The sequence below is a fragment of the Populus trichocarpa genome, chromosome 8, assembly GCF_000002775.5.
Source record: "Populus trichocarpa isolate Nisqually-1 chromosome 8, P.trichocarpa_v4.1, whole genome shotgun sequence".
NCBI lineage: Eukaryota > Viridiplantae > Streptophyta > Magnoliopsida > Malpighiales > Salicaceae > Populus > Populus trichocarpa.
In genome coordinates, this window is record NC_037292.2 from 10680422 (window position 1) to 10789807 (window position 109386).

Below are 109386 nucleotides of genomic sequence, written 5' to 3' on the forward strand. Positions count from 1 at the left end.
ATTATTATTACCAATAGGATCCTATACTTTATCTGCATATCATTATAAAATATAAATGGCCCAAGACAACTAGCCATGGTTGCGATTTGATTTCTTACCATGTACATCTGATTTTACCAATATCATCATATATAAAAATATAAAAAGATAATTTTAAATAAAAATAAAAATAATTTTTTTTAGAAATATAATAAATTAGTTCAGATATTCATGTTAATAAAAAATTAAATAAATGCAATTCATTATATTTGAAAAAGAATTACTCCAGAAAAACAGTATTAGTCAATAGCAGTAGACCCCAGGTAAAAACAACTTTAATAATTTTCAATAGAAAAACGGAAAAAGAGAAATCTCTTACAACAGTAAAGAGAGAGGATACGTTACTTTTTTAAAAGTAAAAGGTAAATCACTCCTCCGTCAGATTCTAGAGGGATTTATTTATTTATTAAAAACAGAGACAGAGACAGTGACACACAGCCAAGTACCTGAAATAGGATAGGAAGACAGTTGTTGGCACTGTGGGGCTGGCTATTATCTATGGTGGTGGTGGGTTGTGAGAGTGAGAGTTTACTGGGTAGAGCCTAGAGGTGAGGTGAAGTGGGTCAATAAAGTAATCTCTACGAGAAAAATCCACTCTCTCCCGCTTTCCCGCTCCTTCTCTTGAATCTCTTTCTTTCTTTATCTCTTTCTTTCTAGACAAAAACAAGAGAAGAAAAGAAAACAAACGAAGTGATGGAGAGCCAATGGAGAGAACCGAAACCAAAACAAAACGGTAGTTGTTGCCTGTTAGTGTAAATTCTTCTCTTCTCTTCTCTCCTTAGCTATGCGGAGCAGCTTCTTCTCCTGCAATGGATACCCCAGAGAAGACCCAGGTCACCTCTCCTCTTTCTAAGTTCGAGGTAATTCCTTGCCTCTCTTGTTCTGATCTCTCTGACCCTTTTGCATTCGTGAATCGTGTTTTTGGTTGTTTTCATTCAATGCATGCGCTTGTGCTTGGTGTCTTAGTGGGTTGACTTGCCTGTGTTTTATCAGAAAAGACTCACCTGGGTTTTTCTGGGATCAGAGTCCTGTCTTGTTAGTTTTCTCTGTCTGGATTTTGAGTTTCATGTGGTTTACATCTCTAATTTAGGTTCAATCTTTACAATTTGGTTCTTCCTCGTGCTACCTTCATGTCGCTTGAAATGCTATGAACTGCGAAGTAGCATTTCAGTCTTGAGATCTTAATTTACTGTCACTTTCGTGAAAGAAATAAAAAATTTCTCCTGATTTATTAGGATCTATTTGGTGTTTATAACGACTTTTGAAAAATTCTCTCATTTTATTTTTTATTTTTATGGTCAGTGTAAGAAAGATACTGTATTTTTTTTTTATCTATCAGTAATAGCAACCCTTCTGTCTGAACGAATTTACTTATTTGATTCTAGATCAGTAATTTGGGATCTTGTATTCGTTCCATCTGGTTGCTTCTTTGTTCAATGATTGACATGGATTTTTGCTTCTGGGTGCAGGATTCACCTGTTTTCAACTATATCAATAGCCTTTCTCCTATCAAGCCAGTGAAGTCCATAAACATCGCCCATACATTCCACTCGCTTAGTTTTGCATCCCTTCCGTCCGTCTTTACTTCGCCCCATGTCAACTCTCACAAGGAAACTAGGTTCCTTAAGAGGTAAACGACTTGCTTTCTTGCCATCCTCATCGGTCTGGACTACAATAAAAGCATATATACTTATGTTCAACTTCACTCATCTGTTTTCAGGCATAACTACGCTGATCTCTCAAAACCAGAGTTTTCTTCTGAAAATGGGAATGAGGCTTGTAATGATGAAGGGGTAGCTGTGGATGCGGCTCAGCTTTATGATAATTCGTCTGAGCTACAGGAGAGTTTTGATCCTGGGGTGTCCATTAGAGAGGCTTCAGTTGAACCTCCTAGTGAACATTCGAAGCTCGCAATTGAACTGCCACGGACGTTAAAATATGATTGTGGTATCCCTGATAGTGACCAAACACCTCGTTGTGGTACTCAGACAGATACTGTGTCCAAATCTGATGGCACAATAGCGTCACTTGTTCCATTTACTAATGTGGCTTCTCATAAAGATTCCCCTGAAGGTCAAGTGCATTTAGCAGGGTTATACAAGATTGAGAGTAAAAAAGAGGCTACAGAATGTGACTGGGAGAATTTTATATCAGATTCTGCTGATCTGTTAATTTTCAATTCTCCCATTGATGCAGAGGGTTTTAAGGAGCTTTTTCAGAAGTCACCAAACCCTGTTGTAGGATTTTGCACCTCTTTTAGTGAGGTGCAAAAAATGCAAATAGTCAATCCTATTGGTCCTGGTGAACAAAATGAGAAGGAAGACCCCTTCACTCAACCTGGGGAAACCATTGAGCTGACGCAAATGGACCCAACACAGGACAATCTTGCTGCCAATAAGGATCCAAATAAATACATAATCAGCAATCCTTCTAAGGTAAAAAGATGCAGCTCATATCTGTTGCCGATATCTGCAGCATAATTTGCATCTTTCTAGTTGATGAAATAGTTTTGATTTATTTGTTTTACACTTAATTGTTAGTTGTGTCATGCGAGCATGAACTCCCTTCTACTTACTAGTAATTGTTCGTGTTGATATACCCGGCAGGAAAAGAATCAAACTCTTATAAACATCTTGAAAGCGAGCATTGCAACCTTTTGTGCTTGCAACTCCCAGGGAAGCTAGGCAGGTGTAAAACAAAGGGGTCATACTGCACCAAGCACGGGCAGCCTGTCAGCTACTATTCCAACCACAACACTACTGTGGAACCTAAAAAGCATCTCCTGTTTTCTACCTTTAAACTTGTACTAAAAAATGCCTTCCCAACCCATATTCAATTTTATGTTTACATGTTCCACTAATCAAAATTTTGTGGAACATAAAATATAACCATGCAGGATATAGAATTGGTAAACCAAAATTTTGTGCCATTAACCAATCTGCAATGGATAAACTTGTAACAAGATTTGATTTGTATTTCTTATGGTGGCATGATTTCCTTAATTTGCAGCATCAATTCCGTAGCATTTTCAATTCCTAAATATAAACTCTCTGTTCAAAGTTTTCATGCTCTTTAAGATTGACCCCTTCGTAATTTTGAAGATTTGTATTTTACTTGACCAAAATTGTTTTCTTCTTGTTCTCCAATTCATAACTTTTGAGGAACTCAATGACTTTTCTGACAACAGTCCAATTATTTTATGATTCTGTAGGCTGTTTCTAATTTGCATCGTGGCATGCGAAGGCGCTGTCTTGACTTTGAAATGGTAGGAGCCCGTAGGAAGAACGTAGAAGACGGTTCAAGCACTAGTTCAGTGGTGGTGCAGTCAGATGAGAAAATTACTTACAAAAATACACAATTGGTGCCTTTTAAGCCCAGCAGTGATTCTTCAAGATGCATTTTACCTGGAATTGGTCTGCACTTAAATGCTTTGGCAATAAATTCCAGGGATAGCAAAAAAATCAAGCATGAAACTTTCTCTTCCTCCATTACTTTGCCTGGTTCTGCTGCCTCCTTTCACTCCCCAACAAGTGGTCAAGAGCTTGATGAATCATTGGCCTTAGCGTCTACGGAAAGAGACATGGATCCCAATGACAATGTTGTTCCTTTTGTGGAAGATTTCAGCCAGACTAGCCCAAAAAAGAAGAGGCATGTTATTTGACAATGTGTTTCCTGTACAGTTATTACCTAATAACTCTTACACTTATTAGCATGTTTATGCATCTCTCACATTTTAATGTCATGGATATTAAATTTTATTTCCAGGCGTAGGTTGGAAGGAGAAGCCGAGGCCTGCAAGCGTTGCAACTGTAAGAAATCAAAGTGTTTGAAACTGTAAGTAGTTATCTTCTGAAATTTAATTCAATCAGGGATGTTGTTTCCAGCTAGTGACCCAAATAAATATAATCGGATGTGCTATTCAAAAATAGATCTCTGTGCTTTGGTGTCATCACAAGCTGTTTTTTTATCCCGAGTAGGGCAAGATTTCACAGTTTGACTGCTGTTATATCTCATATGACTTCTCTTATCTATGGAAGTATATGCAGAATTATTTAGGGAAAACGATCTTTATCAATGAAGATCCCTGTCCTCAAGGGCCCTTACCATGAACAGGGTCCTTACATGAACCAGGCTTCGAACTTGGATCTAATAGATCATCTTAGTTTTCAATTTGATTATATCCTCCTCTTGTTTAGTATGCTTGAGGTGAATGCTTAAGTTTTTTCTTCCCTTCCCTTTCCTCCCTCATTTATTTGACTCTTGGCATGTCTATACACATCCTTTATCTGGTATCATAGCATGTCTATACACATCCTTTATCTAGTATCATAATGATCATATATTATGTAATATGCACACCATGCAGGTACTGTGAATGTTTTGCTGCTGGTGTTTACTGCATAGAGCCATGTGCATGTCAAGATTGCTTCAACAAGCCTATTCATGAAGATACTGTTCTTGCAACTCGCAAACAGATAGAGTCTCGCAATCCACTTGCATTCGCTCCCAAAGTGATTAGGAGCTCTGAACCTGCACCTGAAATTGGGGTTAGCTCAAATCTGATCTTACCTTTTGCTTAGGCAAAATAGTCAAACTTTTATTTTAACTTGAATGCTTCTTCAATCTAGGATGAGTCCAGCAAAACTCCTGCTTCAGCTCGGCATAAAAGGGGATGCAACTGCAAGAAATCAAGTTGCCTAAAGAAATACTGTGAATGCTATCAGGTAGTTTCCTTGGCATATTCCGTATGCTTTTGATGTTTAATATAAACTGATTCATCAAATCATGGTTCTCTTGTGAAGGGTGGTGTTGGATGCTCCCTTAACTGCAGATGTGAAGGATGCAAGAATGCATTTGGAAGAAAGGACGGTGAGTTTTACCCAAAAGTTTGCTTTCATACAGAATAGCTACATAGTACACAGGCAACCTTCCTCTAATCATGTAGTGGCTTTAAATGATCCAAGAAATAAATAAACTAACTTCATATTTTGGTATTATTAATTCTAAATAGTTTTGTGCCTTCAATGACTTTCCAAATCTAGGATCTGCTTTAGTGGAAATGGAAGATGAACCAGAAGATGAAACAGAGGCAAGTGAAAAGAATGGGGTTGATAAAACAGTGCAGAAAGCTGAAATCCAGAATAATGATGAGCAGCATCCAAATTCTGCTCTTCCCACAACACCATTACGGTTTTCCAGGTTTACTTTCTGAACTATTACTGCCTTAAAGGTTGAGTTTTTTTATTAGATCTTTAGTGATGTTTTGAAATTTGATGCCAGACCACTGGTTCAGCTGCCATTTTCATCGAAGGGCAAACCACCAAGATGTTTTCTTGGCGTTGGATCATCTTCTGGATTGTATACTGGCCAAAGATATGGAAAACCAAATATTCTTCGACCTCAATGGAAGTTTGAGAAGCAATTCCAAAATGTTTCAGGAGATGAAATTCCTGAGATCCTTCGAGAAAACCACTCTCCAAGCTCTGGCATTAAGACTTCTCCCAACAGCAAGAGGGTCTCTCCTCCACAAAGTAACTTAGGATCATCCCCTGGTCGGAGGAGTGGTCGGAAGTTGATACTACAATCCATACCCTCATTCCCTTCTCTCACTCCCCAGCATTGAAAGGAAATGTTCCCCATAAAAGCTCGGATGAAATTCTTTTAATCCTTTGTAGCGTTGAGAGGCATGTTAGTTTAGTTGTATGTTATTTGAGTTTTTTCCGCTCTGCTTGTATAATAAGATGCAATCTAGTAGTCATAAAATCCAACTACTCTTGTATAATATTGTACTTCTACCTTTTCTTTTGTTCATCTTCCTCCAACAAGGTTGATTTTTAACACTTCATTAAGCTATCAAACACCACGAGTATATATATAAAGACTGCCATCTTCCAAGAAGACTATTCCCAAAGCCTTGATGCGTCAGGGAATCAAAATTCATAACTTAAATAGAATCCCCTGCTGCAGCATTGGCCATTTAAGCCTGGTGTTTCTGGTCCTCAAATTTCTTTTGGGCTGGAATCACCTAGTCTAGCTGGTTGATCCAGTCAGGTCAGGTTGATGGATAATTTTCACGGGTTTCATTTTATGTGAACAAAGGACCATTCCATGTGTATAGACAGGAGAGATGAACATATGCACACGGAGTTGGTCATTTTCTTTTTCGAATAAGACAATTTCTAGTGTTTTACCAAGGCTAGAAGTTGAGCAGTTCTTCTACCCTTTAATGAATCAAATATTGCACCCCCAGTTTTAACTTCGAGGGGGGGGGGGGGGGGGGGGGGGGGGGGTGGAGGCTCCCAAGACCTGGAAAGCTAAGCGAAGAAAACAGGAAGCAAGTAAACGAGGGCACGAAGCACAGTTACAAAATGTAAAAAAGAGGTCCAATACAGGAAGCACGTGGCAAACCTAGTCCAATTACAAAGAGAAGCAAAAATCAAAAGCACTTAAAAACCGGTCTCTGCATAGGAGGTTTTGAAGCCTTTGACAATTTTTCTCACCTTATAGTTGGGTTACACAACGGAAGTAGTAATGCTCTCCTTTGTTTATCTTTGCGTGGGCAGCATTGCGTCAACGCCAAATGACTCGTCAACTAACCTAGCTGGTAAGTTGAAGATAGCAAGGGTACCATTAAACAAAGACCGTGCAGATGAAATGAAGACTCGGAACATGTTGGTGCAGTATTAAATTCAGTACTGAATTTGTAAGCAATGTGGCGATGCCTATCTTGTAAACAAGGCAAGACCACGGTTAGACATTAACATCATGCTCTTGTCAAGTTGAACTCTTTTACGATCAAAAAGCAGAGTACTTCATCAAGCTATGGAAGAATTAGTACATCCTTCCTATAGTTAGAGTTCTTGCGATCTCCTTTATTGAAAATTAAGTTGCAGGAAAAAAAAAATGTGCTACCTTAAGCGCTAACCCGCTTGGGATGGCTAAGGGGTACAAGGGTTGGATAAGAATCTACCAACTTCTACACCTAATAAACAATTCCCTTCTCCCCTGTTTATGGGTCACCATCGGAGCTCTCGAGTTCACAACTGCACCAAGCTGGTTATACTCCCAATTGGGGTATATCTGATTTTCATCCAATAATTGTACGCCCGAGTTCCTTGTCTTAAAAAAAATGCCAAAATACCTGTATTCATATCTAAACCTTCACAAATACCACCTCGATGTCTTAGTTTTGGATCTGTAAGGAATTAGATGACTGTTGACCATGCTTACTAACCATTTGCGGATTTAGGGAAGAGTGGAAGTCGAAACAGGAGCTTTCCTGTCAAAAGAAAAAAAAATAGTTTTTAAAAACTTCTCAATTTCAACTCGCTAGGATGATATTGGTGGCCATTTTGCACGGTGAGGCCTTTTATATATGGAACTTAGATTGCATTGGCATCGTTCAGTTGAAATTACAATGGTAAGAAGGCTGGCGAAACAAGTACTACTTTCTAGATCAGCCTATTCTCAGGTTATATACTAAGCTAACATGAATAGCTTCGGTCTAACTTAATCTCTTAAAATACACGAAAATCTGGAATACTTCAAGAACTGTAGCTAGAAATAACAACGATCTTTACTTAAAGTGGTTACCTCAGTCTTCATTAGATGAAGGTCTTGCACACCCACAAAAGCAACCCTTCTTCTGCCTTCTGCTGCTTCTCCTGCCACCGCTGTATATGAAGTCTCTCAAGAGGATGCCTGTTTTACTTCCAGAAAATTTGTGCTTACTTTTGCTTTTCTTTTCATCCTCCAGTTTTAGCAGAATGTAATGGATACTCTGCACCTCAAACTGTAACCTTCCGATCTTTTCAGACCTTTTCCGTGCTTGTTCTGCCACTCTTTTTCTGTGCATGGTGCCTGTCTCTTCCATCTCTACTGAAGTGTTCCCCTCCAAATATGGGGGACTCTCTTCAACATCCTTGGTCAGCTGATCATTAGTATCAACCAACTGCAGAACAGCCTCCTCAACTTCTTGTAACTGTCTTTTCACTCTTTCAAATTCAAGATCATTGGCCCTCTTGCCTCTCTTCCTCAACTCCATTTTCGTTTTCAAATCTTGCACTGTTATTTGAAGCGAAATTAATTTCTGAGCATCAGAAGCAAGCCTCTCCAAGATCTTTCCTCTGTTTCCTTCTTGATTGGGTTCTCTAGTGATGCTTGTTGATACCTCAAGCTTGTCAATGCCCACTTCCTTCTCAATCTGCAATTCCAAAGAGGGATCCTGACTCTTCCGTTTGGCATTTTTGAACTGACAACATGCAGCAACATTCTCAATAGGGGCTGTCGGCTTCTGTTTGTCAGCAAGCGGATCAAGGCAGTCTTGCTCAGCAGATTCCCATAATTCAAGCATCCGATCATCTTTCCCAGCATGCTCTCTCTTGCTTCTCCTGTATAATGAACATTCCGAGACCTGATCAAGTGGGATATCTTTCATCAAAATCTCATTCCTCACTTCAGAAATTTCAGATTTGTTGTTCTGTGGCTTAGCTGCATCAGTGGGCTTATTTGCAAGTTCCATCTCATCCTTCTGGACATCCTTTTCTGCAGCTGATCGGCCTCTCATCTCTAAATGTTCAGCCCCTTTCATTAAGGGCTCCTCAGTGTTCCCCATTTCCTGCATTTTAAGCCTATCCATTTCTTTCAACATTGCCTTTTCAGCTGCAAGCCTATCCATTTCTTTAACCACTGCCTCACCCACTGCGTTAATTCTAGACTTCATCTTCAGCAAATCTGAAATTCCATCTGTTACTGCAACGCTTTCATCATTTATGAGTTCTTCAGGACTCTTTTCATGATGTTGACTAGTCATTTCTACTCCCTGAAGACAAATGAAGAAGACCAGCCATTAGAATGCCACCATCTGCATAAAACAGCTGAATAGAAAAAGACTAGGAGACAGCTTAAATGATTGGCCCAGCATGCTTGAATTCTAATTAGCGCGCGCACAGACATCACTATAATGAATTTGCTATGAACAAAGGGAATAAGCCTATAGTTTAAAATTCGACATCTGAAAAGTTAAAAATGATATCTGTCAAGTCAGATGATAAAGTTTCTACGAGTAGAAGATAAATCTATCTTGGTTGAACTTAAAAGGGAATATTAAAGTGTAGAAACTCTTCATCTTGTTAAGCCACATAAAAAGGAAAATAAAACTAGTCATATCTAGCTTGGAGGAAATATGCTGAATTGCTCCAATAGTTAGCATTTTCTAAAAAAAGAAAGAACAGTACCTTTTGTCCTCGACTTGTCTGAAGAAGCACATTGTGCTCAAGATATTCTATATTCTCTCTCAGTGAAGTTATGACCGGAACATATGCAGACAAATGAGCCTTCATTCTTTGAATTTCGCTTTCCAGTTTGCCAAACCTTTCTTTCATTTTTTCAATCTCAATATCTTTTTTACCATTTTCTTCTTCAAGACTCCCACAAACTACAGTCAGCTCACGAACCTTGTTTTGAAGCAGAACTTCGTGGATAGAAGATATTTGAAGATCAAAGAAGAATGACGAAGCCTCAGCTTCCCAGAGTTCAGTCTCGTTGCTTCTTTCTTGCAGCTCCAAACTCAAGTTCTCTTCCCTAGTCTGTCTTTCCTTGATTTCCTTGAGCAATGTAGCCATTTCTGACTCCAGATCGTCTTTTGCTTCACTAAGGCATTCAATCTCTATTTTCTGATCTGTGCAAACTTGGGACAGTTCAAGAATCCGCTTATCTATGTTCTCTCTTGCAACTTTTGATGCTTCACATTGCCTCTTAAGCTCCTCAATAGTGGTGTGAAATTCTGCATTTAAGTTGTTGGTAGCTGTGATATTTTGTTCCGCTAGGAAAAGCTCCGTTGCTTTCTCTCGAAGAAAATCTTTTTCAATTACAATTTGACAGTTTAATTGATCTGTTAAGTCTTTTTCTTCCTGCAGTTCCTGCTGCAACTCTTCAATTCTTTTATCAAGATGTAGATTTTCTGATTCTTTTGATAACAGTTTATCCCCCAACATTTCAACCTTCTGCTTGAGATCACTGTTCATCAAGTTTAGAAAGCTGATATCTTCAGAAAGGGATTCGAGTTCCTCAACTTTCTCTGCCGCAAAGCTCTCAAACACCGATGAGAGGTTACTGACAGTTACAGCTTCCTGGAGAATGCTACTGTTTTCCTCTTCAAGTACATGCATTTCCTCTTTGAGGTCCAAAACTTTCCGAAGCAAAGACCTGTTTTCTCCAAGCACCTTCAGATTTTCTTCTTTCAATTGCACGGACGAACCCTGCAAACTCGCCAGATTCAAATGCTGGGTTTCAAGTTGAGCTTTCAATTCCTCATCCTGCTGCTCTCCTTTGCTCACTTCCAATCTCAATTGCCTGTTCATCTCTAGCAGTTCGTGGTTACTTTTTTCCAGCATAGTATGTTGCTCTACCATTATCTTGAACTCCTGCTCTATGATGCTTTTCTCTGTCTCAAGCTCAACACCATCTAATCTCAGTTGTTCGAGTAAAGTTAACAACACCAAATTCTCGACCACCAACTGCTGTTTCTCATCCTCCTTTAAAAGGAGCAAACTTTTTAGGTCACCGATATTGTCCAAAATACATGCAAGACTCCCATCTTCATGCTCATTAACTGGATCAAATTGAAGAGCCCTCAAAACTTGACGAACACCCATTCTAAGCTTTTCAATTTCATCTAACAAGAATTCTACTTCAGCCTGCTGCTCAAGATTTTCAGTCTCTAATTCTGATATCAGTTTATCTGAGAATTTGGATGCTTCGACATGTTTCTGACAGTCAATCAACAGGGACAAATTCTTCTCTTCTAAATCTTTAATAAACTTCTGCAAGATGAAGATTTCAACCTGAGCATTTACAGCTTTATCCAGTTCTTCTTCGAATTCTTTCTTGCTCGACCTACTTTCTTCATGTAGTTGATGGACCTGGCTTTCCAGATCTGCAAGTCGAGATTCACTTGACTGTATATAACATGAGCGCTCTTGTTTTTCTACACCAAGAAAACCCCACATGTCCTTTACTTGAGAATGTGTAGAATCATTTTCCTTCTCCAGATCAGTGTATTTTTCTTCTAATCTTGTAAATCTCCTTTCTAGGTTTCCCAGTCTCTCTTCAACATTTTTCAGCTGTAAGACCAGGGAGCTTCTTTCATCTTCAAGATTGGATTTCTCATTTTTTAGCGTCTGGCAGAATTCTTCTAAGCTTCTTGACCTTGTCCTCAGACCTTCGAGCTCAATAGTTGCACCAGAGAGAGAATTCTCCAGCAAGGCATTTTTCTCCGAGAGCTTCTGCAAATTCTCTGTCATCATCTGTAACTGAGAAAGCAGGATGGATTTTTCAGCAACAAGACTGGATTTTTCTCCCTGAAGAAACTGGGAGGACTCCTGCAACTCTTTAACCTTCTCTCTTGACCCTTCCAGCATGCGATTCAAATCTGAGAGGGACCTCTCCAGTGCAACATTGTTCTCCTTAATGTTATTCATTGTGCTCAACTTTTCATGGAGAACTTCCTTTTCTTCTGTGTCCTTTTTGCAGACCTCTTTTAGTTTCAAGTTTTCATCTTGCAAGTTCTTCACAGATGAGCCAAGGCACTCTGGATTTAAACCTACCGAGTCCACTTGCTCCATTAAAATCCAATATCTTGTACTCAAGCCCTCAATTTCCTCCTTCAAATGGAAAATCTCTTGCTGTAGGGAATTGCTCTGTGCAGCTTGTAGGGAAACATCCTCTTCAAGTTTCTCTTTCATTTCCTTCAAGCTAAAATTTCATTTTTCAAATCTGTTATTGAAATAACGGAATTACTGTTCAATTCATGGAGGTTCTGGTTCTCTTCCTTAACCTGTTGAAGGTTCTCCTGCAGATCATGGTTGGATATCTCTAAATCCTTCAACATTTGGAAGTGATTCTGAAGCTCAATTGCCAAAGCTCTCTGCTCCTCTTGAGATTGAGAGTGCAATTTCTGCAATGAGTGCAAAGTGGCTTCAACTTGAAGAAACTGTGACTGCTCATCTTGCAGCGAAGCCTGAAGCTTCTCCAACTCATTTACCTTCTCTGAAAGTTCTTGATCCTTTGTTTCTATCTTCTGTACTAGAGTATCTGCCTCTGACTGCAGAGATTGATTTGATCTCTGTAACAGGAAACACTGTTCTTCTACGGTTTTCAATTTCGCAGTCCCTGACAGAATTTCACTGTTTAGTCGATTGACGTCCTCCTGAGCATGAGAAACTTCACTCTCCATCATAGCTATTTTCTCCAAACACAGCTCATACTGAAGTTCTGCAGCTTCTTTCTCTTCGCTCAATTTAGCGAGGGCCTCCTTCAATGCTTTAGCTTCAGTTTCTGCTGTTTCGGTTAATGCATTGAGCATTCTAGCATTTTCCTCCGCAATCAAGATTTTCTTCTGCAAATTGGATATCAGTTCAAGACATTGGTTGTACTGAAGAAGACTAGCTTCCTTTTCAGCCTCTAATCCTGAAAGTTCTTGCTTGAGATTTTGAGCTTCTATTTCAGCTTTAATAGCTCGTTCATTGAGAGCTTTTGCGTCCTCTTCCATTTTAGAGATCACATTCTCTAAAGCAGATATTCTTTCCAAGCATTTGTTGTACTGTAGAAGACCAGCATCCCTTTCAGCTTCTAATTTAACAAGGGTTTCCTTCAGGATCTTAATTTCAATTTCTGCTTTGCCTGCTCTTTCATCAATCCCTCTGAAATCATTTAGTTCTCTCTCCAAGCTGGATAACTTCTGCAAGCTCTGCTGGTATTGAAGAAGAACAGCTTCCTTCTCAGTTTGAATCTCTGAAAGAGCTTTCTTTATGATTTGAACTTCAGTTTCAGCTTGCTTTCCGGTGTCAACCTCTGCTGCTTCATGAATCTTCAGGCATTTTTTCAATTTTCCATCTGCAACTTTTGAAACTTGAGATACTGCATCTCGTGAGCCAAACAACTCATTGAGCTGCTTTAAACCTGTTTTGTTAATAGAGAGTCCCAATGAATCCATACGCAAGTCATCTGGGTCAAGAAATGCACGAATGGGATGTGGCATTTCTAGAGAATGCGGCTCACCCTCGGGGCCAGAAGATCCTGAAGGTGAATCATCAACCAGTACATATGGTACTTGGTTGGGAAATGCTTCTGCCATTGTTCGATGAGCCTGGCGGAGCTCCACGGTTGCATGATCATATCTCTCTGCTAATGCACGGTAAGCTCTGTAGAATTCCTCCACCAGTTTCATCAGTTCAGGACGCTTCTTATAGTACATTTCTGCCCTCCTTGCAAAAGAATCGGCATCTTCTTCAATGACCTTGATCATTGCTTTGACTTTGGCATCCATATCTGTTGAAACAAATCCGTGCTCATTGAGAATGCAGGCCATAAATAACATCAATAGATATATGTTATGCAGCAGCTTGGTCTATTGTTATCGAGGCCGCATAACCTTATATCAATTATGGCAATTAGAATATGAGGCTATGCATTTGTCAAGATTCAAACCAGACATGCATTCAGTAGATGACAAGGCTTTTAACCAACAAGGAAGAAGTAATTACAATCTGCCCATACATGAGATTTATGATAATTGGATTCTTTTTTTCTAGAATCAGAAAAAGTTTTCGTTGACTTAATATCTACAATCAAAAGCAGAGAAAAGAACATCCAAGTATAACTTCCTATGCATCAAGCATATATATTAAGCAAATAGAGTTCATAATATTTGACAAAGATCCAAGAAGAGAATGAAGACCTGTGAGATTTTCTTGAAGCCATTTCGAATTCTTTGGGCTAATGTGGCTGTCCCACCACCAAGAATATAATCTTCTGGACTCGGAATGTAATAGTGTTGCCATGACTCCAGCCAAGAACAATAAAGCAACTGGCTTGGACTTTGCAAAAGCCTGGTCCTTGTACCAGTAATAAAAACCCAAGTAGTGGATCCAGGCCAGAATAATAATTTAAGTTATTCTAGCTACTCAATATTGCTCCAAAGGACCCTTCAAGATCTTCACTTCATATGTCACTTATACCTAAACAGACCAAGATCATTGAGATACAAAAGAATTTAATATTTTCATTATGTGTTCTGAAAATTTATAAACAGTTCATATGCAGACTACCTGTTTGTTGTTTGTGCAAATGGATCTTCTTGATCAAGTGCAAATGGAACTCCTCACTTCAATAACCTTCAAATCTATGAATTGAAATAAAAGTAAAATCAGATCTTACAAATTCATAGTCTGCAAAGACGGCGCAGGATAGAGCCAAGCAGTTCGAATGAATGAAAAGAAAATCAAACAGGAGAAAGCAAGGAGTCAAATACTCAAAATTTCATGATTGCATTGTTTGATTCCCCAAATTCAGGATGCAAGTAGTAGTACTATGCAGCATTACAAATAAGTGACCAATACTGGCCCAACATTAGTCCTAACGTAAATAACTCTACAAGAAGTAACGCACAACTGAGCAGCCAACAGTGATCCCAAACCCAGGAGGAGTTCATGAAACTCGATCTACCATTGAAAGGAAAAGAAAAGCACAATCTTGAACTAGACTGATCTCAACTTGAACTCGAAAGATACCTATGAGACTTGGAACTTGCCAAAAGAAAGCAATACTACATTTACACAAACACAGAAACGATACTTTATGTTCAGTGATAAAATCTTATGACGGGATTTGATAAGCAACCAGAAAACTACCAACTACCATCTAAAAGAACACAAAAACGCAAACTTGAAGCAAGTGGGAACCTGCAAAAATTGGAAATAATGATCCTTTATGAACATCACAGATCAAGAACATACCAAACGAATGAAACCCAGTAAAATAACGGGGCTGTGATCAGCAGCACCGTGATACTAACCCCCCAGCTGCATATCTTCCTAGTTCACCCCATTTTCTCTATCAAACTCACAAGCACTCTCTCTCTCTCTCTGAAAAGAGACTTCAGCATTACATTCTTTTAGATTGATAAGCTCACACTGTCAAAAACTGTTAAAAGGGCTGGAAAACAGAGAATAAAACAGCAGGTGGGGTGAGGTGGGGTAAAAACCTTTTTGTCTTTATTTGTTTATATTTACATGAGAAAAGATTTAATGTCATACTCAAACCTAAGTGTAGTTTAAGGAGCTAGGTATACCTATTTCATACGAGAATTAAGGGTGGGATTATCTTTGTTAATTTGTGGTTAAGATTTGATTTAATTGAGGATACTGTTGAACGGTCATATTCAGCAGTTTTTGCTGTCTTTTGTCGTTACCTTTTTTATAGATTTTCAGATGGAGAAAGTACCTTGAGAAAGAAAAGAAAACTATAATGACTAATCTGCCCTCTCTCTTGAGATTACAGTAATGTTCTTTCTTGGGTTCCTCGACCTGTCTCCTTTCTTGCGATTATTTTTCTATTGACATTAAAGAAACCTTAATTAACCAATCACCCGGTTTCACTAATCTCTTGATCATGGAAGTTTACAGGTTTCAATTTGAATTTTGTGAGGAGAGATGTTATCGAAATATCCATTCGAAGTAAATTTCTTTTAAATAACACACTATTATTTACCTATTGGTGTGAAATAATTACCATACTCAAGAAAATAATAATAATAATAATAATTGAAACATATGAATTGAGATATATTATTTCCTTTGTTTTTACATTTAAAATTGTTATTTTCGTTATATAGCTTAAGGTTGAACGAAGGATTCCGACAAAAACAAAAAACAAAACTCTCTACTTGAAAGATAATATTAGTTTAGAAACTATGCAAAGGACTCCGAGGAACCATGTCCTGTCATTCGGAAGAATTCAGGTATTTACTTCGAGATTTGCTAGTAATTTTTCAAGATGTGCACAGCACGATACAGTCATAAAATGCGGTAATGGTAATTTTATTTCGATCAAATGACTGGTAATCTGTTACCTTTGCTGTGTCTTTCTCTTGAAACTGTTCTTGAGAGGTCCTAGTGTAAGAGTACAGGTGTTCGGAAGTGGGGTTGCTGATCATTGGCTTATTGGCACAGTAGATTAGAAATTCAACCAATCATTGCAGGATATTAATTGAATCTCAGGCCCCACGCGGCCACGCCGGCCTTCATAAAATGTTGTTGAAGGTTGCTTTCCCTCTTGTCATTTATAGATTTTTTTTTCCCTTTCAGCAATAAAAAGGGTAATTAGTGTTAGAGGAATGAGGCAACCAAGCAGCCTAGCTATACGAACAATAAATACGGAATTGTTTATATTTGGAGGGAGCTTGGGAGTTCCTGCAGTTGTTTTTAAAAGTGCGAAATGTATTAAATAATATATATTTTTTTATTTTTTAAAAATTATTTTTGACATTAATATATTAAAATAATTTAAAAATATAAAAAAATAATATTAAGCAATAATAAAAATTAATTTTATAAAAAATACAACTTCAACCGCGTTTTCAAACAGGATTTTCATCCTTGCTTGGAAGGATCACGTGCATCTATTTTTAGAGTATAATAATGATTATTTTTTAAAATATTTTTTATTTATAAATATATTAAAATAATATTTTTTATTTTTTAAAATTTATTTTTAATATTAGTATATAAAAAATTAAATTTTTTTTTTAAATATAAAAACAAACAGTATCGTATATCGTATAGCATTCGCAAAACTTCATTGACTAACGGGGGTGCACAATTATAATAACAAGTTGCCTTTTTTTCTTCGTTGCCGACAAGAAATTATTGCGTTTTGTTTGTCATTTTTTAGAGTTTTTTCTTGGTGCAGAAGGCTATCAGACAAAAAGGGAAAATTATGATTGCAGATGAGGAAGGGAATAAAAAGACGTATTATAGTCACATTTCTCTCCTTTTGAAGACAATTAAAAATGCATCACACATGAAACTCTGTTAATTGGCGTTGGTTGTTGGCCGTTGTCATTATTAATTTGATTATATTTAATAAGATTGATTAATTTAATAATATAATTTATATTAAAAGTAATAATATAAAATAAACTTAAAAAAACCGGCAATACTAATTAAAAAAAATAAGATATTGATATCATAATTATAAAAAGAAAAGAGCGTTGGAGACTCACCGTTACTCGATTATATATATTATCCACGACCAGAAAATCTTGTTAAGTTGGTTCAAATTTCACTGCAAAAAAGATACATGACAACATTTAAAGAAGTTGTATAATGCGCTGGAGCAATGCCCTGTACAAGCAAACTGAACAAAACATGGTGAAATGAGTATTCATCTATATTCAATTAATCAATTCTATTTAATTTAAGAAAAAATATTTTGAGAAAATATATCTAACAAAGAACAAAAATATAAAAAGACCCCAGATAACCCAGCCAAATAAAAAAACAAAGGATGTAGAAAGAAAATATAAAAAAAACAAAGAGCTTAAACTCTAATAAACTAAATATCGAAGGATAAAATCTAAAAAAAAACAGCATTAGCTTAAAAGAATAATAAAAAGAAAAGGCAACCTCTAGTGAACATCCTTGAGCTAAATTAATTTTCCAAACTAGAATCCGTGACATTCAAATATTGGGTTGGCCAGGAAGCTCAAATTCAAATTAACTCAATATTGAAGGATAAAATTAAGTGTAAAATAATACAAAACTAAAAAAAATTAGCAAAGCAAAAAAAAAACAATAAAAAAACAAGAACAAAATTTGTTAGGAAAAAAATGATCGAGGGTAAAATCATTAAAGAAATTACACTATAAAAATTATTTTAGATGACATTAATAGCAAATAAAAAAACAGGGACTAAATAAGACAAATTTAAAAAATTAAATGAGGATTAAATTAAAAAAAATTAATTTTCACGAGTTATTCCAAATAAAAGGAATATCAACCAAAAAACTAGGGACTAAATAAAAAACAAAGAGAAGTAAAAAAAAACCAAACGACTATAAAATTGAAACAAATTTTAATTTTTTTAAGTTATTTGAAATAAAATAAATATCAACTAAACGATCAGGGACAAAATCGAAAACAAAGAGAAGCTAAGGGGCTGATTTGGAAAATTGCAGGGCAGGGCTTAAGAATCAAGGGAGAGAGAGGGGAAAAAAAGAGAAAAAAAGAAATGGTCATCGAAGTCAAACCAGAGCTCTATTTTCTACACGCGCCACTTCTACAAGAAGGAGACACCAAGATGAATTTAATGATACCCTGGAGTGACATTTTTTGTTGCCAAAATTAGTTGCTTACATCATCCGAAGAAGGCAGAGCGACTGACGTGTTCTCAGTACACGCCAATATATTTTTTAAAAACCCCTTTAATTTATTAAAAGACAAAACTAACCTTCACTATAACCGAAATACCCTCATGTCCAAGGTATAAAAAATTAAAACATAAGGGTAAGGAGGTATTTTTACCATGCAAGTAAAAGGGATAACGAAAACACCCCTCTTAGCCAGCGAAAATATTTTTATATACAAGGTTAAATTGGTTGTTTTTCTATCCACTTTAAAAATAAAAATACAAATCTAACTTAAATTGGTTGTTTTTCTATCCACTTTAAAAATAAAAATACAAATCTAACTCTCAATGACAATAATGCATTAATCAAAATGACATTTATGATAATTTCTTATACAATTTTAAAGTAAATACACATCTTGCCCTCAGTCAATTTAAAAATATCATAATACCTCCATTAAAAAGATCATTATGATCTCAACCTCTAACCAAATTTTTTTTTTAAAAAAAAAGATAAAGTGGTAAATTTATTGGTTGACAGTGAAATATGTATAGAAAAATAGTGAATTCACCACCCGTTTTAGTTTTTTTTATTCATGTTAGTCATTATTTATTTTTATCAAAAAATTCCAAATAAATATCACATTAAATACATTTAGATATTTTTTGGTTACTATCACATGACACAAAGAAAAGAAAAAGAGAGTAAAAACAAAAAAAAAAGAGATAAAGATAAAATTATGTTTGGTAATGATATACAAGACAAAGTGTTTGTCTTCATATCCTATTTAATTATGGTGGACAAGAAAAATAAAATATAAACAAATCTATTTTACTCTTAATATGTATTACTATCAAATTTATATATTTTAAAAAATAATTAGATATTTCTTTTTAGTTTATATTGAGTTTTGAAATTAATAATATTATAATAATCCTAGTTATAAAATTAGGACTAACTTGATGGTTGATTCGGGACCTGAATTAATTCAAGTTTAAAAAAAATAATGAAAGAATTTACTCTACTTGGGCCGATAAAAAAACTCACCAAAGCTAATTAAACCATAATTTAATTTTAAAGTGTGAACCCTATTTTATCGAGCTGAAGCAATTCATCCTGCCATGGACAAAACATGTAAATTTATCTATAGTTCAACTGTATAGCCATTCTCTTTTCCTCGTCGAAGTAACATTGATGCTACAACCCACCAAAGCTACCATGCTTTCAAGGCACTAGAGCTACAAATCACCAACCAAAGTGATGTGATCTGTCTGCCTCTCTCTCCTGAATTATTGTGTAAGAAAAGTAGATACTAGCATATATGTGAATGGATATCGTGGAAAACCTTCGGTTCATAAATACCAACACTGCAACACAACAGTACCAGCGGCCCCCACCAACTACAACTACAAATCTGTCTTCAAAATCTTGAAAAAAGCAATGCAAAGAGATAGAATGCAATGCAATGGACCCCAAACATAAGATAAATCCAGATTGTGTTTCTGTTCTTTTGTGGAATAGCCAGCTATGCCACCCCATGTTTCCCTTCAAAGATTCTGAAAAGTTGATGGAAAGTGTTGCATAATGCTTGCTGGGTCTAGCAATGGAGTTTACCACAAAATTCATCGCCCCACATGATTCTGTCATATTGTAAAGGAAAAGCCATGGATTTCCATGTCTCGCCCATGCGCACCTATTTAGTATTTACCACTGGGTAGGGAAAACAATAGTAATCACCGTATCTTTTTAGGCAATTGTCCTACAGGATTCATTAATCAGCGCTAACTCTTGATTACCTGCAATTAGTCTTGATATATGTTTCTTGCTGTTCCAAAAATTTAATCAGTAAATCTTGATTATAATCTGCAAACGATATCTCAATATAACATGATTCATTACCAGAAAACTTTCCATCATCAACGCATTATTGACGGAAATCTTTCTATCAGTTATTATTGTTGGAATCTCCGTTTAAGGGCAGGAGGTACTAAGTGACTTTCCTCGTTAGGACCGCTTTGAAGCGATTCCAGAGATCATAAGAACAACCGGGTGGCGGGCGGGGCAGCAGCTTGGTCTACGCGGATCAGGGGCCCAGCTAACGCGTGAAACACTCCGCCTGGGGAGTACGGTCGCAAGACCGAAACTCATAAGGAATTGACGGGGCTGCACAAGCGGTAGTCATGAAAGAATTCTGTCAATAATCACAGATGAAATTCCCATAAAAATAATTTTGTTAGTGATCATTGACGTCGGTGATTACTGATGAAATTACTGATAATTATTTTTTTATATATATTACTGGTGGAATTTTCTTCATGATTACGTGGAAAAAGAAATATTCGATTCAATGGATAAAAGTAACCTGCAACTTGTGAGTCAAGAACCAATCAAAATTGGTTCATTTTGTTTTTTTTTCCATTGTCTTCCTTTCAATTTTAGTTTGTCTCCATTTTAGATTAGAACGAGGATTCGAGGAGCATTGAATCAACTTTTTCATTTTCTTTTTTGTTAAAGTTTCGTTTTTTTTTTCAACATGTTCGGTCCCTGGTATTGTTTTATTTCTTTTGTAATTAATTTTAAGAGTTTTTATTTTTATTTTTATTTTTTCAAATTTTAGTTCACCGTTCGTCATTAATGGGTTATGGGTATTTTGGCACTTTCCTAATAGATACCATTAAAAAGAAGGAACTATTGAAATTTGAGCAAAGCACCTTGTTTTATTGGAACCACCCAAATGGTGTTCTAGCGGCAAATCAGCTAGGGATGTTCTCAGGTTTGAACCCTCGTACCAACAAAAATTCTCAGGGTCACAGGCCACACCTTGTAAGACTGGTTTCGGGCTCCAAGGGTGTCGGATCACAAGGATGGGGAGTGTTTGGCAACGTGCAAATAGCATTTTTAAAAAATTTGATTTTTTTTGTTTAAAATAAATTTTTTTTAATGTTTTCATATCGTTTTGATGTGTTGATATTAAAATAATTTTTTTTAAAAAAAAAACTTTATTTTGATGCATTTTTAAACAAAAAATACTTTGAACCGTTACTGCTATCACAATCTCAAATAAGCCCTAATCTAGTGGGTGAAACTGGAATAGAATACCATGTTTAAAAAACCTTGTTTTATTGGTTGGAATTTCTTATATAGAGACTTAATGGAAATTTCCTACATGCTCGTCAATTTCCCATTACATTTCTATGATAATCAATGCTTCTAATAACAAGCGCAGAATCGAATTAGATATCCTCAGGATTGAAAGTTGAGAATTCATCAAACCACATCAAAGTCATGCACTTGTATGTTTATATGGAAGATATCGGTTTGATAAATCGTATTTTCGTAGCCCGGCTCAACTTTATCAAGCACCAACTCCGTCTAACATCGAGGGTTATTGACAAAATTAAGTGAATATTAAGACAACATGGTCACCAGCATTGCAGAACACCAATCTGCTTTATTTGGTCATCAACCTCAACATTAAAACACGCATGACATTGATCACGAGCCTGTCGGCATGGATCATTAACATTGATTTCTCCACCCATCCTTAACTGCTATTGTAACGCAATACACAATGCTTGTCCTGATTGAGACTACCATCTGCCAGTTCAGTTTTTTTTTTATTTTAAATTGTCAAGGATCAGATTTGTGGTAGCTAATTAAAGAATCTCTTCCGTAGTGCAAATTTTGCATAATCAAGGCAGAAACAGGATAAAGCACATTTACCGTCTGAACAATGAGGTAAAAAATGAAATCTATATACGGAGTCGAGAACAATATCAGTGTTCGTCTATCCATCTTTAAATTAACACATTCGATATTTCCACTAAACAATGTTTGTCATTGTTTTGAGACTACCAAATGCCAACTGAGTTTAAACCGCGTTAAATTTGAAACCCCCCTCAGGTACATGAGTTGTCTGGATTTTCTCACAAAACCGTTTCATCTCAATCAGCTCCTAAGTTTAAAGAAAGTCCATACAGCCACTTTACAAGGCTTGTTCATCATATCCCACGTTAAGCAAATCCTAAAATGCAAAGCTGTTGCAAGAGACCATTTCCATATCACAAATCAATGAGCAAACAATAAAAGACCCAAGTTAAATGAAGCATCAATACCTGCCACGTAAAAAGTAAGTCTACATAGTTAAAAGCACAAAATTCATCCTCGATAAAAACATTCTAAATCTCAGATAACATGCAACAATTTAACATTCAAGAAATTTCAACAGACAAAAATGATGTTGTAAGAAAATAGACAAGACAACAAACGACAATTTCCATTCAAGTTCAAGCAGTTTCAGCAGGGGCCTCGGCCATGGTCTCTTCTGCAGGCCTATCCAACTTCACACCAACATCTTCAGAGTAGTCCCCATGAACCTGAGAATTGAATAGCAAAAGATATTAGAATTACAAGCAGCTTACACAATAGCATCCATTCAGATCCAAAATTACAATTGCTTAAAGAGTTGATGAAATTCAATAGTTCAAAAAGAACCATGAGAAGAAGCGTGCCAGTGGTTGTTGGATATATACATAAAAAGTCTCAAGATTCTAGCTGCAGATATAAAGATGGTATGAAAAAACCCTTTGTAGTAATTTAAAGACCAAAACATCAAACACATAATCAGAAGCATGTAGAGTAAGAGACATGCCTCCATCAATTTTCCAAGATCAAACTTTGGAGCCTTTAAGATCTTCACTTTCCTAATGAACACATTTTGAAGCGGGTATATGCTAGAAGTTGCCTTCTCAATTTCCTTGCCAATGCTTTCAGGAATGAACTTGCGGACCAATTCCTTGAGATCACAAGAAGCTGCTTGGGCTGTCATGATTTCCCTCATTTTACGGCGGATCTAAATGAAAGCAAAAGCAGATTATTGTCACAAGCAGTTACATTACAAAAAAAAAAACATTTGGGAAGAGAACATTAAACTCAACTCAATATGAACACATGGCAAGTTAGCTCATCAAAATTTTCAATCAAGCAATATTTCAAAATAATAGAACTCTGTATTTCATCACTTCAAAAGTTACAACTCTCTACAATTTTGATGAAATAACTTTATTTTGGTTGCCACTAAGTAGTATAGATTTCAAAACAGTAGTGGAATACACAACCCAAAATATATATCAGAAAAGGGTTCATACAAATGAAAATATGGTTATTAAAGATATCCTTCAGATATTCTAGATCTTTCTGAAGCAAAGACGACTAGAAAAAATAAATATATTGAGACTAGGAAAAAAAATTAGGTCCTATTGCTATCTCAACACAAGTTCAGCAAACAATGAGATATTAAGATATGATTTGCATACTTGTCGTATTTGGCTGGACTGCGCATAAGTAGTCCTCTTGACTTGGTTGGGACGCCTTTTAGTGAACCCAATGCAAAACATTCTTAAAGTGTAGTTATCAGTGGTTTTCACATCAACATGAGCTTCAATCAAAGTTTGCCATTTCCTCACCAAAGACCTCAACTTGTCATTGGTAAAATTCATTCCCTGCAATGTTTAAGGAGAGAATAAAAAAGCACTGTTAAATTCTCATCAGAGTAAAAATATAATCAGTATAAATGGTAAAGCTTCCATTATCATACCCAGAAGTTTGTCAAAACATTCCTCCCTTGAACATCTTCAGCTCTCAATCGGATCTTTCTGTAAGCATTATCCTCATCACCTTGAAGGTCCGCAAGTGAGACCTCAAACACACGATGTTTGAGTCCTTCTGAAGCAATCTGTTACACACCACAGAGCACGTTATAAATGCATTACCAAGAAAACAGTATGTACATCAGTGCATGAGCAACACATGGATACTTCTCAATTATCACGCATGTAAAAGAAAATATGGTTGCACCCTTTCTTGTCAACCAAAAGAAGTACAATAAGGATAAAAAGAGACAAGACCTTACACACACAACATGAAATGAAACTACAACAAAAAAACTTTTGTTCATTAAAACACAAAGCAAATGCTATCAAAACTAAATATGAGCAACACAAGGGCATCAAGTGTAGAAAAAAGATAGGGATGTATGAAATTAAATTGATAATATAAATTTGTGGAGAAGAGCAATGAGCACAACTTGGTCTTGGAGAGAAGGGATGGGCTAAAAAGTTTACAAATTTCAAATTTTCACAAGTAAATTCAAAATATTTAATTTTTTCTCTACAAATAGGGGTAAATTGTATGATTAAAAACACACTTCACTGTGACCATACACAACTCCAGTTGTCCTGAAGAAATTTGAAGGAAAAGAAGAGTCAGTCATAATCATCTTCCACCATTCACCATATTTTATACACATCCTTTATTTCCATGCTAACAAGGTTTAATACCTTAAACACTCCACCAGACACAGCCAAAGTTATTACGAAAAATTGCCTCCAGCAAACCTAACCTCCTTCAGGATGTTAAAAGAATATCAAATTGCTAGAATCTCGTTTCCCTATCATGAAAATCATCACCCCTGTTCTATAGGTTAAAGTTATTTAAACATACATTTGAGTCTATGATTCTATATAAAAACCTTGTCCCAATTTTAGCAGTACAATTTTCTTATACAACCTAACAACAAGGCATAAAAGCAAACCATTATGAACATCATTCAGGATGTTAAAAGAATATCAAATTGCTAGAATCTCGTTTCCCTATCATGAACATCATCACCACCTGTTCTGTAGGTTAAAGTTATTTAAACATACATTTGAATCTATGATTCTATATAAAAACCTTGTCCCAATTTTAGCAGTACAATTTTCTTATACAACCCAACAACAAAGCATTAAAGCAACCATTATTTTTAAGACAACGAAGAAAAGAGAAGTATTCATGAAATCAAATGTATACACACATACCTTGGTACCCTGGGTACGAGTAACAAGAGTCTTGCCAACATTTTTCACAGAGAAAACTGAAGGAGCCTTGATATCATACCAATCCTTCTTTGAAAATGGATCAGCTCTATAAAAAACAAATACACAACAATAACAAATCAAAATACAACACAGATCTAGATACCAGATGTTAAAAGACATTAACTTTTCTTTGCAATACTTACGCCTTCTTCTTTCCTCCCTTCTTTCCCTTGGAAATTCTCTTGTTCTTCCTGTTAACAAATACATGAGTAAATCATATCAATAAAACATCTTCCATACACCTATACTTATAAACGCATACGACAATGTAGAGAGACAGAGATTGAAAGCGTACCCAACGGCCATGATTGGAGTTTGTAGTGGTGGTGGTGGTGATGGGCTGCGAACTGCAGTGTGGTAGTGAAAAAACGAGAGATGGCTGGGGAAGTGAAAACTCAAAAACCCTACTTGCTGCTGCGTACTTCATATATCTATTTTGGTGAGGATGGTTTGGTCATTTAACTAGGAGTCGTTGTGGGCTTGGAATTGCAGAAAGCCCATCTACGAATACGCCCATAGGATTTGGAACGGTTATAAAGTTATGGGCCCATTACCTAAGAAACTAAACAGCATGAGTGTTTTCTGTAGCCCAATTTTCAGTAAAATATATATTGTGCTACAGAAAAATTATATTTGTCTCTTTGAAAAAATGTGTTGATGTCTCTTTTTTTTTTAATGGTAAAAATACTTTCCCCAAAGTCAATAAAAAATACAACTGTTGAACAAGATTTTCTTAACTTTATATAAACTTCTTAACAATAACAATACATATTTGCCCCATATTCAATAAGAATTTGTGCTCCTAGATAAAAGTGTTTTGAGGTTTTTAAATTTTAATGTATGGTGCAATTACATCTTTAACCTTAAACGAGACAAAACATAAGCTTAGCATTTGGGGGAATTTTTGTACTTTCATATGAGTATTTTATATAATTGTCGGGGTTATGGGGGGCATTTTAGTATTTTTCATATTTTTTTGATTTTTTTAATGCTTAAAGTTGTTGGTGAGTGCACAGCACGCCCGAATACGTGGGTGGCTTCCAAGCCTTTCAGGCGGCGTGTGTTATGCCACCCGGTGGACGTATCTGGCCTTCCACAGTGTAAAACCCGAAAATAAATTAAGAATAATGAAGTATAAATTATAGTATAATAAAACAAGGTAAGAAAAGAAAAGTAATAGAAATGAGGGAAAAAGAAAAAGTTTATGGCCGAAAATGAGTATTGTTTCATAACAAAAATGGTAAAAATGTTTTGGCTAGTATCAATAAAACCCGATGGTGCAGCTAAGAAAGAGAGAGATCATTTTATTTTTCTTCTTTCCTACCACTTTTGAGGGTTAGATAAATGATGTTTAAGAATGAAATAGAGGGTTGTGAGGGAGAAAAACACATTCACACTAAGATTTTTTTTAAAAAATCAAAGTTAGGGTTTTGGAGAAAATTGAAGGAGAAGAAGAAAGGTGAAGGGAGCTAACATTATACTTGCATTTTTACACTTGGATTATCAATTAACTAAGGTAACAAACTTGTCTCAGGTGATCAATTTGATTGATCATGAGTTATGTGAAATATTGGGAATGTAATGAGGTTTGAATTATGGAATTTGGCAAGTTGCATCGTTGTTTTTATGCTTTGATTTATGCTTGTTAAAATGAAAAATGGATAGACATCAACCCAATTAAAATGATTAGCGCTTAAATAATGAATTTTGTGTTGAGGTTTGAAATTAAAATTAGAAGAAATACAAATGGAGGGTGGATTGAACTAAATGAGTTAGGTTATTTGGTGATGGGTGTTAAATCATGAAGGAATAATGAAGAAAATCATGGTATTTATAAGGGCATATAGGGTCGGTCGAGAAAGAGCAAGTAGCATACAATGAAATTTTGTTTGCTTGGGAAAAATTACAAGAGAGAAAATGCATAATATTGCACGAGAAATGAATTTTCTGAATGAATGTTATTCTTTTATACATAGAATGTGTAAAACTTGCATATGTTAATGATTTGGAATATTGAGTGAATTAAGATTTTGATGGTAAATGATATTGTGTGCTAAATGGTATTGGTGAGATAACAAGTTCAAACACAACAACAAAGAACTTCTTTACGAGTTCAGGCTCTAGGTGGGTGCTTAACATCTTATAGGAATCTAATATGTTGTTTTAAATAAGTAGTTACAAATGTTTTAAATCTTAACCTAGTTTAATCCAAAAGGTGTGAATGGTCAATCATAGAAACTGATCTCTAATTATTGGGATTAATGCCCTGGTTATTGGGCGGATTGAGAAATTGATCTTTGATTATTGGGATTAGTGACCTGGTTACTCGGTGGATTTAGAAACTGAATCCCTGGTTATGGAATTAGTGTCATGGTTGCTAGGTGGATTTAAAAATTAACTTCCTAGATAATGAGATTTGTGATAATAGGTTGTAGAGTCCTATATGACAACCAACCGACAGAACTAATCCCAGAGTGATGAGTTTAGTATATGGAGTGTTGGCGGCGGTTAAAGAATTTAGATAATTGATTACTAGAATATTAGTTGGAATGAACTAATAACAAATTTTATGTGTATGAAGTTTTGGTATTAATGGTATAAAATCACGAAGAAAAAGAATTACATGAATATACGAGTACTTGCATGTGTAAGTCATAGTAATTATTCATTATTGATTATTATGCAAATCTTGTCTAATATGAATATGTAATAATTTTAGGTACCTCACATCTTTGTGTTGAATAGAATCATCATGAATTATATCTTTTGGTTAATTAAATGATGTAATAACTTTATTATGAATTTATATCCTTTGTTGTAATAATATTTTGTAATCTAATCATGTTTACTTATTGAATGTGATTGTATTTTGTGGCACTCATTTAGATTTAATTATTTAAGTACTAGTTCCTTCAGTAGTCATAGTGAAGAAATTGTTATTTCTTAATTGTAATGAGTGAATATTAAAGACAATGAAATATTGATATGATGGTTGAACTATAAGAGTCCCGGATGGCGTGACAAGTATTATATTGATTAATTAAGGTTGTGTAATGATTGAGTCGATAACTTGATATTGAGAATACTGGAGAAACTTTGCTGAAATTTCAGTAAAAATATATAAAAAAAATCGGGGCATTACACATCGTTTTCCTAGATGCGCTGTCATGTCCTCTTCTATTTGAATTAGTGCATGATAGTTCACGGCGGTCAGATTATTGCCGGTGATCGTTTGATTTCTTCCTTCCTTCTCTCTCATGACAGATAATGTACACAATTATCCTCATCGTTTCTTACTTTTCAATTTCAGTCTTCATTCTATTAATTTCTTATTTCGTTTATTTTTCATTTATAGAAGTTTTTATTCTTTTTAATTTAGTCATTCAATTACAATTTCTCATATGTTTGGTTTTTCATTTCGGTTCTTAATTTTGTAAATTTCTAATTTTGTCCTTGGCACTTTTGTTAAAGGTTTTTTCTTTCAATTTCATTGTTTAATCAAATTTTCTGTTGTTTTATTTTTTTTTAGTTTGATCCTCATTGATTTTTTTCTTTTTATTAAATCTATTTTTCAACTCAATGATACCCTCCTATTGAAAATTTATATCCCTCTAATTAAATTTTTTTTCTCACCCTCATTTTTTTCAATCCTTTTGTATAGTCAATTTTTTTTCTTGGTTTCATCTTCCGACATTTAATTTGTTGGGAATTCAGCTTCGTACAATCTTATTGTTCTGCTTTATTTTTTTTTTAATATTGGTTTTGTGGTTATCTTCAAGTTTTTTCTATGGATTTATACTGACCTCATGACTTAAGTTATGATTTTTGTATGTCTTTTTTTAATATAAGTTTTTTTTAGTTGTTTAGTTTCTATTTTATTTTTCAATATATTATTCTAATTCATCTATATTTTTTTTTATACAAATGAAGTTTATTTTTTTTTAAATAAAAAATATGCATTTTAAAATTATATTGCTGATGTGTTCGGTCTTGCGTAATATTTTTTTATTGCATGAGTTTATTTAGTCAGTTTACTTGTGTTTATTTTTTAAATCATGAGTTTTTAATGTGTGAATTTGTTTTTTATTTATTTAAATAAATAAATTCAGTAAATATAATCGGATACATGTCTCATTTTATATTACAAAATATCTTGATCTTGATTGCATAGACTTTTCAATTTACATTTTAAATTTTATATATAAAAAAACACATTGGAGCAACTTGCATACCCGATTTTATTTTTTTAAAAAAGATAAATCTTGCCGTAAACAACCTCTTAGCAGCCCTACATCTTGCCGTAAACAACCTGTTCAATCCATATTGGAGAGAACAATCTCATCAAGGGTCTCTGCCATGTTTGCCAAAGTTGGAGGAATGTAGCCACTGATGTCATTGTTGGCTACCACAAACACCGAGACTGGAGAGTTTCCTAGGTTGTCAGGCAGGGTTGACTGAAATCTGTTATTGTTTATGGAAAGAGCATCTAGTTTCAGGTCAAAAAGCTGTGGTGGGATACTGCCTTCGAATTCATTGAACCTTACATCAAGACATTTGAGGGAATGCAAAAAGAAAACAACACCAGGAAAACGGACCACTAAAGTGGTTGTTAGTTTGTTACTAATGTCTAGCTCATAAAGAAACTTGAGATGGATAAAGCTATCAGGAATGATGCAGAAGAAGCGGTTGGAGTCTATGTGAAAGAGAGCAAGGTCTTTAAGAAGGCCAAGCTCTTCAGGTGAACAGCCGGCTATGTTGGCGTGGCTTAGGTCTATGCCGGCAACCGTTAAGATAGAAGGTCATATGGGTCTGAGGCGCAATACACACCAGTGTAGTTGCATGGCTGTAAATTGGTTGGGGTTAGAGGTCAATGCATGTTTCTAAGCCTGGAGAGCCATGTAAGCCTCTGTGAGTCGAGGGTCTGCAATGGGAACATCAGTTGGATAAAAAGTTTGTGGAGTGACCTGGGAGAAGAGAGCATGATACTGATGAAGCTCCAGAGGGTTAGATGGATGAGATGTGAGCTCTTCATTTGGGAGAAGGTTAAGCCACCGATGATAATTGAGGACAGTCCATTAGTAATAATTTCACAATTTTAATAGCATATAAAATTTAGTCCATCTGCTCATTATCATTATTTCGTAAAATTTAGCCTATGGTTACCCCCTGCAAATAATAAAAAGTAATTGGAGGTTAGAACTCGATTGATCGAATCCGAATCATGTCCTTAATTGCTATTGTAATTTTTTTTTTTGTTCGAGGAAAATGCCCTTATAATAATATAAGAACCTATAAAAGGAAAAACCAGCTTAGAAATTATTGCTTTAAGCCTTCAAGGGTCTGACCTTGATCATATCTGATATCTTGCTTTCAGCACTGGAAATCAACAGGAGCCGAGGTTTCAATAGAGTATAAATCAATAAATAGAATATATAGATGGGAATCAAATACTTCTGATTGATTAGCTTTTATTGATCAAGGACATGAAATCAGATTATCAATTTAGTTTTTTCCCTGCAAGGGCATCTGGCTATTGCATATAAATCGATCTTCTTCGCCATTTCTTCTTATATATTCTGTAGTTGCTCGAGTCGATTTCCAGTTGGGTTTCATGCAAAAGTCCCAATTGTATGTAGCAGACTAGCAGCTAGTAAGCCGAGTGATATTTGCTAGCTTTAAAGTATGGCTGGTCATGCACATGGATTACCATCTAGATTAATTATATATATATATATATATATATATGGAATTAAAGCAGGTTCTATATCAGATACAATAATCAAATAGATTGTTCAAATGATTCTCAATAAATGAAAAATTAATTCTTCTTTTTTTAATTATGCCAAACATCAAATAATTATTTTTAAATACTTTTCATTAACATAAAAAAAATAATGAAAAATAAAACATGCTTTTAAAAAATATTTTTCATGCAATACAATTCAACAGAAACATTTACCCAAAGCAGTACACTTCATATCTAGCTAATGGGCTTGGCCCTTCAATCAATTAATGGATATTAATGTTAAAATTGTAATTAACGGCCCGGATTCTTCTACATCGAGTCTCCAGTAGACAGGAACCGCACTGCTAGCTTGCTTCACTTGACTTGAACACCCTCTGAGCTAGTACAAGTGTACAACCTTAAAAAAGAAGAAGAAGAAGAAATCAAAGATCACTCTCGTAAACTCTAGTTAGAACCCAGTTACAATGGCCGAAGCAGAGAAAGGATCAGCTACGACAGGCTCCAACGAAGGTAATGGTAAGGAGGAGATATCATTGAAAGACAAAGGCAATGAATTCTTTAAAGCAGGGAACTATCTCAAAGCTGCTGCTCTTTATACTCAGGCTATCAAGCTTGACCCTTCAAATCCCACTCTTTATAGGTAAAAGAAAACATGACCCCCAAATTAGGGTTTGTTCTTTTGGTTAATCGTTGAATGTTTATCAAAATGCAATTTTGTTTTATTTTTAGTAAAAATTGATTCATTTTTTCAATTGGGTTTTTGACTGGATTTGGTTGGTTTGTGGTTGTTGTGGCTTAAGTTTCCTTAGGAATTCCAGTTTGATGCTTTGCCATTTTTGAGAACTAGTTGAAGTCAATTGTTTTGAATTGTTTTGTGGCCTTCATTCATCATATCAATGATGATTATATGCGATGCTGAACAGTATTTTATTGCTCTCATCATTCTATATGCATTTGCTTAATATTTGGAATATAGGGACTTTATGCCGTATAGCTATGTTTAATCGTACAGTGTTGGAGCTGTGCCTTGTTACTTTCCAACTAATTTCTTTAGGCCTGCTTTATCGTGTTAAGACAGGAGGCGTGCTATTGAATTTTCTTTCTTCTTGCTTAATGGCATTGCTATTCCAATAAGTTTTATGCGTTTTATGAATACGTGGCAGCATCGTAGAGCACATTTGTGCCACCCAAAGTAAGAACGCATGTAGTTTCCTTAATGCTGTCATCATAATTCTTTCATTTTCATTATAATTGTGCATGTTTCATCTGTCTACATGAAATTTAGTTTTTGCGTTCAATGCATTTGAATCAAGATAGTCTTTTAATCCTGTTATGATAATTGACTGGCTTCTTTACACCTATTCATCTACTGCAATTGTCTGTTAGAGGTTTAGCTGTTATGCTCAATGATCTTTCAAACACTGAAATTCCTAAACGGAAGATTTTTCATGAGAATTAGCATGGCGAGTTATAATAATCATCTATTTTCAGAGTTTGCTTGGCCATCTACAGCTACATTCTTTTTTTCTATGAATCAATTTGTGAATAATTATGCAAGTAATGTATGTTGAACTCATGCATCTTCTCTTTTATGATTCTATCATTGGCCAGCAATCGTGCTGCAGCATTTTTGCAATTGGTCAAGCTTAATAAAGCACTTGCTGATGCCGAGACAACTATCACATTGAATCCTCAATGGGAAAAGGTGCACAAATATGCATAACCATTTTTGGGTTGGTTTACTATATATCCCAAGATTTTTCTTTAATTGTTGCGTTTTGTTGATATTCCAGGGATATTTCAGGAAAGGGTGTGTATTAGAGGCCATGGAACAGTATGATAATGTATGTCTGAACTCTGAAGGAACATTTTCACGTTTAATGTTATCTGGTAGCTTTTTAGACAAGGTTGCTTGGTTTTTGATTTGCTGCTGATACATGTTTACTACTCATGTATTGTAGGCATTGGCTACTTTTCAAATAGCTTTACAATACAATCCACGGAGCACTGAAGTATCAAGAAAGATTAAGAGGATATCCCAGTTGGCCAAAGACAAAAAACGAGCTCAAGAGGTTGAGAGCATGAGATCCAATGTTAACATGGAAAAACACTTGGAAACATTGAAATCTGAAATGGTGAGTGTAGTTTATCAAGAAAAGAGTCACTATGTCCAAATTTTTCACCTCATATTTGAAATACTTATGTGGGAGTAAGATGCATTTTGGTGGTGGTTGTTTCCTATTAACCATATTTGCTCTTTAGTGGAAGATTAAATCTGGATAACTTCATTTGGAAACTTTTCTTCACGGGAGAAGATCAATTATTTAAGCTTTGTTTTGCATGTGAGAACTAAGTTAGCCTTTCTTTTGTAGTCTGAAATGCTTGGATCCGAAGAATGTTTTAAAGAAATGTTCTCCTTTCTTGTTGAGACTATGGAGACAGCTGTAAAATCATGGCATGAAGCTTCTAAAGTGGATCCTAGAGTCTACTTTCTTCTTGACAAGGAAAAGACACTAACTGATAAATATGCTCCAGTTGTCAATATTGACAAGGTATTTGCTTTTGAAACTGTATTATCTTCTTTGGCACATCATTCTTGTGATGTATGGTATACGTACCCGTAAAAAGAGGATATAAAAGAATAAAATTCCTCATGATTTTAACAATTACCTTTATCTTACTTCTTTTTGCAGGCCTTTGAATCACCCCATACACATGGCAATTGCTTCTCATTTCTTAGGCAATATGCGGAGGATTCTTTCTCCAAGGCAGCTTGCGTAGTGGTGCCAAAGAATATCATATCTTATCCACAGGTAATGATTTGCTTCTTCGCACATGTGGTAATGATTTTTTGAGAAGCAAGCCCTTCTTTTTCTGGAACACCATATACACACATAATAAATGTGATGGAGAATGAAGGCAACAATGGGAATTGGTTTTTATTGTTTAGGAATTTTAATATTGTATTAGGATTTATTATGTAGTAATTAAATTAGGATTTTAGTTTCCTTATTGAATTAAGACTTTTTAGGTTTTCCTATTTTATTTGGTTTGGTGCATATAAATAAGCATCTAAACATTCAGTTATGTTAGTTTTTGAATTATTGATTGAAATTAAAACTTTGAGTTTCTACATGATTGAGTGTGCCTCTCTTGTTTTGGTTTCAAGATTGAGTGTGCCTCTCTTGATTTGGTCCCTTCAAGATCAAGGATGTCTCTCTTGTTGGGGATTTTAGTTTTTATTGTACATCAGCTCACTTGGTTTGGTGACTTTGTTCATCTTGTCCTACATCAAGATGTATTCACACCTAGGTATTGCAGCAGATACATGGCTATGTAAATTATAACAGATTAATTGGCAAAAAGTTTGCTGGAAGTCTTGTTGCATGGATGGGTCTAACTGCTTCCTGAACCTTGAGTCTATCTTCAGATTCTTCATTTGCTAAATTTATTGTGTATTGCTGTTTTCTGGTTTAGGATTTATGAAAAGCAGTCTCCAATATCTTGCAGTTTGGAAATTGATGAGAGTGACCATAGGCATAGTATCTACTTTGGGGCTTTGGATGATGTGGCTTTGAAGAGGAAGTTGTTGGGGACTTCAAATATTTGGGGTTCCCTTTTTGTTTTCCCCAAGTAATGTATTTGGTGCTAGATTACTTCCTCATTTACTGTTACAGGCTGTGATTTGTAAAGTAACCTTGATTTCATAAAAATCAGCTTATTGTGTTGCAGCTGAATTAGAGTTGATGAGCTTGGGCTAGTAAGGTGTTGTTTGCAGCTTGCTTGAGTTTAACCTTTAATGGTAAAATTGGAGAAGTGGTGATGTATATTGCGGCTGCTAATTAATTTGCAAGTTTTTTTTTTTCTAATTATATCAAATCTATAGAAGATGCACCACCAATGACTTGATGGCTTTATGGCTGTAAGACAGAGATGGACCTGACTTGCTTATAATCAAGTTATATATAATTCATAAATCTTTCAAATCTAAAACTGTATATATCCCTTCTATCAAGTTTTAGTTGTCCTAGCTGATTTGTTCTTTGGTGGGATGTAACACTGTACTCAATAAGTAGATCTTATTTTATCGCATACCATTTTTGCAGGTTTGGAAAGGTCAAGGATCAAGAAAGTGGAGGCATGGGCAGCATGATGGCATCTTCGTTCAATATGAGTCACCTTTAATGCGAAAAATATGGTTTATTGCTAGCAGCAATGAAAAGGGGCAAACACTGTGCAGGTTTCTCTCTTCAGCCAGCCATCCACTTCTGTCATATATACTCTTAATTCGCTGTGAAAGTTTTTATTCTAGTATATATAGATCCTTCTATAGATGGCTTAGTAATGTATAAATGATATAAGCTCTCAACTCTGACACGTATCATGTTTCATGACCATCATTGCATATAAAGTCATATACTCTCTCCCTGACGACTTGCATTAGAATGGTCATCTAGTATTTTATTGCACACCCACCAATTGCAGTCAATCATCTGGACAGACAGGCCTCCATATGCTTTATCCATAAATATGTGATATTTGACAATTCCAGTTCTTAGCTGCATAAACTTGCTAAATTAGGATATTTGTGGACATGAAGAAGGAAACTAAAGAGTAGATCAACTAGAACACGGTATGTTAAAATTTCAACATGATCATTCTTCATGAGATGGGTGCTAGCTTTGACTTTTAGTTTTTTAGGACTGTGCTAGATATCAAAAAACTGGGCATGAAGCAGCTCATGAAATAAATCATCTCCATTGGGGCTCATCAGTTCAATGGAGATGATTTATTCTGTACCCTCTTTTTCATTGAAAAGGAAATTTCCCTTTTTTTACCAAGTCATCGTCAGAGAAAAAGAAAACAAGTGCAATTTGCTTAGTCATCTGGTATCATCTTAATGTTAGCTTAATACATGACATAGTAATTAGTTCAAACTGGTCATCTCATGAGACAATAGTGACGCTCCTTTTCTCCTGATACACGCCGGAATCTGTGTACCTTTTTTGCCAGGGATCCAGAGATTCTAGATATTAGTGCTCATGAAGTGCTGCCACGCCTTTTCAAAGAAAAGATGCCAAATCCTTAATTCCCTGTATTTTCTTGGCAATCTACTAGAGGATAATACAATGCACTCATCAATGGGAAATTTACATGTGAAATGAGAACAGACAGCCGCAAGCCTTTCTGGCTTGCCTTGATGTGGCGCAGAAGTTCCTGGTTAGATGTGGTAACTGATAAGCACATGCGAGAAGGTTATTTTTGTTAGCCATATCGATCATTTGTTCAGTTTTGAGCACTTACTGATAACTTGCGAGCTTCTTTGAGTTGTTGCATTTCTAGATGCTTTTTCTTGTATGGTTTGCTTTTCTTGCATTGCTCGTAAATTGAGCGAGTTATTTCATATCCCGGGTATAAAATGCTAGCGTTGATGTCTTGAAATTTTGCAAATGGGTAGCACAACTCAGTCCTGATTCCTAGGCTATTTTATCTTTTTTGGGCTTTGGTGAATGATGCAAGTCGCCCCATCTTTATCTCTGTAATTGTTTTGGATTTTTTTTTATTGATTGTTGAAGTTCTGGAGCATTTTAGCTCTTTTATCTTCTATCCTTTTGCTAAAATAATGAATAGTAATGGATTCAAACCTCTTCGGCCTTTGCTTCCCATATTATATTAGCTCTTGTGTCATATCTGGTTAGCATCAATAAATGAATGTCTTAGCGGTAAGATCTATGAAGTGAAAATTTAAATATAGCAAAAAGCCCAGTGGGCACGAATGTGGGTCGTTCCTGTCTTGGTAGTTCGATACACCACTGCAAAGCCGGCTTGACAAATTATTCTCCATCACCTTGCTCTCGGAAGCTACGTTCCAATCTATGTATGCCTGTAAAGGCTCTGGCGTTGGTTCACTGGTTTGCATAAATTCCTTTTTATTAGTTTACGGTGGACACCAAGCTATAATTGTCGGAGGTTTCAAGGATCAAGATGATTGAAAACAAGCAATCTAGATGGATAACATGAAATTGTGGATGTCCATTCACGGTAATGTTTTAATTCTTTCTCCCGGCCAATACATTCTCATCATCCATCTGATGTGATGGCTTTAGTAAGGCGAAAGTATAATAGAACACTTCAGTCTCTATAGGACATGAGACAGAACACTTCAGCAACGAACCGTTGACCCCTTCAACTAAAATCACTCTACAGAATCGAAGTACTCTGACAACTATTGCATGGTGTATGGCTACTGCTGCGGCTGCATTTTTTATGGGGGGTGTAGATATCTCTCCTGTATCCCAGCCTTTTAGGGATGGTGGTCTTGGCCTTGGCCTGTCATCTCTGCCATTAATTAGCTCCTGGGGACTCTTCCTTCAGGCTGACCCCGTAAGCACTATTCACGTCTTGTTCAGTATTTCATCCGCTATTATGGAAATCTGTACATGCACGATAACTATGGTTCGTGGGAATTTAGTACCTGCCGTGAGTAACTTAAGTTGTTTATTAAGAAGATTGACTTTATTCTCGATGATTATCCAAAAAAAAAAGAAGATCGACTTTATGCTATTCAACATCTAATCCTTCTGCGGTAATATTTATTGTTAGTATATATTTGGTCGGTCAAAATCATCTGTTGAATAGCAAATAATCTAAAATCAAAAGATTCTAGTTTTTCAAAGGGACGCCTTGCTCTTTAAAGCTTGTACTGTCGTTCACTTAATTTGTACATAAGTTGGGAACCCCAGGGAGCTCTGATCTTGCTCCACACTCACTCAGCAATTTCAAACCAGAACTTGTCGATATACTAAAGTACTGAAGTATGCATCCAGTCTTGGTATAAGATGTCACGACAGTCATAGTAGTTAGAAATTTTTGTTCATACTGCTTTCTTACCCTGCTATGCTACTTTGGTACGTAGAACTTCCAACCAAATACGATGCCATGATTTAATTGTAGATGGATGGTAATGGGAGGCCCCCATCACTTTAGTGTATGGGTTTGAAACGTTGATTCTAGTCTGAAATGTCAAACGTGAAGGGAATAGAGAGGCTACCAAGATATGAACTAACCTTTTATAATTTCTAGAAAGAACTACATACTACTATATATGTTTGATATACGGAGATACAAATTGTTTTTAGACCTTTAGTTATCACAGCAAAATCATCAGTTTTTTCCACTTCAGGATCAATAAGATTAAGTGGGGTTCTTCTTCAGCGGTGAACATTCACACCACATAGCTGTGGTTGGATCCAATTCCTCCCCTCTCACATCAGGCATTATTGTGCGCGTCAAACTCATCTGCGACCTGATTATTTGATTTGCTTGCATGTAGCATAAAATTGCATGCTGCTACAGCCTCTCCTACTGTCAGATAGATCCATTCCTGACCAATGCTTTCGATGAACTTCGACTTTACTAGCTTCTTAATCACCTCACTTCTTGGATTGGCCAGTACGAGCTAGATCAACAACAAAATATGACATTAATAACCTAGGACTACGTTTGCAAAGAAGCAAGCTTAAATATGGAAAAAATGATAACTGTTTATACCTTGAGACCTCTTCTATCGATGTTTTTCTTTACTTCTTTGAACATGCTGATTCCACTTGTATCTGTGCTGCCAACAGCTGTGGATTGAATGGATGGAAACATTAGGGTTTGATTAAGCTAGAATGTGCAAAAGATAAGCCTGATGGCTAGGATGATTGTGATTATTTAAGACGCTTACCACTGAGATCTAGTATCACATACTGTAAGCTTGATCCTCCTGTGGATTTTAGCTTTTCATCCTCCTCGTAGATCCATCTTGAAATCCTGAACAAAATTTAATTAGCAAAGAATACTTGAGTGATAATGCACACTGTTTAACATTTTACCGTTTAACGTCTATCTTTATTATTTTGCATACCTTTCTCTTAAGTAGTTTGCGTTGGCAAAGTAGACTGGTGCATCAATCTGGAGAATGAGAACTCCTGGAATATTGTTTGCAATCGGGTATTGGTCTATGCTTCTAAAGATCATGGAGTTGGGAATGTTGCCTAAAAGAAATGTCCTTGGCCTTGCTACAGACAGGAGCATCCTTAGCAAAGAAATTGTGACCTGTATAGGCAATTGCTGTTCACATCAGCAATATTCATTCTGACACTTACTTTTTGAGATGAATTAGTGGCTTGTCTAAGTTACTTACAGCAATGACCAAGCCAATTTCCACACTGCCAAAGACAACTCCAATGTATGCACTCACGCAAACAATGAAGTCGCACTTGTCAACTTTCCAGAGGCCAATTGCAGCTTCATAATCAATGAGGCCAAGCATCGCAGCAATGATAATGGAGGAGAGAACCACTATGGGGGTGTAATGGAACAACGGTGTCAGAAATAGCAACGTGACCATTACAGCAGCTGCCATGACTATGTTAGAGCCTGCTGTTTTGCATCCTGCATTAAAATTCACCGCAGTTCGCGAAAATGGTCCTGCAATCCAGACCAAAATAATTTGTTTGTAAGAGGATTATTTGCTGCATATGCATCTAACCATAAAATCGGCTTATGAAAGGATTTGCCTAGTTAACATAGGACCGCAATAAAGATTTTATCAAAAGGAAAAGACACCGAGAGTCAAGAGTATTGGATACAATATTCCCGCAGGGGCCTAAAATCAAGTCAAGCAACTTAGACCAAACCAGACTCCAATAATGGATCCTTGATTCATTCCAGCTGGACCTTAACTTGCTATAGTACACACATAGAATTAGTACCTGTGGTCAGATAACAAGAGACGCAAGAGCCTGCAATATTCATCATCCCAAATGCGATCATCTCTTTGTTTCCATCAATATGATAATTCTTGAACATGGCAAAGCTCCTCCCAACAGCTACTCCTTCCTGTACATTCGTAAAGCCAGTCTTTTTGTTATTTATTTTATTTCTGTTCTTAATTTTGGGCCGCAGGTTCAGTTTATTGCCCAATAATAAACGAACACCACTGAGCCTTTTCAATTCTAGAACAACAAGATTTAGACCTTCACCCCTTCAGTCTTCACTGTAAGAGTTTTAACATGTTCCATAATTTTGCTTTATTTGCAAGGAAAATCTGAACCACAATTTTTTAGTCGTCGAGGAATACATTATACAAATTGAGCTACAACCCACTTGTTTATGGTTTCGTTATCTCTTTGATTTCGTATGTACCACAACTCCTTTTTTTTATGTGTAAAAACGTAGAGAAATAGTCACTACTACCTCTTACCCAAAAAGAAAAAAATACACTATTGTCTGCGTATATTTTCTCTGTTTTTCTCACTTGCATGGATATGAAAGAGTATATCAACCCTGGACACAACATGGTGATGTGTCAATAGACTAAGGCCAGTTTTGTCACTGACGAATGCCGGAGCTTGTGATTAACGGGGAGCATATGAGTGAGAGGAGTTTGATGTGTATATTTGAGGATGGAGAGATGCAGGACTACTTACAGCAAGAGCTATGACACCAGTTATGATCCCTGTTTTAATAGCTGCCACCATATACGGTGACCCAAAAGCCAACTCAGATACAGATAGTGGATTCAAGCCCTTCTCTAGGTGACCAATCTGGACAAAACAAACAAATCCAACAGTGCATCATATATATATATATTGCTCGTGTATACAATATAATAGCATGGATTATTGCTCGGGAACATGATTGGTGTGGGACACACGCGTGTCTAGTTTTCTGCTCTTCTGTTCATTGCTCGGAGGCTCGAGCCCAAGTCATATATAGAAATCCAAGTGGAATGAATTTGTTTTCCTAATATTTGAAAGACAGGACCTCTCCTAATAAAATTTACCAAGAACAAGAACTCGAACCGGAGACCACTTGCTTAAACAGCTAGAATCTCTTCCACTAAGTATGGTTACAAAATAGCTTAAACCACTTTTGGAATGGTTATAACAACATATCATTTTGATTATATTTTCTTAAGAATAAAATTATTTTTTTTTATAACAAAATCAGGATTTTAATTGGACTCCTTTCGTTTTACCGAGTAGGTGATGTCTTGACCATCGTGCCCATAATTGACAATCCATCCAACAAAATGATTGCTGTGAGTCGGTACAGAAAGCTATCTATATTTTTGGTGAGATATTGAAAGTCTTCGGGCATGTCTTGAGTTGTGATTAACCAAGGCCCGCTAAGATTTTATACCCCTCTCTCTCTCTCTAAAAAAGATTTTTTATATGATCAGAGCGGCTTTTTCTCAAATTTTGTAAAGAATAGGGGGCACTTTTTTTTTTTCATTGGATAATTGAGAACACCCAATTTTAAAATGTGCACAAGAAGTTATTGCTATGCATTGATGAGAGGAGAAGACAGAACTCACCACTTGAACTCCGTATTTCTCAGCGTTGGTCAAATAAACAAGAACACTTCCAACAATAACAGACATCATGGGTGCCATCGCATTTATCCAAAAGAAGCATGGCTTTCTCTTGCTCTACTTGCAATCAAATTATGAAATCACAAGGGGCAACACCAAGATTAGTTCATATATATATATATCCTGGGATCGTAGATAGGGCCGCTTCACAAATAAAAAGGAAAAATCACAATATAGACATTTGCTTAATTTCTTTGTTAGATTAATTAATACTATATATACATGTGTGTGTGTGTATCAAAAAGAAAAAAAGATCAAGCTATATCAGGTATACTTTTGCATTATTGGGATTAAAAAATCTAAAATTAAATATTTTCGAAATTAAAAGCATCCTTATTGTTAAAGAAAAACCTTTCCATAATGTGTTCTATAATTATTGCTGTTGGTAGAGGAGTTCAAATTTCTTAAACTTTGACAATAACAATTAAGTAGGTAGAGATGATGATATGAAAGTTTTCCTAAATAGAAAGTGACAAATGATTTGGATTACTTACAACGTATCTTGTGAGAACGAGGAAGAAGAGAAAACAACAACCCAAGACACCACTTTCCCATCTCCACTGCAACCACACCACCACCACCACCACCACCATCATAACAATGATAATTATTTCTTAAAAAACTAAAAGAAAACATTGAGAAGTGGATTAAGCTATGCCATGCATGAAGTTTCTAGACAAAACTAGCTAGGGTTAGGAAAAATATGTACCTGGTGTGTTTGGCTAAAGACTGAACGCAGAACCGATACAAGATCTGTCCCATGAGTGAAACGAACTAACCCAAGAATGCCCTTTAGTTGCTGAAGGCAAACAACCGTGGCAGCCCCACCCATGAAACCCACTATTGTTGCATGAGACAAAAAGTCCACAATAAAACCAAGCCTGCAATTTAACAAATTAAATCACGGTTAAATTAAAATAATAATAATTAGAAAACATAACGTAAAGAAACACAGTGCAGGAATCAGATGCTATATACGTTAAATTAAGCAGCATGGAGATGTTTCTAAACATTGGTGCAATAAGACAAAATCCAAGCACCGAGGGAGTAGAGAGAGCAGTTTTAGATTGGTCACATGCATGCTGTGTTAAGAAAAAAAAAAAAACTGACCTTAATAAGCCAAGAGCAGCTTGGAAAACTCCAGCAAAAAAGGTAGCAGTTAAAGCTAACTGAACATAGAGCCTAGCGTTCTCATTAGGGTTAACCTCCTTCCCTAACATGGAAGATATGAGAAGCGATGCCACAGCTACAGTACCCACGGCCAAATCTTTTGAACTCCCCAACATGGCATACACCAAAGGTGGCACAAAGCTTGAATCTACACGTTAAGCAAATTGTGAGGTCCGATTTTCAAAAAGCAAACAATATTTATTAGCATATATAGTTATATCCCAGTATCTGTAATTTCGAAAAGGAAATGAATAAACTCACTGACTCACATAGTCCAATGATTGGAGGTAAGCTAGCAAGACTTGCATAACTTATCCCTTGAGGAACTGCTAGACTGGCAATAGTAATTCCAGCTATAAGATCAGCTTTGAAGAACTCGAAAGTGTATCGAGGAGCCCATTCCAGGATAGGTACAAAGTACTGCATTCCCAAAATGAATTTCCTAGACGCTGGCTGGTTCTTGAATTGCCTAAAAGGGTCATCAGGGAAAAGAGTCTCCTTGATACCTAATTTTATGGACTCAAGAAATGGTTTTGCTGGAGGAATTGTGACAGGAAGTGGGCATTCATAGTAGGGGTTACCCATGGTTTGTCAGATTCAGATTGCTTCCCTAGCTTTACTGGAAATGGCTGATGTGTTGGAAATTTTGGGTATGATATGACGATTTATAGAGAGAGAGAGAGTGACGGTACCTAGCTAGGAGTACAGATTTGATTTTGTGTCCGAGCCAGGGGGCGATGCTGCTAGTTGGCTAAGCATGGTGACATTATAAAACAAGTTTTGCTTGCTATTGAAGGACGCACGTAAGTTGCTAGAGAGTAAGACAGAAAGACATCAAGCATAATTCATTGGAGTAATTGTTGACTGCGCTCGCTTTAGCTTCGATGGTTGTGGAGAGCTAGGTAGCAAGCTTACCTATATAAAGAGGTTGAGGGGTGATGTGCAAGATGGTTAATGGGCCCCACGGAAACGTGTCATGCCCTCAAAACTTTGACCCATGGCTGGCTACTAATTTATCATTGACCACTCTCGTCTTTTTATCATAATTTTATTAGAAAAGAAAACGTCTAAATTCGAATACGAAAATTCATTTGAAACTAGCTTCCTAGCTAGCTGTAATCAGCGCTTAAACATCAAGGGAGGTTTATGAAAAAATAAATTATATTATATTTGGCTATATATGTACTATCTAGCTTTGCCAAAATCTATGAACGTGGCATTTTGCGAATGTGCTTCTCTCTAGTTGGCTTAGGACAGCAGGCAATGCACGTGGTGGTTCATTGATTGCGTGGGACCCGGTCAATCGTAGAAGAAGATGCCACGAATAAGTTGACAAGAGTATTTGTACCATACAACAACTATAATAATACTGATAAGAGTATTTATATATATATATATATATATATATATATATATATATATATATATATAATAATTGACAAGAGTATCTGTATCGAGAATTATCATTTCAGGTGTGGCTCTGTGGTTCCTTGACTTCTTGGCCATGTGTGGCTCCTTGGTTTCAGCTTGTTGGGTGTGGCTCTATATATGTCCAAGCACCAATATCATGGACCTACCACTTTACTAGGGCCACCTCTCATATATTTGGTTCCGCCAAATGTAAGATATTTTCTAGAATGGTCTTTAATCGAATCATTTAGTAATCAAATATGGATTTATTGTTAGCCTGCAGTTAGTTGTGCAGTTAGCAGATTCTGTGCTACTGCTTCCTTAATAAATCCCTGCTGTTTAGGGAGTAGTTGTTTTTTTTTAATTTTGACTTAGTCTATTACCACGTAATAGGTTGTTAAACGTGGGCTGTTATTTCCTTCTTTTACTCTTTTTGTAAGGCTACTTAAGCAGCCATTGTTTCTATCAGATTATTGAAGTATTATCCTTCTTCTATAAACTTGCAATCTGAACAGTTCCTGTTTTCAACAATTGGTATCAGAGCCTCCTTCTAAGGAGTTTGATTTATTGAAAGCAGAAGAAGCAGCAGTCTTCTAGGTGTGAACATGTCGTCAGAAAGCAGCTATGTGCAGCCAGCAATTCCTAAGTTTGATGGGCATTACGATCACTGGTCTATGCTCATGGAAAATTTCTTAAGATCAAAGGAATATTGGAGTCTGGTGGAGAATGGGATCCCTGCAGCAGCAGAAGAAGCAGACCTCACAGAAGGACAGAGGAGAGTCATTGAAGATCAAAAACTGAAGGACCTGAAAGCCAAGAACTATTTGTTCCAAGCAATTGACCGTTCAATCCTGGAGACAATTCTGAACAAAGATACATCAAAGAATATCTGGGATTCTTTGAAACAAAAGTATCAAGGCACCACACGGGTTAAGCGAGCACAGTTACAAGCTCTTCGAAAAGAATTTGAGATTCTTCACATGAAGACAGGAGAATCTGTCAATGAATACTTTGCCAAGACTCTCACCATAGCTAATAAAATGAGATTACATGGTGAAAAATTGACAGATGTGTTAGTCATTGAAAAAATTTTGAGGTCAATGACTTCTAAGTTTGATTATGTCGTTTGCTCTATTGAAGAGTCACATGATCTAGATTCTATGTCCATCGACGAGTTGCAGAGTAGTCTACTTGTTCATGAACAGCGTATGAATGATCATATAACAGAAGAACAGGCGTTGAAGGTCACGTTTGATGAATTGTCTGGAGGAAGAGGTCGTGGACATGGCAGTTTTAGAGGAAGAGGTCGAGGGAGAGGCAGAAACTTTGACAAATCCATGGTAGAATGTTACTATTGCCATAAACATGGGCACTTTCAATATGAATGTCCAAGCAAGGAAAAAAGAGTAAATTTTGTAGAGGCTGGAGAAGAAATTCTATTGATGGCCTATGTTGAAGATACAAAGGTGAACAGAGAAGAATTGTGGTATCTTGACTCAGGCTGCAGTAATCATATGTGCGGAAAGAAGGAATGTTTTTCAGACTTGGATGCGAGCTTCAGAGAATCAGTAAAGCTTGGAAACAACTCAAGCATGGCAGTATATGGAAAAGGCAATATAAGGCTGCGAGTAAATGGAATTGATCAAATCATCACTAGAGTGTTTTATGTACCGGAGTTGAAGAATAATTTGCTAAGTATTGGACAACTTCTACAGAAAGGACTTTCAATTGCATTTCAGAGTGGAAAGTGCAAGATCTTTCATCCTGCAAAGGGCTTGCTTATGGAGTCTGCAATGTCATCCAACAGGATGTTTGTTTTGCTTGCTACGTCTCAACCAAAAGAGTCTACATGTTTCAATACAGTCACAGAGGATCAAACACATCTTTGGCATTGCAGGTATGGACATTTGAATTTCCAAGGTTTGAAAACTCTCCAGCAGAAGCAGATGGTGAAAGGATTACCCCAACTCAAAAGTCCTTCCAAAGTATGTAAAGATTGCTTGGTGGGCAAACAACACAGGGACTCATTTCCCACAATGAGCACATGGAGGGCTTCTCAAATACTTCAACTTGTTCATGCTGACATTTGTGGACCAATTACACCAATCTCAAATAGCAAAAAAAGGTATCTGATCAGTTTTATTGATGACTTCAGTCGCAAGACATGGGTTTATTTTCTGGTAGAAAAATCAGAAGCTTTTATTACTTTCAAAAGCTATAAGAATCGTGTAGAAAAGGAAACAGGTTCAAGTATAAGGGGATTGAGAACAGATCGAGGAGGCGAATTTACATCTCAGGAGTTCAACAACTTTTGTAATGAAAGTGGGATACGCAGGCAATTGACAGCATCATTTACTCCACAACAGAATGGAGTTGCAGAGAGGAAGAATAGAACCATAATGAACATGGTCCGAAGCATGCTTTCAGAGAAGAAAATCCCCAGAACTTTCTGGCTAGAAGCAGTCAACTGGACTGTACATGTGTTGAATAGAAGTCCAACGTTTGCTGTCAAGAATCAAACTCCTGAAGAAGCCTGGAGTGGTGTTAAACCATCAGTGGAGCATTTTAAAGTTTTTGAGTGTGTCTCTCATATGCATGTCCCTGATAGCAGAAGAACAAAATTGGATGATAAAAGTTTAAGTTGTGTCTTGCTTGGCATCAGTGAGGAATCTAAAGCATATAGATTGTATGATCCTGTCTCACAGAAAATTCTTGTCAGTAGAGATGTTGTGTTCGAAGAGGATAAAAGCTGGAACTGGGATAAAAGACATGAAGAAGTACTAGTAGCTGATCTAGAATGGGGTGAGAATGAAAAAAGAGCAATCCTTGACACTGAAATTAGAGAAGAAGGTGCTGCAGACTTCAACAACAACACAGGAGGAGAAGATGGTGCAGACTTCAACATCAACACAGCTGAATCCAATAACAACACAGGAGGAGAAGATGGTGCAGACTTCAACAACAACACAGCTGAATCCAATACCAACACAGGAGGAGAAAATCCTAACAATTCGAACAATCCTCCCAATACAGATGACAGAAGAGATAGAAGGCCACCAGTCTGGATGGAAGATTATGAAACAGGACAGGGATTCTCTGAAGACGATGTGGCTAATTTAGTCATGTTTGCAGCTGCTGATCCAGTTCACTTCGAAGATGCAGTTAAAAATGAAAAATGGCGAAAAGCCATGGACTCAGAAATTCAAGCAATAGAAAAGAATGATACATGGGAATTAAAGGAGTTACCTGCAGGAGGAAGAACAATTGGAGTGAAGTGGGTATATAAAACAAAGCTCAATGAGAATGGAGAGGTAGACAAGTATAAGGCGAGGCTTGTAGCAAAAGGTTATTCTCAGCAACATGGGATAGACTATACAGAAGTGTTTGCACCTGTGGCACGGTTGGATACAATCCGCCTGGTAATAGCACTTGCAGCTCAAAACCAATGGAACATTTATCAGCTGGACGTGAAGTCTGCCTTCTTGCATGGGGAATTACATGAGGAAGTATTTATTGAGCAACCTCAAGGTTACGTGCACAAGGGCAATGAACAGAAAGTCTATAAACTGAAAAAAGCTTTATACGGACTTAAGCAAGCTCCACGAGCTTGGTATAGTCGTATAGAAGCTTATTTCGTGAAGGCAGGATTTGAAAGATGTCATTTTGAACACACTTTGTTTACAAAGACAGCAAAGGGAGGTAAAATTCTAATTGTGAGTCTTTATGTTGATGATCTCATATTTACTGGAAATAATGAATCTATGTTTGCTGAGTTCAAGAGATCAATGATGCTTGAATTTGATATGACTGATCTTGGGAAGATGCGGTATTTTCTTGGTATAGAAGTTATTCAAAGGGCTGATGGAATATTCATTAGCCAAAAGAAATATGCTCTGGAGGTGCTTGAAAAATTTGGAATGAATAAATGCAATCCGGTTCTTAATCCAATCGTCCCAGGTTGCAGACTCTCTAAAGATGAAGATGGAGTTAAAGTAGACAGCACTATTTACAAACAAATTGTGGGAAGCCTCATGTATTTAACTGCTACTCGACCGGACATGATGTTTGTAGTAAGTCTTATTAGCAGGTATATGACCAATCCTACTGAACTTCACATGGAAGCAGCAAAGAGAATCTTAAGGTATCTCAAAGGAACAACTGACTTCGGGGTGTTCTACAGAGGAACAGGAGAATTGAATGTTTATACAGATAGTGACTATGCTGGAGATCAAGAAGACAGGAAGAGCACTTCAGGTTATGTGTTCTTATTCAGCTCAGGTGCAGTGTCCTGGTCATCAAAGAAACAGCCGACAGTAACTTTATCCACTACTGAGGCAGAGTTCATTGCTGCTGCTTTTTGTGCATGTCAGGTAGTGTGGCTGAGAAGGATTTTTGAGACGCTTGGTAAACATCAAGATAAGCCTACAGTTGTTCATTGTGATAGTAGCTCAGCTATCAAACTTGCAAAGAATCCAGTGATGCATGGACGCAGCAAGCACATAGACGTTCGTTTTCATTTTCTGCGTGAACTTATAAAGGCTGGAACTGTGGAAATGGTGCATTGCAATAGTCAAGATCAAATTGCAGATATAATGACAAAACCTCTCAAGTTAGATGCATTTGTGAAGCTAAGGAGTATGCTAGGCGTTTGTCAAGAACCATATGTAAACTGACTGCAAGGTGCATTCAGATTAAGGGAGAAATTGTTAGCCTGCAGTTAGTTGTGCAGTTAGCAGATTCTGTGCTACTGCTTCCTTAATAAATCCCTGCTGTTTAGGGAGTAGTTGTTTTTTTTTAATTTTGACTTAGTCTATTACCACGTAATAGGTTGTTAAACGTGGGCTGTTATTTCCTTCTTTTACTCTTTCTGTAAGGCTACTTAAGCAGCCATTGTTTCTATCAGATTATTGAAGTATTATCCTTCTTCTATAAACTTGCAATCTGAACAGTTCCTGTTTTCAACATTTATCTTGTAAAAAAATATCGTCTCTAATTTGATAAATGTATTATGTTATTTTAACAAACTGAAAACCATTAAGGAAAATGGTATATAAATGCAGGTTTTCAAAAGATAGATGATTATTAAGTTCCATGATACTTTTTTAAGACCAAGTTCACTATTCTAATTTTAATTATCTTTCAAGAAAGTTCAAATTAATTTATATTATCTATATTATACATTTCATATATTTAAAAATACTATTCAAATAGTTTTTATTAATTTCCTCTTGTTTTTTTAGTTTGCTTAAAAGACTTTTCATAATATATTTTTATTTTATTATCATTATTATAAATCTTGATTAAGTTCAAATGTAATGATGATTATAAAATTAGAAGAATATAGTTCTTTATATTTGATATAAAAAATAAAAATAATATTGCATGCCTTTATTTTTTCTAAAACGAGAAAAAATAAAAGATGATTTATATATATATTGTTATAATGATTTACAGGAAATATAATAAAATGTGAACTCATTTGGAAGAGAAACTTGAAAATCAAGATTGTTTTCTTAAAAAATCATTAGAACTTATTGGTTGTTTTTTCTAAATGAAATTATTCGTATATACATTTCGCAGAAACAAAGATAGGATTGAAGGAGCAGGCATGCGTTTGTATAATATAGTTTTAGCAGAGTTTATCTATTATAAATTTTCAAGAACATTCATTTTTATTGGAGACGAAGTTCTCCAAGAAATATCAAATTAATTTGTTTTGTGAAATCGTGTAATTAATATCCATATAAGTACTTAGTCATTAAATGCAAATAGAAATCTTGATAATTTAAGTCGATTAATTAATTAATGATGGAGTAGGACATGACATCTTATTTTGTTCACAGCAATTTTAGCACCCAAAAAAATATATTATGATATATACGTTGTTAATTTAATTGCATTCCGACAAATACAGATATCATATTTCAGATATGATATTTCAAACAAATATATTTTTAACCGTCGCATTCCAACGAAGAAGATATTTAAGAATTCGCATACCAAACGCCCTCTTATTGTTCGTCTTCCTGGGCCCAAAATCCAAGCTATCTTCGTAAATTCCCTTGTGTACTGCTTTAGTTTAAAGGATTATTACGAAGTAAATTCACATGAGACTGCAATGGCAACCTGTTAACACAACCTACGAAGCGTTAAACCCTAGGTATGAAGAGTAATTTCCTTTCGTTTGATCATTTCTTTTTTTTGGGCGTTATCCTTCTGCTTCTCTTCTTGTTTGCTTCTTAGGTGCTTCTGTGATTTTGCTTCCTCTGTAACCGTTTTGGTCTCCCACTAAATGCTCTTTACAAACTCACTTTCTACTGTGACAAAGGCTTCTGTCCTTGATCTTCTATCACTTTCCCATGTTCCGTCCCGCCTTTTAGTGTTATTTGACTCCTTTGCATGCTAATTTTACCAAGTATTTTATGGCCCTTAAATCCCCTTAATCATTTAGTTAATTTCATGTAATGCTACAGAAAGGAAGGTAAAAGGACGAGGCTGAAATTCACCTGTGTCCCGTCCCGTTGGATATCATTTAATTATCCATGACATTCATATCTATATTGGAGCCATAGTCTGAAATAATAGTTTTCCTTCTTGTTTTTCTTTGTATCATTTATCCATGATTGAAAATGGAGGTTCAGTTCATGTGTCTCTAGATCACTTCTTAAAGCACCACCGAGCCCCATTCTTTGTAGTGGCCGGATGGTCAGATCTTACGAAACATAATATTAATTTGTCGTTATTCTTGTTTAGCAAAACTTATGTTTCACGGAAAGTTCCATGCTCTTTCTCTCTTGTCGTTCTATGTATAATAATTGCATCCTGCAAAAAGGGTAATGACAATATAAATTTATTTATATTTTTAGATTGTTTTAAATTAAAAATAATTTTTTTTAAAAAAAAAAAATATTTTAATATATTTTTAAACAAAAAAATACTTTATAAAACAACAACCATTGCACTTTGAAACATCCTCTTCACCCGTAATTCATCCTTATCTTGCTGGAATAGAGCTTACGATAATTTCTCGTGCTGATTTCGGAAGACAAGAACAACATCCAAATATACATTAAAATGGTCTTGTTTTGAAATCTAAAATGGTGCTACCGTGGATGACGAAGTTAATTACATCAGCTTGTATGTGATCATTCATGAATAATCTTAGTATTTGATTAATTCATAGCGCTGCATAAACCTGGGTAGTCGTCTACAACACCGAAAAGAAAAAAAGAGAGAGAAACCTAGTTGTCTACGGGAAGAAAATTAAGGTCGAAAAAAATTGCCACATTATTGGAAAGAAGCTCATAACAGGATTGAAAATACTCTTAAAGTAGCACTGGCAAGGGAAAGTGCATTGCAACACTCACTCTTGCATTGAATATAAGAGGAGGAAGTGCGCGCCGGGAAAGAGGTGGTGGTAATGATGAAATTGCAAGAGCAGGCAGGTGGGATTTCTAGTTCCTGGAAGATGACAAAATTCCCTACCCAACAAAAAGCAGCCATCGATTGGAAGTAATTAATGGTAATGATGAATCTGTAAGTTGGAATCTGGATTATTAGATAAGCATTCCACCAGATAAAACTGCTTCGTCTTTAGTTGATATCCTCGGAAAACCCTACCACAAGACGCCTAGTCTTATTTAGGAATAAAATACACGTGTATCCCAAAACTACGCGTGCCACCTTTCTCATTACTTGAAAAGGATTGGTTTCTCCCTCTAGCTCGAATACACACACATTATCATCGAATCATCCTATTTAATATTCCCAGATAAAGCATTCAAATTTGGAGTGCAAAAGGTGTACATGTCCATCCATCAATTTTAAATATTAATGGAATACTTGTATATTAAACTGGAAACATAAATGTTAATTTAATCCTTCGTTTTTTTTAAACATTTACTATAGTCCCTATAATCATTTATATAAAAAAATTAATTAGTCCTTGTTTGGGATTTTTTTATGCTCATAACTAGCTCACTAGCTTGTGCTATGTTGCGGGTCGAATAAAAAACAAATAACAGTAACAAAAAGCATCTAGATCGTAAAGAAATATTTGGTATTGTTATTAACTTAGCCCAATATGTCAACCATGAAACCTCTTTATTCAACTATTTACTTAGTTCAAATCTAAAATTAAACCGTGTGGAAGTTGATTCGATATGATTTAGTCAACTTGGCTAATCCAAAGGTAATCCGACCGATCGGTAAAAGAAATATGAGAATAAAATTTTAAAAAATTAAATTAACAGGAAAAAAAACTTCTGACCCGATTTCTTGCCTAGCCTAGGGTTAAATATAAACCGTTTGGAAGTTGACCTGACATGATCCAGTCGACTTGCCAAATCCAAATGTAACTAAGCCAACTGATAAAAAAAAATCCGATGATGAAATTGAAAAAAAAAATGAAATTGACAAGAAAAAAACTTATTGACTTAATTTCTTGTTTTGCTCGAGTTTAAAACTAAATAATGTGAGAGTTTTTTCAATGTGATCCAATCAATTTTGTCAATTTAAAGGCAACTCAGCGATTATAAGAAAAAAAATTTAAGGATAAAGTTGATAAAAAAAATAAAATTAAAAACAAATAGAAAAGGGGGAATCATGAATAAAAAGTAAATAAATAAATAAGTGTTTCACTGTTTACATTAGCTTTCCCCGTATGCTTTACCAAATCTTTTAGATGTGTACATTAGGTAATATATATAGTTGGTAAAATTTACAAATAAAAACTTTTTTTGTTTTTTTCCCCAAAGAAGATGCTTGATTTAGAGACCTTGGAAGAAAAAAACATGCATTTCTTGGCAACATAACTAATGCCAAGAGACCCATGTTAACTAATTGGGCATTTATGGTGAAGAAGAGCTTCGTAAGCCAATTGGGATCACAAGTTCAGTTAACACTGCTTTACTTTTGCAGAAGTAGGGAGAGTTTTCCTTCTGAAAAACCTTTTTAAAAATCGGAACGCATGCTTCGTGAGATTATTTCAATTATTCAAAAAAGATAGTATTTGAAAATCTGGATGACTGTGCTGTGATGATACCCGTACTCGTTTTGGTTGGAAGCAACGCATCCTCTGATGAAACTTGAAATTCAGTTGTCTTGTCTTGTGAGAAAAAGAACGTTCTTTCGCCAATGCAGTCCAATATTCCACTGTCAGTGATTATATGAACATTAGAAGGCTGGATGCAATTATATGAACAAACAGCAAATTAAACAAACGCAAAGAAATACCCGTTTCCTAGCTAGCAATGGTCCGTGTTGGGTTGAAGAAAATCCAATTCAACCAATAATTGTCAAGTTACTGGTTTGGTTTAAGAATGGGTAGAGACAGGAATATCAACCAATCAATAAGTTACTTCACATCCCATTGTGGGAAGCACTATTAATACAGTCATCACCATCAGGGCCTGGCTATTTTTTTATATTCAAGAAGAAATAACCTATTGTATGAGATGGCGTATCCTATTGTTTTCGTCCAAAAAGAATGCACTCTCAAGTGGAGCTTGAGAAAACTATCTTTCAATTTTTTTTAAAAGAAGTTTTCGGTCGCTTTAACAACTCTGCACCAGGCATTCTGCTGTACACTGACGTAACAAAATCTGGATCGCATATGCTCTGCTGCAGCTGTTTCTTCATGTCCGTTCCTCTGAGTTTTATTTTTAGTCACTGATCATAATCTCTCTCTCTCACACACACACACACACACATATATATATATAAATTGCGCGCACATCATTTTAATGTTTGGAATAGCATGGGCAAATTCACATGCTACTGCTATAACTTTCTTCAATTTCTGGTTCCTCTAAAGTCTAAACCATCTCGTGTCTTGCTCTCCATGGAGAAAAGCTTACAAACATTAGCCTTTTCATCAAGTCGGAACAAAAAAAATCAAGAGCCCGAGCCACATTCTTGGTCCGAACCAAAAACCTTTAGCATTTCAATTAGTATATATTGCAGCTAGAGTACCACTGCACTTTGAAACGTGGGCTCTGGATAATATCATCCCTGAGTACCATCCATGCTGCACTTTCTGGCAATATCAATGTCAATATATAGTATTAAACGCTTAATTGATTCACGGGTGTTGTAGTAAGCAAAGATACGCTATAAGAATTTAGAACTGCCCTTCCGCAGACCTGCACAAGAAAACGTCATAGACTGATTTTAAAAGTGAATAATAAATAAGCAAATCTTAACTTCTGGCAAATCTTTGATATAATGGGGAATCACGTTATGGACTAAATTAATAAGCAACTCAACGTAGAAAAAATTGAAAATCCATGGCTTGTTGTTCATGCAAATTAAAAATATCCGCCACATTCTTTCATATTCATATAGATTCCGTCCAACAAATCAATAAAACTCTTCTCCTTTAATATCTTGAAATTTCGAATCTGATAGCTTTCCAATTTGTAATATGTCACACTTTAACATGAAGGAAGAAAAGAAAAGATTGCAGATCAAAGCGAATTGAAGAAGCGAAGAAATGACCGTTGGAGAATTGAATTAGGAGGTGTTTGAGAATTTGCTAGTTGTTTTTTTTAAAAGTGTTTTTTAATTTGAAAATATATTAAAATATTTTTTTATTTTATAAAAATTATTTTTGATATCATCACATCAAAATAATTTGAAAACACCAAATAAATTTTAATTTGAAGCAAAAAATTATAAAATTTGATAGAAAGAAAATTAAAACTCAATGTTAAACACCCTCTTAGAAATTCATTCATAAAATTTATTTGCTCATTAAATACTTATTTTAAGGATGCAATATGTTGTAATAAATGAAAGGAAGTACTTAATTTTAAAGTGTGAACACTATGATTTATATGGTGTATTTATAATTTAAATGAGTATTTTAACTTTTGAAATATTTTGAATTCTATAAAAATATTGTTATTTTTCAGGTGATGTAATGTAGATCAAGTGAAAAAATATTAGAAAAATATCTTTAACACAACCCATATGTTATATAGTTTTTAAATTAAAAGAAAATTAAAGCTTAGAGTCTATTAAACTCTAATAATGGGCCAAGTATATCCAATGATGGATGAAGATGAAAAAGTTATGTTATATATAAAGTATCTCTAATATAATAATAAAAATTTTAAAAACCAATCTTGTATTTTTCATCTCTACATAATCACTCTAAAGCTTAGTATAAATTAGAAGAATCTTTTTTTTTAATAGCAGAATATCAAAATATAAATGAACAATTATTTTAATATGTACGTAATCAATCATAACAGGAAGTATCCTATTAATTTTTCATTACTAATTAAATTATCTTACAGTTAAATCATATGTTTAGATACTGTTAGTGTAAATTCAATCTCATCACTTATAAATAAATAAATAAATTGCATTTGGTTTCATGTGTTTTTTTAGAGATTCCTATACTCCATGACGTCTCGATCTTTTTTGCTCACCAAAGAAGTGCGGGGGAGCATGCATGTGTGTCAATATTTTCAATTAAAGTTTGCTACGCAGTTCATCCTTTTCTTGTTTTCTAAAAAGGGAATGGATTTGGAATGTAATATATAACAAAGGATTCTTATTTTCAATTACCACTTATTAACAAATAATAGAGGTAGTAGAGAAATTGAGATAAATGGGGAGAGAATTGGCATGCATGAAAACGACAGAGTTCAGATATCATATTCCTGGGTATGTAGAGTTTAGTTTTTCTAATTTTAGTATATAGAATAAAATATTTTAAGATAAGATAAGATATTTCGTATTTATTAATAAATTTCTTAATAAAACTAATTCAATAGTATATTTGTCAGACGAATATAGTGTTCGTGCTTTTTAGTTATTTGTTATTTGGGAGTCATGGAGGGTTCCATGCAGTGGTGGCTGCAACTTCTGTGATCTGTATTGGGTTGGGCTCGGAGAGCAAGCCCTGAATAGGTTACTGTTTTGATGGTCTAAGTTTGAACTGCGCAAGAGGTTGGACTTCATCGCCGAAATCCTTGTAATATTCTTGAGCCTAGAAGCATTTCTTCTGTTGTCAGCTCATGCTTCAGGTCCATTTTTTTTGGCACTGCTTATTTGAGAAGAGATTTGGAACAATCGCAATCCAATCCCAGGCAGCTTTTAAAAATCAGCACGCACATAACGTTCGATCTTGCTTTGATCTAAGTCTTCAATTTGTGCAGTTCAGTTAGGTAAGAAAAAAATTGCTGCGTACATAACGTTGGACAGCAAAAACAAAAGCGTGTAACGAAATCTTGATTATTTCGATCAACCAATTCCCTTATAAGCCATGTCAAACTAACTCTGAATGAATAAATTGATAGAGGATTGTGCAGCAAGACAAGTTACCGGTATTTCTGAGACTGTCAAAGAACCATCTCAACCCAATAGCTTAAGCTGTTAGGTGAAGTCCCAAGATATAATTTATATTATTCTCTAACATACCCCCTCAAGTGAAAGCCTTTTGGGCTTGAAACTTGCATAGGCTCACATTACCTTTGTGCTTAATTTTTATCAAATAAATAGGGATTGTGAGATTTGAACTCGTGACCGCTTGATCATCAAAGCTCTGATACCATATCAAAGAACCATCTCAACCCAATAGCTTAAGCTGGTAGGTGAGGTCCCAAGATATGATTTATATTATTCTTTAACAAAGACAAAAAAAAATGAAAATGCCACGCTCCGGGCAATATTTGCTATTAGATTAGGTAAATCATTACGTTGATGGCTATATAAGATTATTTCTGTTATTGCTTTCAAAGAAATGAATGGTTTTTGCAGGATTAATATGAAATCATATGCACAAAACAAGTGACAATCTGGGAAAAACAATTCACTCTCAAATAAATTTTTCATGGACACATTATAATTTACACAGTTAATTAAACTGCGTTCCTGCATTTACTCACACGTTAGTTGTCTTTGCATCTGTGCTTCTGCTAAGGAACACGTTAGTCCATATAATGGAAAAATGAAAAAAGATGACGACTCTACATGGGGGTTTCCGACACTTCACTCCACAATGACACTAGAACGAAGAAGAATGAAAAGTTGTACAATATTCCAGCAGCTTTCTGCGTTGAAGATTTAAATTTCTTCAGTTTCTTTCTTGCTTAAACTTGCAATGTGAAAAGTTGCACAACATTCCACCAGCTTTCCGCATATGTCATATTATTGGGGCACACAACATACTGAGTTGCAAAGGCTGGCTAGTGTACTGTTAGTACCTATTTCCACGAACCTGCAGATTAAAAAAGCAATGATTTAACTGATTAGATTTGGAGTAATTCGCAAGTTTGATATATTTAATCTGTTTAGTGGTTTGTCCTCTAATTCATAATTTATTGTCGTGATTTAATTAAGGATGGCTGATGCTTACTTCAAATCCAACAAGAGAACTGCAGTCATTGGTGTTTGTGAGCACTGTACTTGTGGATCCGCACTCACTATCTCTAAGTGATACTGTTGTTCTGTCAAGCTTAATTGACCATGGATATATATAGCCTTGAGCTGTGGCTCCAACATTGGAAGACGACCGCTGCATCCGCATAGGCCTTGGGACATTCCTTCCCTCTATTGATGCCCTCTTCCTACTTGGTTGCCTCTCAAATGAGTCTGGCCTTTGTTTTGGTGCACTATGTGACCGAACTTTGGCCCTGAAAGATTCTGTGTTTGCCATGTAATTTGGAAATAATGGGTAGTCATAGGACAGAGATTCTGCGTACTCTGGCCTTGGTAAGGCGAATGGAATTCTTGATGGGTCAGGTTTTGATACTGCAGAGTAGTACTGAGGGCTGCTATGTGCTGTGCTGAAGGAATTTTCCTCAAAATGCCCACTGCAAGCACTGGGGCTCATATCTGTTAGAGCTGATGGAGCTGGAGAGATCTGGTGGTTCTCTTTCTTCGAGTACGCATGATTTGAGGCATAATGTGTGGAAAATCTATGCTCTGTTAGATCTGTTTGTGGACGATGAGAGTAGCCATTTCTGCTCTTTATACTTCCCTTCGATTCTCCAACATCCACCTCTACAATCTTGATGTTCTCCTGATCCATGCCTCTATCATTCTCCTACGTGTACCGAAACAGAATGGCAGATCGCTCATAGTGGATTCGAAGTACTAATTTTATATACGTGAATAACTGTTACATATGCTTGCCATTGACAATGTCAGAAATTCCAGAAAATAATTTTCCCAGAAAAAAAAGGAAAAATTTAGATAGTTGCATCTTGATGTGATGTTAGCAATGAACTAAGAATAAAGGAAAGATTTTGTTCTGCTACTTTTAGATGAGAATACTAAATATTTTATTATTCATTAAGACCACGAATATGGAACTACTTTTTTTAATTAAAGTTCTGACAGTGTCCTTATTCTTCGTTAATAATTACTGTCGAATAAAAATGGAAAGAAAATAGTTAAGAAACATGTTCTTAAGCATGAAATGCAATCTTATGTTTTGCCGTTTATGAATTAATCTGACTCATTCCTTGTCGAATGAATGCATACCTCCTCTGTTTGATAACAGAAGACAAGGTCATGAACTGGGTTAGTTCAAAAGAAGAAAAGAATCCTTACATCATTTGTGTGCCTAATCCTATTCTCTTGTGTCGATTTTCTGTGGATCGAATTCCTCTGGCTGGGCTTTACGTCTTCAGCCATCCAGATCCTCTGAGCCCGAGCTCTAGTCTGTACGTTCACCAATGCCTGCATGCACCTGAGTGTAGCAGTTGCCTGTTTCCTCACCAGGTGACCCCTCACGAGTGCCTGCAACTTCACTAAGCCTTTCAATGCACATAATGCTTTTCTTGCCTGTTAAAAATACCAAAACCAATCACGCAATTCATCATTTTCATCTCTGAAGCATTGGTTTTTATAATTTCAGTCTTGAGACTGATGCGTTCACTAGACAAGAACCGATGGAAATTCAAGAATTGCTTACCAGATAAGATCGAAAGACTGATTGAATTTTTACGGCAGCATCCTCTTCGATTGTACTGTTTCTCCTGGAGGTGGCAGTAGTTAGACGGATCACAGCAGCTGCAGCCTGTGCAGCGGCCATAGCTGCATCCGCAGCAGCTGCCATAGCCATCACGTGCCTTTTCTGTTCATTATCTGAATCCAACGTTCCCTGCACCGCAGCTGGTTGTGTGGTGGCAATTGGTTCTGTGGAATTCGAGTCCTTGGGAGCAGCTGCAGTGGCTGATGATCTGCGAAAACTCCATCTTCTTTTTTCTTTAGGAGTAGCAGGTGGGATCGAGATTGGGGTCACTGGATTCTCAATAATAGGTGTTGAATTCTGTTGAGTTGTACCCTTCTTCTCCCTCTCCTTGTCTTTCTTCCCTGTCAAGAAACTTTTAAGCCATTTGCCTGACTTCCCCATCTCTGTCAATTCCTCCTAAGATACCAACTTATCTCAGCAAGAACATATAAATAAGTAAGCACCAAATGAGATTCAGATCTCTCTTCTGTCTCTACTTATCAAGTTTGGCTTTCAACACCATAATAGCCCGACTAATTAGTACAGAATTTAATCACCCTTATTTCGACAGCCTAACTCTTACTGTTTTATTATTTTTCTCCTGTCAGCACCTTTTCCAGAGGTTGATATGATTTTTGTGCTATGTTTTTTAGCAAAAAAGTCTGCGAGGGAGAATATTAGAAGCAGAGAGGAAGTTCCTGGTCTGCCCGCTTACCATCCTCTGGGAAAATTACAGGCAGAGATGCCTTGCCTTCGATGGAATCGGGGCTCATCCTTGTATAGCCATTATGGACTGAAAGGGTGTATTGGTAACTAAAATCATGTTACACTGGCAATTAAGAAATGGGGGAGTTGCAGAATACCATGTGAAAAGCAGTCCAGAACATGCAGACTCCTTGTAAAATACTCGTCTCAGGGTGGTGGGACTTGTCCACTTTGGGTCATGGAACTTAGAACACTTGTGGGATGGTGGGGTCCTTAGAGTAGTGTAGTAAGGGCCGGGGTGCACGTGCTTATCCTATCACTGCTGGTTGATTCTTTAACTGTCTTTTTTGTCAAGTTTTTTTTTTTTTTTTTATCCTATCCTTAAGAGTAGTGTAGTAAGTCTTATATTTTTCTATGTGCAAGTTCCATGATTAATTATGAACTTATCTAAACATCTCAATAGATTAAAAATAAAATTGATCGAATTAAAGATAAAAAGATAGTGATAAACCAAACAAGTAGACTCTCACCATGCCTGCATCCTTTTCTCTCTTGACATTCATTTTATATTCCGATTGCTTCTTCCATGCACCGAAGACAAATGCGAAAAAAGAAAGAAAACCGTGTTTTATAGTCTCGAGCTTCTAAATAATCGGAAAGGACACTGAAGCCTCGTTAAAAAAAAAAAAAAAAAACGCTGAAGCCTCATGGACTCGTAGCGGTTGGTGCATTAAAGATGCTATATAGTAAATAGAAGAATAAATATCACTTGATGATGAGAAGATTAGGTGGCGTTCACATGGTGTGTTTATTATATACTTCGAGAGAAGTTGATTGTTTCGGGGAAACACCATCGTGTCGAGTCTTCTTCATTCTTCCTATCTAAGTATCTAACCACTTGGAACCTTGGCAGGAACGCAAGTAACAAGATGACAAGACATGCGGAACTCTTATCAGGTGTACAGGAGTTTGATACATTCGCTCTAATACTCCTCCACGTGTAAATGGTACATGTTTATGTTTATAGATGAAAAAACACCCTCTCTCCACTCCATTTTTTTAAGAGTAATAAAGTATAGCACTATATATACAACTTACAAATCCTCCCCGAAGTTTGATGGAAAATTAACTGTGTGTGCAATTAGTTGGATAGAAAAAAAATCAAATTTCAATATTATTTTATTATATTAGAAAGGCTAAACAAGCCCTAACCAGGCCCAAATAATAACCACCAACCCAAATCCAGCCCTCACCGTGCTATTTAAGTATTCCTGCCAAAAGCAGTGCTACCAAATCAGCTAAGCGGCTTGTGAGTCAAAGCTCGGCTCGCTCAAGAGTTTATTCGAATTCGTAGTTTATGCGAATTTATTTTATATATAAATGAGTTGAAATTAACTAAACTTCGAAGGCTCATAACCCAACTTAATTAGGCTCCTAGGCCGTCTTATAGAGAGACTTATTTAAAAAATTATTTATAAACTCATAAAAACTTAAAGGGATAAACAATTTGTGTAACACTTCATAAAATAAACTAATTTAATAGATAAATAAAAACATTTTATAGAATAAAATTTAATAAGAAATGTAAAAGTTAAACATATATGCTAATGAAATACTTAAAAGATGTAAATATATTATTTTTAAAATTAAATGAGATATATTATAAAAAATATTAAATAAAATTTTCAAACATCTTAAATTTTCAGTCTATCTAGTTTATATACTTGCTAAACAAATAATCTAGCTAGCCAAGTAAATCTTAGTCTAACAACTTTAAACCATTTGAGTTTACTGTTAGTTACTAAGATCAACCGCAATAAACTATGATGATATTTGACACTGCGGTTTAATTATATTTTTGAAGATTTTTTAATTTTTTTTAGCTTCTAGTTTTTTTTTATATTTTCTAATCATTTTAATGTTCGGATATAAAAAATAAATTATTTTAATATATTTTCAAGTAAAAATCACTTTTAAAATATAATAATTACGTCTCTCCTTTCCCTCCAATCTAAGTATTATACTCTAAGTTTGTCATGAACATAAGCATAGTTTTTACTTTGTTAAAACTAGAAGAGGCAACTTTGAACACGTTCAAGCTTGATTCTATTCATTTGAAGCCCTACCTGCCAAGTTGGCAGCTGTGAACATGTTAAATATATAGCTAGGATTTCCTAGTGTCTGACTTTTAGTCACTTGTTTCCATTTGCACCGGCCATTACAAAGACATGATCTGACCAAATTCACATGCTTCATTAGGGTTTTCCACATGAAGTTAACCCAAGACTCGTGATCTATGGTTTAGACGACAGCGTATGAGGTTTATTAATCTTGGAATGTTGGTGACACGTACACGATCAAAACTCCAATTTTGGCCGGTCATCACATTAACATTCCAACATTAATCACCCAACTGTATTAGTCAGCTTTCAATTGTTATGGTTGCAAAAGTGTTGACTTTTGCATAAGTTTTCGTGCGCCGTGGCGATTCTGCAAAAGTCACTATGCTAGTCTCTGTCTGAGCAAACTACATTTCAATCACTGAACTTTCAATGTAAAAAAACAATCATGCTCGTGTAAGAGAAATCAATATTTTGCTCATGAATAGATTAATTTGGACCACATTGATTTCTCTCTTTGTTAGAATTTGAATCGCAACAATGGATACGCGCCGCACGGGAACCAGGAATATGCATGTGGTGACATCTGGGTGGCCGCAAAACCATAACTGCCCTGGATCCTCTGAACCAAAATCCCAACTGCCCAGTTTAACGGAGCATCAACATTTATTAGGGTCCTTCGGGAAGCCACGTTCTCAGGTAGCTTTTGGCAAACAAGATTAAAAGTCTCATGTGTGATCCAACGGAAGAAGCTTCCATTTTTATCCTCGATCCTAGTTTTGAACTACACAAATTCAAGTACCTTTCACCTCACCATATCTGTGTCTGATTCTCTGCTGTTTCCAGAGATGGCTTATGCTAGTACCAGTATTGCCTGGATTGCAATCCTTTTTCTTTCGCAGCCTTTGATTGCTAGTAGTGACCTTTTATCTCCCCTGCTGTCCCCTATCTTTGGTACTTGTTCTTCGATCCCTGATCACCATCTCGTACTTTGGACTTCTTGATGATTAATTAGCTTCTTCTTTATTCATTTTTCTTTAACTAGTTTGCACAGCTGTCGATTTTCTTTCATGGGTTTCGATCGATGTTAATGACGTTTATCAACAGAGTTTTCTTGGCTTTTCATTTTCACTGTGATTTTGGCTATAACATCATCGTATTGTGATTTTAATCTGGTTTTTTATTACTAGATGATGTGTGCAAAAAAGTGGAATGTGGGAAAGGAACTTGCAAGCCTTCTGACAATAGCACTTGGTTTTATGAATGTGAATGTGATCCTGGGTGGACGCAGACTCGCTTTGATCAAGATGATCATCTCCAGTTTCTTCCTTGCGTAGTTCCCAATTGTGAGTTCTCTGTTTCTTCTTTTGCCGCCTGCCCTTAATCGTGGTACTACGTACACACCTGTTCAACTATGAGTCCTCTGTGTTCATTTTGATGATTTAGCTAGCTCTGGTTTGTCCATGCTGGGTAAAACATGGTAAATTGTTACATTTACAAATTGTTTGAAATCCAAGATCACTACGAGTAAGAACAGAGTAAAATCCGTGTTAAAGGTATGCTGATTTGGAAGGCAATGTACTTAGACTAAGACTGGTTAAGATAATATTTTTTTACGAGGGAATGGAATTAACTCAAACAAAATCTGAATTTGGAAACCAAATATTATTTTATTTGAGTTGGTAACGTATGCCAATCACAACCTTTCAAGGACGTGCTGAGATGTCTAAATCACTTAAGAGAGAAAACCAAATACTTGTCAAGGGTTTACGGTGATATTTACCAACATCGTCGAGTCAAAGATCAGCTTGTTGTTTAATTATCTTCAAAAAATGTTAGATAAATAGACTGAAAGATTAATGTGACCCGTAACATTTTCTTGTGATTCAATTTCGTGAACAACTTTTTTGCAGCTTTGACACTTCAAAATTCTGATCGATTACTTGATTCTGATTTTCTCAGGTACCGTGAACTTCTCGTGCACAGCAGCACCATCACCTGTTCAAGAGAAAGCAAGCAGAGATAATCAGTCGATTTTCGATCGTAAGCCCTGTTACAACCAGAACTTCATACTTTCGTTTGTTGTTTTCTTAATACATTCTTAGGCTTTTTGGTAAATCTGTTTTTGTAGCCTGCTTTTGGGCTGATTGTGGAGGTGGCTCGTGCAACAAGACATCTCAGCTCACTTACAGTTGCGCATGTGCAGAGGGTTATAGTAACCTTCTGAATGTCTCTACCTTTCCTTGTTACAAAGATTGTAAGAGACCATACTATGACTCGCTAAATATAAGACCTCTCTACATAAGAGTTTTCAGTTTGATTAAATATTTCTGGGATTAATATTTTGCTTTAAAAATATGTACGTGTTTCTGATTCTTGATTTAAACCAGGTGCAATTGGAATGGATTGTTCAAACCTTGGTATTATGATGTCAAACAAATCAGCTGCTCCAACACCTGTTATGGCTGGCAATAGTATGAACCAAGGTGAGGCTGTCAATTGAGGACTGTATCGGTCTGCCTATAATCTTACCATTCTTCGCAATTTCTCTTGGCAAGGAAAAGGGGAAGGGAAATTCCATGTGCATGCCTCCCTTTAGTGCTTAATTGGTATTCTTTATCATCAAAAGTTCTTAGTCATCTGACTCTAATTTAGCTTTGTTTACAATCCTTCAATGTTTTAGAGTTTAAATATTTGAGAAACACCCATAAATTAAGCTTGCATCCTCAGTTTCATGATAGAGTTTTCCAACGCAAGTGGCAGCACATCTCCATATTTTTCTTGAAGACTCATGGCCATACTGCCGTGGAAGAATCCCCTAGGTCCTCTCAATCCAAGCACTTAAAATCCCTAGAAAACTTGAAAAATCTGCGTAGACCATCTTAGTTTTGAATCTTTATCTATTTCTAAATGGAAACTCGTTCTCTGACCATGTAATACCCGAGCCATGATACAACTCATGAACTTTTCTTAGGGATCTACAGATCTATTTAATGCGATTAGAACACCAGCTTAAGTAAATGATTCCTTTTTTCTTGGCTTATTTTAGGAGAAGCATGCTTTCTAGTTTTGAGGTTGCTGAGTGACCAAAAAGCCTGTCAAAAAGTTATTAATTTTGAGAGCATGTTATTCCAATTTCATTCGTATATCTGTATTTGATACCGCAATCAGTTTTGTGCTTACATAGCCTGAGGCTAGTGCTCCTATATTTAACATTCGTGGGTTGCCTCATCTCTTTTGCAGCTTCTTCAATCCTGCAAGAAAAATTCCTTTGGCTGATGGCATTGATGATGTTGCTGCCTGTGATTGAGTGATGTAGAACTAACAGGCAGATGCTCGACGGTTGTGGCTTGTTATCATGGTGTAATTACTGTGTCTTACGCCTGATTTACTTGGCTATATTTTTCTATAACTTTTGAAGCTATGTATCCATTAGGAGACGAGGGGCAGATAGCTTTGTATTCACATATACGATGGAGAGGAGCTAGATTTGGTATGGAGATATGTCAGAGTTAGTGGTTACTGAATTCATGTATTGGGGATATTCCATTGTGGTATATGCTACAGTAGTGGCTTCGTTTATTTGATCTACAGAACATGCTGTCACAGTTTGATTGCATTATACTCGTCGGTTTATAGCAATTGAGACTCCTGGTGTTATCATCCAGCCTTCGTTCTCTCTTTAGCCTTTTCTGCTACATCAAAAAGCAAGTTAGGTATTACACATTCAAGCAAGATCAACCATCTCTGCCAGCAAACGGCTGTCTTTACATGAAATTCTGTGAAAAAAACGCAAATCATTGAATCAAGGCCAAGTCTAGATGTTAAGTTGATCCAAAGTGCATTTAATTATCTAGGAAAAAATGGGAAAGAAAATTATGACAACATCGACGTTAGGTGGCATACCTAACTCGATTCACGCATGCCACTGAGAATCCAACCATATTTTGGTACCACAGACGTCCAAAAAGTGAGGAAAATTTAATGGTCTGCTTTTGTCAGACTCGATTAGGAATTGGACGACCTCTCTTGCAATTGTAAAAAATGATAAGCGAAATATAATGCAAAAAATGTACATGAATCTATGCCCCCACTTTGCTGTAAAAAATATGTGATACGAAGTAAATTCCCCACGGTTGATAAGAAAGAAAGAAAAAGGTATGGATCTCACAGGTAAATCGTTGTTGAAGAAACTAATTTGAGATAAATATTTAAAAAAAAAAAGAGAATGATTCTTTTTATTTCCCTTGGTTTTCCTGTCTATTGTTACCCTTAAATTACAACATGGCTAAATCCATCTCTTCAGGTGTGGATCTTCAACGCCGGAGTTCAAAAATTTCTAAGAATTTTAATCTTGATAGCATGTCTTAAGATTTGAATCTTATTGATGAGAGGATCATATAATCCGGACGATCCCCCTCTGTGTCATTAATCTGTTCTTGCTTCCTGCAAGTACTTGCTGTACAATAGCTTCATGAATTATGGTGGTTGTTTTTTTCCTTTCATGACATGCCCTCTCTCCATAAGAGTTTTTTGCCATGTTTCATCGAGTTAGAATTAGAATTAATTCATATGAATAATCGTTCTTCCAAATAATCAACATCTATTGCTGTGCATCCACGTTTATTTATTTGTTGAACCATATTATCTAGAAGATCATGCCTTGTTATCATTTAGAACGTTTTTTTTTTTAAAAAAAATTATTTAAAAATATATTAAAATAATATAAATAATTAAATTAAAAAAAGACAAGAATATAAACCACTTGCTCAGCATTTCTTGATAACTTTTTCACTCCGTCGTAGAAAATTCCAGTTATTGGGTTCGTCGATGTCACAAAATAAATTCCAGTTCTTGCAAAGCCCATTCTCTCGGATATAAATGAAAACCGTTCGCTAAGGCCCAAAACGTTCTGTCTTTCTCCTGGTTATTATCTTTGTTTAGAATCCCTTCTCTCTCTTTTTTTTTTAATTTACTTTCCTGCAAGCTTTATAACCAATTAAGGGCTATTTTTCTTATTAATATTTTTAAGAAAATGCTAGTGAAATAATATAATTAAAATAGTGAAATAACAATTTTTATATATATTATGATTAGAAAACAAGATATTTATAATTTTTAGTTACTCAGAATAGCAACTTCAAAAAACAAATGACAAATAAATTGAAGATAGGATAGAGAAGAATAAAAACATTTTTGGAGACATAATAAAACTTTAATTGCAATATTATTAGTACTACAAAAAAAAATTTATAAAACAAATTTAAAGATATTAAAAAAAAATCATCAATATTGACACTAAGTAGGTCATATTTGCCGGTCAAAAATAATAGAAATCTCACTTGTTTTTTGTGTCAAGTATAATTCACTTGAATTATTGTCGATAATTTTTTTTTAATATTTTTGGATTTATTTTGTAAGGTAATAATATCAAAAATATTATAATTGGACTTTCAATATATTTTAAGATTTTTTTTATTTTTATCTTCTTCTATTTAATAATGTTTTTTAAATATTATTATTATTTTTGATAAACTATAAATATTTTAGTTTTCAAACACACATGAATAAATTTTGTCATTTTATTTTATTTTTTTAATTATATTATTTCACCAATATTTTTAATTTAATGCGCTATTTTTTTAAAAAAAAAATCCTAATAAGCTGACAAAATCCCGTCTGCTGAGAGATCTTATTCCTCCCGACAAACGCCTAAAACGCCAACCTAATCTATAGCCGCTACAATGTCCCATCTTATGAATATTTCCTGTTTCACCTAGATAATAATCATTCCACAGCCTCCAGCTAATGTTATAAGCAATTTATTACGGCGCCTCTCTCTACCGGCGGCGTACGGCCACGTATAGCAAATACTGCTCTTTTTGTAGCCAACTTTAGCCACCGAGATCGATTAGACCCTTCACCACGTATAGCAGTGATTTTTTTTAATTGAATCGGATTGCCTGAAGTTGAAAGTATCAGAGAGGAAGATCGTGTCATGTTCTCTCTCTCTATGTTTTTTTCTTTTGGCACAATGCCATGTGCTGTTTAATATTTATCTCAGCTTCGGTACCAGAAGTGTTTTTATAGTACTGGCAGTACACTACCTGACTCGGATCTTCGGTTTTTGTGTGAGTGAATTATGGCTGCTTTTTCATTTCTTGGTCTTCGTTTCGGAGAAAAAGCTTCCCTTCCTGACATTCTTGTTCCAAAGTTCCCCAAAATGGTGGTGGCATCTCCTTCAAACTAGTAAAGGGCCCTTCTCTTTCTTGCTGGTTTTCTCTCTCACTTTCGTTTCCGTTATTACCCTTGTGCGCGATAACCAGAGGATGTTTGGGTGTGTTTGGTATTGTGGTAGCTGTTGTGATTGTGATTTGAAAAAAATTGTTTTATAAAAAGTATTTTTAGTTGAAGTTGATTTAAAAAAATAGGTATTTGGTTAAAACTGTGGTTGAAATTGAGGTTGAAGAAAAAGTAGTTGTAGAGCCTGTTTGGAAGTGTTTTTCAAAAGCGCTTCCGAAAAAATTTGAATTTTTTTTTTTTGCTTTGAAGTAATATGTTTTTGATGTTTTCAAATTATTTTGATGTGTTGATCTCAAAAATAATTTTTAAAAAATAAAAAAATATTATTGGCATACTTTTCTGAGTGAAAAGCACTTTGAAAAGCAACTACAACCACACTCTCAAACATCTTTAATGTGTTTGGTTAAAAATGCTTTTGAAATTGAGGTTATAAAATAATTTTAAAAAATATATATTAATATTGATGGTTTTTAATTTAAATTTTATGGATTTAATTATTGCTATTACATCATGAAATAGATCACACTTAAAAAAATTACTTTAACAAAAACTATCTACAATTCCATTACGTATAAAATTCATCCGACAAGAACTACAAAATTAGATAAAATATTATCTAGAATAAAATTAAGATTACAGTACGAGTAAATTTAATTCACCTTAAACTAATTTAAAAAAAAAAAAAATGTTGTTCACGTTCACGTGAACAATGCGAATGAAATCAATTAACTACACTAATTAAAAAAAAAAACATATTCAGCGAACAGTGGAGGCATGCTCCACAGGCATGCCTCCACTGTTTTTTTTTTAAAAAAAAAAATTGTTTAGTGAACAGTGGAGCATGCCTCCACTGTTCACTGAACAGTAGCCTCAGTTTGGCCGCGCAGAAAGCAGCAAATTGCTGTTTTTCATTTCCCTGCATCTCGCACGCAATAAATTAGGGGACCCATGCACAGTAAACAACTTTTTTTCTTAACCAAACATTTGCTCAGTGCGTTTTTGAAGAAACGAAACCTCTACCTTGTAGCCAAACAGGCTCTTGATTAGGAGGTGTGGTTGTTTTTTTTCAAAAAGCTACCACACCTCTTACTAAAAAGCATATATTTTTTGTTTTTAAAAAGTGTAGTATGTGCTTTAAGAGAGCGGTACCTTAAAAATAAAAGCTACCACACCTTTCACCCAAACACACCCTAGGGCATATTTATACTGCTCCTGATGCATTTTGATCATTTTATATATGTTATTGAGTTTATTTTTTTGATATCTTTTAATAATTTTTTTATTGTAAATTATATAACCATATTTTTTACGCCTGAGAGAGTCACTTGTAATGATTATAACTCGTAAATCACAAATATTATTTATAACTCATTAAATTGTATTACTTTACTTAATGTTTTTTTATTATCTTATTTTATCTAATTCTTTTAAGTGCTAAAATAAAAAAAATGGTCGCAAGAGAAGTCGCATTCCATCGCATTAGCAGTCCTGCTAATTGCACAGTTGTGTTCTTTGGGGTTTTTAAAAATATATATATATAAATTAATCAAAAATAATTTGTAAACTAACATGAGCTGATAAATTTTTTTTTAATAAATTACAGCTTTGTTGCTTTTGCTATTTTTATGGTATTTTTATTTTTACATTTTAACTTGTTCTTCAAGGTATTTTTAACTTGAAAAAAAAATATTAAGGTTTTTTATAGGTTATTCAACGCATTTTATGTATTTATACGTGCATTATCATACACATTTTTAATAACACAACATGCTATTTGAATAAAAAAACTTTAAATAAATAAATAAAAGAAGTGCACTTATCCAGTCATTACAGCTCTTAAGAAGGAAAAAAAAAAGTTATGCTGATTCAAAACGAGTACCATTTAAATGGTATTCAATTGTAAAGGGGATAAGCTCAATAAAGAAAGTTTATACGGGTGTGGTTGTGTTTGTTTTCTGAAAAATAATTTTTGAAAAATTATTTTTTAAATTTTTATGTGTTTATTTATCATTAGAAAAGTTGGTCAACAAAAAACACTTTCCAGTCAAAGAAAAATTTGACTTGGTTTCCAGAAAAGTGTTTTCATTTTATTTTGAACGGAAAACACTTTCTGGAAATTGTGAAAAATTTAAAAATGTCATATTTTTTGCTGATTGTATCAAATTTGATCCTCAAACTTTTAATTGCTATATATATATATTTCAATTTTATCCCTTAGAATTTAATTTTTATATTAATTTTGGTCCTCATTTTTATAATTGTTATTTACTTTTTCTTTATCATTTTTTTATTGAAATTTTTCATCTATCAAATTTGATCCTCGATTTTTTTATTGTTACTTATTTTATTTGAAATAATTTATGAAATGTTAATTATTATTATTTTAATTTCTTCATTTTGTAATTTTGTAATTTTTTAGATTTGATCTCTATTATTTTGATTATTATTTATTTTATTTGAGATAATTTATGAAATTATATTTTTTTTCAATTTCATTCTCATTCAACTTTTTAATTTGTAAGATTTGTTCCTCATTATTTTAATAAACTTGAAAAAAATAAAACATTAATAAGTTATTTTCCAACTCATTTTTCATGACATAACCAAACACTGGAAAATATTTTCCAACTTGTTTTTTATTACACTACCAAACATCAAAAAATAATTCAATTTTCTGGAATTTATTTCCTAAAAATTATAGCAAACAAACGATATTATAATTCTAATCTTTTTTTCCTCTGGCCCGTAAAGCAACAAGTACAATCACGGGTGAAGCCTAGGATAAGCTTAACAAAGAAGAAGAAGAAGAAGAAGAAGAAGGGTATGGACGTATGGTCAGTAGGTGGGTTATGCGCCATTAATTATCAATACATTAACAAACCTCTAGAAAGCGGCAGGGTTTTTTCAATGGCAATTCATGGTGAAGACTTTATACTTTCGTTTATATTTAAAATATAATCTGAAGATTGTTATTTCAATTATTATTTATTTTATTTTTATTTTATTATGTTTTGTTTTTAATTTTGACTACCATCATTTGATATAATTTAAATTTTATATTAAATTTGGTTATTATTCTTTTAGATTTTTTAAGTTGAAAAACATTTAACCGGAGAAGTGCAAGTAAAATAGCTTCTAAGCCGTAAGCGTGTCATTGATTTTTATTTCTAATTTTTTAAAAAGTATGATATATTATTTTTTCTAAAAAAGTAAAAAAGAATAAGATGAAAATAGAACTTAGCAATCGAGGTAGTGGTCTCCGGTTCGCCCAGAGTTTTTTTACAGCAAGGGATTTAAGATCTGGATTTCGAGAGTTGGATCCAACGGGTAGATTTTATCTGAAACCATCACTGAAAATTGGCAGAAAGGAAGTTTCTGTGGTGGGATATGCGATAGCAATTGCTACAAGACGAAGTAAATGCCGTGATAGATACCTGATTGAATTGGATCATCTGTAGATATCGTAAACAACGACAGTCATGAATCAACATGCACGCATGGACTAGAAATAGGCACTTCCATTCATTCATAGGATGCGAGGTTTGACAGTAAGGGAATATATTGCCGAACAATACTCTCCGAAAACTAATCGAAAGGGTTCTGATTCAAATCTAACTGTTCCATGGATCAGAACTCGATCCTGTTACGGGCTTGTATACACGTGATAGATTCATTTGCTTCGGGTTAGGTTAAAGTGTGCTCGATTCTGGGGTTGAACGATTCGAACAAATGGCATGTCATCTCACACGAGTACTGTCATCTGAGAATGGTTGCTGACCACCATTTAGGTGGGAGCTAATCAAAGATTCCCCTGATGTCGAGGTTGAAATTAAACAAGTGCGGGATCTAAAGGGTTGGATGCTTAGAACATCACTTTCTCCATATTAAAACAGTAGGGACTTCCTGTCATCCACACAAAAAAGTTGCCTCTAGACATTGTATTCTGTGAGGCTCATGTCACCCTCTAGCGCTGCTTGACTAAGAATGATATGGCCCAGGTTGCTAAGAACATATTTTTTACACGACGTGAAAAGAACGCTAGATGGTAAAAATAGATTATAAAATCATAAGATTGTATGATTCAAGTAAAGATTTATATATAATTTAAGTAGTTTAATAACACGGTATAATTATTCATATCTATAAAAAACAAAAAAAATGGTTAAAGGACTAAAAGGGAAGAAATTTAAGAATACCATGTTATATAATGTATACAACTGTGCATTTTCATCATACAAATAAAAAGCAGCCAAATTGTCGACTTTTAGCACAGTCTCTCTCTGTCCCACTTCCAGCTAGCATAGCAATTAACACAATTATCCAAGTATTTTACCATTAAAAAGTCTTGTATAATGAAACTAATTAAATGATAAATGCTTGAGGTTAAGAGGTTTGTTTTTTATGGAATTTCAGGTTCAAGCTCTGTAATTGCTTATATGATGACCACTAGAAGCTTACATGGTCATTAACTTCACGGCCCGTGAAATTAGTCAAGGTACACGCAAGCTGGCCGGACAACCCTTTAAACTAAAAAAATAGAAAAAAGTCTTGTATAATGAATCTAGAATTGATAGTAGATTTTGCTATTATTCCCTCTACTTGTCATCAACCAAACGGAGAAATAAAACTAAGAAAAACCGTATTCTCTTAACCCTTGTGTACATTCTCCATAATTCATCAGCGACCAGACAAAGAAATAACATGGAAAAAAATCCAAAGTTTATAAGCTCATCTACAGAAGATCTCAGTTCCAAGCAATACAACATTAAAGAAACCATTTTGAAACCAGAGCTGAGCACCGGAAAAAAAATAAAAACGATAACAACAAAAAGAAGCAAAAGAGGCTAATGTTTGCATGTAATCGAGGTCGACGAATCAGATTAGAAATAAGAAAAGTATCAGTGAGCGAGGTAGGCAGATCTTAAAGAGATTTGTTTGTTGAAATCACATGGGTCTCCATCTATATATCTTCCTTTTTCTTTCCACAGAGTACAACAAAACAACAGGGATTAAGATGGGGAAACTGTAAGATGAGGAGATTGAAAAGCATCTTGACCAGAGAGATGTTTTCTTGAATGAAACGACAAGTGAAAGGAGAGAATAAGAGTGAAGAAAACAACTGGTTATACATTACCGTAATAAAATTAGTCATGGGAAGAAGATAAGGAAACCATAATATTTATATCTTATTTATTATACATAAAATAAAATAATTATTCAAAAAATATCTCCAGCTAAAGTCAATGGGCATCATATTCAGAGATTGCAATGACTATTCTTGACACTTGATAGTTGTTAGTGGGTTTTAATCTATTTTTACAGATTGTCTGGTGATTGTTTTTTTATATATAATATATTAAAATAATTTTTTTAATTTTTTTTAACATCAAATCAAAATAATAATAAAAAATCATTAATTTTTTTTTTTAACAAGTCCCAGTTCTCCAGCCCTTCTATCTGACTTCGCACTGACCCACATCTCATCATATATGCTTTAATTCCCTGCCATTCGTTGATAATAATCAGCTAGCAATTAACAGGTGGCCTCCAACTTGATATACACACAAGTGCCGTCGCCAAAAGCGTCCTGTACGTAGTTTAAAGGCCCTTTTCGTTCTGTTCTATAAATTTTATCTAAAGAAATTCCAACTCAATCTCTTTATACTTGCACGAATTCATTTGTGTGATTAGCTTTGGCGTAATAAATCTGGAGATATATACCAATTATAAACTATAGTTTCCTGTTTGAATGAAACTATAAATTATTCTAATCATGTTAACAATATTGGTTCCCGTTTTATGGTATCAATAAGCTAATGGAGGCGAAATGTTGGGAAAAGGTCATTTTAAGGCTACTTCGACTCAAAGTCTCATATTCCATTGTGAGAACCCTGCCTACTCGTTTTGGACGTTAAAATTATTGTTTTTAATATTAACGAGTTTTATTTATATATTTTTATTTTTAAATTGTTTGAAAAAATAAATCTCACATCAGGAAGGTTTTTTATTATGAATTGCTTTGAAGTTTTTTTGATTGATTTTTGAGTTATTTAATACGACTACTGAGATGGTTGTGAGCGGGTACAAAACTATCCTCTTGAATTTTTTTAGTTTCGCCCATGTCCCTGTAAATTTTCCATCTTTTTGTTTGCATGACCGGTGTTTTTATTTTTTTTTGTATTAATTATTTTTATAAGCAAAACTTTCCTCTTAATGGATAAGACAATAACCAACTTTTGGCACATGGAAGCAGCTTTCATTAGCGGATTAGCGCACTGGAAGCCACCTTATACATCGAGTGATAGAAACATATTGAACGGACACTTTTTTGCACGATCAGAGACAATAAATGTTGAGTTATTGTAAAATTAAGATAAATCATATTCTCCCGTACACAGAAACAATTATATTAATAAACCTTAGTACGTAGAGCCATACCCATCGAAAGATGATCTTGGCTCGACACAGACCTCCATGTACTTGCTAAGCCTCGGGGCAAAGTCTCTCGCTCGCATCTATTCATTCTAGCGGGAGCCAACAAATTGTTAGGATTTTGACAAGCAAGACTGCAAACATTCTTGAGTGATTCGTTACAGGGACCCAATTATCTGACCAGAGTGAGACTTTTTCGTGGCTTGTCTACATCAAATTAGTGCAGATAACAGTACTGTGATGGAAGAACGAGAGTGGAGAACCCTCTTGCTCGGGCTTTGAATCGTGGAGTTCAGCTTCGGTTATAATATTTGATTTCAAAAAATTATCTGTTCTGCTTTAATATTATGCACTATTGGCGACGTACTACATGTGAATGTAATTGATGTAAACACCATGGCGCGAGAGTAGCTTCACGTTTAATGTTATGTTTAGCGACGTGATTTAACTTGTTTTTTGAAAGTATTCTGTTGAAAATATATTAAATTGAAAAGAATATTTCGTCAACCTGGCAATATTTAAAATCGTAAAACGAGAAAAGCATACATTCGTGTCTCTTCTGCTTGTTCGGTTGTTCTCTTTCACGGGGAAGAAACAAAATCTCAAGAGACTCGAAGAGAAAAGGAGAAAAAGGCTGTATGTTTTTTTTTTCCCTCTCGCTTACACAACTTTTGGTCTTGTTAAATACAAGAGAGAATACGCAAGAAATAAAGAAAAGGAAACGATGACATAGCCAGGCATGCCAGTAATAATAATAACACACAGGAGGTACTTAGATCTCTGCAAATTATTAATTACTGTTGTTGATAAAAACCAAAAAACAAGCTCTACAGCCTCTTTGCGGTGCGGTGACTTCGCCGGGATTTTCCTGGAGATGCAAGGCTAAGTGCATCATTTTGTTTTTTAAATTTTTTTTCATTTAAAAAATATTATATTAATAGTTTTTTAGATATATTTTAAATTTTTTGAAATATTAGTGTAAAAATTGAAAATATATACATATATATATATATATATATATATATAATATTTTAATATATTTTTAATTAAAAAATACTGTACACTATGTAACCAGTCATATATGCAATTAATTCCTCCTTCGTGTGTTCCTTTTCGGGCTTAGGTTATGTTTCCTAACAATTTTTTTTATATTAGTATAAATATTTAGGTTAACTTGCATATATCTAATTAATTTTAGGATATCTAAAATTAACAATTATATATCTTAAAATTTATAAAATTCAAATTAGTAATTTTTATAAAATAAATCTAAGATTTGACAATTAAACTATATCTCTCGTAGTTTTGTAGTTTTGTGTATCCTTACAAGTTAAAAACTAAAAATATGGTTTGAATTCTTTACCGTGTATGCATGACATTTACAGAGAGGGATGAAAAATCATAGAAGTATTTGTATTTACCGCGTATGCTTCCTTGTTCGTAATGCATACAACGTAAATTACCATCTTATCATCACATGATATGAGTAATTGTTTATATATTGATTTTTTTATGTTTTAAAAGTGTTTTTAAATTTTTTTATTATTTTTGTTTTAAATTAATATTTTTAATCATTTTGATGCATTAATATTAAAAATAATTTAAAAAAAATAAAAAAAAAATATCATTTAATATATTTATAAATAAAAAACACTTTAAAAAATAACCGCAACTACACTTCCAAATAGATTTTATCTTAATTTTTTATCGAATCGTTTTTTTTTTCATCCATCTGTTTTGGTTTTACATTAAAAACAACTTTTACATATATTACTGTAGCAGTAGCCTCAAATTACAGGAAATTAGTGGATATGGTTATGATAATAGTTATTTTTCAAGTATTTTTTGTTTAGAAATATATTAAAATAATATTTTTTATTTTTAAAAATTTATTTTTAATATTAGCATATCAAAATAAAAAAAAAATAAAAAAAAATAATTTGAAATAAAAAAAAAACTCAAAATTTCAAAAGCATTTTTTGTCAGGAAAAAAAAAAACAAACACTCGAAACCATAGTCATCCTTGTGCTCAAGATTGTTTTCAGCAAAACTTGAGATTAACTCACTTCCAATGAAAAGCCCGGCATTTTTTATGCTCTCACCAACCTATTCACATATTAGATTGCAAAATAAAATACATGAGAAATTCTTATAATTTCAATCTTTTTTTCCTAATTTTGAACGCATAAATGTGACACTATTTTTGAACCAACGATACACTTTATATGATAAAATGTATGTTTTATACAGAGTATTTGACGCATATTGTGATAAACCGTGCCCTCCGGTCTAGTTAAAGACACACTATCTATATTTAAATCAGAGAATTCATGAGTATCTCTTGAGAATGTTTCAACGAGGGTTATGCAAATGTACGTACGTACACCATAAAGGAGCAAAGGAGAGGGGGTGGGGGTGGGGGTGGGGGATTTTATGAGAGATGATAGAGAGTGTATGCAGTGTTAGCTCAGAACTTTAATGAATCGATTGAACATGCCCCTTTGTCTAGTCTGGATTTCTATTCTGCAACAGGAAAATAAATTCAGCCCTCCTGATTCTGGCGAGCCCACACCGAAAATAAATTCTCTCTTATCTTGGTCTTTCACTGATTTAAGAGCTTGAACGGCTTATGTCATTGCCGGCATCCAAGTGGATGCCTGGAAACACCACCATGCACCACCCCAGACAATTGCTCTTTGAATGACTGAGATGTGAAGATTCGTTACATTTATCAGGCACCGGCTGCATGCAGGGCTGGTGCACTGTGCATTTTAGGAGCCTAGTTTGCTCGTGTCAAGGGTGGTAAAATTTATTCTTGGAGGGCATAACGACCCCCCTCCCAGGCTCCCACCTCGTTAGTTGGTTCGTCTGCATCACACGTGCAGCCTTGAACACGATCGATTGCGATGCCTCTTCCAGAGATGGCTCTAAAGGTTACGGGGTATGGGTGAGGATCAGAGTTTTAAAACCCGGACCGGCCCGGCGAGTCGACCCAGGCCTGGGACCGGTCCGGGTGGAGGCAAAAACCCACTTGGAAAATGGCCAAGCGAAACCCGGTCGACCCGGCGGGTCGACCCAGGACCCGGTCAAACCCGGGTGAGACTCGGTCAATTAACTATAGTGAGAGAGAGAGAGACGAGGAGAGATGGCTTTGATGGATAAAATTAAAGATTCAGGGAGGAGGTAGTTGAACGCAGCGTGACAGAAGCAATGGTTACTCTTAGACGACCAAGAATCCCTACCCAGATCGAAAACTGCAACCAATAGTACCGAAGATGCCAAGAAACCAAATAGATTACCCCTCAGGAAGCTCTTCTACAAGAACTGTGAAACCTTTTCGTGTTTTTCATCGGAAGCTGATGATATTGACAGCCTAGAGCCTGGAACTTACTGTGTGTGGACACCAAAAAAGGAAGAGGGGTCTCCAGGGAGCTGCAAGAAGAGCAGCTCTACAAGGTCTAATTCAAAGAGATGGAAGTTTACAGATTTTATTCACCGGAGTAATAATGATGGTAAGGATACTTTTGTGTTCTTGATGCCTAATAACAAGAAGAGTGGCCTCCATCATCAGAGATTAGGCAGCGATGACCAAGATGGGAACCATAATAAACAGGGCACAAAGAAAAGGAAAGAAGCGAAAGGAGCTGGAGGAGGTTTGTTTCAATTTCAAGAACATTATTACGTGAGGAGTAAAGAAGGTGATAAACGCCGCTCCTATTTGCCATCCAGGCCAGATTTGGTGGGGTTTCTGTCTAATGTTAATGGGGTGGGAAGGAATCTTCATCCATTTTAATAGGTAGCGGATGATTAATATATTTTTATATTTTTTTTGTAATTTTTCCTCTTAACAACAAATTTTGTGTATATTAATTTTATTTTTGTTTTCGTAGTAGGGATCATTTATAATTTCCAGGATGGATTTTAATTTTGTGTGTAGATAAAATAATTAAGTTGTCGTGATGGATGATGTTGTATGTTTATAATAGTTTTTTAAAGTTAAAGTATTTTTAAAAAATATATTTGATATTAAATAAAAAATTAGCAAATCTTTGAAGTCAATAGGCTGGCTTGTGGGAGTAGTATAACTCAATAAAAATAAGAAGGTCGACGCGCATCTCCGATGTCAATTACTAGCTGATATATATATATTAAAAAAATAAAAAAAAGGGTCATTCTTCCTTCTTCCTTCTTCCCAGCTTCTTGATGATAAGTTAATATATCTTCAGATTTTGTAGCAACTGGGATAATAACGCGTAGAAATTCTATAATAATCGCTCATTGATTGGTTGAGAAAACTGTCTTACAGGGTAGGAAGGGTAGCCAGTGGCTATTGCAAATTCAGAACTGCCAATTATTCTTGTTATTAGGCATTAAGAACACAAAAGCTGTTTTTTTTTTTTTTTTTACCCGGGTCAACCTATCTGATCCGTGACCCGGTCACTTGACCGGATCAATGACCGGATCGGGTTTCAAAACTATGATGAGGATGTCGACAATGGTTATCCACAAGTTGATTTTCTTACTTTCATACTCTGTACCATTATTTATTATGAAAGAAATTTAGATATTTAGCAAATTTAGGGTATTTATATATATAGGTATTTATTACTTAATTATTATTTTTTTATTAAATAAAAATAATTGTTAATATATATATGCGTGTTTAAAGTATTGAAAATCTGATTTTTCTACAAATATATCTATATAATATAAATAAATATAAATTGTGGTTTAGATTTAAACAAATCTTGAATATATTATTCATGTACCATTTATTATTTATAAAATAAAATAATTATTTAGAAAATACTCACTTATTCTAATCAGGATATAACAATATCTATTGGAATCACACATGATGTATGAATGAATGATGTACCAGTGGTTATTACATCAAAAGTTGCCTTAAAAAAAACAACCAAAATAGCTCATGTCAAGGATTAAGAGTTTTTTTTAGTATTGTTATAGTAATTATTTTTTAAAATATTTTTTATTTAGAAATATATTAAAATAATATAATTTTTTAAAAAATATATTTTTAATATAAATACATTAAAACAATCTAAAAAATATATAAAAATTAATGTAAAATAAAAATATAATTTAATTTTTTTGAAATATTTTTGAAATACAAACACAAACTAAAAATAAAGAATGATTGCCAGTAACAGTAAAATTGACATGCATAGACATATTCAACATTAAAAAAAGGAGAGTGATGCTTCACAGGATAATTTTTAATCTTACCCTATGAATTTTGACATACTATTATCCAACATTAAAATCACTTTCCTTTTTATGTGAGCGCTTCACCGTGACATTTAGGGGCGGAACTACTCGGGGAGGGGGGTGACACCCCCGAGTTTTGAAAATTACTCAATTTAATCCTCGTATTTAAGGGTTATGTATTTATTTTTATATACCCATGTATTTGGCCCCCGGAACTTGGTTTTATGTTCTAAATTCTAATTCCTTTCTTGCTTTATTTATTTATAAAATCATCCTCTGCTTTTGAGCATGTTGTCTAATTAACTGGTAAAATCTTTTTTTTATTATTATTAATATGAATGTTCGGGTCAGCTTGCGTACATCTCAACTAATTCCATAAGCCCTAAAATTAACGATCATGTAAATCTCTAGTGATCATCATATTAACAACAACAAATATTAAACTTGAAACTACAGGAAAAACAAATCTTTTAGTCCTAAATTTTTAACATTAAGCCACTAAAATCTTAGTTCTTTTAGTGGTTACTTTGGATCGCTTATTGCATTGTTAGGAAAACACAAGTGCACAAGCATGAGGTTGAAACACGAACATGTGGAACAAATGTGGCTCCCGATGATTGATGGTCACCACTCAGTCACTATTGATTGGTGGTTCTTATGCCTTACCTCATTCGCAGGTTACTCGTGGCCCGTTTCATTAATTGCTCCACATGGATACAGCACGCAGGTGCTAGCTCTTCAGGTCCCTTCGGGGTCTACCGCCCAGAATTGAATTTGCTGCTTCCGTGAGATCTCTCCGTAATCATTCTCCCTCTGTATACTCTTCCATTCCTCCATTGTCTTCGAGCTCGAGCGTGCATGGAAAGAGTGATGAAAGGGAGTTGCCAGTAAGAGTTGCCTGTGGTGTTGCCGGGTTCTTTAATAAAAAATACAGAAAGAGGCTTCAGAAAAGAAAAACAGATTTTACACCGGCTACTTTTTAGAGAGAGAACCATTTAATTTTTTTTAACACTTTATTTAAAAGTTTGTTTTTTTATGGTATTATTCTCGCTCCATTTCATGACCAATTTAATTCTTTTTCTTGTATTTGTATATTATAATTAAAATATAAAATGTTTGGTTAATTTTAGAGTATGTGAGATTAATTGAGATACATGAAAGTTGATCCAACACTTATATTAATATTAATAAAAAGAAAGTTCTAAAATGTTAAATAACAAAATAACCCTTAAACCCTTTTTTATTTCACCGTCCTTAAACCCATTAGAAGTAAAATACTATTTATTTTATATAGCTATGCAGATGAAAAAAAGACTTTATTTCCTTTTCTTCTTAAGAAAATGCTATTAATTCAATAGAAAGCAACGTATATGCTAATATCAACAAACAAGTAATTAAAGGCGTTGAGTTCTGAAGGTTTCAAGCCACTTTTTTCTCATTATTTATTTATTTAATAGTTTGATACTAACACTTAAATTTTAAGTGTTAATTGTATTGTTTGAAGGTTGATCTAATTGTCTCTCCTTGTAGATTGATCTCGTTGTTACTGTCGTTGATCTTTTTCTCTTCACCAAATCTTAAAACACGTAAAGGCTAGATTTCACTCGATTTTTTTATATAGGAAAAGGATTTTAAGTAAGATATATTTGGAAATATTTGTTTTTTCTTGGTTTCAAAATGTGTTTTCAGTGAAATATCCATTTCAGTTTTCCGCTAATGAACGGGGAAGGCTTCTATCACATTCTGTGACGAGTCTCGTGCTTTTGCCTTTGAGGAAGCATTATTATTATTTTTTTAATAAAAAAATGAGAACTAAGTAAAAGTTTTTCATGATCAAAAGTAAAAAAAATTAAAAATTATGAATTTCATTTTTATATAACTTCTGTTCTTAGAATAACAGTTGTTTTGTGTTATTTTACTAAAAATATTTATAATTTAACAAAATTTTATCATGAATTATTTATGAAAATAAATTGTCTCGTGAATCATGGAATCTTGTATTTGAAAAAAATATATTTAAAAACTCGTTTATCTTATTAATGGTGTGACCGTGATTTGAAAAAAATATTTTTTTTTATTTTAAATTAGTTTTTTTATTGTTTTAATATAGCAATATTAAAAATATATTATTTTAATATATTAAAAAAAAAACACCTTAAAAAACAATAACTAAAATTATTTAAATTAATACATGAAAGTGCAACTCCTTACACTATTATATTGATAGACACGCAGCATCGGATGAGAAGTCGAAGCAATGTCAATCCGTCTGTATGATTCGAACACCAGAACGTTGTACCAATACCGCTGTACACCCACCTTTTCTGTTTTTTTTTTTTTTGATAGTAATCGAGAATATTATAAATAGACGACCCCATTAAAAAGATGAGGGCTGAAATAAGAAAGATTACAGGGGGAAATTAAATCATAAAGAGAGCGAGGAATTTACAACCCCGACTAGTTAGTCCAGTTCATGATACATTCAGGATTTCTATAAAGATCGGAACCCGTGTAACTGAAATTTTTAACAGAGAACTTCAACTAAAAGGCCAACCGATGAAAGATAAGGTCAAAAATCACTTTCCAGACTTCACCCACCTTGTCTGTAGCAATCATTTCGCGGGACATCTTTTCCTACTCCGGCGGTTCTATTTCTGGCCACAACTCACCGCTACAAACAAAAAAAAAAAAACAAACTCCGTTCTTCCTTGGTTTCCCTTTCATGCCATTCTCGAGCATTGTTTTTCTCGAAGCTATCAAACACGCCTTGTAAATCCAAAATATTCTTGAGGGAGACTGGTTGAAGTCGTTTTAGCCAGCCAGATTTCATAGAGAGAGTTTCTCCAACGTGTCATGAGTTAGATATCATATTAAATTTTACAGGTAGAGAAAACAAACCGAGTTTGTTTAAAATATTTTATAAAAATTTTAAAATTAAAAATATCTCAACAATTAACTAAAGGTAGAAACTATATAATTTCTTACACGAAACAAATGGTAGACAACATTTATTATAAAATATTTATGAAAACTACAAAACGTCCTTTTCAAATGTCTCTAAGACAACGCACGTGTTAATTTGATGGAAATTACAGTCGATTATTTTTTTTTAATTTTTTTAATTTTTTTTTATTAATATAAATGTCCGAGTTAGCTTGTGTGTACCTCGACTAATCTCACGGACCCTTAAGTTAATAACCATGTAAGCCTCTAGTAGCTATCATATTAGCAACCACATGGCTCGAACCTGAGACTGCAGATGGAGCAAATCTCTTGGTCTCAAACTCTTATCATTGGACCACTAGATGATTTTCATTTTATTTTTCTATATTGCAGTGCGCGATCAAGTGTCGGATGTGTATGAGATTACGATGCGGTATATTTTTAAAAAAGTATTATAAAAAATATATATATTAGAATATTTTTTTTATACATGTATATCAAAATAATTAAGAAATATTAATTTGAGATTTTTTCAATATAAATATATTTTTAAAAAATATTTAAAAACAAAAATTACTTAACTCTCGTACAACACCTATATTTTATCTTCCATCCATGCAATGACTCGGTTATAAATCCATTGTTGCTTGTCCAATTTTTCAAATTTATCTAACATTAGCTGGTTTTTATTTTGTTTTCGACATGACATTTCTTGCAATGTTTTCCCTTTCATATCAAATAATGACGGTATATGATTAGAACATTTGAAAATTAGAAAAGTGGTATTTAGTTTCTATATTTTCAATGCAATTATAATACATCATCCCCTTTTAAAAATCTACCTCAATTTCTTGATTTCTTGCATTTATTTTTTTCTCGTTCACAATTCTCTTCACATTTAATTTCTTTTTTACAGATTATTCTCCCCCTCTTGCAATTATACCTCCTGTGGGCTGACCATAGCTGGGGCCCGGGGTGACTTTGCCACGTTCTTGTGTTATGCTGTTATGTGGTTTCCGGGTCTACGGTCCTCCTTTATTTTCGAAAAAATGAACAACGCTCTCTCTTTTCATCTCTCTCTACAGAGAGAACTTCGTAACGAAACTCATGTTAAAATTACGAGTTCACTTGTAAAATATAATTTTAAAAATTAATATATATTTATCATATATAATCATATAAAAAATATAAAATTATATAAAATCAGTGAAATCATGATTTTAAGATTTTGCAATGATTCCAAATTCATGATTTTTATCTTTATTGTTATCATTGTGTACGATTGTGTTTTATGAGCCTCGTAAATGCTTTTATCCATGATTTTTTTCTTAATTTATAATGTAAAAATAAACGAAACATAATCTTGCTTTAAGCATTTTTAACAAATAAAAAAATTTATCTATTATAAAATAAATTTTTAAAAATTCTTATTTGCCAAGGATATTTTTATAAGCAAGAGTGACAGGCCATGCTCAAAAGCCTAATCAACCATGTATTTATACCTAGATATCAATGTTTTTTAGACAAGTTTACAATATCATGTCTTTCCTATAAAAAATCTCATAACTTGTGGAAGATATGACCTAACAAGGAGCCACAATCAAGATAAAAAAAAATATTATATTTTGAATTACTTGATTCATTTGTATTGGTTCATGCAAAACTTGCAATTTCTTATGATATCCGTGGCCTGTAACAAACAATATTTGAAACTTATGAAAGTATAACAAATTAATAATATTTAAAAGAAAGCATAACAGTATCTAAAAGTGATGTTGTAACAACCTCAATTATATAAACTCAAATTATATGACATATATTTGTAGTTATTAATTTTTATATATACATGTATGTATGTATATATTTTACTGAAATTTTGGCAGAGTTTCCTCTATATTTTTTCGATATCAAGTTATCGACTAAATTATTTCTCAACCTGTAACATCAATCACAATTTTCATCCTATCATTTGAACTTTCAAAACTCAAGCATGTATCAATATCTCATTTCTATTTTCTATAGAAAATTATTTAAAGCTAATTAATTCTAGCATGCATTGTTTGTTATTTTTTAAAAAATAATTGTGCTCAAAATATGCAAACAACCTACCATAATTCAACCTAATAATAACAACATCATAAATTACATCAAATGTAAATTAATAAGTTCAACATTTCAATTCTTAAACATAAAAGTGTATTACAACAAAATATTAGTTTTTTCAATTACATTAATCACTTAACAAAATTATTTATCCATGCATCTACTTTCCGGTTCGAGGGTGCGAAGTACCTAAAACTATAATCACATTAAACATGATTAAAATTGCATATTTCAACCCCAAGGGATGTAGCTCAACTTGTCAAGTCCTGAGTTTACTCTCCAAATGTCACCGGTTCGAGTGCCACAAACCTTAGGGCCACTGGAGATTTACATGGTTTTTAACTTCAGGACCTTGAGAGATTAGTCGAGGTGCGCGTAAGCTGACCCAGACACCTACGGTTAACAAAAAAAAATTGCACATTTTGACAAATAATTGATTAAGGAATAATTATTCATGTACATTGAAGTAATTCTCACATCATTGAATGAATTATCTTATCCTTAGTAATTTAATAATTTAATAAATTCTTTTTCAGATAAAAAGATAAAATTTATAAAAAACAATACAAAGAGTGTCTCCAACAAACCCACATATTTAACTTTAATATAAATCGATTTAATTTTACAATTTATCTATTACACCGAATAATTATCCTATTAATCCGGAAGTTAATTCTCTTAACATGTCCATTCATCAAAACATTATTTATAGTAACCAGAAAATAATCTTCTCGACTTACCCATTCAACATGACATTATTTCCATTAACCAGGAAATAATCTTCTTGACTCGCCCATTCAACATGACATTATTCCCAGTAACCAGAAAATAATCTTCCCGACTCGCCCATTCAACAGGGCATTATTTCGTCCCTCTTTTTTTAAAAAACTTTATACTAAAATTACAATATACAAAAATTTCTTCTACAATAATTTAAAATTAGATATTTAATTACTTCAAGGTGTTGAATACGTACCTGGTGTCTGTGCGTGTGAAGAGATCCCTTGTTGCATATTAGGTCCTGCGACCTCCTCTATACCAACACAATTTATTGCGTCATTGTTCATTCATTTGAACCGGTAAAATTGTAATACCAATTACATATTTATTGATTAAATCCAACATCCTCAATTAAGCTTAATTAAACTTTTAATTCAAGGAGGATAAAACCCTCTTTTTGAATTATTTATTTATTTATTTTTACAAAAGTCATTATTCAATTTAACCTATCAACATCAATTATCTTTAATTTGACATGATTTCTTAATAATATTATCAAAACTCAATTTTCTAACTTTCTTCTTCTTTTAGCCGAAATTAACCTAAGGAAGAAAGTGAAGATTTTTTTTTCTTTTCTCTTTGAAAAATTCTTACTCCTTTCATATAATAACACTTATATATCTTCCCACATTTTTCAAATAATTGTATTAAAACCTCAAATCCCCTAAATTTTTTCTCTTTTAGCCGAAAGTTCAATAAAAAAAGGGGAAAATAATTTTGTTTCTTTTATTTAAAATTAAACACTTGCCCAATCATAATTCATGATTTCCAACATGGTTCAATCATAATTTGCATTATTCTGATAATTTATAACATAAACTCACAATTTCACATAATCATAATTTTACATAATCCTTCTTCAAACATAAAATTAGAGGAATTAGTCATTTGATGCATGTTATTTACCTTACTTTGATAAGGATTTAAGGAAAGAATGCAAGAAAAAAAATCAAGTGTTCTTCTTCTTCATTTTCAAACCCTGACTTGAATTTCTTATTTCAAAGCACTCGCCACCTGAAAATCACCATCTCTTGATGTTTAACTAGGTTAATCACTCTAATTACTTATTTTAATTGGTGAAATCAACAAGAACTTAAGTAGAAAAATCACATAGTTTCTTCCCCTCTCTTTGTTTCAAACTCTCGACCAAGAAAGAAAAAGATGGAGCATTTATAGTTTAGCTTTTATATATCTTCACATTCGCCCCATTACTTCTTATTTCTATTTTTGTAACTCAATACATTATTTTACTTAATTTACACCTTATCTTTTATTCTATTATATCCATTAACAATACCTGAAATTATTTTATTTAATCTATTCGGTGTTTTATTTATTTTGTTCAGATTATAATTTATCGAGTTTTCACATATGTATTATTCATAAAGACAAAAGACATCAAATAAGTTAAAACAACATGACATATGATCATGCATGTAGAGAAGGTATTGAAACTTGTGTTAGCCAATAAAAAAGTATAATTTTATATTACAAAAATAAGTACATGAAATTGTTTATTGTTTAAATGAACCATGCATAAAAAAAAATACTAATAATTTTACAATTTATTTTTTGGTTTACATTATACTTTTCATATCTCATGAACAAAAAGGTTTTCGACAACCCTGCTCCATGTAAACTTCGTGGACTCTAGCTACCATGGAAGTTATCTCACATATTTAGAAAATCCTAGAATTTATTCTCCTCTCCTTCTCTTTAATGACGCTACATATTTTATCTAGTTTCTGTAAGAGTTTCTTCATTAATACTTTACACTAACTTAAATACCAAAAGAGAGTCTTAGAATAGTCTTCCATGCAGGAACTTCACTCAGTGTAAACTCGACGTGACAAACGAATTCCAGCTCCCGCCGAGAGTTTGACCATCGTAGTGCTGAATTTCATCACACATGTATCATCTTTTCAGCATCATGTGACACGTAATAGCTACCCTACTCAAACTCTTCAGAGCGTGTGGTAATAATTATTTTTTTATTTTTTTAAAATTATCTGATATATATATATATATATATAAATTAATTTAAAATAAAAAAATAAAAAAATTAATTTTTTTAACTATAAAAACAAATAATTTATCCCTGCAGAGATAGAGTTGACCAATTACTTTTTTTCCCTAGATTTTGTTTGTTTTTCCGTTTGAAAAAAGTTTTGAAAAAAAATTAAATTTTGTTTTTGTTTTAAATTAATATTTTTTAATGTTTTCACACCATTTCGATGCGCTGATATAAAAATAATTTTAAAAAAATAAAAAAAATATTATTTTAATATATTTTTAAATAAAAAATATTTTAAAAAACAACCATTTACCTAAACCTATCATAATATTATTAGAAGAAAGTATCTAAAGTTGCAACCTAGGAATTGGGAGTGAGACTGTCATTTGCATTGACTAAGATGACCCGACAAATTATGCTTAAATAACACATGCTCTTGCATTTATATCATTATTTAAAATTCAAATTTTACCTTAGCAACTAAAAAAATTACAATAAGTGGTTTTTTTTTTTGTGTAAAAAAAGAAAAAATAAAACTCTAATCGGAACTTTTCTTTTCTCCTTTTTTTTTTAAGTATTATTTTTAATTTAATTTATCTTTTTATCATTATCTGCGATCCAATACTTTAAGAATAAAAAAGACAATCATAAGAACCTGACATCTCGCTCCACCATCCTCTATAAAACACCCACACCCAACCATATTCCTCAGTAAGAACCCCCACTAAACACACCACCAACACCTCGACACTGAACACACGTCCACCCTCTTCTCTCTCCAATGGACAAACCCGTAACAGAGATATGGCGACCCGACCCGGTCCTTTTCCGTCCACCGGAAACACCACGTGAGCCCATGGAATTTCTTTCACGTTCATGGAGTGTGTCAGCTTTAGAGGTATCAAAAGTCTTGGCCCCACAAATGGTCTTCTCTAGCAAGGCCATCCCATGCGGTGCTGGTGGTATGATACAGGAGGATATCATTGGAGAGTTAGAAGAGGGTTGTGCTACCGTTTCTGGAAACCCCTTTTCTTTTGCTTCCTCCGAGACATCCCAGATGGTCTTGGAGAGGATCATGTCACAGTCGGTGAGTTTAATTTTATATATTTTAGAGAGAGAGATGGAAAGAATAAAGACAGTTAGTGAGATTTCTTCCTTTTTCTTTTTGGCTTTCTTTGAGTCTTTGTTTTGTTCTTCTCTCTTTAATAATATACGAAGCAATTCACTGTCTTTGTCCTTTTTGACGCTTTGGTTAAGTTCTCTTTTGCCAAAAAAAAAAAAAAAACTTGTTTCTTCTACGGTGTTTGTTTGCTTCTCTCTGTTTTCTGATCGAACCAATTTGTAAAAGTTATCTGTATTGCCCTGCTTATGTATCTTTTATAAGAGAAATCTAAGTCTGACCTTGTTTTGATCCCTACACGCTCCATTTTCACTCTTCTTTTATCTTTTTGGTTTTATCTCTCATTCAAAATCCATATCAACCACATTAACAGTTGATCCACCATCGTTTCTTTTCCCACTCTATAATCTCTTGAAACACAAACAAAGACTCTGTCTCCTTCACAGTCACTAGTCTATTCCCTACTGTTATTACTTTTAATTCTCTCAATAAAGTTATAACTGCCCATAATTTTACTTCATTTCTTGATTTGTGGGGTCTATTCATGCAGCAGGAGGCATCTCCACGCACTTCAGGCCGACTCTCTCACAGCAGTGGACCTCTCAATGGGTCCTTAACGGACAGTCCTCCTGTCTCTCCATCTGAGATGGACGATGTCAAGGTAATTCCTTAAAGTTGGCCGAAGCTGATTAATGTTATGAAATTTGTTGCTATTTTTAGGGTAATTTTAGGCAAGTTTAAATAAAGTTGGTCTCGTCGATTCTGTGTGTTTGTGTTTGTTTTTGATCTTTTTTGGTGCAAAACACGATTTCTGATCCACTGACTCTAGGCCCCCCACGACACGAAACATATCTCAGGCTTTCTCTGTAACCAATGATACTTTTTCGCACCAGAGATGGAGAGAGAGAGAGAGAGAGTATCTATTATCTATTGTTCTGTTTCTCCTTTTCAAATAAGAAAAGCAATAATTTTTTTTTGAGAATGAAAATCAATAATACTATTGTTTTCAGGTCTCCTGTAGTATACTTTGCTTTGTTCCAAAGAAAACTACTGTGGCTTTTCTTGTTTCTCCTTGTATTTTTCTGTAAAAATCAACAGGGTTAACAAAATTTTGAGTAAGATGGTGATTGCTTTTCTGTCTTTTTAGCAAAATTATAGGAACTGCTATTGTTTGCGATGTGCGTGAATTGCATAATGACGATATACGTGCCCTTGTCTGTTTAGATCTAATCACCTTCTTCGTTTGTAGTTTTTAGAAGACGCGGGTACAAGCTGGTCCCGTAGAGAGTGAATTAGATTAGTTACAATGCATAACCACAGCAACACATTTATGGCGTCTGGACCCACTTTTTTTTAGAGCATCGTAACAACCCACCACCATAATTTTAGATAATCTCTGATGTGTTTCTATGATGATTAATTATTAGACAATCAATTTTACTTGCTGGTTTAATGATTCAGAAAATACTAAAATCTCGAACCCAATTTTTAGGAGAAAATATTTCATGAGAAAGGAAACCGATGTTTTTTAATGAAAATAATGAGTTATAGATCCATGTGCTTTCTTCTCCTCAGTTTTGTCGACCCAACAATCCGCCTAATGTACAGTTCCGTCCGCCTGCGGTCACTCCTGGTGGTAATGCCCTCACAGTAACCGCTGCCGGTGGTGGTGGTAAGACTGTTGGTAGGTGGTTGAAGGACAGGAGAGAGAAGAAAAAGGAGGAGGTGCGGGCCCACAACGCGCAGCTTCATGCTGCAATATCTGTGGCAGGGGTTGCTGCTGCTGTCGCTGCAAGTGCTGCTGCAACAGCTGCCACTTCGGGGGCTGGGAAAGATGAGCAAATGGCAAAGACTGACATGGCGGTGGCATCCGCTGCTACATTGGTGGCCGCACAATGTGTGGAGGCAGCAGAGGCCATGGGGGCAGAGCGTGAGCACCTTGCATCTGTTGTGAATTCTGCTGTGAATGTGCGTTCTGCAGGTGATATCATGACATTAACTGCTGCTGCTGCAACTGGTATGTTTGTTTTCCTTTATTTAATATTAATAAATTATGTTTATCATAATGGATAAATGCAGATTATACGTGATCTATTTACATTTATGGAATACAATTTAAATGAAATAATTCGAGATTTTTGGTGCGAGTGGTGCAGCATTACGTGGTGCAGCAACGTTGAAAGCGAGGGCATTGAAGGAAGTCTGGAATATTGCAGCGGTCATTCCAGTGGATAAAGGAGTAGGGGTGGGTGTTGGAAATGGCAGTAATGGTAGTTCAAATGGTAGTTTCAGTGGTGAACTTGTGCCTGAAGAGAATTTCCTGGGCATCTGCAGCAGGGAATTGCTTGCCAGAGGTTGTGAGCTCCTCAAGCGCACTCGCGAAGGTGATTATTTCCATGTTTCAAATTAATTAAGCTCACGATTATTTTTGCATATTTAGTAATCTAGCTCTGTTTTCTTTTTTATCCCAAGATTGAATGGAAGTTGCAACATGTCTAAACAATGATTATGTCAATTAGCTGGTATTTTACGAAGACATTTTGTATTATGATTTATGAGGTTTATGTTGATGGTAACAAGCAACTCCTTGTCAAGGTTATTTATTGGCTAATATTTTCCTCTATCAGTTAATTTAGAATTTGATTTCTTTGCAATATTGGCTCTTTAATCTTCTTGTCACTCGGATTGTGGTAGAGTTGGGAAAACTCTAAAATTATGTGACTGCAATTTTGGAACAAAATTTGGTACTTGATGTGGGAGGAGAATCTTAATTAGGTTGCTGTGATCAATGCAGGTGACCTTCACTGGAAGATAGTTTCTGTTTATGTCAACAAAATGAATCAGGTAATTATAGCGCTTCCATTCAAACCAAAATTCGTGCTTTTACTGTTTTGGAATATCAAATCGTTGAATTATTCGGGCATGATGAGTGTGGATCTAATCTAATGAGGTAAAAAGGGATCAGTGCCAAAGTTAAAGATATGATCAAATGATGAAATAAATGGAACCACTTTCTTCTTTCTTTATTCTGGTCATGCGACCTTTAACTTTTGAAACTTCTTTTTGTGCAGGTTATGTTGAAGATGAAGAGCAAACATGTCGCTGGGACCATTACAAAAAAGAAAAAGAGTGAGTATAGTTGCATTTGTCTTTCTCTAATAATGTGAAAAACAGAATAGGAGGTAGGGCTTCTTCCATTCTGGGGATTTGAGAAAAAGTTAAAGTGGCACCAACACCTTTTGAATTTTCATTTTACAGATGTGGTGATTGAGGTGATAAAAAATATGCCCTCCTGGCCAGGCCGCCACTTGCTAGAGAGAGGTGAGCAGAGGCGGTATTTCGGTTTGAAGACTTTGCAACGGGGAGTTGTCGAATTTGAGTGCTCGAACCAGAAGGAATATGATCTCTGGACTCAAGGCGTCGCAAGACTTCTCTCCATTGCAGCAGAAAAGGGCAACAGACATAGAATGCGAGTGTGACCATCTACTGGGGGGTTAGTTTTGCAAATGAAATGGAAAGCTGGGGATATACAGATTATTATATATATATATGTAGATGGGCCATGTGAACATTTTAAAGCTTTTTAAGATTTGGTTGGGCTATATTTTTGGTGTACCTAAATTGTAAAGAACGAGGAATTGAAGATGGCCTCTCCTTGTGGGTCTCTCTTCGGTCTACGGGGAATATAGTTTGGGTTCTTGATTTTCGTATCTGAATAGTAAAAGGCAAGAGCCGCAAATAAAAAGTACGCAAAACCATGTGTTCCAAGTCTCTGGTGTTTCACTGTCGAGGGAAATGAAAGGAGGATCTCGGACCGGTGGTGGTAAAGCGAGAAGGAATCTAATTCTGATTGTGGATTGATTATGGAAGATAAATATTCGGCTTGATTCAATGTGCTTCTATGTCACGTCGGCCTTTTGTTCTTGTCACCCTGGTTTGTTTAATTAATGTAGTGGTGGAGGCAATGATTGTTTTGATTAGTGCAGCCTCCACTTTATCCAACGATCTTGTTCGGAACAAGTGAATCAAGAATCTTAACAATGACTTAATGTGAAGTTGGATTTGGTCTTGACTGGCAGAAGCCGGCTTCGGTAAGGGGTGGTGGTCCTGCTCTGGAACCGCCTTGGTCAATTGCCTGTCTCGCATGGAAAATTAATGCCTAATGCCTGTTTGCAATATTTACATATCCCAAAGTGCAATTTGTTCTTCGGACTGCAAATGGAAGGCAATTCTCCCCCTTGCTCATCCTGATGAATGAGTATTATTGTTCTATCTTTATATCTAGACATTAAAAAAAAAAAAAAAATCTGATAAGATTGTACTGTATATAGGTGAAATATTTTTATTTTTTTAACACATTAAAATCATTATAAAATATAAAAAAAATATTAATTCAATATTCTTTTAAGCTAAAAATATAAACAGAAACTGTGAGAAACATACTCTTAGCCGACGTGTGCCCTAACAGCCTTTATATTACAGATTAAATTCAGCCCATAGCAATACATGAAGAGATTATTTTTTTTCCTGATAAAAACCTAACAATAGTTGCTGTCCTTTTTGTTTGTTTTTTCCATTTTAGACACGAAGAAGATTTTTGGTTAAGCTTTTTTAATTGTTGTTGTTTCTTGTTCCACGTTTTTTAGGCACATGGCCGTAATTTGAAATCCGAATGATGGACAAATAAATTCTGATTCGTGAGGGGATAATGAAAATGTTTTTATTAGAAGGGAAGAAGGGGTTTTTTAGCTTTATGTATTTCATAGATTTATGTACTAACAATCTTAGAAACTTTTCTCTTACCGAAGAAGTTTCCTCAACTCTTGAATCATGAAGTTGTTCAATTATATATTTAGATACTTTGATATCCTTGAGAATACAATTTATAAGAAATCTGATTCCAAATATTTCCCATACTCGTCCCGTTGGTCAATATTAATGTTCTTACAGTTTACATCTATACAGTAGATTATAAACTATTCGTGATGGAATACAGAACGAATGCTTGCACACAGAAAGCGGGAGTATTGACAATAGAGGTCATGTTTTCTGTAAATTCCATGTTTTGTTCGAGGCATATATATACAGGATGAAATTGCGTGCGATGCTTCGATCCTTATTTTGCATGAACAACTATTCAATATACTCGGAAATGTTAGTTCTCTCTCTGGGGCTCACTTAAATTGAGATTAATATAAAGAAACAAGAAATGTTTATCATCTGTGGGTTAATTACTTTACTAATTACATGCCAGGTAGCAGTTACTTTTAACCTAGCAATTTCCTTGTCAATTTCTCAACCACCCAGTTGTAACATAGAAAAAGAAGAAGAAGAGGAAGAAGATCGCCCTTTCTTCAACTAAACCTGGCTCTTCTTTGACTTGCCTGCCTTCTGACTTCAATGTCCACAATAATCTCACCCAAAAAGCCAAGCACGCACATAAAGGGAAGCAAAGAGAAAAAGGAGAATAGAGAACAAATCGCGGTTGATACCAAACAAGTCTGATCAATTCTACAATACTATCAGAAAACTGCAGACAGGCTATACGTGAAGGGGGTTCAAGAAAGGCATGGAGGAATGCTACTCGTTAGTGTTAGAAGACTGAAGTCATATGTAGGCTATAACAGCAAGATTTGTATTTCATACTTTATGTACCAGCTATCCAATTGAGGAACTAAAGATATTATCAGTAAAAGGTATAGGAGGAGTCTAATTGTCAACTGCATTGAAGATGTTGAGGAGAGCGAGGAATAGATTGATAATATCCAGATAGAGGTTGATTGCTGCTGAGATGTACTCGTCATAGCTGAAACGCTTGATCAAGTTGCCAGTGTCATAAACGATGAAACCAGAGAATACGATCGCTCCCAAGCAACCATATATCATCAGTGACCACTTTCCAAGAGGGAAAAGGAACTGCATTGCAATGTATTCGTTTAAAGGCAACAAGAGAAAAACAAAAGAGACACAGGAGATCAAGGTTATAAATGCAAAAGCCCTGAATGCATACCTGAATCAACCCAAAAACAATAAGGACTAAGACAGCACTAAATAAAAAGGGTCCGAGGAAGCTGAAATCTTGGCCTCTTTTCGCAGCCCAGAAGGTATAGAGAGTTAGACCAACAACCACAACACTTGTCAGAATTGCTGCCTCCAAAACAATCCTACCTGTTAATAACAAACTCATGAAAAAACCATTAATTATTTGCTTTTAACTTAATATAATTGTTATTAAGCACCTTGACCAGACACTTGCCATGGACCATCAAATATAAAAAGCATGGGTCAGCAATTGTTCGCAATTTTCAGAATTTTTTCCGTAGTAGCAACTCTATACCTGACCGTTTTGGAGTCAAAATTTAAGGCCATGAGAAATTAGCAATCCTTAATGATCTAATGCTTTCAATGTGACAGATAGAGAGGCCAGTCAGCACTCAGATAACAGATATCAAAGTTTTTAAGCATTACCATTAGTTATGTCGGGAGACATTGGTGTCCAACCTGTACCCATTTAGACTGCTCTTCGTCATCGTCTCTTATATTTTGGCAAATAGCTAGCTAGGTATTTGATATATATATATATCTCACATTGCCGCAAGAATATAGGGGGGGGGGGGGGGGGGGAATTAACACAACAAAGCAACTATTTTCAAAGATAATCTGTTGCCTGGAAAAATCATCTTGCAGTCAGTCCTGGGATAGAGGTTGCTACTACTTATATATGCACTCATGCTCCCTAGATATGTCAAACTCCTTTCAACCATGCATGCATTGCTTCACTATTACCGTGAATTAACAAACTTTCTAAAAATCCAACATACACAAATACAATGCCCTTAAACATCCATTTAATCTTCCATTGATAAATAGGGGAAATCATGAAAAAAAATTTAATTAATAAGCAAGCACACAAATATTCTGAATATAGCATGACTAACACATTCGACTGTGGCAATTGTAATACATGCAGCATCCTGATTCTACATTTATGATTCTCTGATTCTTGCCACAAACAGCAGGAGCAGACACACCCTGAACGTCCAATAGCTTGATAAAAATAAAATATAGAACCAAAATCAAAGCATAAGGATCTAATTAAGATAATAACTCCAACGAGCACAGAAACAAAATCACAGACCCCTATGTTGGGGATCGAAATGGAAATGGAAAAGGATCAAAGAAAATCAATAACAACAATGTGAAAAACTCGAAAAAACCGATCCTAACTTCCAATGTGCCTACCTGTATCGACGAGACACGCAGAGGTAATTAAATAAATCACCAATTAATTTATGATGTCCTAATATACAATATGCCTTTCCTAAACAGTGAAATCAGATCACTAATTTCTGTATTTCACGTGTCCTTCGATTGATTTCTTCAATGAGCTAGCTATCATTTTCTCTAGATAAAACGTTACAATGAAACTGGTGCAGTCATAAACTTCTGTTCGGTTGCAAAATAAAACTTTATTTTGCATTTTACTTGCTCAATTAAAGTAGAGAGATTAATTACGGGTTTCGAATTTTCAGTCACACAAACAAATTAAAACCCACGCAATTACCCAAAAAATAACTCTATAATATAATGGGGGTGCTGCGATTATACCTTTTGTGAGAGCACAAGAAAGACCAACGGCAAACGCAATGCAAATAGTGAACAGCGCCATAAAAAAATAGTTCCATGGGTGACGCTTGGAATAAACATGCAATGGCCAAAGCACTGCATTAATACAAACAAAAACCATTCACAAAAAAATACCCCACAGTTTCATTAGTAAAAAATCTCATAAATAATTCTACAAAAAAAAAACCCAAATAAATAAAACCCATGAAGACAAAATATAGAAAGAAGAACGAGAAGGAAAAAGGACATACGTATGAGGGTAAGGATGAGGGAGACGATGTAGATGGCAAGGCCAGGTGTGGTATGGAGAATGAAGCGAGGGATTGGAGGGACAAAGACGACGGTGGCTGCAACACCAACCGTGAGAAGCAATTGCATGGCAAGTATTATGTAAACTTTCCTGATAAAGGCCCAGCGTAACTGCGGTGGCTCTTGCATCATTGGATACAGTTGATTACTTATACCAGCTTCCATGTCAAATCCTTTCTTATTGTTGGATTCCATTTTGCGTTATTGTTTAGGGTTGGTTTCTAAGTAATGCAGAAGGTGGTGAAGGAACAGGGATTTGGTTTATTAGGGTTTTTTCATATGTTTATCTGTGAACTTTGGATTTTATAGAGGGGAGTTGTTTGCTTGTTAGTTAAAATTCATTCTCTCGGTCGCTTCACGCGTTGCGATTTTGACGGATAGGATGAGAGGGGAGAGGCGGTTTTTCAGTTGAGTTTGCACGCGGAGGAAAATATTTATTTTTGGTGTTAATTATTGTTATTATTATCATTTTATTTATTTTGCTAGGCGAAGTAAAGTAAAGTATTTGATACACAATTATTAGGTTAAGTCTGCTTATTTTTAAAGGGGAGAGAAGTTCAAAGTTATTTTTATTAAGCTTTTCTTCTATATATTTTCGTGCTTTGGAGAGGTTTTTTTTTTTTTAAAAAAAAAAATAAGAGGCTATTTTTTTTAATATCTTAGAAAATCAGAGGCTCGAGTTATTTATTAATTAATTACATCTAATTAAATTTCATTTGTGTAAGGGGCAAGGACCCTTATTATATATTTAAAGTCCAAATAAGGAATTAAGAAAAAAAATCTTTGTTGATACCAAAATTAACTTAAGGTGAATAGAGGCATTAATTGAACAAAATGAGATCTTTTAAAATATTTGAGAAATATTTTATATACATATATATAAAAGATAATTTTATTTTATAAAATATAATTGATAAATGTTTCTCCTAAAAAAAAAGAGAGAATAAAGAATCATGATTTTATCGAATAATAAGATTTGAATCAAGGGCTTTTTTTCCCTTGCAGTAGGTCAAGTTTTATCTAGCTTTGCCCGTCATGGTGGTGATTATCCTCACAGCAAGGTGGGAGGTGAGTTTGCCTGAGTCACTTTGTCCAAAATGGCCCATGACATTCTCCGCCCAACACAGAATAACTAGGTGGGCCTTAAGCCCACTAGAAAAAAGACTCAACCCCCAAGTGGAGTGTCCAATAGCAGGTGCAGACAGGACTCTTTTCTCAGTTCTCATCGAACGAAGGCCATAAAAAGGCCCGCACAAACAGCTTCTCCCTTGACACCCGAGACTACATGCAAAAGGTTCGGAGAGAAAGGTGGCCGAAAACAGCAGCCATGTCTTCCTCTTCTGCTCATGCAACTTTTACTGCCAATGTGTTTGAGGCTGGGAAGTGCAAACAGTGGTTCGAAAAGTAGAATCAAGAACTACATGCAGTGCCGCAAATACTTCACCTCCACTTCCAGTTACACCTCCAAAGCCACTCTTGAAAAAGTTTTTAGTTTTTCTTTTCAGTATTCTGAAAATTGATTTTAGTCTGTGTTAGTATAAAACTATTTTTGGGATTTTTTTTAATAATTTAAACTTTTAGATTGAGATGATTTTTTAATATAGTATTAAAATTTTATTGATCAATTTAATTTTTTTTAGATTAAATTAGTCCTTTAATAAAATAGAAATTCTTAGTTTTGACTATATATAATTTTTTATATATTTTATTTGCCTTGATTTTTAGAAATTTTCAATTAAGTATTTTTATCCATATTTTATTATGAATTCCATCCAAATTATACTTATTGTAAGAAACTACTTTGTTTCGCGGGGAATGTTTATGGTAAGAAATTTTAACCCAATGATCCGAGAAAAAAATAATTATTTGGAGGCAAAAGTACCTTGTCAAAATGTATTAAGAGAAAAAAACTACCTGGTGATTTATGTTTTGCTTTCTTTCTCTTGGATGGGTTGGTTAAGGAAGGATTAAGAGAAAGTTAGAATCCAATTTCCTAAAGTAATCTTGTCAAAATGTTGTATATTTTGCCCAACAATCTCTTACAAAATGAAAACCATTGTTTAGATCGATAATAAGTGTTTAGGGGTACGGTTGTAGTTACTTTTTATAATATTTTTGATTTGGAAATGTATTAAAATAATATTTTTTATATTTTAAAATTTATTTTTGATATTAATACATTAAATTAATATGAAAATATCAAAAAATATTAATTTAAAATAAAATAAATAAAATAAAAATTATTTTTTTCAAAAATACTTTTTTTAAAACGTAGAAACAAACATGATCTAGAATATATATATATATATATATATATAAGGTTTGGTCATTTCTGGTCATGCCCAGAAGCAACAAGAGCGGCAAAAGGAAGAGAAAAACAATTTAATTTTAACTATTACTACCTGGTTGCTCATTGCATCTTTCTTCTCTATACTTGACAGTTATATCTTGTGGCTGCAACCACAAATTGACTATGTCAAACCAGATTTTAAGCAGGCTAGGCCCTGTAGGCCATAGGCGAGGTGGCAAGGCAGCTTTGGCGTTAGCACTTGACAAAGCAGACCCAGTTAATGGAAAGGATAAAGGGAAACAAACCCCACCACCAGTACTCGCATATGTTCCTCGTTCGTTTGATCTTGATGTGGCAGTTATGGTCATTGGTTCTGGCTTGGGTGAGCTGAAGAGGAACCCTTTGTTTCCCTCCTGGTGCGCCTAAGGGTGCTAACCATGAGGATTTCTTTGAAGAAAGTAAAGGACCGGGCGGCTAGTTACTTTGTTGTTAAGGATTATGGGCATCTTGATATGCTTGATGATGATACGAAAGGACTTGGAGGAGAAGCTACGAGGAGGTCCAGGGACCCAATGATCGAGGAGATTCATTGGAGGGGCTGTTCCTGCATTTATGAAAGCATACTTGGGAGCTTCAAACTGTTGAATTTTTTCTCTGAATTTATGAATGTTGACAAGCTGTTCTGTAAGGATAATAATGATGTTGACATTTTTTTGCTTATCATATGGAATTTACTATGAATTTTTATGGGCTTTAATTTAGCATGTGTCGGCCTTCAATTTTGTGCTATTTAGGTCAGCAACAAATTAATTTCAGGGAGTCCAAGCTACTACCAATCGCACCGGGTGCTTTTACTAAAAACAATAATATTTTATTATATTTTTTATTTAAAAATATATTAAAATAATATTTTTTATTTTTTAAAAATTATTTTTAACATTACTACATTAAATTAAACAATTCGAAAACATAATAAAAAAAATTTTAATAAAAAAAATTGAAATTTTTAAAAACACGATTTCTATCTCGTTTCCAGACACCTCGTATTAACTGAATATTTGAAAATTGGATTTATAAAATCTACAATTCCATCTTCATCTTCATACATAGATTAAGTATTCTATTTTTATCCTCCACTGTCTTGGTTAGTTAGCACATAGCTTCGACAGGAAAAATGTTTTCAAATCTTGTTACCTTCGCCACAACATCGTACAATTGACTGAACCTACGTTCCAGTGGATCCAAGCTAGAAGTAATTCGTCGATAAGAAAACTATACTCATGGGGTAGTTGGGTTACCTGTTTCACTCATATTAATTAACCTATGCAAGAAATTGTATTTTATCACCATTCACACACAATTTTCAGAATAAAATCTTATATTAACTTACAGCTTTCTAACTATAAAACATAATAAATGGACTAAAGGATCTTCGTTTGCAGAAGATTGGTGTGAACAAGCTTGTATCAGCCTCAGGTTTTATTTGTTTCTGTGGTCTGGTTTGTGTTTTACTCTAATAATATTAGTTAATCAACACACTATTTTTTTTTAAAAAAATATCAGCACAGCTGAAGACTATCTCTTTAAGTTTTAGTTAAAAAACGCCAAAATTTATAGATTTTTATTTAATTTATTTTTTAAAATCACAACCACAAAAAAACACTTAATATATTACACAGTTATCATATTATTTTTTTTACTGTGAGATATATTCATATTATTAGGTTTTTCATGATATATATTACATAAAAGATATAACACTTCTGTTAAATATATTCTCAACATATCCATAGCGTCTAATCAAGAAAACTAGATAGCGAAGAATTTTGTATTTCTCAGTTAAATTTGAAAAGTATGTTTAATTAATGTATTAATTTAATTCAAAAATTTAAGTTATGAGATAAGATTTTTAGATATAATTTATATTATTCTCTAATATATATCTTTAAATAAAAGTTATTTGAATTTGAAATTTGAACAGATTCATATTATTTTATATTAAATTTTTATTAAATAAATAAAAATAATAAAATTTAAAATCATGATTAAAATCATGATATTATACCCTTTTAATTATATTTAACTATTTTAAACTATTATATAAAATACTGAAACATAATTTATATTATTTGATAGGATAGAATGTAGAAGTGCCGGTACAACTAAAATACAAAAATCATCAATTAAGTTTTTTCTTTTAAAATATCGAGCAATTATGGAGTCTAGTCTTGCTGCTACACCACCACCTAAGTCTACCGGCAACCCCAGCAACTATGTCAAATCAAATATCACTTCAAAATTATCTCTCTTTATCTTGCTTTGATCTCTCACAGAGAACCCGAAGTTATGTGAAGGTGCTGAAGGAAATGGGCATGCTGTACTGGCCAGACATCCTTGGGGGATTTGAAGTTTGAACACGTTCTGGAGCCACTAGGCCAACCCTCTCCCGTCCTATTCTTTAGCTACCTCACCCAATACGCCAAGGAAACCTACTTTTTATATGGAAACAGGAGTTTTTTTTTTCTTTTTTTTAATATCATAGTAGAAAAAATAACAAAATAGTATATAGTTAAAGAAACATTTTGAACAATAGCATGTTTTTTAAAATTGGTTGCACTTTTAGTTGTATCGCAATCAACAAAAATGTTTACAATTAAGCTCCTTCGTGTTTGTTACAATGAACAGTAATACTTTAAGAAAAACTCCATAACAAGTCAAGAAAAACTATCAAAATACCAAACCAATTTTTTTTAATATACATATACATTTTAGAGTACTAACTAAATTGGTGGCCCACAACATGCCGCGGGTCAAACCAAAATATTTTTCATCACAAGAAAAAATACGAAGGAGACAACAACATTTCTCAAGAAGCAAGAGAAATCCTTGAGTCAGGTTATTGATTTTATTGGATTCAATAACTTGGTTAATTTAATAATATAATTTAAAAAATAGCTAACAATAGATAAACTAGAAAAAAAATTGACCCTAGTCAAGCGCAGTTACTTCGCGAAACTCGTGACCTGACAAATAAAATCGAGATAACCATATAAAAAGAATGTAATAAGAAAGATCAATCGTAAAAAATGATCTAAAAAAAACTTAAACCAATCTGGACTAATATTTCAAACCATGACCCAAGTCCTGAGACTTGAATCATCCTATAGGAAGCAAACTTAAACTAATCACTAAGTCAAATCTAGATTAACAAAATCTCAATCAATAAAATTATAAGAAATGAAATGGAAAAAGAAAGTTCTGAAAAAAAAAAAGCAAGTAAAGGAATAAAAATCAAATATGATATAAAATAAAATAGAATAAAATACCGGGGGTGTAATTGAAAAAATAATTCAATTAAAAAAATGATATAGAATATTGAAGAATGTAACTGAAAAGATAATTTAACTAAGAGAACGATTAAAAACAAAAAAAAATAACAATAAAAAAGATTCAGGATCAAATCTGAAAGGTAAAAATGTGAAATGAGGATTAAATTGAAAATAATAATAATTACATTTATTGTTTAAAATAAACAAAATTAAGAAAAAAAAAACAAATCAAAATACTACTTTAGAAAGAAGGAGAGAAGAAAGAAGTAAAAACAAAAAACCAAAAACCATTAAAGTACAATTATGTTATATCTACAAAGGTAAAATTCTCATTTTACTATTCGAATCAATTATTTCAATGAGTTTAGAGGCACAGTAAAAAACTCTACAGTGCCGTCGTGGTTTCTTTTAATTATATAATGTCAGGTGTCGTGATCAGAGTCATCAGACAGAGGAACAAGACCTCGTGTAGAAACTTTAGTGGTATTCCGTGATAACTTGTAAAAAACAATACCATCCATCTGACTGATTGATTTAAAGGGCAGCAGCGGGGGCCAATTAAAGCAAGAGCTGGAGAGGCTTTTCCTTTCACCTTCCCTCTTTTTCCTCGTTTCTTACCTTCTTTAACAGACGATATTGCCACGTGCAACGAAACGGAAGAGGTCTCCCGTTCCTCTCTCTTGGTTTCAAATTAACGATACTTCTCCTCAGTTTTAAATTCCAACCACATTCCACCTCTCCGGAGGTAGATTTGATGCAGAAATTTAAAAGTTCTATTTATTTGAAATTTAAAATTTCAGTATAATCCCAAGAATTTATACATTATTCTTAACAAATATATATACGTTACATTGATACTGGCAGTTATGTCAAGTTAAATATTGTAAAACCTCAAGTCGACTTGTTTGGCCGCTTATATGAATGTGCTCGGAATTATCACCGGAAGTAATGTAAACAGTAATGCTAGAACAGAAGAAAATTACGGGCGGAGACGTTGACGGTCCTCGTGAATTTTAGATCTTGATTCCCTCATACAGGGAGTGAAAAACTTTAAAAATCAGAAGGAAACAACTTTTATGCATGTCATCTAAACGAAGTACGTACAATCTGGGAAGAACCTCGCTATGCCAATATTCTTTTGCTGCAAAGAAGAAACAGCAGATGGTGTGTGGTGGGGTCTTCCATCTACTATTTACACCATAGCCAAACGTAAAAACGAAGCTTGGATGGGTTGATATTTCGAAACAGGAAATATTTCCGAAGACCTACTGGTGAACTTGGGAATCAAACTGTCCTCTGGTCAATGAACATTCCACGCGCAAGGTAATTCTCGGGGCTCTTCATTGCGGGATCATCATGGTATATATACAGGTTCAGTGGCAAAAAAAATTCACTACTAGTGTAAAATCTTCACTCCAGGTAAGTCAGCAAAAGAGTAAATAAAAGGCATGAAACGAGGAGCTTTGGGATTATATTGTTGAGAAATTGAAATAGTGACAATCGTTTAGTGGTTTTTTTTTTTCTATTTCTATTTTTGGATGGGCTACTTCGCTTGAGAAGTTCATTGCCAGTTTTTTTTCTTTCTTTTTTTTCCGATGATGTATGAAAATATAATAATAATTATTTTTTAAAATATTTTTTATTAAATAATATATTAAAATAATATTTATTTTTTATTTTTAACATCACGTTAATTTAGAACACAATCCTCTTCATCATTTTCATCATGACAAGTTTTGTTTTCTCATTGCATACAATTTCGTAATATTGAGAGTACATTATAAACATTATTAATACTATTCCCTTATAATATATATTGCATCTAAGCATTTAAAAAGAATAAACTGAGTTTTGAAGGCCTAGTTGTGACTATTAACTGGTATTTGTGCAGTAAAATAAACGCAAGGGTCAGTCGCCACCTTTATATTTATAAGTGAATAATATAAATTATATTTTGAAATTTTTGTTTAACAGATTAAATTATTAAGGTGAAATGTTTTTTAATATGATATGAGAGTCTTGTAAACTAAAAAGTCATTGATTTAAATCTTATTATCTTATTTTATTTGATAAAAAATATGTTAATTTTATTATATTTGATAAAAATAATGTTAGAGAATAATAAAATTTATATTTTAAATAATTAATTGGAGCCATCCTAATTAGAATGAAGAATATCATGAACTGTTTAACTTCAGGGCCTATAAAATTAGTTAAAATACATACTGATCCGGATACTTATATTAATTAAAAAAAATTCTGAAGCACTGTTTTGTAATCCAATATATAACGCACGAGCCTTTCATAAATGAACAAAACAGGAAGGAGTGAATTCTTTTCTAGTCCCTGGTGTTTGAATTAAATTATAATAAGCTACTTCATTTTCTAAAACTTATAATTCAATCCTATTACTCACATGTTAATATCAACAGATTAATTATTAATTAAGAAGCTGCATCAGTTGTCAAGTAGAACAGATGAAATCTGATTGATTTCCTCGAAATCATCATTCACTAGTCACTTCCATTCGCACCATTTTAAGCAAATCCCAGTACATCATTCCTTTCATTTCACTGAACATCTACGCCAGAGGAATAATGTATACTGACCAGTTCAATTAATTCCTTAATGGATACCAACATCTATCAAACACAAAGAACTACATCTGACATCAATTAATGTAAGTAATTGATTAGCTTAATTCCTTGGTGAAAAATTAATGAAAGATCTCTGTCACCATCCTCATCCCAAGGTGAGAGAATTTGGAGATTCTCCAATTAACATAGCAAAAAGTTTCATTAAAATAATATGTTTTCATCTTATCTAACTTAAAAAACACATTTACTAAAAGATTTTATTTCTATGCGCGATAATTTACCTTATCATATTTTAAAATATTAATATTTACTAAATGTCGTGATTATAAAATATGACAAGATGAATTTTAATTATCTAGCTTAACTAGTCGACCGATTCATAATGATTACGATTCATAATGATTAGTGAGATTGGTTAACTGGTTCTGGAAATAATAATAAAATCTCAAAACTGCTAAAATTAAAAGGCCTCAACGAAATTATTATCGAAAGATTTAACAATTTGTATAATAACACACGATCCGTATAACAACACAGTAGTTTTTATAAGGAAAACAGCCTTAAAAAACTCCAATAAATATTTGAGCGCAATTTAAATGTCATATCAAAAGTTATGGTCTGTTTTAATTGTTATACTAGTCCGGCGTTACCATCTCTTCTCTTGAGCTTTAAACATGTCTCATTGATCCATAAATATATTTGTTCGACCATTCACATAATCTATTTGATTATGACAAACCCACACTTAACTGCTCAGAATCATCTAACATTAAAAAACAAAGAACAAATATTATGTAAATAATAATTTTTTAAGATTTTAACTAGAGTCTAGTTTTAAGCCTATAAGTTGGTGAAATATATATATACATTGACTCATAAAATATAATTGAAAAAAATCATTAAAATATTATTTTTGTGTGAGACAATCAACTAGTTTACATAACTAGATCCAACTAGTCAACCAATTGAGCTGGATGCTGGAGTTTTGTCTTAATGCATTTTAGAAGGATGATATTTACTTAAATGATACTATTATTAAGCGTGAAAGTTAACTTGTTATGCTTATAAATAATAATAATTTAATAAATATCACGCATTAAAAGTACGGTAAAATAAAAATATATTATTTTATTAAATTTTTTTAAATAGTGTTAGCAACCAAATTTTTTAAGAAATTATGCTAATTTTAAATTAAAAATACCCGGATTTTACACATAAATTGAACTTTCAGGTACAAAACCATACGAATTGAAAAGACAGAAAGAAAAGACACTTCATGGAAAGAAATTAATGTTGTTGCATCTCTCCAGAGCAAAAGAGATCATGTTTTTTTTTTAAAAAAAAAATTAGCACAGGAAAAAAACACTTCTTAACATTTATTTAGAAAAATAATATAATGTTTTAAAACTTATTTAAAAAAATAATATAGTTTAACAAATAACACATGTAAATTGCTAGTCATTGTCATCCGCGACTCTTTTTAAAAAATAAATTAAATTCAAACTCAATTCTAATACAATAAAAAAACAATTAAAATCAAACTATATTCTTGTACAAACTCTACAGCTAAAAAAGATAAATGCTATGTTCTTATACAGACTATGCAATATAAAAGTAGATGTTTTATTCTTATACAAACTCTGCATGAAGTTTTCAATTTACCCAATTTGTTTTTTTAAATTTTTCTGATTTTAATTATAAATAAATATTTTTTCACTAAAAAGATAGATGCATAAAAATATAACACTTATTCTTGTTTATATAGGAATAGATAACTTATTGTATAAGAATATGGTTTGATTTATTTTTTAAATTAATTTTTTTTAAGAGAGTACTCACATGGTATTCGCAATTATTAAGTTTTCATTAAGTTTTGAACCGTACGTGTTGTTGTTTCACGGTGCTACTCTGCACAGAAAAACACGAGATCATAGAAGAGAGAAGCAAGAGGGGTCGTAAGATTGCAGACAGAAAAACACGAGATCATAGAAGAGAGAAGCAAGAGGGGTCGTAAGATTGCAGACAGAAAAACACGAGATCATAGAAGAGAGAAGCAAGAGGGGTCGTAAGATTGCAGAGAAATCAATGAAAATAAACAAGCGGGTGCCCTATATTTTCTCTTACATGTTCCCTCGTTGCTTCCGATTCTTCTAGCTAGTAATTATCTACATCCTATAATTTTGTTGTTTTCATTTCCACACACATGTCCCTTCCTCCAATCTCCACATGGCACTGTGATCATATATATATTGTCTACTTCCTAGCTAGAAGAAACACTACAATGAAATGCAAATATATACGGTAAGTACACAGAAGCTTGGTTAGCTAGCTAAGAAACATTAAATGCAAATCCTTCATAGTGTGCTTAAGGATAGGCTTCTCAGACATGGTGGTAAAATATCACGATTCATCAGTACAAATAGAAGGGGGGGAAGCAATAAATTAGGCGTTGCAACTACTCTTCCTATGAAGAAGCTCATCTTACAGCTTTTCTACTTAAATATTCCAAAATGTCTAATATTAATAAGCATCTTAATTACAGCTCTTCTACTTAATTCCAATATGTCTGATAATTAGTAAGCTTTCATCAATGCAAGTTAAAAGAAGATAAAAACAAAGAAAAGATCATTAATTAACAAGAGAGAGGGCAAGAGTAAAAGATCCCTCTTGGCAATCTCAACCCCACAACAACTTTCATTCCCAAAGCTCCCTGTCCAATGGGCAAAATCATAATATAAACACATAAAAACACCCACCTCCATAGCCAGCCAATGGGAGCTACGTTACTAAGATAGTAACATAACAAAAGAGAGTCATTTCTTTCGTTGTATTTGCTTTTAATTTGTACTTCTTGCTTTTTATCTTTAAGGCATAAAAAGCTCGTTGCCACACTTACATCTCCAAGCCTCTGGATAATACTCTAATGGCATACTCAAACCAGGTTGAATTGCCACGTGAACTGCTTTACATGGCGAGCACTTTCCACACTTGGATCTACATGAAGGTGGTGAAGAACCTGGTCCACCGAGTCGCTTCTGAGTCAGAACTCGCTGAAAAGCCCTTAGCCCGCCCCCCTTTCCCCTCTCCTCCCCTCCCTGCTGAAGTACTCCACTACCTGTATATCAAAGAAAAAGGGTGTACCCAATTCTACCAAGTTATCATTAAGTTTTCAAAGTCTAGAACTTGATTTTAGGGAGTGATACTTACCTAGTTGGGAGAGTGTGGTAGCTGGGGCAGATAAAAATAAAAGAAAAGTGAAGAATGTGAGTGTTGATAAGAAGTGGTGACGGTGGCGTAGTAGGGTCATCGCCGAGGTGGAGGTGCTGCAACTTAGAAACCAAGTGTGGGTGTCGGTTTAGATGTTGTAGGTGTGGAGTCTTAATGCTAAGAAAGGGCTTCTGCTATTATTGCAGAGCATTTGCGTGTGGGAACGATTAGTCCAAGTCAAAGACATATACCGAAAAGATTAGAGAAAGTGAGAAACATGAGAGAGTTTTGTTTCATTGCTTGGCCAAGGGGTGGGAGTGGGTGTGATCTGTTAGTCTCTGAATGGTCGTGACATAGTATTAGAATCCATGTTACGTTGTTTTATTTACATAAAATGCCACTTATTTGGGATACGGTAAATTCAAAATGTATGGCGACACTCTGTATTATTTTTTACTGCCCAGTGCCGAGTTTAGCCGAAAAATCACTTCTCAACTCAAGGGATACAGCTGGAGTGAGCTCCTTTTGTTGATAAACGTTAGTGTTATATGATTATATCAACTTCTCTATCGTCGGATGACCTAAATGAGGACGTTGTCCATGCTAAATTATGAGGGAAAGGCTGGACGAAAGAACTGCTTTAATGCACCAACCCATTTTAATGATAGATTTGAGAATTAATTCGGATCGAATTTAGGTGTTTTTAAGATTTCAAATCACACTTGTGCGCTGAGAAGTTGAAAATGGAAGGATTAAAATTTATTCAGTGTAAATGTACTTCCATATTTTCATGGAAAATTGAGAAAAAAGAAAGAAGGTCATGGGTTCAAACTTAAATCTGGGTCTATTCGTAAAAGTGGAGTGCGAGAACTAAGCTTAATCCGGAAAATAAGTATAAAAGGTAATATTAAAATTTCCATAAGAAGGGGATGTTCAGGTTGATGGCAACAGCACCCGTGTGGTTGCGTAAGTGTGTGAGTAGAGGGAGTGCTGTCTAGTACAGGACAAAAAACATGTTTGAAAGTGTTATTTTGATAGCTTTTACTTATAAATTATTAAAATTATTTTTTTATTTTTAAAAATTATTTTTGATATTAGTATATTAAAATGATTTAAAAACATTAAAAAAATATTAATTTTTTTTAAAAAATTATTTTCTTTTAAAAACACTTTTAAAATACAAAAAAACAAAATCCAAATACTTCAGTCAAAGCTCAAGCCTCTCCCTACTCATTATTAAACCATCTCTCTCGCTCTCCTCTCCCCGCCTCAGAAACCCTTTATTTTATCTTTCTCGAGAAGAAACTGGGAAGAGTATATTACAGTACAGATGGCTAATAAATATGGGATGGGGCCCAGGAAGCAGAGTGTGGGATCCCCACAAGACCCAACAACATACAACAACGGTGTTCTGTTTTG

The 109386-nt window shown here is 34.3% G+C and overlaps 11 protein-coding genes across 16 annotated transcripts; 5 read left to right on the forward strand and 6 right to left on the reverse strand.

Annotated features, from left to right (window-relative positions):
* Positions 1-526: 526 nt before the first annotated feature.
* Positions 527-5850, forward strand: LOC7473421 (protein tesmin/TSO1-like CXC 2). Its single transcript, XM_024606892.2, has 10 exons — positions 527-899; positions 1509-1669; positions 1760-2474; positions 3251-3687; positions 3805-3873; positions 4406-4586; positions 4668-4763; positions 4842-4908; positions 5082-5238; positions 5320-5850. Exons 1-10 carry the CDS (start codon positions 849-851, stop codon positions 5660-5662), a joined length of 2277 nt encoding a protein of 758 aa, XP_024462660.2. The 5' UTR covers positions 527-848; the 3' UTR covers positions 5663-5850.
* Positions 5851-7406: 1556 nt separating this feature from the next.
* Positions 7407-15015, reverse strand: LOC7467501 (protein NETWORKED 1A). Its single transcript, XM_024606891.2, is given in 6 exon segments — positions 7407-8860; positions 9276-11797; positions 11800-13368; positions 13778-14057; positions 14148-14221; positions 14835-15015. Coding segments are annotated over 4 exon segments (5421 nt in total). The 5' UTR covers positions 13881-14057; positions 14148-14221; positions 14835-15015; the 3' UTR covers positions 7407-7633.
* A 7307-nt stretch (positions 15016-22322) lies between these two features.
* LOC7473422 (40S ribosomal protein S3a-2) lies at positions 22323-25570 on the reverse strand. Its single transcript, XM_006379787.3, has 7 exons — positions 25439-25570; positions 25287-25334; positions 25084-25189; positions 23823-23960; positions 23542-23727; positions 22878-23078; positions 22323-22602 (listed from the first exon to the last, which is right to left on the reverse strand). Exons 1-7 carry the CDS (start codon positions 25447-25449, stop codon positions 22513-22515), a joined length of 780 nt encoding a protein of 259 aa, XP_006379849.1. The 5' UTR covers positions 25450-25570; the 3' UTR covers positions 22323-22512.
* Positions 25571-31203: 5633 nt separating this feature from the next.
* Positions 31204-36535, forward strand: LOC7473424 (serine/threonine-protein phosphatase T). Its single transcript, XM_002311600.4, has 8 exons — positions 31204-31529; positions 32501-32594; positions 32683-32733; positions 32851-33024; positions 33262-33441; positions 33583-33702; positions 34996-35129; positions 35903-36535. Exons 1-8 carry the CDS (start codon positions 31354-31356, stop codon positions 35976-35978), a joined length of 1005 nt encoding a protein of 334 aa, XP_002311636.1. The 5' UTR covers positions 31204-31353; the 3' UTR covers positions 35979-36535.
* A 1410-nt stretch (positions 36536-37945) lies between these two features.
* On the reverse strand, positions 37946-43374 carry LOC7467502 (sulfate transporter 3.1). Of its 5 annotated transcripts, none has more exons than XM_052455294.1 (12): positions 42752-43374; positions 42423-42630; positions 42022-42193; positions 41807-41872; positions 41256-41369; positions 40366-40482; positions 39649-39775; positions 39078-39364; positions 38799-38989; positions 38619-38695; positions 38441-38517; positions 37946-38348 (listed from the first exon to the last, which is right to left on the reverse strand). In XM_052455294.1, exons 1-12 carry the CDS (start codon positions 43065-43067, stop codon positions 38160-38162), a joined length of 1941 nt encoding a protein of 646 aa, XP_052311254.1. In that variant the 5' UTR covers positions 43068-43374; the 3' UTR covers positions 37946-38159. The 5 variants fall into 5 exon arrangements, with proteins under 5 accessions (XP_052311254.1, XP_052311253.1, XP_052311255.1 ...); XM_052455293.1 differs by having other exon boundaries at positions 38619-38704; XM_052455295.1 differs by lacking the exon at positions 41807-41872 and having other exon boundaries at positions 38619-38704.
* Positions 43375-56699: 13325 nt separating this feature from the next.
* Positions 56700-59757, reverse strand: LOC7473425 (protein IQ-DOMAIN 19). The gene is made up of 4 exons (XM_024606703.2): positions 58822-59757; positions 58458-58691; positions 57259-57948; positions 56700-57120 (listed from the first exon to the last, which is right to left on the reverse strand). The coding sequence occupies exons 1-4, from the start codon at positions 59260-59262 to the stop codon at positions 57100-57102; spliced, it is 1386 nt and encodes a 461-aa protein (XP_024462471.2). The 5' UTR covers positions 59263-59757; the 3' UTR covers positions 56700-57099.
* A 2633-nt stretch (positions 59758-62390) lies between these two features.
* LOC7473426 (uncharacterized) lies at positions 62391-65352 on the forward strand. Its single transcript, XM_024606683.2, has 6 exons — positions 62391-62639; positions 62876-63031; positions 63648-63728; positions 63817-63942; positions 64076-64171; positions 64929-65352. The coding sequence occupies exons 1-6, from the start codon at positions 62534-62536 to the stop codon at positions 64997-64999; spliced, it is 636 nt and encodes a 211-aa protein (XP_024462451.1). The 5' UTR covers positions 62391-62533; the 3' UTR covers positions 65000-65352.
* An 11989-nt stretch (positions 65353-77341) lies between these two features.
* LOC127905642 (uncharacterized) lies at positions 77342-78213 on the forward strand. Its single transcript, XM_052455120.1, has 2 exons — positions 77342-77361; positions 77667-78213. Exons 1-2 carry the CDS (start codon positions 77342-77344, stop codon positions 78211-78213), a joined length of 567 nt encoding a protein of 188 aa, XP_052311080.1.
* Positions 78214-88148: 9935 nt separating this feature from the next.
* LOC7467503 (VAN3-binding protein) lies at positions 88149-92319 on the forward strand. Of its 2 annotated transcripts, none has more exons than XM_024607885.2 (7): positions 88149-88576; positions 89163-89270; positions 90185-90626; positions 90766-90993; positions 91404-91453; positions 91681-91738; positions 91868-92319. In XM_024607885.2, exons 1-7 carry the CDS (start codon positions 88271-88273, stop codon positions 92086-92088), a joined length of 1413 nt encoding a protein of 470 aa, XP_024463653.2. In that variant the 5' UTR covers positions 88149-88270; the 3' UTR covers positions 92089-92319. The 2 variants fall into 2 exon arrangements, with proteins under 2 accessions (XP_024463653.2, XP_002311638.3); XM_002311602.4 differs by having other exon boundaries at positions 88150-88576; positions 89160-89270.
* A 1758-nt stretch (positions 92320-94077) lies between these two features.
* Positions 94078-96844, reverse strand: LOC7467504 (protein LIFEGUARD 2). Its single transcript, XM_002312512.4, has 4 exons — positions 96487-96844; positions 96218-96331; positions 94620-94777; positions 94078-94525 (listed from the first exon to the last, which is right to left on the reverse strand). The coding sequence occupies exons 1-4, from the start codon at positions 96737-96739 to the stop codon at positions 94319-94321; spliced, it is 732 nt and encodes a 243-aa protein (XP_002312548.4). The 5' UTR covers positions 96740-96844; the 3' UTR covers positions 94078-94318.
* Positions 96845-107166: 10322 nt separating this feature from the next.
* On the reverse strand, positions 107167-108301 carry LOC7467505 (EPIDERMAL PATTERNING FACTOR-like protein 5). Its single transcript, XM_002312513.4, has 2 exons — positions 107968-108301; positions 107167-107875 (listed from the first exon to the last, which is right to left on the reverse strand). The coding sequence occupies exons 1-2, from the start codon at positions 108065-108067 to the stop codon at positions 107625-107627; spliced, it is 351 nt and encodes a 116-aa protein (XP_002312549.4). The 5' UTR covers positions 108068-108301; the 3' UTR covers positions 107167-107624.
* Between the last annotated feature and the right edge of the window lie 1085 nt (positions 108302-109386).

What these genes read in the sequence shown, in the direction of transcription:
- LOC7473421 (XM_024606892.2), top strand. Translation starts at nt 849, where the DNA reads ATGGATACCCCAGAGAAGACCCAGGTCACCTCTCCTCTTTCTAAGTTC. An exon ending in TAATCAGCAATCCTTCTAAG is followed by an intron (nt 2,475 to 3,250) that starts GTAAAAAGATGC and finishes ATGATTCTGTAG; the next exon opens with GCTGTTTCTAATTTGCATCG. An exon ending in AAATCAAAGTGTTTGAAACT is followed by an intron (nt 3,874 to 4,405) that starts GTAAGTAGTTAT and finishes CACACCATGCAG; the next exon opens with GTACTGTGAATGTTTTGCTG.
- LOC7473422 (XM_006379787.3), bottom strand. An exon ending in CTCGTACCCAGGGTACCAAG is followed by an intron (nt 23,961 to 25,083) that starts GTATGTGTGTAT and finishes GGTGTGTAACAG; the next exon opens with ATTGCTTCAGAAGGACTCAA. An exon ending in ATGTTTTGACAAACTTCTGG is followed by an intron (nt 23,728 to 23,822) that starts GTATGATAATGG and finishes TAAACATTGCAG; the next exon opens with GGAATGAATTTTACCAATGA.
- LOC7473424 (XM_002311600.4), top strand. Translation starts at nt 31,354, where the DNA reads ATGGCCGAAGCAGAGAAAGGATCAGCTACGACAGGCTCCAACGAAGGT. An exon ending in ATATCATATCTTATCCACAG is followed by an intron (nt 33,703 to 34,995) that starts GTAATGATTTGC and finishes CCATTTTTGCAG; the next exon opens with GTTTGGAAAGGTCAAGGATC. An exon ending in AAGGGGCAAACACTGTGCAG is followed by an intron (nt 35,130 to 35,902) that starts GTTTCTCTCTTC and finishes CTTTTTTGCCAG; the next exon opens with GGATCCAGAGATTCTAGATA.
- LOC7467502 (XM_052455293.1), bottom strand. Translation starts at nt 43,067, where the DNA reads ATGGGTAACCCCTACTATGAATGCCCACTTCCTGTCACAATTCCTCCA. An exon ending in GCTGCTCTTGGCTTATTAAG is followed by an intron (nt 42,194 to 42,422) that starts GTCAGTTTTTTT and finishes GTTAAATTGCAG; the next exon opens with GCTTGGTTTTATTGTGGACT. An exon ending in AGAAATACGGAGTTCAAGTG is followed by an intron (nt 40,483 to 41,255) that starts GTGAGTTCTGTC and finishes TGTTTTGTCCAG; the next exon opens with ATTGGTCACCTAGAGAAGGG.
- LOC7473425 (XM_024606703.2), bottom strand. Translation starts at nt 59,262, where the DNA reads ATGGGGAAGTCAGGCAAATGGCTTAAAAGTTTCTTGACAGGGAAGAAA. An exon ending in CAGTCTTTCGATCTTATCTG is followed by an intron (nt 58,692 to 58,821) that starts GTAAGCAATTCT and finishes TATTTTTAACAG; the next exon opens with GCAAGAAAAGCATTATGTGC. An exon ending in GGATTAGGCACACAAATGAT is followed by an intron (nt 57,949 to 58,457) that starts GTAAGGATTCTT and finishes CGGTACACGTAG; the next exon opens with GAGAATGATAGAGGCATGGA.
- LOC7473426 (XM_024606683.2), top strand. Translation starts at nt 62,534, where the DNA reads ATGGCTTATGCTAGTACCAGTATTGCCTGGATTGCAATCCTTTTTCTT. An exon ending in CTTTCCTTGTTACAAAGATT is followed by an intron (nt 63,943 to 64,075) that starts GTAAGAGACCAT and finishes GATTTAAACCAG; the next exon opens with GTGCAATTGGAATGGATTGT. An exon ending in TGGCAATAGTATGAACCAAG is followed by an intron (nt 64,172 to 64,928) that starts GTGAGGCTGTCA and finishes TCTCTTTTGCAG; the next exon opens with CTTCTTCAATCCTGCAAGAA.
- LOC127905642 (XM_052455120.1), top strand. Translation starts at nt 77,342, where the DNA reads ATGGCTCTAAAGGTTACGGG. An exon ending in ATGGCTCTAAAGGTTACGGG is followed by an intron (nt 77,362 to 77,666) that starts GTATGGGTGAGG and finishes ATCCCTACCCAG; the next exon opens with ATCGAAAACTGCAACCAATA.
- LOC7467503 (XM_002311602.4), top strand. Translation starts at nt 88,271, where the DNA reads ATGGACAAACCCGTAACAGAGATATGGCGACCCGACCCGGTCCTTTTC. An exon ending in CCTCAAGCGCACTCGCGAAG is followed by an intron (nt 90,994 to 91,403) that starts GTGATTATTTCC and finishes TGATCAATGCAG; the next exon opens with GTGACCTTCACTGGAAGATA. An exon ending in ATGTCAACAAAATGAATCAG is followed by an intron (nt 91,454 to 91,680) that starts GTAATTATAGCG and finishes CTTTTTGTGCAG; the next exon opens with GTTATGTTGAAGATGAAGAG.
- LOC7467504 (XM_002312512.4), bottom strand. Translation starts at nt 96,739, where the DNA reads ATGGAATCCAACAATAAGAAAGGATTTGACATGGAAGCTGGTATAAGT. An exon ending in CCTCATCCTTACCCTCATAC is followed by an intron (nt 96,332 to 96,486) that starts GTATGTCCTTTT and finishes GTATTAATGCAG; the next exon opens with TGCTTTGGCCATTGCATGTT. An exon ending in TTCTTGTGCTCTCACAAAAG is followed by an intron (nt 94,778 to 96,217) that starts GTATAATCGCAG and finishes TGTTATTAACAG; the next exon opens with GTAGGATTGTTTTGGAGGCA.
- LOC7467505 (XM_002312513.4), bottom strand. Translation starts at nt 108,067, where the DNA reads ATGACCCTACTACGCCACCGTCACCACTTCTTATCAACACTCACATTC. An exon ending in TACCACACTCTCCCAACTAG is followed by an intron (nt 107,876 to 107,967) that starts GTAAGTATCACT and finishes TTTGATATACAG; the next exon opens with GTAGTGGAGTACTTCAGCAG.